The sequence below is a fragment of the Oxyura jamaicensis genome, chromosome 5 (genome assembly GCF_011077185.1).
Source record: "Oxyura jamaicensis isolate SHBP4307 breed ruddy duck chromosome 5, BPBGC_Ojam_1.0, whole genome shotgun sequence".
NCBI classification, from domain to species: Eukaryota; Metazoa; Chordata; class Aves; order Anseriformes; family Anatidae; genus Oxyura; species Oxyura jamaicensis.
The window spans coordinates 34,242,124-34,380,206 of NC_048897.1; the positions used below are offsets into that span (position 1 = coordinate 34,242,124).

Here is a 138,083-nt window from a genome sequence, read left to right on the forward strand (position 1 = left end):
ATTGTACTGCCCACATAATTTTCCAGTCTCCTGTCTGTTCACCCTCCATGCTATATTTATTCAATTACATTTACAGCCCATTAAATTAAGCTCAAGGTACAATAGCTGACCTTTAAGAGCTTATAAGGCCATGGCTATACCAAGTTAATCAATCTGAGTCTGCGTAAACTCCCTATTGTGCTCCTTGTCAGGATTTTTTGGGTGAACTTTCACCACACTGAAAATATCAGCTACTAGCATATATACCCTTCCCTCAGCTAGAGTCACTTGTCAGTCTTAACTGCTATCATTACCTCTAAACCTGAAGGCTCTTTTGGATGAATGTTCGAAACACTCATCATGCTAGGGTTACAAGTTCCAAGTCACCAAGTCCCAAATCCCTTAGTGTCATGCCCAGACGTCACAAATACCTCCAGGGATGGGAACTTCACCACTTCCCTGGACAGCCTGTTCCAGTGCTTGGCCGCTGTCTCTCTGAAGAAACTCTTCCTAATATCCAATCTAAACCTTCCTTGGTGCATCTTGAGGCTATTTCTGTGTGTCCTATCACTTGTCACCTGAGGAAAGGGACCATTGCCCTTTTCTCATAGAAAGGGCTGTAGTCTCCTTTCAGGTAGTTGTAGAGACTGATTAGAAATTAGAGCATTAGACATGCTAACCTTAGAAGGAATGCAGAGGTCCTATTACAGAGAAGCAGGCTGTTCCTATATAAGTATTCCTATATATTCCTAAGTATATCATGCTTGTAGGCTCTGACAGGACAGAAAAGTGATAAAACTGAAATCTAGATCTGTGTCTTGAGGGTTGTTTCAAATCTAAGCATGAGTTAGGAACTGGATTTAAATCCAGAATATGTTGTCCCTATACAGATAGTGCTACTTGTGAAGCTAAGAGTACTGAGATGGATCTGCTGTTGCTTTGACTGACCACCATAATGATCACCAAAGGAACTGATTATTTTGTAGCTCTTTCTCAGGATTGACATACAAATTACTTTGTCTCTATGCACCAGAAATGTGGAATGTTTCTGCAGTGAATCTGTGACACTGTTTTGAGTGCAATGGAATCATTTTATGATTGCCCAAATCATTTTATTTATGCTGATGAAACTCAGATAGAATCAGATCTCAGGACCCATGCTGTTCTGTTTTGGCCATTTAAGGGCATGAACCTAGAAGCAGAGAAGAAGGAGAGAAAATGAAAATATTGGAAAAAAATCCTTTCTTGGATAAAATTGGTACCTAATAGAATGGTTCATTTTCTAAGAAGATAAATCAAATATTGATGTATTTGTCTTTTCAGCTTTTCTGTGGTTCCTCAGGTGTCCCTGAACTCCTCTCCTCATTCTTTATTATAGTGGTAACTAACTGAGGGAGCATCGAGGTTTTCAGCAGTTTGATTTGCTAATATTTTTCTAAATTAATTCTTTTTGTCTTTCAGGAACTCTGGACATTTCTGGCATTGGGTATCATCTTTCTTTACCGTGTGACTAGGGGAAAAAGGAGCAGAAGCTAAATATGTCAAAGGGCATCACTGAAAGATTACAAAATTAGTGAAGAATGAACATACGGAACCGCCTTCGTCAGGTATATAAAGTGCATGTGTAGTCTAAACATTCCTTCTTGAAACCCCGCTTACTATGAACCACTGTTGGTTTGCTCTAAGCCCAAGAGCCTCCAAGTGCCTGGAAAATTATCATTAGAACTTTCAAGTTGCTAAAATAAGTCCCTGCTGAGCATGAAAGCTGTGGTTTTTCAAACACTTATTGGCTAAATGAGAAGTTTTCACAAGGTTCATAAAGACCACCTCTCTGATTGCAAAAGAATCCCCCTGGCTTCCCTGCCAAACTGCAGGGCCTGATTCAAAGCAGGAAGGTAATAACACATTTCAGAGAAAAGAATGCCCCAATAATATTTTAATACAACCAAATATTTTCCTGTGGATATATTCTCAGAAACAGCTGAATAGTTTCAGTCAACTTCTTTTCCTTTGTTAAACAGTAGTAACAGTGATCAGCCTGGCAGATACCTGGCACAGAAACTTAAATACAGACTGTGTAAGTGCTGTGGCATTGTAGCCTCTAAGATTGCCAAATAATTTTCATTATAATGACAGGCAGCACTGTCAACTTGGTCTGTAATTAATCCAGTTTATACAGTGCAGCCTGCTATTTCAGGAAAGAAATGTAGATGTTCATTTGTTCACAGAAGGGCCATACATCATTTTCCTTATTCCATGAGAACAGCTGGAGTTTTGCCTGGGTAAGGATTGCATTATTAAGTTGACAGCATAGAATAGAAATAGTAGGTGGCCTTTTTCAAGGGAAGCTCCAGAAGCTGTGGAATCACAGTCCAATAATTTAAGTGTTCTGTCATTGTGAAACTCTGCATTAAATTTTCTTCAAATTAAAAATTTCATTAAAAGACAAAGGAGTCGTGTCTTGGGTCAGCTTTTAGGAAGGGTGTTGCCCTGAATCTATGCATAATGCTGGAGATAAGGAGTACTCACAGATTTCTTTGGCCAGGAAGGATCATTCAGTCTGGCCTTTTGTATTCCATGGGCCAGTTAGACTCCTGCAGCTTTTCTTGCACTTTGACTGAAGCATATCTTCTCAAAAAATTGTTCATCAAGAAATTGGCAATCTGCTATTTTTTTTTTTTTTTTAATTTTTATCCACACTGTTTAAAATGCTCCCTATTTTGTTAATTTTAGTTTTAGTTTTGATCAGAGTGAAAGAGTCTTATAGTAATAAATATTGTCTTCCTAAAAGGAATCTCTCTGAAACAATAAAATTATTCATATTATTCTGGTGATTAAATTGGTTAATATGTTTAATTGGTTAATTGGTTAATATGTTTAGTTCATTAAAAATATTATTGAAATCCCTTTTTTCCTGGTGTGTACTCATTTTTGTAATTCTTCTCTGTGTCCTTACCTCCTAAGGGAAGCCTATTGTAAGCTTCTGTTTAAATTATTGTGAGACAAGGGACAAGCATTGTTGCATTAAAACGGAAATAATGATGACAACAGAGAAGGACACTATACCAAAATGTTTAAGCCTGAGTGTGTCAGTGGGGAAAATAAATAAATCACTGTAATCTGTACATTTTAAGGAATAGCTGTGGGTGGAGTGTACATTTCTTCTGTATAGTAGCAAGCTACCGGCCAAAGCATTTTGAGTGTCTTGCACTTGAATGTATCAAATGTGATTTAGCGATACTATTGGGCAAGCTTTGCAGCATTGTGTTGACAAAGATAAAATAGTGTCCTCTTTCTGCAGAGGAGAAGAGAGGCAAAGACAAAGTGACATTAGGAAGTTGGCATCAGTCAGAGGAAAAACTGAACCCAGAAGCCTCCAAACAGAGTTTCTTGGGTTCCCTAGTTGATGCCCACTAAGAATTAACCTGTCATACATTTGACAAATGCCACCTGGCATTTTTTTCTTGGAAAATTGTTACTTTGTGTTAAATATAGAATTATCATATCAGTTGTGAGATCTTCTCATATAAGTGAGAAAAGGTGCAAAATTGCCACAATTCTATTCATAGTAATTTCAAGTTAAAACCTTATTACTTTTCTTAGTATGAGTCTGTTCTTGGATGTAGGTGTAATTGATCATTAATGCAAGACACACTGCTGTTAGACAGAAAGGCAGTTCATCTCATGTTAGCTTCTTTATTTCAAAGGCATAAAATACTTCAAGTAAGATGAAAATGAGGTGTTTAAAAATCCCACACTGTGAATCACTGATCATTGCCATACTTTCTCCATTTCCAAGGGTGAAGGATATTATTTATTTTTAAGAACATTCAAAGATTTCAGCTGTGATGAAATAGCCACCTTGTGCTTTGAAAAGAAACCTGGGACAGCTGATGTTCCATCATGTCTTAAAGGCACTGAGATGGCAAGTCAGAAGACCAGTAATTAGTGTTTATGCATGCAGCAGGGAGCCAGATAAGAGAGGAATAGCAGCCGATGAGAAAATGGTGACTTAAGAAACTATCCAGATTAACTGAGTTGTTGATACTATGATTATAGCATATAGGTCGAGTGATCTGATCAGACACAGCAGGGATATTCACATGTCACAGAACTGATACCATTGAATACTAGCCTTCTGCAGTTATAAAGTAAGTGCTCAACAGGTTTTAGTGCAGTGAAGTGTATTGTAACGATAGTTTCTGGCTATAAGATTCCCCAAAGCGTTCTATAAACGGACAAATCTGTGCAAGGCATGTAATCAAATTTGTTGTTTGCATTTTGGAGATGAAGAAATAGAAGTACAGGGTAAAATTATCACAAATCACAAAAGAAATTCTGGGACAGAATCTAAATTCTTTACCATCACTGCTTGTAAAATGTACTAGAGAAATGGAATTTTTTCCTTTCCCCAAGGAGCAGCAATAGAACCGTTTCTAAACCAAACAAACAGAAATTTCAGTTGATTTCCAGCTGATTAACCAGCAGATAGAATTGAGATCTTGCTTGATGTTGTTACCAGGAATTACCAGAGACTTCTATCTTTCATTCTAATCTGCATGAATTCAAATTATTCAAATTAACTTTAAGGTATTTTTCAGAAGAAAACTTCAAACTTTCGGGCAGAAGTTTTAAGGACTTCAGAAAGCCCTGTGGAAACACATTCTATATTTATACATTTGAAAGCCAACAAGTCCTGTAGTTTTGAGTTCCCCATTGCTTTGTGGACAGGCTTGGTATTGTGACAGAATGAGGGCCACTGTTTCAATGGGATCCTTGTTCTGGAGAGATTTTTGGTAGATTTTTCTTTCCGGAAATCTCTATGTATATGACAAGGACTCCCTATCTTAATTTCCCTATATAGTGGTCTCTAATATTCAAAGACACTATGAGACTATTTGCTGGACTTGATTATCACAGTGCTTTAATAGGTAATTAAGTTACTTATAGCATGGATCCAAACAAAAGAACAAATGGTACAAGTGATCAGTAGTTTTCATACTGCAAATCTTCCCATTAAAAAAAAAAAAAAAAAAAAAAGTAATTGAATCAAGTTTTTCAGACAAAAGCATCATTTTCTGTGAGATACTGAGTTTTTTTTTTTTATGTCAAGAAATATAAAAATTAAGTTTTATGCACCAAATAGAATTTTAATTAAAAAGTACTTGTCATCTTGTTTCAGTGGAAACAGCTGCTCCATTTCTTTTGTTTAAACAATTAAAAACCTCACAAACCAACAACAAAAGTGCTCAAATAAATCTATCTTCTACATACAAATGTCTATATGAAGTTAAAAGTTTCATTTAGTTTTATCAAGCACATGCAAATTCTTTGACACTCCCTTTCTCGCAAATTTCCATGGTGTTTTTTTTTTTCTTAAAAACAATCAAGCACTTTTTTTTTTTTTTTCTTTTTTTCCTGAACTGAACAGTCTATGTGGTATGAAACCCCTTCTGCATCTCATGCTACCTTTTTGAAAGCACTGGTGATCTTAGAGATGGGAAAGTCAGGTTTTGGGGTTATACATTCAGCCCATTTTGAAACTTGTTGCGCAGCTTTGGACAAATCACTTTCATTTCTTATTCTTCAACTCCCCAAACACAGGAGGGAAATAAATGCTTCCTTCCCTCAAGCAAATTCTGAGAGGCTCAGGTGGAAACTGCTAGAGAAGGGCAAAGCACTGTGTAATATTATTAGCCTCATTAATCCAGGTCAGCCCATTTGTTTCTCACAAAGACTGCAACTGAACTGAATTTTCTCTATTCTGCTATTTGTATTTCCTCAGTGTTCTCCATCCTGTCTCAAAATGGAGCAATTTTAGCTGTTGCTAAAGGGTTTAAAACTCTTGATTTGTAGCAATAACTCCCACCAAGATGCATTATGGGCACTGAAGTGATTGTCTTGAACAGGCAGAAAAAGGAATACTAACTGGAAATTGCATTCCAGTGTCTGCCCCTCAGCCTAGCACCTGCTTTACACACTCACAGCTCCATCCTGGAGAGCTTTATGCATTAGTAAGGGCCATTCAAGCGTTTAATGGAGCTCTTTACATTGAAACAGCTTTGTTTGCTCCCATCTATCTTTTAGGCTTCTTTGCTGAAGACAAGTCCTTTGAAAGGATTCAGTTTTGTTATGACTCCATTCAGTGAGCCCTTCCTTACAGCCCTGGGTAGCTTTGCTGCCCTTCACCTGCCTGTGGATGGAAAAGATACCCAATAAAACAAAATTGTAGCTTTTTAAAAAAAATATTTTAAAAAAGTTTTTAATCTCCCAGCAAGACATTAAGAAAGTCCATGTAGTTGGTGCATATACTACAATGTTGTTGAAAAGGTTTATTTTATAAACTCTGGAGGGGCTCAAAGGATTTTAGAAGTCTGTGCATTTTTTTTCTGCATATCGTTCCTAGGGGTTTGGATCTTATTTATACCTGCATGCACATTCTGATGTTAAATATAACCAATTATTTTGTTTTTTAATAGACTTTTAAAACTCTCAAAAATGCAGCCCCTGAGCATGGAGAATAAGATTGTCTAAAAAATCCAAGAAAATGCATTAGTTTAGAATTAAAGCAGAATCACAAAGCAAAGAAAACATTGGTAAGAACAATGGCAATGGTACATTCAAATGAAGCATAAGCCATTTAATTGAAAAAGGTAAAATGGAAATGCTATTTATTGAAAATCCACATGCAAATTCACCTCTTTTCAATCTTCTGGAAAAAAAAAAAAGAAATTTGTATAGACAGAATGATTAAATTATGAACTTAATCCTGTTGTGGGGGAAAAAGGAAATAAGTCCTTAATAAGACATCAGGAGCCAGTTCATTACGTAAATAAGCAACTTAACATATCCAGACCTAGAGATTGCAGTCCATCTGGGTGTAGAAGTCCCCATGGTAAAGTCCCATGGACTAAAAACATATTTTTTGTTCAAGGCTATGAATGTTTTTCTACTGAGTTTTAGCTTTGAATTTATTTCAGCCTAGATAATTAGTGATTCACGATTATTTTTCACTAGGTAGCTTCTGAACAGTACCAGTCTTCAAGTCCTGGCTACACATATTGTCTCTTCCTGTTGTGATACACAGGACTCTTTTGGTCTTCCAAACCATTGATAATAGTTTTTGAAGACTCCGTCCTGATCCTTTGAAATTGGTTTAATGCTGTTCTCTGTTAGGGCTTACATTAAGTTTGAGGAAACATCCTGTTAAATATGTAAAAGTAAACTGCTTGCATATTTCTTCCATTTTAGATTAGACTCTTATTTCTTTACAAGATTACAGGCAGTCAAACTGTGTATTCAGTAGTTCCATATGTGTAGGGATAAGGGTGGGGGATTGTCCTGGTTTCAGTTAGGACAGTTATTTTTCCTCCTAGTAGCTGGTAGGGTGCTATGTTTTGGATTAGGATGAGAAGAGTGCTGATAACATGCTGATGTTTTAATTGCTGGAGAGCAATGCTTACACTATGCCAAGGACTTTTCAGCTCCTCGCTCTGTCCTGCCAGTGGGCAGGCTGGGGGTGCAGCAAAAGCTGGGAGGGGACAAACCCAGAACAGCTGACCCAAACTGGCCAAAGGGGTATTCCATACCATCTGACGTCATGCTAAACAATATATAGGGGTGGCTAACCGGGCTGGGGGGGCCGGCTGCTCGGGGTTGGGCTGGGCATCGGTCAGCGGGTGGTGAGCAATTGCATTGTGCATCACTTGTTTGTACATATTATTATTATTATCATTATTATTTTCTATCTTAATAAACTGCCTTTATCTCAACCCACAGGCTTCACTTTCCCGTTTCTCTCCCCCATCCCAGAGAGGGAGGGGGGAGGGTGAGCGAATGGCTGTGTGGTGTTTAGCTGCCAGCCGGGTTAAACCACAACAGGGATATAGCTACAGTCTGAATCTTCCAGTCAAGGAAGTTCAGAATTTGACTAGCATTTTCCAGTTCCATGTTTTTTTTTTTTTTTTTTTTTTTTTTTTTTTTTGTGTGTGTGTGTGTGTGTGTTTTTGTTTTTGTTTGTTTGTTTTTGTTTTTGCATCCCCTCCTTTTGTCCAAAGTCTTCTCAAAAAGAGAGCAAGACATCCACTCCAAAACACGATGAAAACATTTATTGATGTGTAATTACTGTGTAATAAATGCAGTTTGGCTTTGTCGTTGTTGAATGGTACTAGTACATGTCATTCAGACATGGTATTTAATTTTTAACATCTGTATTTCCTTGCACTTCTTATTGAATTAGGAGTACTTTTTATTAATTTAAAAACATGTGCCAAAGCAGATATATGGGGCAATAATAGTCTATTAACTTTTGCATCAATATTACAGCTTTCCAACTGGACTGAAATTAAATTAATATTTAAAACACCAAGCAAATGATACATTATGGTGATAGGCCATTTTTCCCCCCCTTAATACGGCATTTACAAAGTCTGTGATGTTACTCAGGGGATGAATTTGGTGGAAAAAGCCAGATCTTTCTCTGGTATAAATCAGCCTGCCACCTCTAGTGGCAAATAAAAGCAAGTTTTACTATACCATCTCTTATGGAAATAACCGAGGAAATAGTGTGGAGGTGGAAAAAATACTTGTTTTTATGGAATTTAAAGTCTTTAAAAGCATGTCATGAACCCATTTTGTGTTTGAAATAGCTGAACAATTTACTGTCAGCAGCTACTTGTCTCAGATACTTGTGGCAGCCAACTCCTTCTGGTTAAAGACTTATCAAAAAGCCTATGGTAACTTGTATAGTTTCTCTCAATTTGAACAGTTTTTCACATTTGGATCTAACTGCAATCCGTAAAACCCATAGATAACATGGAAACATTACTCTGTTAATGTAGGGCCAGTGTTACCTTTAAGGATACAAATGGAGGCTTCCAATTACTGCATAGATTCATTTTTCCATTCTGCTTCCTGTAGTCACTCTTCTCTACTAACTGCTTAAGACTTCAGGGGGGCCACAATTTTTGCTAGCAGTGTTTATGGCCACCTGCAGTAAACATGGGCTTGAAATTGCACTCTGGGAGACCAGATCTGCCTGGAAATAGGAAAGCCTTGTTTAATTCTATAGCTTTGACTGTCTTAAATTCATAACAAGAATTGGGCTATGCTTCTGATTGACTGTGATTCATGTTCTGCCAGATGGGTAGAAGCCATCATTTGCCAAGAGAAGCACAGCATGTTTGAAATACAGAAAATCACTCCAAACCTGTAAGTCAGAGTGCATTTGACTGAAAAATAGATCTGTATCAGAGACTTATGCAGCTGTTTCCCTTTGGGTTGTCTGTTCAGATCAATGTGATATTGGGATGGATCAAATGGATCATTTCCGTTTGAGTATTGTCAAGGAAATTGTTTAGATTGACTCTAAGAGATTATTGTGTTTATTGGCTTGAAATGGTATCTCTGAGTAGGAATCTGTGCATGTGCACAGGCCAGGAAAGAGATTCCCCTATGTTACATTTGGCTGGTGTTGCTTGTTCTACAGTACATAGAAGCTGTTGATTTCTCGGGTTGTGAAACCAAGGAACTAAATTATTCACAAGATTGAAAGATTGAAAATTATACCTTTGGCATTGTCTTTTCAGTTGCCCAGACTTCACCTGGAGAATGAAACTGGAACTCACTGTTGTCCAATATATTTTTACAGAACTGTGAAAAATAGTTTAGATAATGTACCTGGCTCATATTTGTGCCTCTCTTCAAGCCTTTCCTACACTGTAAATTCTTCTGCACTGCTTGTTCAGCAGCTGCCTTTCTTCATAATGGAGTTCTGGCAAAGAAATTATATCAAGTTAGCATACAGTAAAAAACACGTATCAAAAAAAAAAACAACAAACAAAACCAGTCACTTTGCATTTCTGTGTATGAGTCAAAATCAGATAATAAAGAAGTCTGTTCTTCAAACCAATGAGGCCATTCAGTAACTTTGAAGACAGTTCTTGGATATATCTATACACAATTTCTCCCTTGTGGAGTTTTGCATGAAAGCATTTGTCATTTCAGTTCACATAATTATACATCAATGAAATATGAAAATGCCAACAGTTTTTCCCTATTTTCTTGGCACTGCAGCTGATTCACAGGGTACTGCTTTCCTTCAATGTCATTATTAGGAAAAAAGAAGTGCGAGAAATGAAGTAGAACTTCAGCATTCAGATTTTGGATGTCGAATTTTCAAAGTTTCTCAGAAAGGCTATTTAAGTTAGGAGGATTTAAGGCAACACTGAATTCTAAACACATAACTCTACATTTTCCCCCTTTTGGTCCATCCCTGATTCTACTGGGGTTCAGTCAACATAATGTATTTTAGAGATTTCCAGAAAAGCCATGTGGATGATCATTCCTGGCACATGAAAATGACAGTAGAGACTCTGCTATCCTGAAGAGCCAGGAGACTGCAAATTGACTGGGACGTTGCATTTTTTCATAATCTCTCACACTGGAACAACTACCACCATAAACACCATCTCTTCTCTTTGTACTTCTGTCACGGAAGCACATAGGCAGCACGAACAACACTAAAATTTACATTGTGTGTACGTGAAATGCTTAGATGGGATGCAGCATCCAAGGGAGAGGTTCCTGCCCTCTCATGTCTTTATCACATTTTTATTCATGATGATTTATTTTCTGAATGCCTGACTAGACTTCTGTTCTCTGTACAGCAGGGCTTGGGTAGTGGTTGGAGCACAATCTTTACCTCTGTAAGTCCTGGTCTCCACCTGAAAGGACTCCATGGCTTTCCAAACTGTTTGGAGCAGATTTAGGTTTCATTTGAACTTGTTTACTGGCTGATCCTGTGGGGAACCTGAGTGGCATAAAGTGTCTTTTTGTCAGGAAGACGTAAAATAAGTGCTATGGTTAAAAGAGGGATTGTTCAGAGGTACTTCCAAGTGTCTGGGAGAGGTGGCAGCTACTTTGAATGGATTTGGGCCTCAACTATTTTTATTTATTTATTTATTTATTTATTTTTAACAATGCTATTGAACATTGTTGCCATGTGGCTAGGATGGTGCTCAATGAAGAAAGCAGTGATTTTCTCCAGGACCAAGCAGCTGCCAGTTTTTCTAGTTTAATACACATTCATCTTTGCTATATTCAGAGGAACAGGTAATGAAAATCACCATATTAGTTACGAGCTGTCTGCAGCGAAGAATTTCAATTACTGTCTTAGAGTGTCAGCTTACTGCAGAGAAGGGATACAGCATGACACATCAGAATAGCAGACTTGTGACAGATCCATTTTAATTGCCTTTCTTATCTTTACTTAACCTCTAACGTTGTAATAAAAAGGAGAAGGGAAGAGAGGATCTAACCTTGTTTTCTTAAAGACAATAGTGGAGGGTAAAGCAGAGGATGGAAAGGCAGCCAGCAGTTATTAACCTATGAAACAACACTGTCAGGGAGTTCCTCCACTGAGACTGGCTGGTGTGTGTTCCCTGTCCTGATCAAAACAGTTTCCATATAATCATCTGATTGGATATTCTTGCTGCTAGCCAATGCATTATTCATCAGATGAAGAGGACCAGCTGGTGATCTTTTGTTGTAAACAGGGTTTTGAACAAGGTGGTAATAGAAGCTATGCCAGTGATTCCCCATACTCATATAAGAGTGTGTTTAGGTTGCTGCCTCTAAAGCAGTAAGGTTTGTTTTTTGTCCTTGGTCTGTCCTTAAACTTTCCATCTTCTCTGATCCAGAATTATCTTTACTCAGGTAGGGGAAATGTTTTGTTTGTTCAGTGATGTCAGTGAGGTTATTACCAGGCTTGCTAGCCACCCAGCTTGATTCTGTACAACTGTGTTTCACTACACAAAGATCTGTCCTGTCAAATATCTTTTGGGCAATGACACAAGTTCTGAACTCTTCAGTACTCAGGATCAATGCCATACTGAATATACAGTGATAGACTTTATTGGTGAATGCTAGAAAACAGGATGAGTCCAGGTGGAAGTGTTTGAAAAATCAGTAAATCATTGTTTGGAAATAATTTTCCCTTTGAAATACAAATGTCTTTAAAAGTGAGAAGACTTCTGTAACATGCCAGAATTATAATTACTATGTCAAAAGGATGCCCTAATCACCTCTAATCCATCCCATGTCTACAAAATATAATTTGAATTTTAGGTGCTGATTCTTGCCATCTGTGCTGTGGGCAGAGCAAGATCAGCCTACTGTTGTATTTCAAAATGACTGAAAGGTGCAAAGTAAACAGTATAAAAGATGAAAAAGCAGCCTGGAACTTTGAATGGGCTCTTGGGATCTGACTCATGATTTCTGCTTGACAGTAGCCTTTTATGTTAGTCTAAATATGTGACATAAATATTCATGAACAATCCTGATAAAACATGCAACACAATTTTTCAGCTGTGTTTGTAGATTCTTCACCTGATTCCTTAAAGATGCTACTGGTATGCTGTTCACTTAGGTTATTTTATTCATTATAATGGTGTGGATGTAATATTTCAGGATATAATCAAGATTTTTTTATTATTATGCACCTGTACTTGCCTCCTAAATATAATTCTTTAAAGCCTTAGAGAATTTCTAGAGGTTTTTAAAAAGCACTTGATTTTTAAGCACATGAAAAATTACTAATTTATTAACAAAGGCTGGATTTGATAAGACTACTTTATGTTTCATGGGAACATCCTGAGACTTTTTGGTAATTACTTCAAATTTCTCATTTTTCCAGTGAGACAGGAGATTTAACAGACATTCAGTCCTAAAAGGGAGTTCTTTTCTCTGATGAAAAGACCAAGGTTTTCTTTTCCAAGTAATGTGTGCAGCTTATTGTGCTGTGCTTCCTTGATTTCCCACTTGGTCTCACTTGCAAAGTTCTTCCTGTGCCTACATTGCCAAAATGGTACTGTACCTTAAAACACTTTATTATGGACCAGGAGGCTGTCTGTGCCGGATAAATTCCAATTCAGGATTCTGTCTTTTTGATCTCTATTGTGAGCTCATCTTTCCTTGTGCTGAATCCCCAAAATAACAAGATCAGTTCTTGAGCTTCCCATGAGTTGCAAAATCTCCTGTATGCTCGTGATCTTTTTGTAGCCTCTGTGTTTCATTTTGCCTGGAATCCATGTTTCTGTATTAGAATTTCATAAATGGTCTCCTGTGCTTGAGATAACTGAAGCTGCTAAGACACATCAAATGATTCAAGGATCACTCATTGTCAGGCACAAGATATGTTTATTATTATATATATTTTTTTGTATTGCTTGCCAGTATACCACACACAACTGCACAACTATTTGGGTATTTCGCAGTTTTCTGCAGTTCTGGAGAATTTAAGCTCTTACAGAGCTTGGAACTGCTCTTGCTTCCTTCATACAGTTCACTCTAACCCCTGGCAACATGCAGTCTTCAGTATTGTGTCTGAACAGAGAATTTGGTATCTTCAAAGTTATGTATCTCAGTGCTTTGACTTCAGTTTTGCTACACAAACTTTAACTTGAGACTCCCACTACCTATGTACTTTGTAAAATGCAATTTCACTGTCCTTTTAATGAGTTGTAAGACAGTACTATCAAGATCACTAAAGCTATGTAGGGAAGTGTTGACTAACCAAGCCTGAGACTTACCTAGTTGCTGAAATTGTTCCTTGTTTTCATATCCAAACTTGAACTTTCTTTGAACTTTGCAGTAATTAGGATATATTTCCACTTCCGAGAAGTAAGGCTCAACACAGTTTCCAGGTTTAGTTACAGTTAAAGAAAATCCAAAACACCTATTTCCAGTTGGCTGTCCCCTGGTTAAATTTCAAGTCAACCCACATAGTGTAGATTTGACAAAAATAAAAGCAAGGAGGGGATGTGGGAGGAGAGAAAAAGGCTTCATCTTTTATCTTCCTTGAAAATGTCACATTAAATTACCAAGTAATAAGGTTCTGCTCTGTATCCTTCACTGATGTGCAGAAAACTACCATGTACTTGTCTGCATGATTAAAGTTGGAACAAGGGTGTAGGCTACAGGTCACACAAGAACCAGGTACTTTACTGTTCAACGTATTGTAACTCCTGGACTATTTTTGATCCACAAGGCAGAAATGGAATTCAGTCCAAATGAATGATAAATTATGTGTAAAAATGCAATTCTGTGTTAGTATTTAGTATGACATTTGTGGCTATCCACTACAGAAAAAAAATCCCTGTATTTATGTCCAAAGATTTAAAGTGTGAAATTACTTGAATAATGATGGCATCCTAAGAGATCTCCTCTTAGAGCGTACTCAAAATCAGTTTACCTGGCTTTTGAGATGAATCATTACTGAGTTTTGATGGTACGCACAAGGAATTATTATATGGTTCATTTAGTGATGGCAATTAAAAGACAAAGTTTGGGGAGAGTGGGAGTAAAAGAGTATTGTGTATTAGAAATACAGCTGTATTTTATTTGAGTATTACTTTCCTGGGGGGGAGAGGTGGAACAACTCTGTGCTGAGACTTGAACTTTAAATCAACACAATTACCAAGCTGCCTTGGCAGGTACAGTCTGTACATCTTTTAAAAAGACTTAAATGGGCATAATGGTGTCCTGAAAATCAACTCAGACAGTTTATTCCATAGACTCTGAAGTAGAACATATGAAGCAGATTATGGCAGATTTAAATGAACAGCTTGATTTACAGGATAGTGGGAATAACAGAAGAACAAAGATCAAGTCACAGAAGTAAGCTGAAACAGACAATGTGAGTGTGCAGCTTTTATGGAACCTGAAGAAAGATGAGTTTGGATCCATTTTAACACATTTGGCATAGAGCATTCTGCCAACTTCCCCTCAGTCGCCTGTGATCCTCAGAAGGTGACAAAGCAACAGGAGCACCTAGATCATAACTGTGGGATTGCAACCATGTTATTCAGATGAAGATGAGGCTTTAGCAAGTCTTGATGGGAGTGGCATCCTATTAGAGAAAACAAAGAAGTAAACAAACAAAACTCCCCTGAAACTGGCAAGCTGGAACTGTCCTCACCAGCCACTGGGAGAGGCTTTGGCTCTGAGGCAACTTCCCTTGCTCCTCTGATTCAGCTTCAGCACCACACAAGGCATCAGGCAGCAGTCCAGACCGTCGTGAAGTCCATGACTAGGAGACAGGTCCAGGGTCAGGCTGGAAATGCAAATGGGGATCAAGCCTAGTGAAGGGAATGGGAGGTGAATACAGTCCTTGGCTGTGAGAACAATGAAGGTGGCTGCAGTCCTGGTCTGACAGAGCAGCCATGACCTTGTAATATAGCGATGTGCCATGTTTACACCATTAATTTAGCTTTAACTGCTTTGCATTTAACATTAATCTCCAGATTGCCTGTTTGCTTTGTGCTGTTTTGGCTCCCACCGTGATTCTGTCATTGGAGAAATGAAGTGATTAATGACATTTAAATTAATTAAATCAATTAATTAAATTAATCAATTAAATTAATTAAGATGATCGGTGAAATTAATTCCAGTAACTCAGATCCCACTGCCTGCTTTACCTTTGTGTCCTTGGTGCTGGGGCACATTGTGGTGACTGCCTGGCAGGCACCAAGAGGAAGTCTCCTAAGGCACAGATCCACTGTATTAATCACCAGAGGGCTGCAGAAGCCTCAAGAATCTCTGACGTTCCTTCTTAGAGGAAAACTCCTCTAAGATATGCCATAGAGTGGCTGCTCAAAACCCAAGCAATTGGCTGACACCAACTAATAACATTACAAAACGGGCATAATTTTATAGATTCATTCAACTTGTAAGGTGGATTGAAAGCATTTTGGAATTGCACTATAGGAATTTTCTTAGAAAATGGTTTCTTAATACTTCTGTTGACCCACAAGTGAGGAACCTTCATAACAAAATTGCTTCTTCATATAAAAGGCCCCAAATTTGTACAGAAAATATTAAAAGGCAAAGGTCATTGGACTTTTTCCTGCGGAAACTTTGTTGAATTTTTGCCAATTCTAAGACATTTAACAGTTTGCATAGTCCTAATTACTGTTACTTGTGTGTATACCCTAACAGTTTGCTCATTAAGCATTTTGTGCCCATAATAAGTTACAATCTCAACAGTTAAAATTACGAACAGGAGAAAAAGAGTTGCTGAAGGCAAGAAATGGAGCTAAAAGTCAATAATGTTCTGTCTACACTGCTAGGTAAGGGAAGTTCTAAGAGGCTGCAAGTGCAGATTGCAAATGGGCAAATGAAGACTATATATGGATCTAGGCTATATTTTCTGAAGCACACAAGGAGTAATGTCGTCAAATATACTGCTAGTACATGAACACCCTAGGACATACAGCATCTCTCCAATTCATCTCCAAGACAATGATTTGCAGAGGGAATGGTCTGAGGCTGAACTTCATTATGCCTTTAGAGACTTCTGTTTTATAATGTAACTGTAACTGATGATCACATGCAGAATTTATGAATCAAGAAGTAATCTCAGATCTTTTAAGTCCTAGTCCAGAATCCTGATCTTTTCTTTTATAGAAAGTTTTTATTGTTTTTAGGTTATTTTAGTCAGTGTTCAAGTTTGTGTCTTACAAGCCTGTTAAATTTCAAAGTACAAGGTAAATACATTCCAAACAAGTTCTTAAAGCACATAGCTCAAAACTACAGAATTCAGGAGTTACTTGTTTCTAAGGCATATACAGTATTCATACAGCATCACAGACAAGCCTGGAAAACATCAAGGGACTAAGCAGAATACAGGAGTTGCCAAAACCAAGAAAACAAATAAAGCAGAAGACAGGGTGGTGTATTCTGGAGAGGGCTGATTACTGAATCTGTAAGGAGAAACAGCATAACTTTGAGAAATAACACAGTTTGAGAAGAAGTTAAGGGCATTGAAAGGAGCTGGATGATGTCTCCCTGGAGACCTCTGGAGCAATTAGAGAAAGGAGAGGATTGGGAAATTTATTTACAGATAAAAGACAGTAAGAAGGCCTAAAGCTTTGACTGTAGGATTAATTACTTGGATATTGATTTAGGTAACAAGTATGCAAAAGCTAAGGAGGATGTGTTTGAAAAAATACTTCTAAGGGTTGTTGCCTTAAAGAAATACATCAAAAACTATGTAATCTGAGGCAATTGGGGGTTGCTAAAGTCATGAAATAGATGACAAGATAATACCCAGTATTTTCCCACAGTCTTGATTTCTTATAGGTCTCAACAAAACTTCCTGCACTGAAAACCAGATCTGCCATTTTTGCTTGCATCCAGAGTCCTGTATTCTTGTACTCTTAAGTAGCAGCTTGAAATAAATATAAATACTGGAACTCAGTGAATAAAACAGAATTTAATCCTCAGTTTTTACTTATACACTAGCCAAATTCCTTTTCATTTATGCAAGAGTAAGGACAGAACAAAGCCCTCAAGTTTTGGCAGTGTCATTTGTTAAACACAGACTTAACCTCCATGTTTGTACTGCAGTGATGCTTATATTTCTGTTAAGTACAAAGAGAGGAAGAAAGCGGTGGATGCTTGTTTTTATTCAGTCCCTGCAATTAAGCAAAAACTAAACACAAAAGATCGAAGACATCTGGAAAGAGGTGAGGTAACGACTGGACATGTTCTGTGGTGTCTGAAGCAGCAGTGCAGGGGATTATTGGTAATTGCAAACTAAGAGCTGCAAAAGAGTGGTCTTTTAATAGCCAAACCAATCAACTCTGGGGCAAGAAAGAAGGAAAATACATGAAGGGGTAACCAGGATGAAGATTATGGAGGTGAAGAGTGAATTTTCATGCTATCTAAACTGAGGATGGACCCAGCCATCTTATTTGAAGCAGAGGCAACACTTGGTAAGTAATATTGCCAGTACAGCGTTCTCATCACACACACAAATAAACAAAACAACAACAAAAAAAGTTGCTCAAAACAGCTTTTCTGTACAACCTGTACTTCCAGGTGAGAATTTACACTTTTTTTTTTCTTAAGAGCTTGCATAGTTCCAGCATTCTCATTGGTCTACTCTTAGTATTACTGAACTCTATCTTGTGGCTACCTGTATAGCCAACAAAATCTGCTCTGCAGGTGTTTTATATGGGTATTGCCCCTCTTTCTATCAGTTAAAGGCTTTTTCTGTTGGGGTGGAGTTTTACCAATTTACCATTTACCAATAATGGCAATTCATTCTTGTCTTCACTTCCTTGCTTTCAGAGGGAAGCCAGCTCTGACACCATTACTATTTAGGTTTTTCTTGTGTTTTACCATCTTTACAAATAATTGCCTCTTGTGGAGTATAATTTAGTCTGAAGGTGATAAAAAAGCCCTTTATCGTTTTAGAATCTTAAAGGATGAACTGTAAGGGAACAGATCATTGGCGATAATATACTTTGAATCACAAGAACTAGTCATTAATAGAAATAGTTTTCAAGGAAGTATTGAGTTGTACAAGACAATGACTACAAGTACTAAATATTGCTTAAGAATCTATCGATCTCTGTTGCTTTCTAGAGTTGTCATGCAACACCATATTACCCCTTCTCTGCGCCAGCCCAACTGTTAGTGCAGTTACACACTGTGTGTTCTGGATTCAGCTCCTCTTCACCTGAAAAGGAAAGGGTTATCTTCAAGCTGAATTGTTTCAAAGAGTCACTTTGTAATGTGATTTCCCAAATAGCTATATGAAAAAAAAACGAAGTGAAGGGGGAAATAGGAGACCTTTTAGCTATCTTCACCATCAGAGTTACAGCTTAAGCTTATCTTGACACGGAGGAGATTCTACTGTGTGATCTATATGCCCTACTAAAGCTTTTGCAGTTTCAAATGGTGCATTGCCTTGAAATACCAAATGAGCTATAACCCCAAATGGATTTCAGTGAAAATTGCATTTGCTGTTAAATGCTCATACAGCTATATAGCATTCTGCTTCATCTATGAAACCCAAGACAAAATATTGAAAAGTGAGCTGGATGAGTCTTGAAGATCTTCCTCTAAGAAGTCACCTGCTTTCATGTAGAGGGTGTTCTGCAGTGCAGAAGGCATTACAGCAAATGGTAGGCATGGGTTCATTGTGTGTGGGAGGAATTGAAGGGCTGAGGTGTTCTCTATACATTAATATCTGCTAATGTTGCTGTGCATGCTATTATGTGATGTGGTAATACACACTGGCTGATCCCACTTTTCTTACATACCTCAAAGACTACATCATGTGGATCTTTCAGCAGACTTTGTGGTATCATTGCATGATAGGGCTGCCCTGTCTCATTTCGAATCTTCCTCTTATGCTCTAATTATCCTTGGATCCAAAGGGCTTGTAGGAATGAGGTTTCTGCCACATACAATGTGCAAGAGAATGGTAAACATAAACAGTAACATGATCTGAAAATAAGTGTATAACAGGGCTGGAAACTGTTCCCATACCCCAAACTTCGGTTAACATTTTTCAATAGAGAAAAAGATCAAAAAAGATGGCGAGAGTAGAAAATATATAAGGCCATATCCAAAGTTGGCACAGATCAAATTTGTTCAACTGCAGAACTTGGAGTAGTGTCAATTTACCCCAGGTTCTGGCAGAGACAAATTTGTAAATGTCAGTACAGAGGTTGGTCAGACACAGTGGATTGGGGGTGCTTCCTACCAACACCACCACAATTGTGTGTTGAATTAACAAGCAGGACACGTCTGGGCAACTAAACAAACATAATCTGTGACCTGCTCCCTTTAACTGGTACTTCAGTGTGATGAGCTCATTAAGGGTAAATCTGCTAACACTCATTTCATGCTGGCAGAAGACTGGTTTGTGGTGCATGCTGTCATCTCAACAGGAGATCAAGAGATACCCAGCTCTGACATGACCCCTTATTACTAAATAGCAAATTTGTGTAGTTACTTGTGTTTCATGAAAATGCTTGATGCACATGAAAGGAAACCTTTTGAACCCTAAGCTCATTATTTTTTTTTAATTCATCAAATTTTCAGGCAGACTGCTGTACAGTCCAGCACTCAGCATTCTCTTGTCAACTGTCTAATGAATATGGATGTTATTTGTGCTGCTCTTTTGGGGCAAAGGCCCAAATCCTGATGCCTGTGTCTCCCCCTTGGCATTAACTAGATTTGCAGCAATTAGGGCCCAATCTTGTGAAGCGTTGAGAGCCCTTAACTCCGCTGATTATAGCAGACTTGGCATCCTGACCAAAAAGGCCATTATGCCAATGGAAGTAAGCAGAAGATCTTGGCATGGAACCAGTTATATGCAGTCATTTTTCCAGCTTTTTGTGTACAGTTTCTGTTCCTAAATAAAAGAGTTAGTACATTTCCATTCATTCAACAGCAGTTCCATTTATTTATATATAAATATATATATATATTTCTGCTTGGGACTGATTTACTTTCCTGAAGAGCGTAGATTTTTTTTTGGACTGAAGTCTTAGCACAGAGAATTGATCAACCTCTCTAGGTGAATACATACTGGACAGCCCAAATGCTTAATATGTGGAGTTACGTGTTCCTTAGTTTCCTACTTAAATGTATTCAGTCTCAGCAGTAGTTCACTACCAAGCAGTAATTAAATGGTAGCAAAAATTAGTTTTTTTTTTTTTTTTTTTTTTTTTTTTACAGCAATTTAGTGATAGACACATATTATTAGCGTAGACAATGGGAAAGATAGTCTTAAAACCTTTTGTAGACAGGGAATTTCAACATCTTTATAAGATGAGTTATAAATCAGAGAATCTGAGGTGCTCTGGATAATGAAGACAAACAGCAATCAATTAACATTGTTTCATGTAGCAGTGCTGTGCACAGTGTAGGACAGGCTGTTATGCATGTTTGTAATCAGCAGGCTTCCAGAGAAAACCTTATCAAAGCTCAGGTACAAAAAATGTGGTAGGTGCCCTTTGGTTATTCACCTTGTCCCTCATGAGATCCATCTAGTCTTCTTAAATATGGAGTGGATTTACTCTTTCCTGGCCTGTTGAGTCACTTAACCAAAAGGTTCTAGTCAAAGACAAAGTCCACTTGAGAAAATGAAAGATACTTAGAATTGAAAAAAAAGAAAACAACAAAGAAACAGTCAGCTGATTACTAGCGACAGTTATGGTGAGAAGGGACAAAGAAGTGAGTCAGTAGAAGAGCCTTACTACTTAGTAAAAGTAAAGAAAAATAAAGCACTGGAAAAATAATTGTGAAATCATTATAATTGCAAACATGACTTGATCCTGCTTTGATTTGGATATCTTTTCCGGGTTTTCCTTCCAGACCTATTTTCTACCATTACCATCATTTCACCCACTGAAACAGCCAGAAGATTCCAGCAAGCCCAAAACTGCTGGGTGCCTTATTTGTAGTCCGAGTCTCTGCATCTACACTTCCCTGGCCCCAAGGCCCAACAGACACTCATATCAATCAACCATGCATGTAATTTGTTACTGAATTTGTTGCTGGGTGTGCTGTCAGGGCTGTCTCTGGAGCAAGCCAGAACAAACTCGGAGGGCATGCCACTCGAGGGTGCACTTGGCTGTTGTACACATAAGCTCCAGGACTCTGCCCAGATGAGCAGCTCCCATCTAGTCCATCTGCTCTCATAGAGGTATTGCATGGCTCATAGCCAGCAGGCCAGATGGTACTGAGTACTTCCCTAGAAGAGTCCCAGCATCAGCTGCAACAAGGAAAGGAGGAGTTTCTAAGCTCTCTGAGCACAGACCAAGTTTAAGTTGCCTCTAACACAGTGTAGATGCAAAATGTCAGGTTTGGGGAGTTCTCTGGGGCAGGGCAGGTCTAACGCATGTCAGTTCTACCATGTATTGATACAAGGTCGATTTGCGTACGTTCAACTTTCTTTTACATTAAAGAACCTACACAGGGAAGAGATTCCTTGCAGTGACTGATCTGAATTTTGTTAACCGAGATGGTCTGACTTTCAGTGACCTTTTCAGACATCTTCCAGCAAAAACCGGCAGTTCTTTCAGTTGCTGTTTTTGAAGTAAATGTTCATTCAGGTCAAAAAGCTTTGTTTGTTTGTTTTAAAATGAGAAGAAAAAAAATATCCTTTCTGCATCTTTCAGGTTCAGCCTGTAGTTCTATTTGACACCTGATGTTGAACCTTATTGTCAGTCTCTGTGCTTTGCAAATTCCAAGTGCAATAACCACATCCTTAACACGCCATTTGGGCCAGCCGAGACACAGACAGAGTCAGCACTCTTTCCATGTATGTCATCCAGTATGATTTCAGAAGCCTAGTTCCATGTTTAAAGATCTGAAAACAATTGTTTAAGCCTTTTGTTTTGACAAAAGGGAGGGAATAATTATACCTGAGACTGCAAGTGTCATATATAACTAAATGATGCATGTCAGAGGCTACTAGAATTTATAAATAGAGCTGCTTTTATTTAAAATAGACTAAAGCAATGATAACAAAAAAGACAATCTAAAGATTTCCACCTGGTCATTAACATGTAAATCAGTATCTTAATTAGAATTCCATTCAATAAAATGTTTTTTAGTCCTTATTCCTATGTGTTTTCAGTATTATTGAAAATCATCAATTAAATTTCTTTTCATGCTTTTAGTTGTTGGAAAGACTGAGCTGGCTTTTATTTTATTTTATTTTATTTTATTTTATTTTATTTTATTTTATTTTATTTTATTTTATTTTATTAATTCTCTGAATAACAAAAATGGATGGAGAACTGAGAGATAAGATCAAATGTTACCAGTGCTTAGCCTATTAAAACTAACAAGGAATATCGATGACTGTGTGTGTGTGGTATTGAAAACATGATCCAGGGGAGCAGTGTTTTACAGATAGACAATGTAAGGACCAAACAAAAAAGAGCTTTTCTTTTCTTTCTTTTTCAAAGCAGACCTGTCAGGTCTCACATTGTTCACAAGCAGCTTCAGCCTCATGCAGAGTCCTAAATCAGGGTCAGAAAGAAGTAGCTCCTGGGCACACTTTGTGCCCTGTTAAACTGTTAGCTCTCATCAGCCCAGCTTCTCCTCGTGTGTTCTTTCTTCCTTATGTCACCCATTGTGGACCATAGAGCCTGGGTGAAGCAGACATTGATTTTGCAGGATTCAGTCTTGCTACAGATGGGTGGAGACACAAAATCCAGTTTCCAAAGCATTATATCCCTCTGACAGGTCTTGTTTCTTTTGAGATTGGGCTTGTGATACCACAGGAGTCAGGGTTACTCTGATCAGTTTGCTTTCTGCTGACTACTAATGGATACAGTCAAGGGCGAAGTGTGCTGTGGAAGCACAATGAACAATACACTAACTAAAACAGAAATTGTAGTCATCCATTGAGAACTGAATTCCACAGATGCAAACCTCCACTACTTGAACTAAAAAAAAGCAAAAAAAAAAAAAAAAAAAAAAAAAAAGCCACACTGGGTTTTTCAGCATGTTATCAGCCCCAGTCAGTTATCCATGTGAGACAGTTGCAAACACTGCTGAACTTGCAGTAATTCCCCTCCTTCGCCATCCTTTGTAGTCTGGCCACCATAGATCTGCCAGATTCTTGCCTTGAAGTGACAGAATGACAGCCTCTAATCATCCTTCTGAAGCCTCTTTCCTTATGCTGAATTGTATCTTGTGCATGGTAGCAGTGAGGTTCCTGAACCTATGTTTGTCTAAGAACATAACAGGCAAGTTTTGTGTCAATAATGTCTCTTATTAAATCAATTATGTGGTTGGGAAAAGCAGACAAGCTTGTTGAGCTCCTAATGTCTTCCATAGGTCATTAGAACTGTATCTTCTTCAGCTAGGAAGCACTCCCTCCTTTTCCTGGCAAGTACTCTTAACAAGCTACCTAACTTCTCCTTCATTGTAGAGTTTTTTCTGTATTATTAGCTGAAGGTATCATTGTCTGCTGCTGACAGCTTCTTTTCAACTGACATTCAGAAGACTTTCTGCCATCTGTTCCAGACCTTTCTGCTTTGGACAGAATTTGCATTTGAATTTTTGCATTCAGAATGAGCTCAGATGAAGAAAGCACAGTTTATCATTTTCCTTCCCTTGAAATAAAAATTGCAAGTGATCAAATTCACTTCGAAAAAAGACAGTTGTTTTTTTTATTATTTATTATTATTATTATTATTATTTTATTCCAAGGGAAGCATTAGACCTCCAGGCTTCTTCTACCTCTGCTCAAAATAGAATTACTGAATGATCTGGAATACATCTACTTTAAAAAAAAAAAAAAAAAAAAAAAAAACACATTTAAAAGTTTTTAATGGTTCTTTTGAAAATCTTCCTGTTTTTCCCTTCTTCTTCCAAAAATGTTAGCAGAGAGCAATCACATCTCATGTCTATTTATACTGTTTATCTCTGCATTTTCATCAGAATTGAGCTGATCCAGAAGTGAAGCTTGAATTAACACACTCAGTTCTTTTTCTTTAGGATTGTTTTAATATATATTAATTTTGCAAGTTAAGTATCTGTTTAAAATTGACTTGTTCTTGATGAGTTATGCTAAATTTATTTTGGAAGACTGAAGTTTTTCATTTGTTTGCAGGAATGCAGTTTAGTTAACAAGGACATTTTTTTTTCTCATTATCAATGCTGTACTGAAATGCAAACACCTTGAAAACTCACAAATGAAAATCTTCAAGTGTCACAGCAGAAGACTGAGAGCTGCTTTTTTTTTATAACATTTGTTGACTTCAGCCTTAGGTGACTGTGAGGTTTGTGATCAAATCAGAAATGATATTATTAAGCACACTCAGAAATGCCACAGGTGGTGTTATCTGCCCATCAGTCTTACTGAGGCTTTTGTGCTGCTCAAGATAGAATAAGACCAGTTCATCATATTACATGTATGACATTGGTTTTTCAAACCAGTGGAGGTGATCACTGTGAGGAAATGTCATCTGGCAGCGTGTTATTCATAAAGCTGACTTATGCTGAAAACTCAGCAGGACTCCACAATCATTCCTTCTTTTCTGCGCTCCCTTAGTTGGCTGATAATATTTCTCAAGAAGCTCAAGCTGTTATTTCTATTCTGCTTGTTGCAGCCTGAAAAGCGTTTAGAGAGCAAGCTTAGGAGGATTAGAAAGGAGAAGATGGGGAGCTGGGCACAGATGGCATTGATAATAAAGCAAAGCAGCTGTCAATATTATCTCAGAATGAGCTATTAATGATTAGCACTCTAGTTTGATATGTTGATAAGACCAAGCTTGCAGTTTGGAGTATGCTAACTTGCATGCCAAGAGCAATGTGGCTAAAAGGAGATAAAAGGGTCTAGCCTTTAAGAGTTTCTGATTGCTAACACTTCCTGCTTTATTTTTTTTTATTATTTTTTATTTTTTTCTCAATAAAAGCTGTAGTAATTTGCTATAATGGCTTATATAATGAGTTTATGGGTATTTGAAAAATGTAGGAAGAGAAAGCATGCAGTAGAACTAGGTCATGAAGTTGAAACAAGTAACACCTGAAACATTTTGAACTTTGCCCGTTAGTCATGCTGAGGTCAGCATGCATCTGCAAGTATGCTGTTTATACAGACCAGAAAAGAATAATCTGTCATACAGTGATGGACTTGATCAATAGCTTTCCATTCTCTTGAAGTATTAAGTGTGGGCTTTTTCCAGAATCAAGATATTGAACTAGGTAAACGGCTGGTGAGACACAGCTTAGTTCCCCTGCATGACTTTATTTATTGATAGAAAGAATGTTTTATTATTATTATTATTATTATTATTATTATTATTATTATTTTTATTTTATTTTTTATTTTTATTTATTCACCTCTATTTCACCTAACAGTGCTATCTGTCTCCTACTCTAGATCTCTAACTACAAACAGTTACTGCAATTGGTCTTATTAGCCTGAGTTTGAGCCTGCATGAGTTATATGATGTGCAATGGATATATTATGATACTGTGTTGTACAGAGCTGGAGTCTGAACATTTCAAAGGAGTGCACTGAAACAAATGTTTCTATTCCATGCTTGTGATGAGCATATGCCATACTGCACTTCATTTTTTAAAAAAGAAAGAGTAACACTGAGGTGACTATATCATATGTCCATCTTAAAAACTGTGAAAGAAATGAAAGATGTAATCTTTGAAATGAAAGATGAAAATGTATCATCTTCCAGAAAGAAGGAGAAAAAAAAATCCTAATCAGAGAGCTTTAGTGGAGGTGCTTCATGTCTGTCTGTCTGTATGTCTTCTCCACAAAGTATATTTTTGCATTTATTTTTTCTCAAAGGTATTGAAGGCAAACCCAACTTTCTTGGGGTAAGATTTTTTACTTAGATTTGTTTCTTTAAGATTATTTAAGTACACTTAACTTTACAATGTTCAGTTTACTTCTGACAATGATGTATATAAAATAAAACATTACATTAGAATTTCCTAAAATGCTATATAAGTGCTGTGGAAAAATCCAAATCAATAAATTAATTTGCCTTTAAACAAGCAACCTAGTAAAAGTTACAGGAAGTGGAAGTTTTATCTGACAAGATCTGTTTGCCTTCCCTGAAATCCATTTTTCATTTCTGTTGAGAGATTTTTACATTATAGCATTCTAGTGTTTTGCTGAGGATGTCTGAGGCTGCCTGGTCAAGATTTCTTATTGTGATTATTGAGATTTTAGTTGCAATTCTTTATCCTTTGATATTTCTTCAGCTTTCAGAGTTGATTACTAATTGGCATTTACAGTTTTGAAAGCGCTTACACTGATTCTGGTAAGACTGCTGTCAGGTCCTCGAGTGCATCTCCCTTCTAGGAGTTCAGCTGGCTGAGTCCAAGATCAGCTTCTTTGCTGATAAGATCTGTTGTCAATAAAACTGTAAGTGAGACCCTTCCCCTCCTTTCCCTTGGGAGCTGCTTTTAGTGGAGACTTTACTGCTGTCCCCACCCATGCTACACCACAACTGTGGAGCAGCTATGTCTGTGCCTGGTATCTCTGTGATTCTGACCCAGACCTGCTGTTTTTGCTTCCTGGTTGGCCTTGGATCCGCCTCCCTGCTCCTGACTGTCTGGGTGAGCACTGCACTGTCTGACCCTGACCAGTCTCTGGACTCGATCCTGACCCAGACTTTCTTTGCATCCTGCTTCTTGGTCGGTAAATTCACTGCTTCCACCAGAACCATGGTCACATTCAGCTCATGACTCGCCTTCCCAGGCAGAGCAGCCAGCCCTCACTGCTCCTGAAAACCATCGAGTACAAGCTATCAAAGTCAGTCAGTTTGTAATTGTTTTGTCTGAGCAAATGATGCCTTTGTTGTTTGAGCTGATGGTGACTTTGCTGTAGATGATAAACACGATGCTCTGACATTTCTAATATGAGGGTTGAACTATCACGTCACTATGGACCCTATCAGCTGCATTTGGAAATGGACCCAGGTAGAGGGTTTAAAACCATGATTTAAAACCATGGCTACAAGTACCAGTAAGTATGATTTTTTTGTTCCCAGTCTTGTCTTTTGAGGGTCTTTTTTAGGTTTCTGTGGTAGATCTGGGCTGAAAGGTAAGATGAAATGAATGGTTTGGAAAGAGCATTATCCACATGGTAAATGGGTATTTCTGACTTACTGATTACGCTGAGAAAAGTTTACTCTGCTATATAAGCAGTTGTTATCATCACAGAGTTTCTGTGATGGCATGTAATGCACTGAATAAAGCACGTTACACTGTGGAAGAGCTTTGAGATGGGAGTGAGGTGGGTATGCGAAATGCACTGGAAGGTGTTGCAATTGTTGTTTAGGCATGGTCTGATTCAATTTGGTATGAGTGCGTGTGCAGAAATCTGTTTCTGTGCAGTTTGAAAAAGAAGAGCTTTATTTGAAGAAGAATTTGAAAGACAGATTCAATTTAAGGTCTTCTTCCAGAACAATTTATAGCTTGAGGATTCACTTTCTGTACATGTCCCTGGCTAGGGCAGTATGTGGTAAGGTCTTTGGCTTATAATATGATTAGGTACACTAAGGAGAACTTTACTCAAAGAAGTAATCTGTTAGAGATTACCCACTGTGTTGGTGGGTAGGGGTTATCGTTAGGTTGTTTATGTGTGTTGTATACTTCTCCCAACAAGTGTGCTGCTGCCTGCAATGTTTAGGATGAGCTAGTTGTTCTGTGGAGGCATCGGTTTGTATATTTTGTATGGCACCATTTTTGTGTTAACCATTAGCTCTGGAATACTGATGATGATGATTAACCTGTATTTTAGCTTTTTGCATCCTAGCAACAGCTGGGGGGATGGTTTTGTCCTGTGGTTATCTGATAGTGCAAAGTGCTAAGTGTACAGTCCCTTTTAAGTCTTCCATGTTTCTCCTCTTGAATAATCAGGGACTGGAAAAAACTTGGCTTGCTTCATTTCATCAAGTCAGATTCAATATTCAACTAAATTTTCTCAGCTGGATCTATACCAGGATTTAAGAATCTGGGCCCAAATGACAAAAAGTTAAAAGCTGAATTAAACATATGGAAAGTTGACGGAGTTGATGGACCTGATCCATTTGTGCAGTCTACTTACTGGTTTCCCATTTTCCACTGCATACTGCTTTTCTTGTCACATTCTTTTCCATTGCTGCCAAATGTCCCAGTGCATTTGGTCTTTCTGAAAAAATGTGCCTGTATCTTACAGACTGGTTTCAAGACAATGGTTCTTTCTGTATGTCCTGTATGGTGTGTTTCTGTTATTATTTCACAAGTCTTCACCTTCTACACTTGCAAATACAGGAGTTTAAAAGAAATTTCCACAATGTCCAAAATTGTCAGATGTCTAGGAAGCTAAAAAGAGTCACCAAAGCTTACTTAGTTGTCTGCTTTAAACCAAACTACTTGGAACCCCATGACTGAATGCAATAGCTGCCAAAAGTTGCTGACTATCCTTGGTGTATCTGAAGTCAATTAGATTTTCTATTGATGATGTAGTTTTCCAAGTAGGAACTACTATATTCTATATAAACGAGTGGTTTGAGTTAATGTCTCCAGGAAAGAAGTTGTCACTTAAACCTTAAACCTTTCTTAGGTCTCTGTCTATATTGCCAGGTGAATGTTGTCATACATGCCACTGACATCCAGAACTGCAGCCAGGAACAGAAAGGAGAACATGATTGGGCACTGCTTTTTCTCTTGTTCATAGTCTGAGCAGACTGAGGGACTAAGAAAAAGGAGCTTCCCTCTCAGTCAAGAAGTGGGAGCAGAGATGCTGTTCCTGCTGACAGATCCCATTAGAAGCTGCTCTGGAAGACAGCTGAGATTTTTACAGATGGTTCTACTGAAGTGATTTACTTCCAATACAGACCTCTCAGGTGTCCTATTTCTTCTTTACCCTCTTTTATGTTCACATTGGTCATTTCATGAACATGCCATCTTTTTCTGCGTAGAGAGAATAACTGTCACCTTCCTTTGACTGTTTATTCCTGAGAATATCAGCCCAGAGCTGGTCTGGTTAGAACAGACAGACAGTCCTATGCACCAAGATCGGATACCAAATTTACAACAAGTCTATTAGTTCTGTTCATCACTGTGTGTTAGCCCTGCCATGAAATCTGTATTGTTCCTTTACGCAGTGACATTTTTTTAGAAAGAAAAAAATACCATACAACACTGAAATATGTATCTGTGCAGATGACATAGAAAGGTACCACCAAAAAGTGCTGATTTAAACAATTCAGGAATGTTCTTTCACTGGGATGAGAGCAGATCTGATAGTTTGGGAAAGACATATTTCAAGTTTGAAAACTGCTCATTATACATAGATGCAATGGAGTTCAAGATACTTTTCATGAAACACTGTCATCAGAAAAATATTTGCGAGTCAAAACATTCATCTTCACTTAGAATCTTAAGTGGCTGGGTATAAGTTAGATTAGAAGAAGTGTTACTGAGTATAGGATGAATTTTTGTGGGATAGTGCAAAAAGGAAATGATATTAAAGCCTCATCTCTACTATTGGTTTCAGACCAATAAACTTATTCAGTACTAAGTGACTTTATTCACTATAGTGACTTCCTAAAACATCTGTTTATTTTATGCTGAAGCTCAACCAAATTATTATGCTGGAGTAGTTCTACACTGTGAAAAAAGATACAAAAAGGAGAGATGGACATCTTCAGTATTGTGGCTTAGAAATGAGGAAATTAATGAGGCTTAAACAGGAGAACTTGAAGGAGGTTTGTTCCAAATAAGTAATTAATTGGAATGTGAATAAATGTCTGAAATTGTGCCTTTCTTAGCTCAGCAGATGTTGGACTGCATCAGGCTTTTCTTTCTGGAGAGAATTTTGAGGATCCTGATGTCATCAGAACATAGAACTTGAAGTTTACTCGAACATCTCTTACCAAAATTTGTGAGTGGGAAACACAGTTTCCTTTTATAGGAGACTGAACAGTGACCATGACATGATTCTTGTTATCATGGATGGAATAGCTGGCCCCTTGAGCTTCCTCACAGCCTTGTTTTTCTATTATTCTCTCTTAAGTCCTACTGAATGTATGAATTTCCTTCCTAATCCCATATTCATATAACTAGTTGCTTTTTAACATTAGTAAGTTTATATGTCTTAATATTGACACTGATTGAACTCTTACTTATGTACTACCTGTTGGTGTTACACTGCATTAAATTCTGAGACTCATATAAAATAATTTTTCAGATAAATAGGAAAGGGACACTTAAAACTGGGAGAAGCTAGATGTGGAACATTATTCAGGCCAATTGCTTATTCAGGGTGTTTCAAGGCCATCTCTACAGATTACAATCAGCTGAAAATTTTCATAACTGGTCTCCTGGATTTTTAGATTTCCTACATCTGTTCTGGTCTAGCTGTAAGCATTTAATATACATGTACACCTTCCTTCTGACCGCTAAGATTATTTCTTAAGGTCATTCTGTTTCTGCCCATCAATGTGACTCTCCTGCACTTGGTATCTTCTTTTCACTTGTTCTGCCTCAGACAACAATTTCTCCTTGACTACATGTTTTTCTGCCATATATATGAGTAAAATATCACAAGACATTTCTGCCAATATTTGCTCATATTACAAATGCACTCACTTTTCACATGCTCAGACACCTCTTGCATAGTTTTCTGTGAATGTCGTAGAGATTCAGCTGACTGGCCTGAAGGTATTATAAGCATAAGCTTTAAAAGAAAATGAAAGTTAAATTTGGTAATACAAGTCTTTAATCCAGAAGTATGTAAACATTTATCCAGTCTGGGAATAAAGATCTCATGTAGCTTATCAGAACAATTAGCTAGTCAACAGTTCAGTAAGCCCCAGCTTAAAGAATTTGCACATGTGAATAATCCTGAGCACAAAAATCTATCAAGCTCCATCTTTGACACTTTTCTGATTTAGAACTATAACAAATACCAAAGTGCTTACAGAAAACTACTCAGCCCAGTTTAAAGAGCTTAAAGTTCTGCAGTTATTGGTCACACAATTTTTGTTTGTTTGTTTTAGCTGATTCAGGAGAACACTGCCATCACAGCCACTGCTGTTCCATTCGCAAGAGATGTCTGATAGTACTCATTTCCATTTATTTTTTAAACTTACCTTTGGAAAGGCCCAATTCTTCTAAAGGCAGACAGTACAAGGGGCAGCATAAAGTAACCTGTTTCACTTTTAGTGTAATGAAAGGAGGAAAAAGGCCCAAATCAAGTAAAGGTCTCACTGAGGCAGGCATGCACAGAATGGGGAAAAGAAATACCCCGGTATCTTAGTCTAGACAGAAGAGTCAGTGACAGAAAGGTTGGAGAACAGATGTTTCTTAAGCTTGGGTCACTAGCAGAACTTATTTTGTGTTTTGCTGGTTTTATAAATGAAGTTTGCTATTTCTGATTTGGCAAGAGATGGACTTGGTCTTATATGCTTAAGACGATCTGCTTAAAACAGAAGTGGCAGAAGCCTCAGCACCTGTCTTTATTTTAAATGGTTGTAGTTAAAAATCTTGGTTTCCTATAAATGCATAGCTTGCTGCTGGCTGTTGCTGTTTTCTGTTGGCATGGGTTCATTGAAGCATGAGTATAGACAGAGGGTGACTTGCCTCCCTAGCCATGTTAATACTGCTCAGAACATTGTGCTACACATCCTGTATGGAGAAGAGATGCAGTAGATGCCCAGGTAATCCCTTTGCTGCTGTCAGCCCTACACTCAAAAAGTAACAGACTCCAAATACAGGAAGAACAATGATTCATCAAGTAGATGAACTAAGGGAGAAGTTTCATATTGCTCCCCAGTGGTCCAATAACAGAATGAGGAGTTAACAAGAAGTATTTACCTATCTTGTATGAATGCCTAATTTCCACTTATTTTTCCCCTCAGGAACTGACAGGTGTGGTAACAGAAGAAACCACAGTAAATGAGATAGGCTGTTGGTCTTTCTTGGTACCATAGCCCCCATCATTTGAGTTAATTCATTAGAAGGAAAAGGCTGCCGTGAAACGGTTCTGAAACCAGGTCTTCCAATCTACTGTCAGAAACCAATTGCCTAAGCCTTTGTGACAGTAGTAAATACTCATTTTAATTTCCTTGATTCTGATTCATATAGAGTTTTATATTTTATTTAATTATTTATAGGCTCACAGCATGAATCAATATGACATATTGCTAGATTCTTATAAATAATGTACAGGAGGATTACACAGAGTGATAAAATTATAGTGATTTATTTTCTGCAGCTTGATAAAGAACATGCAACTAACAGGAGCTCAGAGAAAATATAAGGCATGCTATACCTGCTGTACCCTTTTGTGTATTTATCTTCACAACCCTCCTGTAAACTAGTTCAGTATTTTTATGTGTATTTTAGAGAGAAGTAAGGGAAGAAAAGAGATGAAGTGAGCGTTGAAGTCAATAGACATGATGGGAACATTGGCTTCCTAGATTAAGGCTTTAACTTTCTTCTGTAACTAGGCAAATTCATATTTCATCAGGTTCAGGACAGGTATGTTACTGAAACTAACATTGGTGAAAAGTTTTATTATTGTTTAATTGAATTATTGTCTAATGGAACTGAATCCTATTATATTTAATTAAAATAACCTGAGGTATACTTGATATTGAGATAAAATGTCCACTCTAATATCATAGCTGATTTTAAAATCACCTGTGCTTGGGGGTTTATTAGATTAAAATAATCCTCTCTTACTTCACCTACTCTTCTTTCAAGTCCACAAAAACTTGCTTTCTCCAGGGACGTGTGTCCCATAGCTAGAAGGTAGACCACATTTTCTCTTCGTATTATTTTTCAAGTGCTTACTTTATTAGGTAGGTTTTCTGTGAGATCACTGTTAATTATCTCTGGAGGTAATGATTTGGCAAAGGTTAATGACTTGCCTCATATAGGAAAAACTGCAACTGAGTTCTACATCTAAATGAAAGTGTTGATTTCAAGGGGGTATGAACCTTTTTGGCTCAACTAAACTTTAAATGGAATAATGTAAAGACTGAGACACCTGCACTCATTTGGAATATTTTGAATACACACGCTTAATATGTTTTCTAGTGTATACACACAGCAGAATAGGTCAACATAAATTTATTTTTGACTAGAAGATGTAAATATTTAACTTGCATAAGAACTGTGACAACTTCTATATGTTACAGTCCGTTATTCTGCTGCACCAACTTTCACAGAAATCAGATCTGAACAGTATGCAGCAAACATTACTAAATTCAGCTTCACCTCACAATCAGAGGAAACTAGGGTACACAATAGTGACTTATACCACTTGTGTTACAGGTGGGGGCACTTGTCCTATAAAAATGTTACAAACAGAAGTAGATCACAGTTTGTCAGGCAATCTGCTAAAGATATTGTAGAAGTGGAGCATACAATAATATGCTGAGCTCCTTTCCATTTGGGCAGACATTCATCAAAACCCCTATTTATTATTTATGGTTCTTTAAATTTCTGGAAAGTGTGGGTCTAAGGAGGAAGCAATACCAATTTCTCTTGAATGTGCACAATTTTTTTTGGTCGTGCAATTCAATTATACTGCAAAATCAGAAGCAGAAATTCTTTTGATTAATTCTGAACCCAAACACAAGTGAGAATCTCCTTTTTGCTATATTACACAATACTGTATTTAGCACTGGACAGCACAGAGACACCGTCATGTGTTTGCTATGCAACAGCAAGATAGTTACAAATGCATCTTACCTTGATATAAAATTTTTAAATGGAGGAATTTAAAGTAAAGACAGTTTTTAAAAAATACAATACAAAAGAAAAAAGCTATTTATTTTGCAAGAGGTAATTGTCTCACAAAATTTCACTTGTTACACTTAGGCATAATCACTTCTCATTCCTTCTTGTGATGTTTTGGTTTCCAGTATTACAGGGGAAGTCAACACAAGACTTTTCCCAAAGCTTTATTAAAAATAACAAAAAAGCAGCACATCACATCTGGTTGTAACAAAACTTCATTTTTTTTCAACAAAATTTAATTTATATCTGAGCTACTTAAGAGTCTATTTATTTTGTCAAGCAAAGTATTTAAAGCAACTCATCAGCATGGTACCTCAACAGCAAATACAGTTCCAGCTTCCAGCAGAGTGATCAAAACCCACATTTTTAACATGATGTAGTGAGAAGTGCACAGTTTTCCCTCATGTTCTACTGTAATACCCCAATTCTTCTTTGCCTTTTTTTTTTTTTTCCTATATCCCCTCTTCCTTTGGCATCCTAAAATGGAAAAAAAAAAAAAAAAAGCAGGCAAAAAAGGCAAAAGGGTATAATATGTTCCTTTCAACTTCTGCTTCACACACAATTCTGGGTGACAATTTTACATGTATTACCCAACACCAAATACAGCCAGAGGTCAAATCGGTATTTAAGCAGACATTTTAAATGGAAATGAATTGCAAGTCATTTATATGTGCTCGCTGCATGCAGATTCCACTCTCTCAGTAACAGTGTGGAGATGGAGCCTGAAAACAAAACCTGTAAATATTGATTACTTTGTATACTTGAATGAAAATCTGATGCAAAGGTATTTCATTATCTCTTGCTCACCCCTCTCACAGTGATAAAAATATGAGTATTTCCTTGGATGTATATTCAGTCTTAGTTTCTGAAGTGATGGCATTTAAGCCTTTTTTTCCCCCTGAAAATGCTAATTCTATTGTCCAACATATAGCATATTTGTACATTATTCCTGCTATCTCATTTAGTTTTCCTTTGCTTAGTTTCACTTTTTAATTCTATTCTGCAATTGAGGCCTTATCCGAATACATTGAGTGCTCATTATTGGTTTTCATATGCTGTCTTCCTTCAACTTCAGTTGCCATATGGCAGATAGCTCTGTGACCAGTACCTGTTACACTTTGCATCCTGGCCATATGGACCTTTCTACTGTTAGCAGGTTAGAATTCAGTTCCTTCTGCTCAGTGTGCTGGCTGGCTGACACCCCCTGACCTAAAAGATGTTTTCTTGAAAATGGGGTCCTGAAATAGAACCATTCCCTGAAAACATCCCTTGCATTTCTGAACGTGATGTTCTGTGACTGTTATTGCCCCTTTTGTGCCTGTCTTCCAAAAATATTCTAGGAGGCAAGCTTGCCAGTGGAGATGTTACATGCATCCTCCCGGGAACAAATATACACCATGTGTTTGCTGTAGCCTATCAAATCTGAACAGCACAGCTGGAATTTCAAATAGCAAATCCTTACAGCTAAGTACTTGTGGATGAGCCACTAAATTTATCTGGGAAATAAGTTTGAATAGCAAATTAATTCAACAGAATCATGATCTGCTTGTCAAGTCAGAAATGGGGAAAAAGAATACTTGTCAGCGTATTCTTTGGAGCATTTTTGCCTGTGACTGGTACATAATTAAATAGTTCCAAGAATTCTAACACTGATATTAGTCCATTCATCAAATCTTTGTCTTTAAATCAGTCTCTCCATCTGTTTAGTTTTCATCTTTTCCTAGGTTCCCTTTGTTCTTTCAGGTCTTTTTTGTTACTAAGCACTACAAAACTAAATCTGGTACTCTCAATGTGGTTTAACTGAAACAACTGAGAAAGAAGCTATTAACTCTTTGCTTTATAATAACGAAACTTCTGCATATGCACCTTTTCCTTTCCTGCATTCCTGTTTTTCATTTCAGCTGCCACAACTGCAGATTCTATCCAATGACAGCAAATAGAGACAGAACCTACTATAGGAAAATGCATTTCCAAATCATTAGGGGCTCATTTTCAGCTATTCAGTGAAATTTATTGCAGCTTGCCACCTTCAGAATGTAGTTTAGGAACTGTTATGAAGATTCTCTCATTACTCAATGGTATAATGAGAAGCTCTCTCAGCCAGTCAGAGACCAGAAAAAGAGGTTTGAACAAACAAGCTAGAATTTTTCATTGCTCTTGAATGAATCTGATATTCTAAACTTCCCTGGTCTACAAAGGATATTTTCTAAAGGCACAGTTGGAGAGAATATGTACAATTAAATGCAAGCCCATCACCATAACTGGTTTTATTTGATCAAAAAGCTGTGTGTTTTCTAAATTCCTATTAGATAGTAAGCAGAATTTGAGTTAAAGTGACAGGGAATTGGTTTCCTGAAGCAGGAGAAACTGAAGAAAAGATGTCATTGTGAAGCCACAAATGACTACTGGGTTATGCAGTATGAACCAGGTAGTCATAGATTTGTTGCATATAAGAGAAAAAAAATGGAGCAGACAGTAAAAGTGGAGTTATTGACTGTTAACCAAGAACAGTAGTAGAAAACCTATTCCTCTATCAAATGTGAGGTACAGAGTAGGGAATTAAATTGGAAGGAGAACAATGTAAAAGAAATGAGAGCTACTGTGCAGATCTAGAACAGGATTTTGCTGTACTCTGTTCAGTTTGTAGCATTTTTCACAGGTGGGGATACTTAGAATTGTATGGAGTTTAGATTCAGGTCATTATTTTACTGATTGTAACTGTCAGTGCTTTTTTGATATAATTCTCTTACTTATATTTATCAGAAATCATAGTTAAAGATCTTTAAACACAAGCAAACAATAAACAAAACAAAACAAAGAAGTTCACAAAATTTTCATTTTCTTTCTTTCATCTTAGCTCTTCTTGTATTTTGTTAATGAGCTAACTATAGACTGCTGACTGGCCAAATGGGAGTCCCTAATAAAATACCCAAGCATAGATTTTTATGTACTGTCTGAAAAAGCACTAATTGCATGGCAAGAGAAAATAAAATTCACTTTCAAGTGACCATTCATTTTATGGACCATTGTTCCAGGGTTCCTAAGACAAGACCACCTTGAGAGGTGGGCCTGAGCAAACCTCATGAAGTTCAACAAGGACAGGTGCAAGGTGCTGCATCTGGGCTGGGGCAATTCCAAGCACAGATACAGGCTGGGTGGAGAATAGATTGAGAGCAGGGCTGAGGAGGAGGACCTGGGGTTGTTGGTTGACAAGAATCTCAACATGAGCTGGCAACGTGTTTGCAGCCCAGAAAGACCACCATATCCTGGGCTGCATCAAAAGCAGCATGGCCAGCAGGGTGAGGGAGGTGATTCTCCCCCTCTGTTCTGCTCTTGTGAGACTCCACCTGTAGTGCTGCATTCAGCTCTGGGGCCCAGCACAGGAAGAACACAGAAGTATTGGAACGAGTCCAGAGGAGGGATACAAGGATGATCAAGGGCTGGAGCACCTCTCTGATGAAGACCGGCTGAGGGAGTTGGAGTTGTTCGGCATGGAGAAGAGAAGGCTCTAGGGAGACCTTAGGGCGGCCTTCCAGTACCTAAAGGGGGCCTACAGGAAAGCTGAGGAGGGACCTTTATCAGTGAGTGTAGTGATAGGACTAAGGAGTAATGGCTTTAAACAAAAACAGGGCAGATTTAGATTAGATAAAAGGAAGAAATTCTTTACTCTGAGGGTGGTGAGGCATTGGAACAGGTTGCCCAGAGAAGTTGTGGCTGCCCCATCCTTGGAGGTGTTCAAGGCTGGATGGGGCTTTGGGCAACCTGGTCTGGAAGGAGGTGTCCCTGCCTATGGCAGGGGGGTTGGAACTGGGTGATCTTTACAGTCCCTTCCAACCCAAACCATTTTATGAGTCTATGACTCTATGACCTTGTAAAGAAGCCTGTATGTTCATAAGAAGCAAAAGAAAATCTAAAGATTTTCATGTAGATTTTGTTGAAAAAAAAAATTGTCAGTATGAAATAAAATCAATTTTATAGTGAGTTAAACAGTCTGACAGATCTAGGGAAAGATTTCTTTTTTCTTAGGAGATGTATCTCATAGTATTTTTGAACTTATCATTTGTAATACTAAGAACTCCTAACTATGACCACCAAAAATACTGTATCAAAATACCTCAGTCAGACTTGTTAATTACTGGTGAAAAATTTCCTTGAGATCTGTCAGAGAAAGCATGCTGTGGAATATTTGACAGTTTAAGTGACTGCAGAACATTCCTAAATTTTATAAAACACACCCTTTCAGTATGGTTTTCCTACCAAAACCCATGAGATAGAGTGATTAAATCTGCATCAATTATGTAGTATCATTAATCAGTATGGCATAGAGAACCCTGGTGCAGTGCTGATTAATTTGCAGTTTAGGTGCATGCATTTATTGCTTCCAGCTCACCTGAGAAGTACATTAATCAGCTGTGCTGTACAGACAGAAGTTGTTACACAAAGATGTCATAGATACTTCTAGTTCTTCTGCTATTTACTAAATATCATGCTGTCATCCTTAGAAAATCTCTTTGCTATCCACTGTTTTGTAGATAGAAAAATGTATTTTTGAGTATCGATGTCCAGAACAGGCTTGAGGCATGAAAGTGAAATTTAAGATCAAGCTTGCAATCCTGAAAATCCTATTCTACTGCCATTTAAATTCAGGAGGCTTTAAATTCCCCAAATATTCTGCTTATCAGTTCTTCATTGTCTTATTCATGCATAAGAGTGCTATGGTCATGCGTGTAATGAACAGATTACATAATGAGACTTTAGGAAGTAGGCGTCACTTTAGTCCTTGAACTTTGGTGGTAATTCTCAGATGCGCTTAACATAAACAAAGAGTACAGGAATCCTCAAAGTTACAAACTGTTTTCATGGCAAATGGGCTAAGAACTGGTTTTTGAATGGCTGCTCTGTTTGGTTTGAATTTCACCACACTTATTACACAGGGCCCTGAATGTAACATTTAGAGAGAAGTTCTGGTTTCCACATGGGAACCAGGCCTCTAAAAACAAATAACTGGAATGACTTGAATGCCACTATCCCCTTTTTGGATCATTCAGAATGATCAAGCACAGGTATTCAGAAAAGCAAGTATCTGAACTACTAGCCAATATCTTCTAGAACAAATCAACGCACACGGTAAAGGGTAAATATGGGTGTTTCATCCTCACATTTCATCAGACTTCCCTTTGATTTTTGAGTCCCAAGTTATTTGGCCACTTTGTTTTTCTAGTGCTGCTCTCAATTGTTATTTTGAAGCCCAGTTTAGATTTTTAAGTGATTCATCTAGAATATTCCCAATGTATGGTAGTAATGGGCTACATAAACAGAAGCATGGGCAGCAAGTCGAGTGAGGTGATTCTCCACCTCTACTCCAGTCTCATGAGACCCCACTAGCCTTCTGCATCCAGCTCTGGGATCTCCAGCACAAGAAAGCCATAGACTGTTAGAGTGGATCCAGAGGAAGGTCACAAAAATCATCAGAGGGGTGGAGCACTTCTCCTGAAAAAGAAAGCTGGAGTTGTTTAGCCTGTGGAGAAGGCTCTGGGGATCTTAATTGCAGCTTTTCAATATATAAGGAGGATTTGTAAGAAAGGTGGAGAAAGACTAACTGGAGACATCAGACTCTTGAGTCTCACCAGGAGACAGAATCAGATGCATCCCTGTAGTTTACTCCACATGGAAGAGAAGAACAAAGAGACAGTAATCACATAGCTCTCTAAGGCTACAAAAATATAGCAAGAGGCTAAAAAAGGTAATTAGCTTGTGAGCCCCACAGGTTACAGACTAGATAGAACAACCCCATAGCAACTCCCAGTATCTGACATTGACCTCAAAGTGGCAGTGAGCTAGAGGAAGGAAAGAGATTCATGTAATTACCATAGAATTATAGAATGGCTCAGGTTGGAAGGGACCTCAAAAATCATCTAGTTCCAAACCCCCTGCCATAGGAAGGGACACCGCTCACTAGATCAGGTTGCTCAGGGCCTCTTATAACCTGGTCTTAAACACCTCCAGGGATGGAGCACCCCCAGCCTCTCTCTGCATTCCAGTGGGAAGGCATGTGGGATGTTTCATATCTATCAAGATAAGTTCTGAAAATCTTTTCTTGAGATGGTTTGAAGTCTTTAGCTGTCTGTCCCTCTGTCTGCCCTATCTCTTTAAGTACAGAGATGATCTTAAAATGTCAATTCTTTTGAGATTGAGTAGGAGGAAATTATTAGTTCTGGTTCTTTTGTTTCTAAAAATAGAAATGAAAAACCCTGAGTACACCATTCAGTGTTTTCAGATGGAAAGGTTTCTATTTTACTTTTTAAATGCTTATTCCATTTGTAAATTTAAATTATTATTATTATAAAGTACTAAAGAAAGATCATTTGAAGTTACCAAATCGAAATATTTTGGAACAGAAAATATTTTGTAATCTCAGCATTTTTTTTCTGGGTTGCAGTCCCTCTCTCTACTCAGTTCTAATTATATGTGAGAGGAAATTACTCTCATCAACGGGGAAAATATATTTAGTTGAATTTACACATAAGCCCTGTTTCTGCCTGTAGCCTGCTTAAGTCCTTCATCCAAAAAGGCCCCATACTGTAAGACATCAAGGACAATCTGCTGGGGCTTCTCTTGCACACAGTACTCAGTGCTCTGAGTAACGCTCTTCCCTGAAAGGAGGCAACATAAGCATGTGACAATGAAAATATTCATCAGTGAAAGTGATGCATGTGATACATTGGTTGTACCTATTCTAGTCAGCTTTATTTTCTTATTGCTATAATGCAATTCATTTTGAGAAGTGCCTTCAGCAACATAAACAGCACCTACTGCACACATGCACACAGGTTTTTTTTTTTTTTTTTTCACTCTTTCTCCATTAAGAGTTACCAATTCAGACCTTCCCATCGGTTGCAAATTAAACCTGATAAATGACCTGTTATGACCTGTATCTTCTTCCTCCTCTTCACCCATTCTCCCCAGGACTGCCATCCCAGAACCGTGTCTCATGGACTGTAGAGTTTTATGAAAGACAAGAGAGAGCAGGAAAAAGAAAGGGGGAGATTCTGAAGACTTGCTTACTCTCTTCCCCTCCCTCCCATACCTTGCTTGTATTTGGATTTGAATAACAAACATGGAGCTTTAATCTGACAGCTATTTGATCTCCTGTGGTCTAGTAAGATAAAGAAAATACATGTGTGTTGGAAAGAGTCAGCAACCTGACCTCACCTTTGGTCTTGGAATCCCAGCTTTCTTTGTAACAAATTACCATTTTTAATAGGGAATTACTTTTGCAAATGTCCTTCAGAAATTAGTCCATGTCAGGAATCATTAACTGGTTTGTATCCCCAGACACATCTTCCCAAGATCTCTAGCTGGCCAGAGGAAAGGTCTTAATGCCTTTTCTTTCTATCTGAGTGATAAAGTAGAGCCTAAGGGAAGGGGACTTAGAGCTAGAGCTGAGAGCAGACAAAAGCCTAATTCCTGTTGCTACAGCAAGTGTAATTATGTATGCGTACTTAAAATAGTGACTGAACGGTTCATGTAGCTTAATGAAGCATTGATTTGGTATCTAAGTCACAAGCTCTGATCTTTACAACACAGTCATTGGCTGTTACAGCACAGTGGCTGTCAGAAATTAATTGATGGTCAGTCTACTTCCTAACTGACAGCCATGAAATCACAGAGTCATTCTCATTAATACCTCAACCTTAGCAGGGGAGCTTTGAATTAGCAGAGCTGTGACTAAATGTGGAAATGGCTTGCATCACTAGGAAAGTGTAGAATATCAGTGGTAAAGTGCATTAGAGTTAACGCAAATGCTCCTCTGCCCCTCACCTATTGATTCACTCTGAACTTCCTGAGAAATGACCAGGCTTGACAAACTGGAATTTTGCTCATTTCTATCACCTTTCTCTGCAGGAGACAAAACTCCTGCTTCCAAAATTAGATTCTAAGAGCTTATTAGAAATGCAGCAAAACTGATAATTAGACTGAGTAGCTCCACTGCTGTCATTCATTTCCTACTAATCAGAGTACCGGGTATGCTGAGGGATATTTATGCTATACAACTCCAGATTTCCTGTGACTATTCTATAGTATTTGGCAAAGTAAAGTGCCTTGCTGCTCTCTCCTCTTAGGAGTTGTCCCAGGATGCCCTTGTAATGAAAAAGAGTAAGTTTTGTGGCTGTGTATTATTTCTGTGAATACTTGAGTACATAACATTATGTGTACTGGAACTGCTCAGTCTATTCAGCTAATCAGCGCAAGCACATATAGCTTATTAAATCACTTGTTCAGGTTTGCAGTGTATCTGTTTCTTGTTTGAACTCAACCTGTCTGGATCTGAAAGCTTTGTAACACTAGAGGCTTTCAAACCTATGGCATTTTTAGCTCGGATATCCTAACACTGATGAAGGGTGATCTTTCCAACACCTCTGTCATAGGGAACTTTGTCGATTGTTCTTAATGGAATGATTAATCCATACAGAAGGACAGAGTTAAAATATTTGAGCATGCAACTAGAAAGACTGCTTCTCAGTCTTTCCAGTCAGGCTGCTTTCCAGATGCTGGCACAGCAGAAGCATCATATTTTCCCCTTAGAATCATGACGGATAATTTGATGCATCTTGGATGAGAGGGAATGTTCTCCAATTTGACAGAGAAATTACATCCTTTGGAGGAGAGAGACTGAGGGAAGCAGGTTTAGCATATTGAGAGTTGGGGGCATTTGGGCACACATCAGATAAGCCTTTTTTTTTTTTTTTTTTTTTTTTATGCTCACCTTTAAAATCCCAGTTGTGAAACACCGTACATTTGTGTCAATAAGGCCTTTAATTCTCACTGACAAGCAGAATAGAAAGCTGCAGCAGTAATACTTGAACCACAAACCATCCTTCTTAGACCTCACAAATGCATATAACTCTCAGAGGAATGCCATTTCCTTTGAGACTTTTTCAAAACTCCAGCCTCCACTCCAACAAAGTATTTCACACAGTAGGTCTTTCTGTCTTAGCAAAGCCCTCTTAAAATCAATAAGGCTTTGGAACATTGCTTTGTTATCTTGCTGCAAAGGAGGAATCCATTGATTTTGGTGTAGCATCTAATTGGGAAACAATGTACTATGTAGTCTTAAAATGAAGAACTGCTACCTGACAGTACACATGCAAACTTTTGTGATGGCAGAACTCCAGTCACCACAGAATTTAAAGTCTTTTCCGAGCTATATAGGAATCAAACACTGTACTTGCACAGAATTGCTTACAGTTTTGATCAATTTTGCTTATGTAAAGAAATTTAGATAAACTAGTTCACACCATTATAGGAAGACTAGGATGTGTGAGCAAGCATGTCCTATAGCGGTGAAACAGATTTTCTGTCTGAAGAGTTGATAACAGTGTACTTGAGGAGTCAGAATCGTTAAGCTATACTTTGCTTATATTTCTTCAATTTACCCCAATAGCTAACCAGTTCTAATAAACTGCTTGTGCAGTTTTGTATTTTTTCCTTTTTTAGCTGTATAGAATTGACAAAGATATTTCAATACATAGTGAAAAAGCTGCAGAACATGTATTTCCTGTTATATATTCACCTATCTTTCATCCCATGTGCATTTATAAGCCTTCATAACTATACATAACTATACTTGCTACACGGTCTAAATCAATAATGTTCCTGCCCCCCCCACTTAACTCTAATATGTCCTGAATGGCCATTGTCTGTAACTATGTTAATGACATGTCATTGTTTATTATTATTATTATTTATTTATTTATCCTAAACAGATTAGATATGGCTAAGATGAGGCCCTTTAAGAGAAAGAGAAGGTCAGGTGTAATTGAAAAATACTAATGATTAATGATTACCAGGTGTGCCAGTTCAACTTCTTTTGAAAGCTAAAATGGGGCTGTTTTTTTTTTTTTTTTTTTTTTTTTTAAATGTTAAGAAAATATAGAAGGAGTTTTAAGGAGTGTTTTCAGCAGAGGTTAAACTCTGTGAGAGGAAAGGGAGGTCTGGGAAAAGGAATGAAAAGTGATTGCTAATGGGCTATCTAGAGACCTCAGGTTTGACTGTAAATAAACAGCATACACTTGGGATGCGTATAGTCAGAGAAGAAATAATCTAAAACTCTAGGGGCTCATTCAGTCCAGTGTTAACTTGGTTCAGCAGGGTTGTAATGCTCTTGGAGAATAATTAATATGGTTGTGATTCAGGCAGTAGGCTGTATGGCTTTTGAAAGGTATATGCAAACTTTATAAAATAAATTCAAAGAGTACATTTCTAAAATGCAGCATAGCAGAACATCGCTACAGGCTTGTGCAGAGCAAGAGAACATTTGTGAAGTTTGTTTTTATTGCTGATTTATGTGTTGCTACATAAATAACATCCAAAACTAGAGTTATTGTGGATTCTGGCAGAAGCCTGGTTTGGGTGCCTAGATTCTTTACAGGTGTCTCTAAGAAAATTAGGCATCTTGGGACACATGTAGGTAACAGATCACAGTCCAGAGCAAGTAGGTAGGAAACACTAAGTACAAGGGTGTCCCCAAAATTTGAGGGCTGAGTATCTTAGTTTCTGCTTCAGAATTCTTTTTTGAAAAGAGGTGCCTATTATGTTCTTCTTGAAGAGTAAGTGTAATTTTTATTTCATGTGCCTGCCTGTTTTTCTCAATTAGCATAGTGGTAGTATGAGATTTGAATTTTAGGCCTCAGTTAACCTGAGGTGGTTTAAATAGGGAATTATTGATCAGTAGACCTTGGGAAGGAACGGCTTACTAGTTTACTGAAGTTGTTGTACTATGCCAAAAACTGAAGAGAGAGAGAGGGAGCATGCACTGGAGGGAGCCTAAATCACTGGTAGCAAAGGAGAGAAGAGTTTGTGGATCTAGTTCCTGTTTCTTGTGGTGTGCTAGTACGTGCTATGTGATCACTGGACTTCAAAACACAGGAAGTGCTGGCTGGAGGCCCTACCACATGTGAATGTCTTGATAATTACAGCATCGTGTTATTGAAAGGACAGTGAAACTTGGGCTCTTGCAGTATTGTTGTATTATACTGCAAACAGCTGGTTAGAGCACTCACATGCATTGAAAAAGAGATGTTTGTTAGACTTAACTTATTAGACCGATATGTTGCAAGAAATGCTTGAGTAGAAGCTGCTTGAAATGTAAGCATTGCTGTGGAAGGAGTATGTGGGTACAGACTACATCAAGAGGCAGCAGTGTGGGGAGCAGGTTCTTCTGGCTATTGGTGTGACATTATGGAAGAAAGAAGACCCAATTCACTGAACCAGGGGTGGGTGGAATAACAGTTTTCTCTAGCCTCACAGTTAGAGACCTGATCAAATTTTGTGAAATACAGCCACTGAGTTAAATGTGGGAACAGTACTTTATTTCATAGGGCCTCTTAGTTCTGTGGGCATGCAGTGCCCCGATCTGTTCGGTACCTGAACATTAATCTGACAAATAATAAACAGTGACTCTAGGCATGTAAGCTTGGAGGCTGCCTTTAGCTTCTCCTTGCCTGACTCTTAATTTGCTTGTTTTAAAGCCATTTTAGGAGTTATCAAAGCTTGTAGATTTAACCATTATTCTGGACTGTGATGGGTGTTTAGTTTTGGTGAGGAAACAGAAATGTTTTAAGACTTGTTTAGGCCTATGACTTTATATTCCCTTTCAAACTGTGTTTTATGCCACCTCTGATAATATATACTGCTAATGTTCTTTGATGTTGTGCTCTCCAGTGCAAGGATCAGCCTTTTGTCAGCCCTTAGAACAGAACAAAGCTTTAAGTCAAAGAAACCAAAAGCTTTAAGTCAAAGAAAGTCATGTTATTAGACATTGCAAGAAGTCCCGGTAAAGTATAAAGTAAGATTCCCTTGCTCTCCTGATACAAATGATTCAGAGCCAGCTTTACCTATACCACTACTTTCACTAACAACCAGAAAGCAAATTTGAAAGGAAACTTTGTAAAGCAAATGTGAAAACAACTGACTGCTGAGAAGCTCTGTTACGCTCAGCAATAGTCATAATCTCTGTTGAATCCAGAAAAGAATCAAGGCTTAATGGGACTTGAAAATAGCCATGTTGTCCCTGGGTAACTGCATCCTTCAGTGTCTTTGTTGCCTCCCAGCTTTGGCTGTGTTGCTGTTTAGATGTCGAGCTCTGCCTGTGGATCTGCCTCTGAGTATGTTTAGCAGAACGAAGACATAATCGAGGCTGCGATTTTTCTCTGTTCCAATTAATAAAAGGTGCACTCACTCAGTATCCATGTTATGTGATACAACAAGCTTGAATGTCTTCCCTTTCCTGCATGGGGGAAGCCGTTTCTCCTCTGCTTTCCTTCACCTCACAGCATGTTGCCTTCATTCATATGTGTGGAATGTGTGTAAGAGAGGATATTGTCCTCTCTGGAGGCTGCTCCTCTATTTGTTCAAGAGGGGGAGGCATAAACTGAGCCATTAGTGGGAGAAATAAAGCCTGAGCACACAGCAGCAACCATTTTTTAATGAATCTATTTGTACTGGGCCAGCGGGTAGCCCTGACGTGGAGTCAAGCCTGAGAGTGGAGCTGGCAGCTAGCCAGCGTTCTGCTGAGAAGGAGCTAAATTATGCATCTTATTCAGTACATTTATTAAGAGATCTTCTAACATTTTCAGGCAAATGTCCCAAAACAAATGCTACTATCTTTTAAGAGCCTTACACTCCTGAGCTACGTTCAATGCATTGCAATTGCCTCATAATAGCTTTCTGGTGTTTGCTGAGCTTCATCTCTCGATGATGTGTTATAAGTTGTTATGGTGGGGAGATATTAATGTGGGAAGGAATTCTCCCTGGGCTAAAGGTGTGGAGAAAGATAAATGCCTGTGAGGCTGAGATGTGTGGCACTGCCTCCATAGCAGGCCTAGTTTCAGGCATCCCATGTGCAACCTGGTGTTTTAGGTAGGAGGATGCCCAGCTTTGCCCTGACTTGCAGCATGCCCTGGCACTGCAGCCATGGTAGCCCTGTAGAAAGACTGCTGCCACTTGGGTCAAGCAATGTGGTGACTTCTGCTTACAAATTTGACTCATGCTGACAGATCTCAGGCAAACACGGTGGAGCAATTCACACTCCCTAACCCCCTTTTTCTTTTACCTTTGCAGTTTTGAGGAGGCCAAAGATACCTGCTGAAGAACAGTTTAATCCTCTGCAAGCTTGCTAGCACTGTTTTGTGAGCATGGAGTTTCTGCCTAGGAAACAACTTCTTTTTTTTGTAATCCCCAACATGGTCTGCTACAGTGTTTTAACAGGACACCAGGCAGCTGTAGTATAGAAGTCCTCTGATTGGAATTGGCACTATCCTGAACCTTTTTACAGATAAAAACCATCAGATCTGAGTTGAGGATTTCAGTTTGTATCTAGAGCTTAGCTCACTTGCTAAATGCTCAGTAAACCCCATGTACCAAGTGGTACATCTTTCTGACCAACTCTTCCTCTCTCATTATGCCTTACAGCCTTATTTTGCTTCTCAGCAACCGTCTTCCTCCCTCTGCAGGTGGGCAGTTTCCACAGTTGCTGCAGGCTGACCTTTTGTTGCAGGAACTGCTGTATGCATGTTTGACTGAGCAATATGTAGGCAGAGATCTGGATCCTGACAGGGCCTGGATATAAGCACTGGCTTTAACATCCAGCCCTTTTAAAAACTTTTCTAACCACCTTGGTGTCTATTGTTTACTTTATCCAAATGATCTCTCTAGACTGGAATATTGAGGCAATATTCCCTAGAGATGAAAAGATAGCATTTTAAAAATTGGTTTGAAACTCAGGAATGATCCCAACGTGGTGGAAACCACTCCAGGAAAGCTATCTTTCTTCCTTTCTCTGCCCGCTCTTTTTTTTAATTCCCCCCCCCCCCATGTAATTGTTAAAATGGGGGATAAAAAGTATGCCATCATCCTTTGGAGTAGGAATACTTTGTAGTCGGCAGCATGTAACCACTCATCAAATCATTGGTCTTCTTACATAAAGCTCTGTATAGGATAGTACAAGTAGCTTAGAGAAAAATTGACCTTTTTCAGAAGCGTGCATGAGAGATACAGGCTTCATGTCTCAGACTGCTACTCACTTTCTTCCTGATGCTTAATATTCAAATTTGCTTATTTCTTTATATTAGGTGGTAACAGTTTAAAGCATAATGACACATAAAGCAAGGGAGAAAATTAACTGTTACCAATTTACATTAAACATTAGCCCTTATTGTAGGAAGGCATGATTAGACTGCCAATTACAACAGCTCCACGATAGTTAAGGTTTAGAACCATATATTATTTAAAGGTCAGTTCCTTTAAAAGATCATTTTTTTTCAGTTGCCAGAATTAACCACTTTACCCCAGAAATTCCAATGCTGAATGTCAGCTTAGTGCAGATATTGTTTTTGAATACATTGTCCTAAATGACTCAATATTTTTGACAATGAGAATAGGGAAAATATACTTGGCTAGTTACTTTAAACACCACGCTGCTTTGGAGGAAGAAATTAATATTTGGCTGCAGTGAAGTCTTTACACATTTTATCCAGGCTTTGGCTAGAAATTTGCCACTAACTTCTGTGTCCACAGTAAGAATACCCATATGAGAGACAATCAGGATGATTTAAACTTTAAAATGCTGCAAGCGATGTGTGGTCTACATGCAAACACTTGGGTAAGCCTGGCAATCACTAAGCAACAGGGGAGTGAGGCAATTTAAGTTGCCTGTGCAATTCATTCCCCTTGATTAGATGCATTTCAATTCCAGAGACATGATCTTAAACATTGTGATTTTTTTTTTTTTTTTGTAGTAATGTTGCATTTACAACACAATGTTGTACAACAGTGTTTTTGTTTTTCTTTGTAAAACCTCAAAGATATTGGGCAGTGGATGGCAAATGAGACTGGGGACAGCAGGGAAAAAAAAAAAGCACGGTGTCTTGATTATGGTAGCTGAATTCTACCCAAGAAAGTGGCTTTATCATTTAGAATATTCAATACTGAAGCTAGAACTACAAAACACATTAGATTCCTGGGTGTCACTTTACTGTCCAGTCTCATCTTTTAGTTAGTAACTTCAGCAGCCACAGGAATTTTCTAGTCATGGGATTTTAGAACATACTGTATCTCAGTCTGTATTCCTTGTTCATTCTCTTTAAATGATTAAGGTGTTTGTTCATTCACAAGTGCGCTTAGGTGGTTAATTAGGCAGTTCTTTATCCTGGGAGCCCAGTTAAATGATTCACTCTGAACTGTGCTGGGCACTTGTCTCATTGTGTAGCGATTATAAAATGACTCTTTTCAGAGTCCATTCTTTTCTTTTTTTAAATCCTTGCCTAAACAAGGTTCACTAGAGGTTGAAGACAAATTCAAATATGTAAAAAAAAATGAAAAAAAAAATGAACAAAAAAATTGTGTGAAGATCCTTTAATAGAATGTTACTGAGTCTATGGGCTTAGCAAAGACTGGTCAAATTTCACTGGGAATATTGCATTCTCTTTCCAGGCCTCCATCTTTGAGTAATTTTTTTATTCATAAAAGGAAGCAGTGAAGATGCTTAATGGTCACAGGCTGCAGCTGTCGCTAGGACATATGAGGAAGCTCCAGTGAAACCAGCAGCATTATAGGAGTTAGTGTTCTCCACCAACACCTGTGATGTTGCTTGTAGATTGACTTGTCTCTCTTCAGGGAGCCTTGGAGGCAAAGCAGCACGCTTTCCCCTGTATTCCTAGTGATTTCTTGGCACCTCCTTGTCTTCTCAAGCACACCGCTAGCTGTGGGCAACACTAGGGCTGTGAAGACAATGTTACAGGACAAATGTGTCCTTTTACATGTATTTCTTTCTTTCCTAATAGGCATCAAAGTCATTCAGGGTTGTTTAATTTATCAGGAAACCAAACAAATGACAAATGAGTGCACTGTAGAAACCATACCAATATGTCAGTGATGACTCCTAGGTGAGTTGCTGTGTGTGTGTATGTGTAGCTCTTTGTGACAGTATTGATACAATTTAGCCAAAAACCTGAATGATAATTGAACTTACTTTCCACAGGAATAATTTTGGGTTACTAACACAATATTTGAATTCTACAGATTGCCTTTTTTTTTTTTTTTTTTTTTCCCTCAAGTCTTGTCTTTTATATGATTACACACTATGTAGACTGCAGTAAAGATCCAGGCAAAATGGTGGAACGCAGGCAGTAAAATACTGATTTTAAGCCGTCATTCTTGGACCATCAACTTTTTTTTTTTTTTTTTTTTTTACTTGATAAAATTAATTAAAAGCATTAAAAAACACTTCACCCAGTATAAACACAAGACATCAGTACGGAGCCAGAACTGGTATGTGCCTAAGCATCTAAATAGCAGTTAAGTTTCTAATTCCTAATCTGAGCCAGAATTTCTTGGCTTGGAGTTTCTTTGAACAACTCCTTTCAACTGCAAAATACTTAAGCCTTGTAATAACTATTTTACAGTGGGAAAACCAAAAGAGAGTGGCTTTTCTTTAAAGAATGACTTCCCTGTGACCACCTGAAGGAGACGTGTTATCACGTGGGGACCACATATCCTGGCTGGCAATCTCCTCCTAAAGTCATGATGTTATGCCACCCACGTTGCCAAAAACATAATTAGAGACAGAAAAAATGATAGCATTCACTTGTGACAGCTCTTATTACTCAGTCTCCTAGGGTAATGCCATTTCTAGTACTAACTCTTAAACCATGACCTTATCTAACTGTCCAGAAGAAAGATGCTACTGTTTTAAAAGGTTGTTAAAGACCTTCATCTGAATTGAAAAGAAGAGTGAAATATCTGGCTTTATAAAGGAAAATAAGAACTGAGAGTAAGCAAGGTAATTCCTCCCTGTTATAAACTTGATTCTTGCAGGCCAAGAATTGTGTTGTTCATTAAAATTATATTCATTTTGCCATCATATTAGTTGCACATTAAGATTTTAAATCCTGTGCTGATATCTAGGGAAAAGTTGTGGTGAATATGCTAATCTGAATGCATAAATAAAGCAATCAGGAAAGAACGTCGACTGGAAAGGTTGGATGGAGACTATGCTACTGGGAGTTGAATATGCATCCAGATGAACTAGCGTCAGAGATATTCTTACTCTCAAAATGTATATAGACATGTATGATTTATGATACCTCCCAGCTGCTCCCAGGAAGCCATAGGTTATATCTAATCTGAGATGGGTGAGTGTATTGTGCTGCTTTCCTTCATGTAAATCTCATTCTGTGGTGTACCAAGAAGTCTTGAATTGTCTTAATCTGACCAAGGAGTAACAAATCAGAGATTTATTCTAAAATAGAAGGGTCTTAATTTAGTACAATTTAGTTTAAAATCCATCTCTGTTTTGCTGATTGAATGCACACAGGTGTATTCAATTTCATTTTACCATTTGTGTCTTTGTGCTTATGGAGGATTTTCTGAGGTGTGTTAGATATTTTTTGTTTGTTTGTAATCTTTGGATGTGGCAGCTTCTGCTTTGCAGTGATGTCAACACAGGTATGATCAGCTGAATTTTTTTCCTCTTACCTGCATTACTTGAGTCAAAGGAACATTTCATATGCTAAAGGCAGAATCCCTCTGACGGCATGATCATCCACCTCCTTTGAGTACTGCAGAGTGGTTATGCCATGCATTAAATAAATGACTAGATCTTTCTAATGCCAATGCAAGTTTATGGGTGAGGGTTATTTGTATTTATAGCATCCATAAAGCAATTTATAGTCCTGCTGCTGCTTGCTATTTTGTGCTTCTGAGCAGAAAAGTGGACTACAATGACTTAAAATGCAACTCATGGGTGCTTCAGAGGTTCAGAGGCTTTATGGGTCAAAGAAAATGAATGTGAATAACAGAAATAACTATACTTTTTTGTTACCATGTACCTCAGACTTGGCCTTTGGACTGCTGATTTCCTTGGGGACTGCAGGTGTTAAGTATGACTTGCAGCGTGCATGTTTGGTAGGTCTGTAAATCAGGAAATGGAGATGCTGTGGTGACAGGCTGTGTCCCCTACAAGAATGTGGTGCCAAAAGCAGAACGAAGCAGAACTGAAGTCCTTGGATCTGTCTGAAGATACTACTCAAATAATTTTCTTATGGTCTTTGTAAATCTGGAAGTATTAGATGAATGTTACTCAAACTGATGTTGGAACTTAGTGATTTGTTAAACATGGAAATGTTGGTTTCTTTCATCTTGTTAAAGATTGCTGCCGTTTTACGTTAGGTGTCCCTGAATGATTTGAAACAAACTGACCTCCCATTCCAGATATGTAAACTGAACTGAAGACTCTTACCACGAAAGTAAGTGCACAGCCTCTGGATTACAACCTCTTTTAGCTGTTGGTATCTTCAGCCTCGCAGGTATAGCTGAAATATAAAAGAGTGAATCTCCCTGGACCCTGAAGCTAACCTAACATTTAATAGTAGTGTGTTTCTCTAAAAGGTGAGAAGAGTGATATGGACTCCCTAAAACATCTAAATACACAGAGCTTCCCAGTTTTGGGGAAAATGAATCTTCGTACCTATTCAAGATGTATTTCTCTTCAGATTTGAATCAAATGCCCAGGCAGCAGAGTGATTTAGTTCTTGCTTGCTCTAGACAGCTCTAGGATAGTACTTGAATGCCTGTACTTCTCATCCATTGGTTATATCTATGGAGCTGGATTAATAAATTCGAGGCTGATTAAGGTTAATTGTTTACGTACCTTGTCAAGTAAGCTGCATGGTTTTTAGGTTTTCTCTGTTTTAATGCTAGGTATCAAAAATATCACTGGTTTTGCTGTTAACCCATTAATGCTTCTCAAATGAAAAATACATCACCTTTGCAGAATGCCATACATTATTTATTTGTTTCCTGAGAAGGCTAGGATGTACTCTGTGAAATAATCAGATATCCTGAACGATCCAACAGAACACAAGGGCAATTTGGGAGGGAGTGTGGTAAACACAAACCAAAGAGTAAGAATCAAACTTACTTTAAAGGTATGATTGGGGTGTCTAATCTCAGGGACTTTCTCATGTTGATTGCTCTGTGGCTATTATAGCACTCCCTTTGGTAAGTGGTTCAAAGCAGTTACTGCTGAGATCCCTTGTATTACGGCAGTTTTTTGGGGTGGGGTATTTACTTTAGATTCAATATTAAATCTGAAGTGGTTGCACACCTTTATTGTATGGATTGATTTAAATTTATTTAATAGAAATTATCACATAAGCCTCTGTTTTAACTCTTATTGAATACTTTAAGCACCAGGCTATTCTTTTACTGCCTCAGGCTAATCATGTAAATATGTCCATAGCCATGGCATCAACAGTTATTTGAGTTTGTATTTGGAAGAAACCTTTCCTGATTTTAGGGTCTGCAGGGTTGGTAGCTGCTTCCCATGTCCTGCAAACATTGCATAGTGCTAATGGATGGGCTTAGATATAAAGCTGCAATAGTGGCAGGATGCTTTGTGTAAACTGATGACCATCCTGAACCTCTATTTGTGATAAAAAGAATTACCAGAATTGCTTTTGGGGCTCCTTAATATTATCCTTCCAGTAAGTTTAGGAGAAAATTGATAGAGATATGTTATTCCGTCATTTCAGGGTGACCAGAAATGGACATTGAACACCTATATATGGAGAGGAAACTTTCAAGGCTCTCTTGACAGGAGCTGATGATCTGCTTTTTACACCTTAACAAAATGCCTTGAAAACCAGTATTTAAGAGTGGCTGTTACCCTATGGGGTCTTACTTATCCATGCCACTGTTGATTATGAGCCATTTCAGAGTGGGAAACTACTGACGGCAAAGTCATAGCTGGGACTCTGACTCCTCCACACAACTCTTTTCTTTTGCTTTGTCTCTGTAACCCAGTTGAAATACTGTAAGCTTCTCCTTTCCACAGGTCCTCAAACTGTAGGGCTGTTAAGAGGATCTACATTCCCATTTGGTGCCTGGTCAAGGGTTCTTAGGCCTTCCCATTAATGTTATACATTGCTGTGCAATGCTGTATGAACCACAGAGGGAGTTGTTTTACAGATTTTTTTTTTGTCTGGCTTTGCCCGTCAATGTTGTTATCATTAGAAGGTCGTGGTTTCTGCAACACAGACTTGGAAACCTCTGAGGACAAAGATGCTATATGTTGAAAATGGGCAGGATCATTCTTGGTATTTGACCCTGCCTCAATCGCAGGAGATGAGACCTTAAACTCTGTACAAGGGTCATGACACCTTCTGACAGTGGTGGTGTGCGTAGGTCTTCATATACAAATCAGACACGATTTGTGTATGTTGGTATCTACATGGCTCACAGCAAACCTCTTACAATAAGCTGAATGCCTGTGTTCCCCAAACCCTCCAAATATTTGAGGCTTCCTATAAAAATTGAATCATCACAGAAATAATTGGAAGGTATCAGTGTAATTACATAAAAGAATTGTCATTGCTTTGTGTCCAATTTCTGATATAGATATGTCCTTATGATATTCTACAACAGTGTAGCTCTGGAACAACTCTGATCATTCTTACAACTAATTTCACCTCCACATTCATATATAGGTTATGTAGAAATTATTTTTATATAAAGCTTAAAAGTCCAACAGATCAATATTCCTTCTTGAATTCTTAAAATCCTTTTGAGACTTGTGGTAGAAGCATGACAAATTACAGTTTGTAAGAGAAATTTCATTTCTGTTGAAGTCAATAGCAGAGTTTCTGCTGGCTTCAGTGGATATTCATTCTGCTAGTCATTCTGCCAGGACTAGGGCTGTAGTTTTCAGTTATGTTTTGATTTCTTTTGTTATTTCTTCTTTCTCCTTTTCATAAGCAGATGAAAAACTCAGGTAAAACTTTTAAGATGCAGCTACTAGAATAAGAATGAATATGGGAAGATGATGATATATATTATGATATATATTTAATATATATACAGATATATATTAAAAAAAAAAAAAAAGGCCAACCCTACTTTGTTAATAAGTTGGTGGCTTGAAGAATATTTGTGGAAGCTGTGAAAAATGACTGAAGGAAGCCAGTGAATGGTGTGTTACAAACCACAAAATTATTTTATTGATTTAATGACAGTCTTTCAAGCTTTGGTTACAAAATGATACTGTGCCTCTGTAAGCATATGAAGAGTAGCACCTGATTTCAAAAAGTTGAATAATTTTCTAATATTGGCATCAATGATGTCTCCAGAGGACAGATCAATCAAAAGGGTTGGGAGATGTAAGAATAAGATGATAGTATCATTAAAACTTAAAACAAACAAACAAACAAACAAAAACAAAACTTTACAACCATCTATTTTGCTCCAGATAGCAGTAGTAATCCAGTTGCTGAGCTATATTACTGAGTCACACTTCGATTTATTTTCCAAACTGTAGGAAATTTTGAGAAGATGTCTACTGCATCAGTGATTCAGGAACTGAAAAAATTGCTACAATGAATGAAATCCAGGGAAGTGTCTGTAGTCAAAAAACAAACCACATCAAAAAAAATACCAAACTTTAAGATTAGTAGGTTTGCCTCTTGGCATACCATCTTCTGTCTGTAGTTAGCTTGGGATGTTTCATTATGGAACACACTCTTACATATTGTCTGAGGAAGTATAGCAAACTTTGAAACACAGTGGGCTATTTTGCCATAACTTTTCTCTTTCTTTTTTGTGAGTAGGCAGCAAAACAGACACTGTGTATGCTGCCTGTGCCTAGTACAGCTAATTTTTCAATTTACATAAATAAATAACCTGCCAAAACTAATTATTCTCTTCAAATTCTAAATGCATTATTTCTCCTTTTCCTCCCCCACATCTGTCTAGGTTTAATTATTTTTGCATCAGTTGTCATTTTAGGAGCTGGTTTGGTCTAAAGAGGAATGATCGTGTATGTCTTGCTGTTTTAATTTAACTAATTAAGATCGCTGCTTTTGTGTAGGTATGTGGAAGCAGACGTGGAGACAATGCCAATATATTGGTACTCCTGATTTGATGGATAAAGAAACTGATCCATCATTAGCTAGTAATAAAACTCCAGCAGAAAAATTAAGGCCAGAGTTTACAAAACAGGTGGACTGGTTTTCAGAAATGGTCATGAGAATTAGCCTCCTAACTGCCATTTCAGTCTGTGGGACTTGTCCTCTATAATCTCTGATGCATGATCACCAAGGAGTTGATTCAGGAAGGAGTTGCCTGGCATTGTTGGTTAACAATGCAAAATTTAAGTCATCAGGAATATCAGTGACCTTCTGCCTAACCTTGAGTATGTCTAACTCCTTTGTGTTTTAATAGAATTAGTCATATCATGAAGTTTCCCAGTCACAGCAAGACCATACAGTTTTCTTTATACCTGTTCTTTCTTTGGGTTCTTCAGATAGGAGTCCTTCTCTTGTCTCATTGCACTGCTTATGTGGAGCCTATCTAAGCTCAAGTACAGGACTCCGCACAGAGCACTTGAGGAGAATGTTTATCCAGCAGCTTTGTGGCAAAGGTACTTGTCCAGCACAGAGGAATTTATCTCTGCCTAGCACAGAGGAATTTATCTTTGCCTCTCTTCCACCTGATGAGACTTGAACTTATCTTCCCCATCCCCAAGACAAACATTTAATGCACTAGCTGTAAGGGATCTCACGTGTTAGAAATAATGTATTCTTATTCTCTTTCATTTCAAGCTATTTCTTTGTGAATGAAGTAAGAAAATGAGTAGCGAAGTGAAGCTGAGTTCACCATAAGTATGATATTCCTAGTAGATGCAGGTCCATAGTTGCTGCAATTGCAAGGGAAGGATAAATTTTGCAGCTGTATTGTGTGTAGAACAAGAAGACATCAGTTTCATTTAACATGCTTTTCCTGTGGAGAGGAAGGGATCAGGCTTGTGTGACCTAGTCCAAATACTGGTGACAGAATTTTTTTACAAGTGTGTTCTAAAATTAGGTGATTATGATTCTTCTGCTCTGGGCCATTGTCGCGGGAGATATTCAGGCTCTTCTTTCAAACTTCCATCTTTCTGTTTTACTTGCACATTCTTAACTTTACTTGCACATTCTTATCCAGCTCACTTTGTCCTCATCCTAATTTTTTCCTATTTCAAGTACATTCCCAGGCTGAGACAAACACTTCCTGCTTTAGGCTGGTCTTTTTCTTTTGACAATTCACTGAGACATATTTGATTTTCTACTGGTATATGGATTTCTATTTTGTGTTGTCATTTTCCACACAAAATTCAATATATTCCTCTTCTTTAATTTCAGAAAAGGCTGTTCCACTCTTACTCTGCTTCTCTGAGATAAATGCTTTTGGCCATTGTGACTGCAGAAGAATTAGAAAGGAGAAATCCTATTCCACCGCACTGGGCAAAATGCCCATTGAAATTCTGGATGAAAAGACTTTGTCTTGACATTTTGACACTAAATAATATTCTACCCATTCACGAGTAGGAGAACACAAATTTTATTATGTGCTGTATATGCGCAAGACAGCTTTGGTTTTACTACCAAGGAATCTAGTCTTTCATGTATCCAGTGGGAACAGTAACTGTAACATCTGGAACTCCCATTTCCCAATGCTTTTTGAAAAGATCCTCAACATACATCTTTATTCTAATTCTGTTAATCTTTGAAGTGTGTTAGTTAATCCATTTATATTTAAAGGCACCTTGGTAAATAAATTTGCTAAGGCACCTTGTAACTTACACCATTTATTTAAACACAGATATGTTATTTTTTCATACAAACTAGCATGCATAACTCATCATTCACATATATATTGTAAACAAGTGCATTAATAATCCTATTGCATACTCTGCTAATTCCCACATGAACAGAAGTGATTTGCTATAGCCTAAGTTAGTCATGAAGTTACAAATCATAAACATCTGAAATCTCTTTCCTTAGGCTACTTACAGTTGCTTAGATTATTATTTTCAGGTTTTAATAGTCTATTTTTTCTTTGCCAATACAAATAGTCTTTTTATTTTTGCCAGACTACTTCATTTGATCAGCTGAATCAGAAGTTCTACTTTTCTGAAGGGTTGCCTATACTTCTATTACAGTTTGCTGTCAGTATTAAGCTTGGGATTATGATAAACTGGAGACACTGACCACAATTACATTACACTAGGTACTCTACCCAGGATGAAATTGCATTTAGATTTTTTTTACTGCCACTTTTAAGACTTCAGTTATCAACTTACTGTTACAACATTTCAGCTGAAAGCACAATGAGGAGAAAAACATTATCTGTTCCAATGGATTATCTAAAAATACACATATTGAGTTGAGATTTTGACAAATCTTGCAGTTAGGTCTTTCGTAATGGACTGCTTCACAATGGAAAGAAGGGTTTTGAGTAAACTATACTTGTTTTCCTGGTAACCCTAACAAGCATGGGGTGTATGCAATAAGCATTGAGAGTGGCCTCCACTATGAACTAAAGTAGATATGTGACTGTGCAGGGAATTCTGCCCAACTAATAGCTTGTTCCAGCAGAGGAACAAGCAGTTTTGCAGCAAGTCCTTAAAGTGCTTCTCTAGACTGGATGATAATTTTGAGGTATGTCCTTTTTTGTTGTCAATAGTGGCTCACTGTTGCATTAACAACACTGCGTTCTAGCCAGAAGGCTACGTAACGTCCCTACAATTTGGACTAAATGGATCATAGATACCTTAAATTTTGATCCTGGAGGTAGCCCCAGTGCCCCACTGGAAGAATGTGCAAATGCATGATTACTGTAAAGCTGGAGTCTGCAAACAAGGAAGGACACAAATACCATGTTAAGTTGATCTTTCCCTCTCTATAAAAATTCTGTCATATTAATGCATGATCCTTGATTCCAAAGGGCCAGTCAAACTTCCCAAGGCCAGGCATATGCAACACTGAGAATCATAACAGGCCTCAGATATTCTCACTACATTTCACAATAGGTGTCTGATGTGCCTGAAACCTGACAGCTGACAGGGTCTCATTGCTAGAACCAGGACAGACCATTAATAACTGTGGGTTTATTACTATACCCCTCAGGCTTGTATTATATGTTCCATCTTCTTTATTGTTCCAGTCAACAACAAATAGAAAATAAACAAGAACTGACTGAGTAAAACCAAGGGAAAAACATATTCTTGTACAGTTATCCATTATTTTATCCATATATATCACAATGTCTCAATTGTGCTGTCCTTGGCTGAAAGGGCACTTGCTGCCTTCACTCTATTTTTTCAGATTTCGGGTGCGGTGACAACACTTACTCTAATTTTGATCAGCTCACCAGGCAATAACATAACGCTGTTACTTCTCACTCAGTGATGAGGGCCATAGGCCAAGGATTTTATTTTTTTATTATTTTTTTTCCTGAATAAGTGTTTGTTATGTGACAGATTAGGAAGGGGAAATATGATAGCTATCTTGAGGTATGCCTGTGTTAAATTGACCTTAGTTCTACACAACTGAATGCATTTCCTCTGCCAAATGCCAATTTATCAACCTGTTTCAGTGTTTGAAATTTCACAGTCAAGAAACAAAAAAAAATTGAGTAATGAAATTTTCTACTTTCTACTTGAAACTTTCTACTCTAAAATAGAACATTTATTTCAATTTCAGTTAAAAATTGAAAAGTGCTACTAATTGTACTGATAAGTCGGCAGAGTCTTTGAGGCAGTTAATCAAATCATGTACCCATGGACAAACTGGCAATGCTTAATAAGATGTGAAGATCTATGGAGGAGATCCACAGACAAACTGGATGTCACAATGATCAATTCTGAATTTTTTGTGGGATTTAGTTGCACAGTGCCATTCTGAAAGGCTCCATAGTGTCACTGGCTCTGAAGACATGTCAGTTGTTTAAGATGACTTTTCACTATACAGCACCTAGATTCAACTCTCTTTTGTGAGAGAAGAGAGACAATCCACTTACAAAATAGGCTTTATGTGGACAAAGTCCTGTAATTAGTTTGAGGGATGCTTATACAGAACTAAGTAAGAGTATTCTTTTTTTTTTTTTCCTTTTTTTTTTCTTTTCTTTTTTTCTTTTTTTCTTTTGCTTTGAGGAAACACCTACTATTTTTCAACTTTGTTTTGACTACTCTCACTTCATACTGAAGTCATAGTAGCTCAAGTAGTGAGAAGGAGCCGTGACAAGATAAGAAAACTGAAATCCAAGTTCTGACATATCTTTTTCAGGATGTATTTTCAAATAGCATGTTGTCTCTATTTTTCAATTGCTGACTCACACCAAGTCCTGAATCACCTTTGTGCATCCTGCTGCTTCCCATTGTGTTATATTCAGGCATTCCCTCTCCTGTCTTCTTTCAGTGTGTACTGGCATTTGTAACAATAATCAGCTCATGCAGTGAAATGCAGAATGATTCTGGTCGTCCCAAAGGAGCAGTCAGCTCTTCAAATTTGAGTTTAAGGATTTTCAGACAAATATGTCATTTTGCCTCAGAGACACTTGAGAAATCTTTCAAGGCTATTCTTGAAAAGTGTGAAAACAAAAGCAAACCTGAATTACAACAGGAAGAGAGACTTGCCCAAGAAAAATATATTATTCTCTTCCTTCTACTGTGTTAGTTTTCTCTAAATTGCAACTCTACTAGCCAGGTTCAGGCTTATTCAGGTTCAAAAACGCTAACATATGGAAAGAGGAGGAAGAATTCATCAAACTACTCTTTTAATGCAAAAATGTAGACTCCAGCTGTCCTAGGACCAAACATTTTATTTAATGTTAAGTAATGAGACCTACAGAGCCAGACCCTCACCAGCATTTCTCATTTGATGGTACCTTTGCCAGAGGTTCAAGAACATGGAGTTTGCCTTATCACTTTTACATTGGCTTATCTTTAACGAGAATTAATTTACATTGTGTGAAATAGACTGATGGCTTAACAGACCCTAAATAAGCAGATTTAACGTTGTCATACACTAATCTATGTTGCTGCACTTAAGTTTGTTGACATGTCTTAATGTTAGAATCCTGGTAGTAAGGAGCATTTTTCCCACCATCCTTAGTAGCACATTGGGTTAGATGAGCTCTTCTATATGCAATCTGCCTTTCAAATGCTAAACAAAACTGGTCAGTGATATGTTCAGGTGATACGTTCTATTAGAAGTAAGGTAACAAAATTCCTTTTCACTCATGTCTTCAGCCATGTTTTGCAAAATGCCATCAGGGTAAAAAAGACAAAGTAGTCTGTAAAATGATCTGAGTGAGACAGATTTTAAGGACTGCAGTGTGGTCTTATTAAATTTAATGTGGACAGTTTCTTTCCAATTTTCGGTGTTGATAAAACAGTCAAGTTTATCAGATTTTTTTTTATTATTATTATTTTTTTCCCCTCTAAGATTCATCACTTTCTGAGCTTTCTTGCTTTTGGCCATATTCATATGTGGCATATATCATGCTCAATGAGCCCACTATTTTGGAAATGGAATTTTAGGTTGTTTATATAAATCTGGTTATGCGACCAAATGTTGCTACGTGAAAGGTAGCATAACTTCCAGTGACCAATGTGAAAGAGGAGGCTTTTGTCAGAACCAGAATGAGTAGTCTGATGTTAGCATCACAAAAACATTAAAAATGTCATTTACCAGAAAGACCAGAGGAGAACTTGGTGCCAATCAAAAAGGCCAATCTCTGCTTCATTCTTTATAGGATACGCTTTATAAGCAAAATACTGATTGCAGTGAATTGTTGCAGAGCCATCCCTAGCCTGTTATTTCTTTGTAGTAAGAGGGGCTACTAATCAGGCATATTTCATTGGCTCTGTATCAGTCAAGGAAGGCTTAAAAAACGGTTTGGATTTGTTTGGATGTACTGCCAAATCAGGATCTGCAAACAGGTGCTAACAGCTTCTGAAGCCTTCAGCTACTTAAATCTGTAACTGAAGATGTATTAAATATGTGGTTGGGGGCATGGGGAGTGGAGGAGTGTCTTCAAAGAGAGTGATATAATCTGCTGTTGGGTCAAGGCTGGCATGACTGAGGTGTTCCAGGGAGAGGAGCCTTTGGGTTACTGATGCTTAAATACATGACGAGGGAGGAGGTTGTCTGTTTCAGAAAAAGAGAAGAGTGAATGCATCATTTTATCACCAAAAGAGGTACGTGAGAAGTTTCTCAAACTCTGTTCAATGCTTCATAGGGCAATTTCTTTTTTTTTCTGTCATGGAAGATTAAAAAGGAATGACTGGTAATTCCTAATGAAGGCTCTGTTCAGTGCAAGGTGACTATTCCCTTAGCCCTGATTTATATGACAGTATTTTTTAACTTTCTTGTTTAGCATAATAAGCAAAGTTAATTTAATAAGCCTTAAACACTGCTAAGAGTTGTCAAGGGAGACTGATAATAAATAATACCAAATAGCTGTTAGAAGTATATAAAAATGAAAGTGGAAATTCACTAGAAAATTTTGAAGAATTCTTATTCCATTTGTAAATGAAAAGTCAAAGTCAGACCTTAAAGATGATTCATACTTCCAGTTCATAATGAACAGATAAATGCAAGGAAACTTCTTGTGCAAAGTCATCGCTTCCTGAGGTATTTCTGGTCATGTGTAGAAAATTCTTGATGTGGAGAGTCGTATTGTTGACTAAACCTTCAGTAGTTTTCTCCAGCTTAAATACATATTTTTCTTGAGTTCTTCCTTTCATTAGCCTTCAGTTCTGTGGTGGTTTGAGGAATATACATAGATCCTGGAAAGAAAAGGGCAATCAAATTTTCCAGGGTTTTGAAGCACAAAAACAGGAACCCCAGGTTACATGAAGAAAAGATCTGTCAATTTAACTAGCACACATGGCAAAAAGTTGGGAATGGGTTCTGGAAGAATTGTCCAACCTATTTAGCATTACAGGCTGAAATACCATATGAGCCACCCATATGCTTGTTGCTGAAATTTCCTTTTTTCCATCATAAGAATGGCCTTGAACACGGGAAGGAGGAAGTAAAACTTACTTTTCTAAGGATTTTGAATGCTGTCTTCAGCCCTGCTGCTTTTGATCACAACCTGTACACGTACAAATAGAACATGCAGTGGATGAAAATATATACTTCTAATATGAACTGCTTGCACTGAATAGATAACACAATTGAATCAGTGACAGTGGGGGAAAAAAAAGAACAAGGGAAGTGTGGCTAGGTGAAGAATACATCAGCAGTACTGCAGCTTTTGTACAGACTTCCTGTCTTGCTTATCAATGGCATGTATCTTATACTCGTTGTAAATCAACACTAAAAATATACTTTGTCTCTCCTAACTTGTTCTGAAATGCTGTAATCATTCATTAGAGCTCACAGGTGGGAGCTGTTTCTTAAGAAGCAAATCTTGCATGCTGAGTAGTTCAAGTCCTCTGGACTTTCTTGCTAGTATTCCTCCCTTTAAAGTAGACTCTGTGTTACTGAAGTCAGGGTTAGATGAAGCTTGAAGGATGGATTACAAGGTGGGGAATGAAAGAGAGGAGGCAGTATAGTAAAACATCTTTCCTATTATGGACCTCAGGTGACCGTGCTTTCTGTTTTCAATGCCCTGTTTTTTTTCACATGCCACTTACAGATGCTGTATTTCTTCCTTAAAAACTGGTGATGCTGGGTTTGACCCCAATCCTCTGCCTGGGATATTAAACTGCCTAGGTTCTTTATTTTTATACAGAGTGGTTTGATTACTGAAATTCAGTCATTGTCAAAATTTCTCCATGTGATGTGAGCCTCTGTTAGCCCCTTGTCTCCTAATGTATGCTACAATTGTTATTAGTATTGTAATGTCTTTGGTTTCTGTCTCAAATGCAATGGAATTGCTTGCCAGATGCTTTCTAGGGCTGCAGAATGTCTTGGCATGCTCTCTTGGTGCTGCTGTCTTTATTAAATTGAAAGTCCTTTCTGCTTGTTCAGAAATGATCAGAGAGTCCTCATTCATATCATTGTTCCAACCTGCTGCTTGCAGGCACCTGACTTTTGGTTATGACAAATCTCTCTTCCCTTTCTTCATTTATAAGGTAATCTCTCCACAGTGCCTTCATTTCATTGCATTTTATTCCTCTTCTTTTCTGAACTCTCATCCTGGAGAGGACCCTGCAAGGTGTGCTGAATGGATATACTTCAAAACATTCAGTGCTCCTTGGAAAAATATGAGCAGCTCTGTCTTTGGTATTTGGTTTTTCATCATTACTTTCTGTTTCGCTTTCACTTCCTCTTAAAGTCTTAACCAAGCTCCATATGCCAAAGTTATTTGTACTTCTGTAAATGCTTTTTTTTTTTTTTTGTATGTGTATGTCATAATTCCTTAAATCCTATTGTCAATGTGGCATCATTTGGAGTATATTTGGAGTATTTACTAGGACTGAATATCTCCTCTATTCTTTTTCCTTTCACAATTTTAGAAGCACTTATCACTGCTTCATTTAGTTATCTATACCTGTGGTCTGCCTCTGTTTCTTAGAAAAATTTTTGTGCTAAGAGCCTAGGCTATACCATAAAACTCTTTTATTTCTTATTAGCCCAAATCATTAATAATACTGATAATGACTAAGTGCACTAAGCTCAATGAAGTTATTGCTAGTTATGAGCTTCTCTTTTGCAATATCTGCCTCTGCCTAAATGTTGCTGAAACAAGTCATCAGGATAAGGTTATAGTTGCCAAGTGGTATGCACTTTCTTCTAAAATATCAGATTCAGCAAAACCTACACCTATGAAAATCAGGAAACAAAAGTTAAGTTACTTTCCACACCACCTCTTGACAACCAGGAGATACAGTTAAAGTATTCATGTTGAATCTTAATTTCATTCCTGGAGATGGCAATAGTTACTGGGATATACCTGGATGATGTCTCACTTGTATTAGGGTACCTCTGTTAAGTGGCAACATCATGAATGATGCAGGTTTTAATGGGAAGAGGCTGTCAGAGCCATGGCTGTGGTACGTGGTGTTGCATAGGTCCTGCTATGCCTCGTTCATGGACACACATTTACATTGCCATAGCTGTGTTCCAGGTAGTCAGTGCAAACCACCTAGGAAGCATTGGCACTGCGGTCTGATAGACCTCTAAATAGGAAAATGGCACCATGCTCTGCCATTGCAGATGCCTAGGAATGTGGGGGCTGGAGTTTGGAGAGACATTGCGGGTTCTGATAGGTCATTCTCAAAGACTTTATGTAACTTGATCTATTTTCAGATAAATAAATCATCCCCTTTTCCATTGACTGGAAAAACTATCAGGGCTGCAGTTACAAAAAAAAAAAAAAAAAAAAAAAAAGTATTTGCCCTTTAGAAGAAATAAAAAGGAAAGGAAAGCAACTGAATATGCTTGGCAAAACTCCCAGTGATTGCAGGTTACTCTCAGATAAGTGGTGAACACCCTACATGCATACAGCAGACATTCAAGCACAGCAGCAGGTCCACATTCCCTTAAACCTCCTTAAAGGTCTTGCCTAATCCTGTGTGGTGGTTTTACCGTGCTAGGCAGTTGAACACCACAACCGCTCTCTCACTCCCCCTCCTCAGATGAGGAGGGGAAGAAGTAAAGGAAAGAACAACTCACGGGTTGAGATAAGGATGATTTAATTAAAGAGGGGAAATATATATATATATATATATATATAATTAAGGAAATATTATTATTAATTAAACAATTCAACTAAAGGGAAAAAAGGGAAAGGGGAAAAGGGAGGGGGAAAGGGAATAACTAAACAAAACAAGTAAAGACTATGTGGAAGTGCAGAGGAAAGAAATTACTCTCTACTTCCCACAAATGAGCGATGCTTGACCACGTCCTTGAAGCAGGGCCTCAACGCACGTAGCCAGTGTTAGGGAGGAGGACAGACGTTTTCGCAACGAGAGCCCACCCCTCCCCTCTTCTTCCTTTTTCCACCTTTTATTGCTGAGTGTGACATCATATGGTATGGAATATCCCTTTGGTTGGTTTAGGTCAGCTGCCCTGCTGATGTTTCTTTCTCACTTTTTGCCCACCCCCTAGGAGGGTCAGAGAGAGTCCTGATGCTGTGCCAGCACTTCTCAGCAGCAGACACAACACTGGTGTGATACCACTGCTGTTCTAGCTACAAGTGCAGAGCGCAGCACTGTATGGGCTGCTGCAGGGAAAGTTAACATCCCAGCCAGACCCAGTACATCCTGCTGCTTATGGGGGTCAGAACAAGCCATAACTGAGGGTTAAACTGTGCTCTTACCAGTGCTCTCACCACTGCTATCTGTAAGGACAGGGCATTCAATGTGTGAGGGGTTGTTTTATCATGGCACACCACATTTGTGGCTTATTTTGATGTTGAGACTGATCTTAGCATTCAAAGAAGATGGAGAGTGGGTGGGTGGGTGGGTAGTTTCTGACAGGTAGTAGCTACATGGCATTTGGAGAATTGCTTTTAGAATGCTGATAGCCTGTGCCATCAGTCTGCATGCTGATATACAGCTCTTCATTGCATTTTTGAGCACAGTGCTATTATTCTAACAGAAACCCCAATCATCCTCTCTCCTCCTCCCCATCCTGGATTAAATGAACAGCAAATCAGCACTGCTTTTCTATCCAACCAGTTTGGAACAGGGAGCTGGTGGAGGTATGGCAGAGGGGGTTGGGTGGAGTGAAGCAGCAGCATCCTAGGCTTTTTCCTTGCATGTGTTTTCTATAAGGCATGGAGGGTAGGGGGCAGGGAATAATATGAGATGTCCCGCTCTCGACAGTGGTTCTGTGTGATTACCCAGGAAAGAAGAGAACAAAAATCCAGTGGAGATGTGGTTTCAGCACAGTGTTCCCAACAGATGGGCACATTTTGTCACCTTGAAGTGCGTTGCTTGACTTTCTGCAAAATGACCACTTTTTTTTTTCTTTTCTTTTCTTTTTTTTTTTTTCAAATGTGAGTGGGTATGGATCAGCAGTCATCTCACCTAGCAATGAATAGGTTTGCAGTGTTCTGATTCTGCCATTATATAGCCCTGACCCCTAAGAAAACCTTCAAGCAAGTTTCATGAGTAAGGATGTTTCCTCCATGCACCACTTTGGATGATATTTCCTCCAAATTGTACCACTTGGAATTTTCTGCTGAGAGAAAGGACTAGGTGTCTGAAAGAATTTAAAGAAATTTAAAAACCAAGGGAGAAGTAAAGTAAAATAAACATGAAGACTCAGAAAGGGGTATGCCAGCAAAATGTAGACTGGGTAAAGCTAGACAAAGATGTAAAATGTATTGCTTTTGGAGGAAGGAGTGGCTGACACTGAATAAAGCTGGAATAAAGTAGGTAGGGGGCTGGCAGTTTGTGTTGGATAGAAACACCATGCCTTGTCTTTTGTAAAATGTGAATTGTTCCAGGTTGTGACAGGATCTTTTAAGTGTTAAGAGCACTTCAGTGGTATATGGGTGTTAGTCACTGGAGGATCATGCAGCAGTTTGGCCCATGGGTGGTTTCACAACCCTACCTCCCTGTAAAATGCTAAAGTATGTGTGTGTGGTGAGTTTATGTGGCAAGGTTTTGATAGTGGGGGGCTGCAGGGGTGGCCTCTGTGAGGAGTCCAGAAGCTGTCTCATGTTAGATAAGGGACAGTTTCAGTTCGCTCTGAAGTGACCTGCTGCTGCCCAGAGCCAAGACAATAAGCTGTGTTTGCGCCTCTGGGAGAGCAGATTTAAGAAAGATGGAGAAACAAACAAACAAAATGCTGCACAACAGCAGCTGGGAGAGTGAGCAGTGAGAAACAGTTCTGCAGGCACCAAGGTCAGTGCAGCAGGAGGGCAGGAGGTGCTCCAGGCACGCAGCAGCAGTTCCCCTGCGGCCTGTGGAGAGGCCCCTGGTGGGGCAGGCTGTCCCCCTGCACCCCTGTTCTCCTGTGCCGCTCAGGGGGAGGAGGTGGAAAAGGGTGGATGATGGGAAGGTGTTTTTAGTTTGTCTTCTTTGTTTCTCATGTCTCTAGCTTGTTAGTAATAGGGAATAAATTTATCTAATCTCCTATGTCGAGTGTGTTTTGCCTGTGATGGTAATTGTTGAGTGATCTCCCTGTCCTTATCTCAACCCTTGAGCCCTTTCCACTGTATTTTCGCCCCCTTTGCCTGGGGAGGGCGGAGTGAGAGAGCGGTTGTGGTGGAGCTCAGCTGCCCAGCTGGGTAAAACCACCATGGTGTGGAGCTGAGCTGTTCATTTAGTTCCTTCTGAATGGCATTTAGCTTGTAAGCACCAAAACCACTCAAACTGAGATCAATGACAAACAAATGGAGACAGTTGGCAGGAGGGTGGTAGAGCTGAATCAAAACTATGCCTTAGCTGAAATCAAAGCACTAATGTAGGGGCATTTTAAGAAAGAATGCAAATTCTGGAGCAGTTTGAAAACAGATTTTTAATAGAGAAAGGCTTCACAACTTAACTTATAACAGGTGCTCTGGTATGACCTTTCTAGACACTAAGTTCTTAAGTACTTTTTACTAGCTAGTGCTGAAAAAAATGGGTCTTCGTCTTCTTCCATATTCTGCAAGTATTCATTATAACTTTTATTTATGCACCTCAAATGTTAAACCCCAGCCTGAGACCTCTCTAATACGGGCAAGGGGAAGCACAAAACTTGATGTCTGCTCTGCAGTGTGAGGGCACAATAGTAATCTCAGTCCTGCTGGTTCGTGGAATATGCACCTGAACAGATACAGGCTTACCCTGATTTATCCCCAAATGAGAAATGAAAATTCATCTGACAACACGTACTTTGAATTTCTTTCTGTTTTTACCAGGCTTCTTCTCCAGAAGTTACTTTCATTCCAACTTGAACTACCTTTATGAAGACTTAAATTTAATATCTGAAGCTTCTGAAGTGGTTTGCCATTTATGTCCACCTTGTAATCACTCATTCTGCTTCCTTCCTACTAAGAGATGGTGAAGTGTCTAGACCCATCACGACTCAAATAAAGCTTTCCTTCTCATGCTTCTGGCCCACTCCCTAGCTTCAGTGAAGTGATGCACAATGCCCCTTTTTCTCTGGAAACCCATAGGCTTTCTGCAGCTGGTTTGCAAAGCTGACCAGCTTTGTCTGTGAGATTTTCACATGACAGCTAGGGTCACCATTTACAGCTAGGGGATGACGAAGAAGCATAATGCAGACATTTCCATTAGGTAATATCACTCATATGCATGTTTTCTGCAGATGTTCACCTCTGTGGTTTGACTCCATCTATGTGTTGCATACATTGGCAGGCACAAAGGATCTATGGATCTCAGTCTCTGCACATTTCTGTTCATTTTATTTGAAGATTTCAGGGTAGGCGTTTTAGACATGGAAGAATGTAGGAAGCTTCTTTCTCTAAAGGCAGACAAGCAGAGTGGAAAAAAAGGATAAAGGTGTCTTGAGAATGACCTCATCAGTGTATGTTCAGGTTTGGAAATTGTTTAACTTTTACAAAGTGATTTAAATGCTTAATACTGATTCTGTCATAATGAAAGGTGATATATTGAAAAATGGAAAATATTCTCTCTTACGTATTCTCCACACAGGATATTGTACAATCCTCTCACTGGCTAGACTACATTTCTACAACAAATTCAGAACAATAGCAAAGCTGTTTTCCCATTCCCACCCCAGAAATCTCTCAAGCAAGGAATGTCTAGAACTGTTAGACCTTTAAAAGCTGTGTTCTCATGCGGTATGATCTGTCAATTGTAGGTTTATTTTGGGAACATACAGTAGGACTGTATTTACAGTAGAATCAGAAAGGAAGTTTTCCAGCAACTTCACTGAGAGCCCTTAATTTTTGCTCATTGATAGTACATATAATTATGTGAAACCTTCAGGAATTAGAACTTTTCTCTGGAAAGCATGCACAATTTCAGTTATTGTCAACAGAAAATAGAGTATTTTACTGTAAAGCCTTTCCTCTTTGCCTTTTTTTTTTTTTTTCTGGAATCAACTGGTTTTTAGTTTTGTTTGTTTGTTTTCATGTTCAACCACAACATGAAAAAAGAATTCCAGTGGTGATTTTCCTAATTGTGTAGAGTGGTTTCTTGTCACTGCATTTAGAAAACCCTGGGGAATTCCATGTTGTGATTCCTCCTAGCCAAAGACACACGTATAAAAATGAGGGGTGATTAAGTTGATATTTCCCCATTGATTATAAAGGTCATCAAACCAACTGCTTCAGAAATAGGTTTTTAAATTAGATGAGGTCAATTCTCAAGGTAAGGATTAATCCTCCAAGGGAGGCTGTTGTTGATCAAGAGAACAGCATGCATTATACAGGGAGTGGACTTGATTTGTCTTTGATTTGGCTGTTTTTCTAGCTGCAGAATTGACCTCTTGTACAAATTCTGGAGATTCATTTTATCTTGTTTACTCCTGTTTGCCTAAAATTCCTTTCCTATTTCTTTAGGCTATTCAGTTTCTTCAGGACTGGGATTATTTCTGGGATCTTTCATCAATTTGCGGAGTTGAGTCTTATTGTTTGTTGGGCCCTCTAATTATCTACATCACCCACAGAGCAACCTGGGCAGAGTGTTCCTTGTGAACCCATTTTCTTAAGCAAGCATCTCCAGTCTTGTAACATTACTGACCAAGACTATTTGTTGTAGGTTCTAAAGCTATTCACCACCTCAACTGGTGCATGCTGCCCTCCATCTTGTTCTCTTTCTATGGGTGCTCTGGGATTCCTGTCTTTGCCTCCTCTGAACTCAAAGGATAAAACTGACACTTTCAGTCTAACAACCTTTAAAGAACAAGCAGTGCAACTGTTTGCAAATTCCTGCTTAAATGGCAGTGTTTATTGTAAGGGGCAAGCTCCCAAGCCAGATAAATAAGTATGCAGTTAGTGTAGGGCATTCTGTTTCAGCAAATAATTTATGCAAACATTAATAAAACCCAGCTAACATCTTCACTATGTAAAATACAAACTCTAGCTTATAACTTGCTTTCCAACTCCATAATAATGCACATTTTTCTTTTGACAAATCCAACACCCCTGGTTCTTTCCCCTTAGGTTGCATTTTCTTTATTAATGCTTCCAGATGTCAGCTGAGCCAAGTTTTCAGATAGGTACAATGACCCAGTGGTATACTATAGTAAATTCCCCAAGCTTGCACTCTGTGTCTTCAGTACAGTGGACTCAGTGAACCTTGGGGGCCTTTATTTTTATGACAGCAATAAATTCACCTAGTGAGATGAAGACTTATTTTACAGCCTTTTCTTTTGATGATAGTAGCACTGGGTAGTGCAGAGGCAGTGAAACTAGACATGCCAACACAGTACGAAGTATGAAAAAGAGGGGAAAATACTGATTGCTGTGGAAAGAACAAGATATTCAGCTGTCCAAATTCAGCACAGAGGAAAGGTGGATTTTATCGTATAACCGCTGTTTGGACTCTGAATTTGCCAAAGGACACTCTTCAAGTCCCACAAGCTAAAAAATTATCTTGTAGGAGCTCCACTATAACATTAGAGTTCATTTGAACACTCTCTGTCAAGGATCAAGGCCCATGAATAAAGAAAATGACAAATAAGCAAAGCTGTTTCCCAGCCTGCTTAGCAAAACTGGTATGCAGAGAATAGACCTGAGGTCAGATTTGCTGTCAGAAATGTTTCACTGGTTATCCATTATGGAATTTCTTTGAGTTAGGTCAGATCAAATATAACCCCCTTTATTTGCTTAGCTCTGTATAAGAATTTCATTTTGAGCTCTCCTTCTAGCAGTGGAATTGGGCTTTAACCCACAAAATTATCAAATTAAAAATATTATTTCTCTTTTAATTTAGTATTTTGTTTTCTGATAGACAAATATGAATGCAGTAAGGAGCATTTCTATGCTGAGTTATTAGCCAAATGTGTTTTCTGAGAGGTAGGTTGTCTGCCATGCAAATAGCAAATACACGTGTGTGAGTATCACCTTTCTCTAGTTACGGGACAGTCAGTTTGCTACTAAATGAACAGAACTGGACACAGCAGATAGAATGATTTATTGCTGTTTTTAAAGCTTATGGACCAGCTAAGTCTTTCTGTTTTCAGAAATAAAAGAACCAAAGTTATGGGGGTTCATTCAGACATTCTGTTACAGGCAGGTTCCCCTCCCACAACTATTTTCTTCAACAGAAACAGAGATTAAAAAATTCTTCTTGCCAATTATCTAATTTATACCTAGCAGATTGCGAGGGAATGTGATAATCCTCACAAGACCACTCTGAGGTAGGTAAATAAATGGGAGTGTTAAAAAGAGGGCCCTTTCTTTCCTCATCAGCAAAGCACTGTCTCTGACCATCTGGGTCTCCAGTGGAGGCAGGAGCTCTCATTGATCCAGAAAATAGGCAGAGCCAGGAATTTTTACTGAGCTTGGTAGAGGGCAGTGGGTGGGAGCTGCACATCATCCCCATACAGTGAGGTGGGATACAGCCTCGCAGCAGTCCTTAGCTCCTGCTCACTTTCTGTAGGTGATGAGGAGCTGCTTGTTTCTTGCTGCTCCTCATCAATGGAAGTTATGGCCTTGCTTCCCTCCAGGAAAAGGTATAGACTGCATCCAGCTCTGCAGCACCTGTAGCTGGGGAAATGGCATCTGCTCATGGTTCCATGCCTCTGTGCTGCCTTCCTTTGAGAACACCATTGTTCACAATGAAGAAGGGCTGGTCTTAGGTAGAAGGAAGAAAGCAGTAAAAATACCATGCCATTTGGCATTTCATGAACAGAGAAAGTGAATTCTAGTTAATAGCAATAATGTTAGCAATATATCATTTGCTATTAGAAATGGCATGAAATGCTTCTTTGGCAGTCGCAGTTAAAGATAGTAAGGACTGAACAGGGGAATAACATTTTCTAACACTTTTAGGAAATTCTTCCTTTGGGAACTGGACACTAGGAGATGATTGCAGAAAAATTACAGAAATGTACCGTATTTTGGCCCATTTTGTGCAAGGTCTGTGGATGCCAAATACCAGAAGGACATTCCAGATTCCAGGATCTTTTGTATCACTAAATGCATTTAAAATATTTTTTTGAAACATAGAAGAGGTTTGGGAAAGGCACGTAGCTTATGGTGTCCAAATCCTATGTCTACCTAGCTCTAACTCTCAGCTTAGGAAAAAACCTTAATTCTTTTGTCCTTCACTTTCAGTGTACAGTCAGCCTTGATTTATATAATGAATGCATGATACAATATGAATGTGTTACCAGTGTTTATAACTAAATTATTCCTAAAATGGCAAGCTCTGCTCTTATGGAAGTGCATACACCTGCTATAAGTGTGTGTAAGTAAGGCATCTGTACAGACATTAATTCAGAATACATGTGTAACTGAGATAAGAGGACATTATATTGGCATGTAACAAGAAAACTTTTTTTAAAATATAAATTCCCTGGTTTAGACTGTAGAAGAAGAATCTTTACCACAATAAGGTTCAAGAGACAGCAAATTCATTGCAGAAAGAGCTTGAAAAGCTAGGTCTATTTAGCCTACTCCTCAGAAAAGACTTGATTACAAGATATCAGTGCTTTCCAAAGTCAAAACTACCAACTAATAAAGGCCTGTTTAATCTAGCAGGGAAAGGGAGAAAAAAATAACTGAATGTTTCATCCAGACAAATTCAAATTAAGAATTGGTGCCTCATTTCTAAGAGTGAGATTATTAAGGGATCACAGGGAGTCTTTACTTCAGACAGGGCACTGAAAAGTATATTTTTAGAATATATATTTTGTTAAAAAGAAAAAAAACACACTGAACTCAATAAACAGGTGGTGATAAAATTTGTGGGCATGTATTACACACAAGGTCAGACAAGGTGGTCTGATAGCACTTTCTGGCCTTAAACATCTGAGCGAAAGCAGACCAACGGAGATAGCTTGTTCTCAGTCTTCTCAAATGCTGAATAAATTGTTAACATTTATCACCCTGTCTGTGACTTTGGCAGTATGCTTGTGAAGTGCAACACAGAAATACGGGGACCTGAACAGTCAAACAGCAATTGCATTATATAGATGGCAGAGAAGTGTTTATTGTCCAGCACTAGGCTGCTGTTGTACCCTCGAAAAAATACGCCTGCTCTGGCAAACGCTGAATCACATCTGCTTTATGCAAAAAGAACAAGAAGAAAGAAAATATATACACATAACAGCACTTCCTATCTGACAAGAAATATGTTTGTGTCTTACTCAAAGATACAGGGCTGCTTGCATATTCATGAGGTAGATACATTCAGGCCCCTATAGACATGGAATTTATTGATTAATGTGCAGTTTGTGCATCACTCGATGAAAGCTGACATTCCCTAGAAATTAAATGTGGTAAACCATTATCAGAAGAGTCTGCACTTTCATATACGTTATTGAGCGAATGTGAGAACTTGGCAGGTGGACAAGTCAGGTAGCGAAAGGAATTGTTCAAAGTTGTCCAAGGGTACGTAAGGGAGAGGAATGGCATGGCATTATGGTACTGGGAAATAAAAGGTAGGTCGGGTTGAAGTTGTAGCAAGTTGTAGTCTTGCAGAGGGTACATATGGGATGGGAGAACAGCAGTGATGCCACTGGCAGATCAGCTATGCCTGAACTTGACTTTGTAATGTTTGACTTAGTAATAACTTGAGTAATGTTCACACATTACAGGATGAACTCTATGAAAAAGTGTAACAGTACACAGTATGCAATTCTTATGCTAGGGAACTTGTGGGTTTGTAGTCAAGAGTCACAAAGAGCTAATGTGAGAAAGCAAAGGCTGTGGAGATCAGCTGAAGTGTAGCACTAGTTTGTGTTAGGACTGAATTTCTAGGCGTGAGTCAAGCAGACAGTTAAATATAAACTGATGTGTATGTGTAATACCTGGAAATATGTGAGTAAGCATATGCTTAGCGCATAGAGATAGGTTTATGTGTTTAAAATAAAACCTTAGCCTGCAGAGTAAAAGATCAAAATCTTTTTAAAGGAAGTGAGACTTCCTTATGTCTCCTTTATGAAGACTTATGTCCCCTTATATCAAACTTGTGCTCTTACAGTGATAAAAATAATGTTGGTTATGTTACTCGTACATTGGTTATAGGGCTTGACTATTTTCTGTGGGAATACATTGACCTTTGTCAAAGTAGACAACTCATGAGGGAAACCAACAGTTTTAGTGGAGGCTGGTCACTTCCACAGCAGTATACTTTGTTTGTGATTCATGTTGTTCTTTAATAATGCTCACCTATCTGTGTGAGTGCTGGAGTTTCAAGAACTGAGGTGAAAATTACCCTGTTTGTTTTTCCTTCTTGTCTCTGTGCCATTTTGCTAAAGTCTTTTGTGATGTAAGGGGCTCTATAAGCTGTTAGAAAATAAGCAAATGTGTGCCCTTCACTTTTTTTTTTTTTTCCTAAATATTTTGCTCTGGAGACTATCACTCTGTTAGTCTAGTTTTAATCTGAAGTAACAATTTTTATTTACACTGGAACAGTTCTGGCCCCGAAGAGGTAACTATCTCAAATACACTGATACAGAGAGGTATCTCTTTTCACAGCCTGATTCAAAGCCTGTTGGAAATGGAATGTCTTCAGCAGATAGCCAGTATGTCTATTAAAATTCACAGCTTACTTCAGAGGAAGAGGTTCATTTTCTATTCAGTTTTTCCAGTGCTTTTTCAATAAGGTCCTTTTTGTTTGGGAGCAGCACAAGAAGGTTGGAGGGAAGCTGGCAGAAAACTGGAAACTGTTCATCCAACAATTTCAGATGTATTTGTAGAAGCATGTAAAAAATACCACAAAGGGAAATGTACCCCACTGTTAGAAGTGCTGTGAGCAGAATGTGCCAGAGATCACCGTCCAAGACAAGCATGACACTTTAGAGCAGAGGCGGCAGGTGACCATTCAGCATGATTGAACAAATCAGTTTAGTATAGGCAAGATATACAAAACTAAAAAATTAACAGCTCTACTAATTGGAGGCTTACTCAGCATGCAGCAACACAGTAGAAGACTTTAATTCCCTGCATTTACTGAGGGCCCATAATCCAATACTGGTCTTGAGTTGTTGAGAACACATTAATGTCAGAGCAGTGCAAAATGTAAAGCTCCCTGAGTTAAAATTCCCAGCCATGTGCATAGGGTAAAATAATTATAATCCCCTGTAAGCAAAACAGAAGTTAGAGATCTCTCTCTCTCTTTCTTCCCCCTCCTCGTTTCTTTTTTCTTACTAAACAGGGAGCACATAGTAGATAACAAGAAGTGTTTAAATCATGCATATTGTTTTCTCTGTTGTCTCAGGCTTAAAGTTAATGGATGCACATGGCATGAGAGTCAACAAGTTCAGCTGGTTGGTCTTTTTTTCCCATGACATTTTGGCTGGGCTGTGTTAGAAAGCATTGTATTCATGTGTATAGTGTGGCTTCCAGACTGCAACCCCTCAAGCAAGAGGGGTTGTCACTCTGCTGTGCTTTCTGGGCACTGAGGTGGCTCTCATGTACGATTGTGCAGCCATTCTGTGAACTGGATTGGAAAACTGATCAATTTAAGAAAGAACAGTCATAACAGCAATAATAGTACAGCAATAAAAGCAATAATAGTAGTTTCCAGCCTAGTTGAACATAATCAGCTGGATCAGGTTCTCACTCTGATTTGCAACCTGATTACATAAATGTTTTTGCATTATATGGAAAATGATTCAGGGATGGGTGCAAAAGCTGAGGGTACTAAAGCCAGTTTAAGAAATACTGCTATTTGGATGGCAAATTATGTTCCAGAAAAAGAGACCTACTGTTACTAGTAATTCTTTGTGGAAGTATAGTTCTGTCTACTGGAAAACATTTATGCTTTACTATTCAAAATGTTTGGAAAGCTTTTCACTGATTGCTGAGGCAAGTTCACAATGATACTGTATGAAATGTTCAAAACAGATAGGTGGCAGTGAAGTTGTGATGGAGCACTGCTCACAGCAGAAGTGTTGGCTGACATTTCAGATTCAAAAGCAGAGGGTCAGCTCTGTTCCCCTTACAGCTATATCCTGTCACCTCAGTCCTTGCTTTTGGCAATCTTGGTGTCCTTTCAGACTGAGGGGACCTGCTGTAAGAGAACCAGATAGGTCTTAATCACAGCCCGTTTAAGACAATAACAGCTATCAGTGCTGAGGGTGCCACTTGAGTTGCTCCTAAGACTTCCTGAGCTTTGCTGGTGCCCTGCAAAATGACACTCTGCTGGAGCAAAGGTAAAGGTATTAGAAATAATGTATGGATGTGACAGTAGTGGATGATCAGTCAGTTGTGATTGATGCAAAGCTGCATGGGATGTGGTCGTCTTCAGACAGAGTATGCCAGGATCACTAATCCAGTACTTCTCCCCTTCCACCTGGCTGGGTAGGAGTACATACCCATCGCTCTGGAATTTTGTTCTTCCTTACAGGTTAACTGCACAGCTTGACACAGGAGTCAGTTGCTTAAAACACAGCTGATACCACAGGGACTTGAGCCTCAGCTACCATTTAGCAAAAGACTGTTATTATGCCAGCATTAGCAATTTTGTTATGAATCTGCCCAGGGATCAAAACAATACATGCAGGAGAAAATGTTTTCTGGAGCATTGCATCTAACCCTTGTAGGGCCGTGAAAAGGCAGTCAACATGATGATAAAATCCTGTGTTGGGGGTCCCTCCTCTTTCTACACATTCACTAATGGTTTGCAGTGCTGTCTAATGAAGCTACCATGGGATCAAGGCAATTATCTGAGCTTCTTGCCTCACTGCAGTAGACAGAGGTATAAGAAATTCAGAATTGGAGCTAGGACTAAAGACCACTCTTCACAGAATCATAGAATGGTTTGTGTTGGAAGGGACCTTAAAGATAATCTAATTCCAATCCCCTTGCTATGGGCAGGGACACCTCCTACTAGATCAGGTTGCTCAAAGCCCCATCCAACCTTGCCTTAAACGTTCTTGGCTTTTTGTCCTTCAAGGTGAAAATGATGTTTTAGATTATGCAGATTACATAACATAACCGTTTGATTCAGAAAAACTGAATTAATAGCATGCTTAAACTCATGTCTTAATTTTACAGGAATTAATCTGATGTTGTTAATTGCAAGCAATCAGACCTCTTAAATTAATAAGACAGGTTTAAAATTGTTGAAATCAAATCTTATTGGGCAGTGAAATGAAGAGGCTTTTATGTGCATTTTTCTTGCTTTTTAGCTGCATGAGGGGTATTTAATTTTATTCTCTATTAAGAATAGAAACTTATTATTTTAGTTCCTTTTTTTTTTTTTTTTTTTTTTCCTTTTAAACTTGAAAAATCTCATGTAATTACGTGCTTTCCAGATGCTTCAGCTTAAACAGAATGCTACTGGAGGCTGTGTTAAAACTGCAAGCTCTGGTAATATTGCAAAATGTGTTTTCTTGTGAAATGTTATGGTTGGGTCAGGTTCTTCAAATAACCCTCTAAATAGTGGGATAAGATGAGGACCAGGAAGAATAGTAGTGGCTCAGCCTTGTACATTACTATGCAAGAAAATGAAAAAAACAGATTTGTACTCATGAAGCTGTTATATCCACATCCTGGATTGTTGAGAAAATTTTCACAGCTTGAAAATATCTGACCTTTGTGTGGCTATTTTGCACAGTTAGCTGCAAAAGCAGCAAGTTCTGTGTCCATGGAAGAGGGGATCAGGTTATATCGTACAAGAACTGCAGTATGTGTCCTACATGAATTTTCTCATTTTATTTGTGTGAATAATTAATGCTTTCAATTTCATACATACATAGTACAAAATTAGAATTTCTTATTCCAATATAATAATTTCCAGCAAAATAAATACTCTGCAGAGATTTGCATTGCATTAATCTCCTTGGGTTGTTATAAATATTTAGAAACTGTGTGTAAGTAGAGCTGTATATGGTTAAAGATTTCACCAAAATCTCTCAGTGGAATTGTTTTCTAGTAATTCTTTGAGTCATTTGTTATGCTGTGTATGCTAGCTAGCTCTGAGGCTGTATTCCCTTAGCTTTGTTACTCTTAGACAATCCTGCTGGTAGCTTAACTGTAAGGAATAGCAAAACCTATTTCTTAAAACAGCAGTCTTCATTAGATGGTATTAATAATAATACAACTCCTATTTGGCTGTGCTGGCAACTTTTATTTGAACATCTGAAAGCACTTAAGGAATATTAGCTGATTCAGTCTGTCTACTTTCATGGCAAAATATCTTTTCTATTAATGTTGATCATCATCTTGACTTTTGAGCTTTTTTTCTGCAGTTGAAGCATGGGAATCAAGTGGCTTACCCTAAGGAACAGGAACACAGAATGTAATGCAGGAATCCTGGTTTGTTGCAGGAACACAAGGTCTTTAGTAGCTTCATCTGACGGGAGATGCCATTGCAGGAGTTTGGGTGATTACAAGAAGTCAGATTGATATCCCATGTAAGGGAAAAGCCTTTCATTATACAGATTTTTCAGAAACAAACAAACAAAAAAGTCAAAAAAAAAAAAAAGCTAAATACTACTTTTCCTTTTCTGCAGGAGCTACTGTAGCACTTCTGGCAGCTCTGAAATTTGATTGTATTTTCAGAATTAGTTGCATTAAAATGGAAGTTGTGGTCATAGGTCTTTCAATGGTAATACTACTGTCACTGTGTGTTAGTGTTTTATTCAGGCTAGTTCTGAATATCAGAAAGCAAGTAGTCATATAAGTAAACCAAAATTTATAGAATAATTGGATGACATTTAAAGCAGTGACCTTCAAAAGGTGTTTAATGATTTCCTGGGATTAGTTTTGTTTGTGCCTGGAGTTCAAATTGCAGTTCAGGATTCCCAAGTTCTTTCATGGCTCAGGCATGTCAACTTGTGACTGTCCATTTACATGGCAGTACATTTGTGCATATGCACACATACATACATATAATCTGCAGGGGCTGAATTGCTGCTACTGTTTGTTAAATGGCTGCAGATACTCCTTTTAACATAGCGAGCATTTAACTTAATCAAGGTTTTGAAGAAAACTAAAAGAAAAGAATTAAAATCTTAGCAAAATACTAGATGAAAACAGTAGTTTTAGCTTAACAAAAATATTTTGAAAGTATTTGTCATATTATTTTACTAATAATTATAGACAATTTGGGAGAGGTTTTATTCTAATAAGATATCATTGAAAAAAACTGAATTTGTTCCTGCTGAAACCAATAGCCAAAATACCCATTAACTTGTTGGAACCAATGTCATATCAATATTAGATGAAATACGCAAAGTGATGAAAGGCAGTTCCAAGTGGCTTTTCACTTTTTTCAAACGTACACTGACATGATTAATTCAGAATAAACACATACATTTGAATTCTCATGTACTCCAAAATAAAAGAATGAACTCAGTGAGATGCTCTATGCCTCCATATTTGCAAGATCAGGCCATTTTGCTTAGTAGCAATGACTGAAATTTCAGCATTGGCGTTTCTTCTAGGATTCTGTTGTCTTTTTCTTAAATAGCTGCCATATCTTCCCGCTTTGACCTTGTCTACATAAGAAGTGGCACTGTGTGTATTATGTTTTTTTCATACAAATTCATAGAGTCCTTAAAGTTTATTTTGGAGTTCTAGAATATATCTACCAGTATCTGGTGAATATTTAATGACTGCAGACAATTCATCTGCGCAAAACATTTTTTTAAATCTCTATATACTGCATACCAGAATTATTACTTGTTTAAATCTCTGATTCGTCAGTGGATAGAACTGCAGCCTACCATTGTGGTAATCCTTATTTTATGACCTAATTTTATGTACTTTAATATTCTTTGTTCTTCTAAGTTTGTTTACTGTACTGAGTAAAATTATATGATCCGTAGAACAGATTAGGGAACAAAAAGCTTAATAATGGAAGTTTCGCTTATCTGGTATCTGAAATAAATTATGATATGGCTGAGATGATATGAGGAAACCTATGCACTTCTTGTAAATTCTGGTAGATTTTGTGTAGTTGTTTATAAAAATGTACCATGGAATGCTTCTGTGAGGATGTGAAATCATTCTCCAGTGGGGAATCCAGGACATCTCTGCCACTTCAGAACCAAAAAATCATGTTAACTGCAGTGACTGAACAATAAACGTACTGCGGAGGTTTCAGGTACGCTGTGAGGCAGAGAGGTAATTACCAGGACTGGTGTAAGGGTACATGTCATCATGGACAGATACACATGAATCTTGGGCAAGAAGTCAGACCAGGTTATTCAGGGTTTTTTCGAATCTGGTCTAGCAAACACCTGTACAAACTTTTCTGGGCAATCTATGGCACTGTTTGACTGCCCTGAATACAACTACTTTAGGGTGCAGACCAGTGAATTCCACTGCAAAGCAAAGAATTCCATGAAAGATTTTCTCTAATTATTACTTATTTATTTTATTCCATAGGATATTTGAATGGTACATACTCTAGGAGTGTGATGGTTTTACTCGGGTGGGCGACCGAGCTCCACCACAACCGCTCTCTCACTCCCCCTCCTTAAAGAGGAACAGGGAGAAAATACAATGAAAGGGGCTTAAGGGTTGAGATAAGGACAAGGAGATCGCGCAGTAATTATTGTGATGGGCAAAACAGACTCAGCATAGGGAGATAGTAAGATTTATTGCCTATTACTAACGAGCTAGAGAAGTGAGAAACAAAGGAAAGAAACCAAAAGCACCTTCCCCCCCATCCACCCTCTTCCACCTCCTCCCCCCGAGCAGCGCAGGGGAACGGGGGAATGGGGATTATGGTCAGTCTATAGCAATTCTTCTCTGCTGCTCCTTCTCGGTCACTCTCGTCCCCTGTGCTGTGGGGTCCCTCCCACGGGATGCAGTCCTTGCCGAACTGATCCAGCGTGGGCTTCCCACAGGCAGCAGCTCTTCAAGAACTGCTCCAGATATGGGTCCGTACCACGGGGTCCATCCCTCGGGAGCACACTGCTCCAACCTGGGACCCCCACGGGCAGCAGCTCCTGCCAGGTCACCTGCTCCTGCGTGGTCTCCTCTCCACGACCTACAGGTCTGGCCTGGAATCTGCTCCGGCAGGGGTCTTCCACAGGCCGCAGTCTCCGTTGGTGCAGGTCCACCTGCTCCACCGTGGTCTCCTCCATGGGCTGCAGCGTGGAACCCTGCTCCACCGTGGTACTCCATGGGCTGCAGGGGGACATCCTGCTTCACCATGGTCCTCACGACAGGCCGCAGGGGACTTCTGCTCCGGCGCCTGGAGCACCTCTCCCCCCTCCTTCTTCGCTGACCTTGGCACCTGCAAGGCTGTTCCTCACTCCTCTCACTCTCCCAGCTGCTGTGTGGCGCAGCGTTTTTTTTCCCTATCTTAAATATGCTCTCACAGAGGCGCAAACAACATCACTTATTGGCTCAGCTCTGGTCAGCAGTGGGGCCCTTACCAAACATGGGGCAGCTTCTAGATTCTTCTCACAGAAGCCACCCCTATGGTCCCCTGCTACCAAAACCTTGCCACATAAACCCACTACAAGGACTCCTATGTCCTTACCCTGACATGCAAGTCTGTGAATTCAAACCATCCTTCTTCCTAGAAAAGGTGCCCTTAAATAATATAAAAGCCCTGGGGTTTAGCACCTTTCTAGGTTATCTAGACCATTTTCCTGTGAAAATACTTCGAGATCTGGCCATAGGCAGCCCCTCAATTCAGACTCAAGTACGAAGGGTTTTTAGGGGCATGCTGGATCCAGGAGAGCAGACCGAGGCGCCCGTGCCTAAAAGGAAGCCTTCAAGAACTGAGACAGAGGTTTGAAAGGAAGAGTGTGAATTAGCCTTGTGTATATCAATTTCCCTATGGAAATTCTTCCTAATAAGATACTAAAACACATGGAAAATATATATACTTTTAATTGGTTTCTGGCACTGTAAAGCATTAGTAAACACTAAATGCAATTGTAGCACCTCAGCATATACTGTCTTTCACATGAAGAGCTTGAAGTTCTTCACAGACACTGATTAAGCCTTACAACACACCTGGGATGGAAACACTTCAGGCAAGTTTATAATATTGTTCCATTTTTACATTTACATTAAGCACAGGCAGAAAAAAAAAATTAGATGACTAGTCCCCAGTGACACAGCAAGTCAGATTTAGATCAAGGAACACAACCCCAAGGCCCTACTTGAATGTCACTCTGCTGGAACAGTGGAAAATATGTATTGCAGTCATACAGTTCATAGCCAAGTAAATAAACTGTGTAAATATTTATTTGCACAGGAAGTTTGGGATAGCGAAACATTACTGTGATTTAGTGAAGTTCATATTGTACAGGTTGAGGAATAAATGCAGAGTAATGTGTCACAGAACTCATTTCACATTAGCAGTGCAGAAGGATGTGAGTAGTCCTCTCTGCTGTCTGCTTCTGCAGATTCGTTGCAGATCCAGCAGCAGGACTAATCTTGCTTTCAGAATGACTTCAGCTGGAGGGAACTGGTACCTCTGAAGTCCAAGGAATGGCAGTAATAAAAGTTGCTTGAGGATCTGGCTCTCTATGCTCTTTTTACGTTTCCAGTATTTGATTTTCTGAACTTGGATCTCCTCAGGTGAAACTCCCAAAGGAATAGTGGTTGTGATTATGCTCTTTCGCACCCCACTCCCCGAACCACTGTAAGTGCCTTGTTAAATTCTGATGTTTTTCAGCCTAGTCATGTTGGGAAGTTGGACAGACACAAGTATGAATACAGAAAAGAAGAAATAAGAAAACTCAATAATGAAAAGTTAAATGACTGGCTTGATTCAAACTGTGCCTAGCATTGTAGACTCTGCTTGGGCTACCAAATGTGTTAATTTGAAATACACTGTAAACCTTTGAAATTTCTGGCCTTTCTAGATGGGAAGGTGCATAATGGATTTGAATCGTTTCCTCTGTACTGTAATTCTGGCTTTTTTTTTCTTTTTTTTTTTAAAAGCCTTTATTTTTATTGCTTTCTAAAATTAATTGACTACTACCTTTGAATTAGTGGAATCAGTCTGTTCTCCCAGCATGAGCTGCTGAGTTTTCCAAATGATGAAATAAACATGTTGGTGCAAGTTCACACACAATAATCCAGACAGTGTCATATCTTGAATGATCATCTTAGAATCTTAGGCAGCAGGTTTTCTCAGACCACATCCTATGGACTTCACCATGAAGTCAATATGTGCCGTGCCATTGCCACTCAATACTCAGCAGAACCATGCTTGGGAAAGTTTTCTGAGCTATGGGACATTCAAGATCAGTCCATTCTTTTTCTGCTTTAAAGAACAGAACTGACACTAGCTTTGGTTTCCTCCTAAGTAGCCTGATCATCAAATTTTAAGTGTTCTCAAAGGGGACTTGCTTATCTTTCCCCATTGAATTTGTTCAGCTTCAGCTCAATGGATGCTTTTTTATAAAAATATATATGTACATATATTAAAATGTGTATACAGATACAACTCACAGCTTTAGAGAACTGTCAGAACTATAGACTATGTGGACTGTTTCCAAATTCTATATAGCAGCAGTAAAATCTTTATGCCCGTTCTTCTGTTTCTCCTTAGTTCTTGACTGTCTTCTAAAGAGACGTTAAATACTATCAACTCTTTAAACCTCCCTTCTTTAATGTATTGGCTTTATCAGTGTGAATTTGAATTGTTATGCTTCTTCTCTACATAGATTCATCCTGAATGCCTAAATTAGAGCTAAAAGGTGTCTCTTGGTGGCACGGAGATTTAGCTGAGCAAAATTTGTTTAACAGGACTTTGATTCCTTGCTTAAAGATACTGAGACTGATTACATGGTGCTTCCTGAGAGCCTCTTCATGGATCTTGATTGGAGAGCCATGTGAGAAAGGTTACCAAAACAACAGACATACATTTCAAGAGAAAGTTGGTGACAACTGTTATGCATAGGTAATTTTCAACTATGCCATGAACAAACAAATTATAATTGATGAGAACTGGAAGTTTACATCTGAATATATTACAAATCATATGGTGGAAATATGAAGTTTTTTTTTTTGCTTGACTTGTCCCCTCACCTTACCCCCTCAAGTTAAGAATGCCTTGGAATTTTTCAGGAAAACTCAGTGAAATGGAATTGGGAGCATAGCATTGTGGGAATATGCACATGCATCATCAAGACTATAGCTAGTTTTGCTCTTAAATGAATAAGGTTATATATATATATGTATCAATTCCTTTAAATGGATTTGATCGCTTCCTGTCATTCATTATACCATAGCTTTATTTTTACCTGCAAGTTGTCTGATGTTAACAGACAGGGTAATGAAAGTAGCACAGTCCCTAGATACGTAGCATTTATATCATCATTAATAGAGCTTGTACTGAACTTCTGGAAACTTCTGGCTTGTCTTTCCGTATCAGTTGTTGTTTTCAAATATGGTAGTATTTATGTCTTAGAGTGCATTTCATGAGTAGTTCTTTGGAGTATTTATAGGAAGGATGTTAGCATTACTGTGTTTGTAGAGACATGGACCAAGTGTCACTGAAATGACTTGACATCTAGGAGGCCAGTGGTGTAGCCCACAGTAGAAACAAGATCTTGATCTTAGTTATGTGCTTGACCTTCCAGGGTAAGTGTGATTATTTGTGTGGGAATGGAAATAACTTATGCTGGTAAAGGGCACCTGCATAGTGTCCACACTGGGACCTGTTTTGACCTGACTTTCCCGGGACATGTTGATGACACCATCAACAGAGAGGAGGCTGGCAAAGGTCATTCTCATACAGAGTGTGGCAGCTTGCTACCGCTGCAAGTTCATCAGCAGAGAGAGTTACCCTTACTCAGATGTTTGATCCAGACACTACTCTTATTAGAAATACTTAGACTGATACAAATGCACTGTGCTGATGTAAACACTGGAACCTTCCAAGAAGTACTAGTCTCTGGTGGTATAAATTCAAACACAGGGTTCAGTTTCTATTTAAATGCATGGCAGAACAGGAGACTTCCACACTAAGTGCTTTTAATTCCTGTTAAATTAACACAACATTTTTGTAAGTAATTGAGTTATCTCAGAAAACACTTTCTGCTTCATTGAGACCTCCATTCCAAAGTCTTTGGAGAAAATGGCTTCCTTTCTGGTTGAAAAAAATAATCATTTTGAAAGGGCTTTGAGTAATTTCTTCCTCTTTGTGAAATGCTGGTTGGACTTGGACATCTTTTTACAGTGCTGTGCTACTTGAAGCAAAACCCATGTTGCCCCTCACTTTTCAGTGGAGTTTTTCACTGAATGCCATCAACCCACCAAAGCACTAATTTCTCAAGTACTTATTTTGTTACATTTTTAATTAAGAGTTTATGTCCTCACCTCCTCCCATCAATGCAGGCAGCTCCAAGAAAAACAATCTTGAGCTACATCCTGCATGCGTACTGTGCATACTTGTTATCAGACCTCAGCAGGGCATTTGTAGGGTTGTGTAATGACAGGTCGGGGGTTTGGGGTGAGAATACAAAACCACTGTTTTTCACAAATGATTTATTAGGCATTCGTTACTGCCAAACTCATTGAAAGCCCATAAATTTGCATACATTTTTACTGATGTGACCCAATTACAGAATGAATTGAATTCATTAAAATGTAAAACGTTGGCTCTCCTTCCAGTAAAGTGCTTATTGTTAGCGGCCTTTTATACCTTAGAGAAGGAGAGGCTTGCTTCAAGGAGATCTGCAGGCTAAAGCATTTTATGTTTAGACCCAGATCTTGCTTCTCAGCTCTGTCAGTGTTTTTTCCTCTTTGTAGTCAGCCTAGTTGTATTGCTTTCAAGTACTAAGAGTAATCCCTGTAGCTTTCACAGGCATTGTCAGCTGCTTTGATGCATGATCCACTGTAACATGCACGCATGTGCTCATTCCAGTGTGAGAAGTTCCACAGTATGCACCTTATTCTTTATCATCAAGGTGGTGCTGAGTGATGCACTACCTTTCAGCTCCTCCACATTGTTCCCAAATCTACAGGGTACAGTCCTTGCAGAAACCCCACTGTACCAGTTTAGTACATAGTAACTGCAATGTTACAGAAGGAAGACTTGTGTACCAAAAACTTTGCTGTTTTTTACTGAATCAGTTAATCTTACTGAAGACATTACCATTCAGTATGAACATTACCCAACTTACATAGTATGGCAGCCTTCTTCCAGCTGGCTGTGCGCACTTTGTTAGACCTAATATGTAAGGTTTCGTATGCCAATAGCATTTGCCTAAGTCATCTGTTGCTCTGTAGTCTTCTGTCAGATATGCAGACTGAATCTCATTAACTTTAAATGAAGTAATATGAGGCATTCATCAAGAGATGTCTCTCCTTAAGTCTGTGCAGTGAGCTGTGAGAGGGAATACTATGATTTGTACGATGTTTTCCCAAGGTAATGTTGCTTTTAAGTGCTGTAGATTTAGAATAATGTCAATAGACATTCATACAGTGATGAAAGATGTATTATAAAACTCAGAGGTAAATGGATAGGGATAGAATACATACTTAATATATTTAGTATTATTTGTTTATTTCCCAGAGGTATTAAAATGCAACTTAAAATGAGCTTTTCCTTCTTTGTTGCCCTCATACCAACAGCATTACCATACCAACTGATCTCCAGAGACAGAAAAATTATCAGTGCATTGGAATGCCCACTGATAGCTCCCCTCTCTGCTGACATAAATATCAAATGGGACATCACCTAAATGAACATTGGCATTTCAAAACTTTTATAGCATCTACATGAAGCAACCTGGATGTGAATGTAAGGGGCACATACCTGTCCTCTGAACTTCTTACCTAGTGGTTTGTTTGAAATCCTTTCATATTAATGAGAGGAGCCCAAAAGGGAAATGTTTGTAATCAGAGTACAGAAATCAGCAAGACAAGTTTTTTTCTAAAAGCTCCATATCTGTTCATGCCTAGGCCTTACCAGGCATCTGTTTTTAAGGATTCGAGCATTCATTGCTGCTCATTAGTTGGCCTCTTTACTAAAAGTGCCAACAAGGGAGCCAATTAGTGTTGCCTGTGGCTGTGATCTGTTTTTATGGAGGCACCTGTTCAGCCCTCAGGAAGGTGAAGACCTATCTCCTTGTTTCACATAGGGCATTGGACTACTAGCATATGATGATGGTGATGATGATTAGCCTCCATTGTTCTGCTCTGCATTTAAGGTGAGAATGGAAAGCATAATATTCATTACAATTTCTACACAGCTTTCAGAATTTCTTGGTGGTACAAAAGTCCCCCTTGGGGCTATGAACACTTTCCTTTATTAACCCTAGAATAAAAAAGCACAAGTAAAGACCACGTTACCACCATCCATGTTATCGGTAAGCCTCAGTCCTACATTGAAGGGTTGAAGATGAGAAGGCTTTGATTAGAGAATTTTCATTTTCTGATGCGTTTATTTCTTTACCTTCCAGACCTTTGAAACTAGACTGAGTTAGCATTTACAGCCATGGTATTTCTGAGCTAGTGGACACCTGTCTAAAGAAAATAAGTTGTGACCAAGATGTTGCTTTTGTGAGAGCCACTAAAATTTTTCATGATTTTACTGCATTTTCAATTATTTTTTTTACAAATGACCTAAGATAGATTCTAATATGACCAATAAATGTGAGAGGCAGTCATTCCTACTAAATTTCTTTTTATATTAGTTTGCCTTCATATTTCATACTTCACTGTTAGACAGAATTTATGCCTCCCCAGAGAGCTGACTGCACTTCTACTATCTTACTCTTGTGGCAAAAGCAATGTCATCACTTTTTGTGCCTATGACCATTCTTGGGTGCACAATCTTCTTAAGATATTGCTTTTTGGTTACCAATGATATCTGCCTTTGGATAGTGTTCTATTTTATGAAAGTTAATAAGAAGAGTTGAAAACTTAAGTATGAGGAAGCACAGATTTACATTTGAACTTTCTCATTTAATATTTCACACATCTACAAAGAGGGGAGCAGTTCCTTTTTGTAGGGGAAAATATGTTAACCACGTTTGAACTGCAATTCTTGTAAATGAACCTAAGAAATAAAAGAGAAAATAGTTAAGTAAACCATGTGAACTGAATCAGATTTGGATAAGATTTCATCCAACTTTTCCATCCTTTATAGATTATACTGTGTCTGATACACTGTATAAACTAATTTTAGGGTTCTTAAATCTTATTACCATTAAATCTTACTACTGTTAATTGAATGCTGAAACAATATGGGTATCTCGCAGGTGGAAGATGAGAAAAACTGAACAACACTCAGCAGCAACACAAAATATAAGCTGAACAATTTGAAAACTGTAAGGAAAACGAAAAAAAGTCAAGGGGTTTTGTGTAGGCTGTAAGTTACTGGGATGCTTAGAGTAACACTTTCTTCACACAGATAAGGATATGATCCACAGTATAGTATCTCTCATATGTTTTAAGATCTTGATTTCACAGCTCTTGACATAGAATGCTTCCAGCAATTCAGTGTCTCTTAAATCCAGTAGCTCTGCCAGGCAAGATAAAGGACACTACAGATCTCTGTATTTGCAGTGTAAATTTAATATTGCCAAAGTTTCAGAAGAAAAATGTCCACTTTATAAGTGGTATTCTTACAAAGTATTTATTTTACACTGCAGCAACTTTTAGTGTTGTCCATTATTAGAGATAGGTTTAATACATTCATTCAGCTTACCTGGTTTATTTAGACTAGTTATATTTCTTTATTTTGTTCTTTAGAAAACCCAAAAGGAGGACCACAGTGTTTTTGGCTTCATCTATCACACATACTTTATGCCAAAGCCAAATCCTGACTGGAAATAGAAAACAGCTCAGTGAAATTCTCCTCTCTGCCATGCCTCCTGGGGAGAAATCTCTGCACAGCCACTGCAGCATGGAGCTGCTGGGGGTGTAGTGTGTTTGCAGCCTTTGGTGCACAGAGCTTGCCTCAGGGGTGGGTTCATATTGCCTGTTGGCTGGCTTTGCACTGTCTCACAAGCCAAACTTCTCAGCAAATAAAGTCATCCAGAGCCTTACTGAGCAGTCAGGAGGGTTTAAGAGGGTTTTTGGTTGTGTTGCTCTCTTCCCTTTCTTGTCATGTCGAACCTCCCCCCCCCCCCCCGCCTTTTCTTTTGGCTGTGTAGACGAATTTGATTTTGATCTGGAGAGAAATATCAATGTCCCAGCTTCATTTTAAAGCCCAGGGGTTGCAATTCAGCTCTGTTACCTGATTGTTGCAGAGTTACAGCTAAATCACAAAGTGTCCTGCCTGATATAGCTAGGACAAACTATTGTTCAGCAGTTCAGTTGCTGACTAGCAGAAAATGATGGCTGGATCAAGGCTTATATTGCACAGTTTTCCTGGCTGAAGGTAGCATCAAAGATTCATGACTGAGCTTTCCTCTTTTTGGAACATGGAAGAGTGATTGTCTACTAACATGTCCTGACATTCCTCACAATCAGTTGCAGTCAATTGAAACAGTATATCAGGGGTTAACTCCACGCTTTCCTTTGCTTCTATCTTATATGTATGTATATATATATATTTAATGATATACTAAGTTAAATAAGGCATAAGAGCTTACCTGCCAAAGTATGTAGAAAGAGAGAAGCAGAAAGGAAGAAAAAGCCCCCAAGCAAAAATCTCACTTATTAGAGTATTTATTTTTTCATTAAATCTTGGCAGCTACTTTAAGAACTAAAATATTACTGGTTTTCAAATTTTACAACTGACTAGCTTGTGAATTTAAAAGCGTTTGGGGAGGGGTGAATAGTTCATTAGCTTGTTCCCTCAATGACATTTTCAAATGCTTTCATTATGGTGACCTCTATTTTAAACTTACACGAATCACTTAAGTGTCAAACAAGCTAAGTGGTGCATTTCATTAATGAAAAATTAATGGAGAAGACCTTGGGCTGCTTTGCCGTACTTGTTTACAATACATATAATTCATTAGAAGAACATCAGTCAAGCAAGGACCCAGTGTGGCTGCAGTAGTGTTGTAAATGGGACTTTATTCTCTCTTTTCCAGTTAATGAAAGTGTGAGGCAGGGAAAAATAGACATAAAAGAGATTTAATGAGTCTTTGGAAAAGTGTTAAAATAGGGTACACAAGTCATAAATTTCAATTACTAACTCTACTCCAACGATGCTTATTAGTTTAAGAACGAGACATCAATTTGTAGAAGGATGAAAGCATTTATGAAAAACAGGAACCAACTGACTTCTAGAAAATTGGGACTATGGTCCACTAGTTAGAATAAGGGACTGGACAGAAAGTCTTAATGCTCCTATGTTGTCTGTGCCATTGAGATGACACATGACCTTAAAGCAAGTCACTGCTCCATAGAAATGGTGCCGCTTCACAAAAACTCACTTTCTTCAGAGGTTCCTCAGGGTCAGCCTTCTGAGAGAATCTCTCTCTGTCCCTCTACATAATGAATGGCTTGGGTGACTGAAAAAATCAAAGTCACACTTTCATGAAATGTGAAGGGCATAGTTATTATCTTAAATGCAAGTCAGTACAGTTTAAATATGTTCTCCTGCTCAAATCAAGCTATCCATAAGCTTTGGCTCAGAAATGAAACAAGTTTTTCCTATAAAACTTTTTCATCATATAATAGCTGAGGAGTCTTTCAAAGGCTGTTCCTCACAAGCACAATAAAACCAAAACACCATCCTGTATTAAACATAGATATTAATAATCCAGGAAGATTTACATTTATTTTTATGATACAGTTCTGATCATACTGTAAGTGTGTTTATCAGACAGGTGATCAATATTGCACTTGACAGTGAATCCTGACTTATAAGCAACATGTTATAGAACAAGAAAGGCATGTGTATTTGTAAACATGAAGCATTCTGGGGCTCAGAAGAATTTCTAGGAAGTACCTGCTTTGAAGGAGCAGGGAGCAGAAGAAATTATACAGCTTGGGACAAGCTAATGATAATGAGAAATTTACATTGCAATGTCTTGATGTCAAATCCATGTATCACTGTGCTGAACACACATCTTTGTTGTTTGAGTGTAGAAACCTGATATCATTCAGACTTGCCACAAAATACAAGAGAAATTGTGTAAGAAGCTGTGGCTTAATGTTCCTGTCTATAAAATGAGAATAGTGGCATTTGTAAAATCATTGTACCACCTTGTTTATCCTTGGTAACGCTTGCATCCAGTCACTGAACTCTGTCCCAGTTCTCATTGCATGGTTACAAACATGTCTTTTTAAGAGAATGCTCTCAAGTGCTCTGAGCACCCGATTGCTTTCCAAGTGGTCCTCTAGGCCTGCTGGGGCTCACTGGCTGCTGCTTTTCCAAGGAGTGCAGCCTGATCTGTCTGCATGAGGAAGTAAATGAGGGACGGCTGTTATGGCTTTTCTGGCTTTCCATCGGCAGTGGATTAATAATGTAAAGTACTCTACAAGACAAGTTATTTGTTTTTGCTGTGAGATTAAATGGAATCACTTGGAAAACTATGTGGGTTTATTACTATAATAACTTTCATATAGTGATAACAAATATGAGCTCTGTAATATCGTTCAAATCAGTCCTTAATGGTCACAAGAGCTGTTTAATGTCCTTAAATCAGTTCTGGAATACTAGCTCTGAGGATTATTTTGTTTAATAATGCTAATAAAATCAACAAGAAAATATCCAGATGCTGGTTATATTAATTGTACAGGGAGGAGAATAGGCAGTAATTATACAGTACATCAAGGTAGAACTAAACTGATAGTTGCAAGGCTTTTCCCAGCACAAACCAGCTGATTTAAAAGGCTTTTGAAATAAGTGTTTTCTTCCATCATGATTCAAAAATTTGTTCAGAATGAGACAATATTTGGATGCATGCATGTTGCAAGACAGCAGTTCCTCTGTATTATGAATAAATTCATTTAGGTGTAGCTTTATCTGTGAAAGATTACAGTATCTCCTGTTCTGAAAACTGGGATCAAAATGGTGTAAAATTCCAATAATTATGATATCAACATTCTTTTACAGCAAACCTAGGATTTCCTGATTGCTCATAGGCTTAGCTTAGGACACCTGTTTCTTTAGTTGACATCAAAGTTGATGATAAAATAGCTTGTATTTTTTCTTCTAAAATTCCTTAGCAAGAAAATTGAATGTAACTGAACTTCTTTTACATGGAGAATGTGTATGTTTTTTATTCAAATCTTGACTCCTAGACTGTATTTCCCATGGCTGTTTTCTCCTGTGAGGCTGTTTTTCCTCTTCAAAATTTGAAATTGTAGTCCTTGTGAAAAATCTTCAGCCTTAGAAATCTGTGGAATGAAAAACATTAAGAATTCCTGAGGCATTACAGCAGCATTTTCAATGTATTTGGGGCATTTTTAGTTGTACATTTTTATTTTTTTTTGAAACCTTGTGATTACTTGGAGTTTTTTGTTTGTTTAATTATATCCACAAAGTGAACTTTGTTATAAAGCTTGAAATCTTATGATAGACAGATCACCTGTTAGAGGATAACTGGCCTAGTTGATTTGTGTTCAGTTCTTTCCCTTTTGGATTTTCTGCTGCCAGAAAAACACATTAAGGCACGAGTTGTTCCATCTCTTGTTCTTGGCAGGTTCCAGCAGAATGGCTTACTAGCACTTATTGCTTATCTTGCCCATGTTGGAAGTCAGTCATGAGTGTTTGAAGGTAAAATAAGAACCAAGGCAGATCTAAACTAATTAGTTCTGATCCTGACTTGGAAACATGCCCTTGTGACATCCAAGCCTGTAGTATTAGAGATGATGGTGTACATATGGAAATATTCACTTAAGAAGATCTTCTGTTTTCAGTGTCTTGAATGTGTGAAAAGTATTTTCATCAAAGGATTTTAGTATGCGGATGTGAAGAGAGCACTGTTTTCTATCAGGTTCTTTACCATGAACTGTATCTTCCTTCAGCACTTTCATTTTATTCATGAAGCCTTTGGCTTAAAAGACTGTTTCACTCAATAATAAAGCTCAGGATTATTTCTTTAAACTTGTATATTTCTCTACACTTCTAGATTACTCTAAAGTTTTCACTGCTAATTATTCTCACTTCTCCTTCAGTTTTCATATTTGAGTGCCATGTTGAGAACACGAACAGTTCAGAGGTTTTCTCCAAATGCCATACGGTTTGAAATTTTAGAGCCAGAGTCTAGTAGCTTGCATCTGCAATATAGCAATGGAAACAGCTTCCTCAAACTGCCTTACTAGTGTATTCAAAGAAACTCACAAAATATACACTCTTTGTAAACATGTTATTCCTTTCAGTCAAAGGTAGCACTTCCAGAAATGAGAGAATTGTTATTTGACCCATTCATTCAGTTAACGTGTTACTCTTTCAATAAAGTAATAACGAGTGATAGTCAGTGCAGAATTTTCTTCACTTGGATGGGTCTACCAGATAGCTGTCAGACCTTTTGATAGGAAAGGCTGTTACTTATGTGGACTGGGGTTAAAAAAAAAAAAAAAAAAAAAAAAAAGCTTTAGAGCTTAAAGGCCATTCAGTTACCATGAACAATTTTGTCAATATCATACGACAGGAAGGCCAGACAACAACACCTAGAAGCTAATATAATCATGACTGAAGAAAATTGGAGACAAGTGCATCTTCTTCTGATATATACCTGTTACTTGATACCACCAAGTACTGACAAGAAAGAATAATGTCTGAGTTTTTTAAAACTGTATTTTACTTAGATTATTTGCCTGGCTTCTGGCTGACTGGCTAGTTCACTCAGTAGCTTATGTCTTGTCCTTTTTCTAGGCTCTCTGATTTTTGGCAGACTCTCACAGTCAGTTTAGAATCATCTCATTAATCTCTTAAATCAACACATCAAGAAGAAAAAATAATTTAAGACATTATTGTCATTTACATTGATCAAAGACTAATAGGCACCTCTTGTATCAAAGACATAGTAATCTGTTAAATCAAATTAACTTCTAAAATTTATGTGCTTTGACTAAGATAATTAAGGAATGTTTCATGAAAACTGGGGGTTCCCAGTTCTATATCTAGACTTCTGTCCTGGACTAAAAGACAACTGATGTCTGGTAAACGTGCTGGAGGTGAACATGTGTGAATAATAGACTGGAAGGTACATTGTGGGTGGAGGACATCTAATGCAATCCTCTGCCATTTCAAGTGTTTATCAACTGGTTCTTAGAAGTAGGTTTTATTTATTTATTTATTTATTTATTCTTGCCTCTGGTACTTCTGTCTCTAATATTGTTCTAGAACCTCACTGTTTTTTTCTGATGATAATATACTTATGCCAGCCCACACATTTATTCAGGTAAGAGAGAGAACTCATGGGTCAAAAGCAATTTGTGAAAAGGATAAAGGTCAGATTTAATGTTTTACACAAATAATTGCCCCACTTCATTCTAGTGATTCAGCTGTGCTGGCAAAGTTTCTTTGTAAAGTGCTTTTAGCAAAGGAAGTGGCTCTGTAGCTATTTTTGTTCAGTGTATTTCACAGATACTCTTCAACATAAAAACAAGAAAAGCACAAGAGGAAATTTTTATAGCTCTAAGATAAGTAGACGATCATCATTCTTTTTTTTTTTTTTTAACTTCCTCTGGTCTCCTGAGATAAAAACAAGTCTCACCCTAATTTAGACATGTTTTGATCAGTCAGTTTTGAGAGGATTAACCTTCACTTGCAGAAGATTTCTCCTTGTGATCTCTCTTTCCTCCTTATGATCTATTAGGAAATATATAAAATAGCCTCAAATTTGATATGACATTTTTCTTTTGAAATGATGAGTTATTAATTCCTGTCTGGTGGAGATGAATGCCAGGCATTATTTACTATGTATAAACAGTAAAATGGTTTGTGTACCTCATTGTCGCCTTGTAGCGTTTTATTACTGTATTTATAAAAATAAATGTTAGAAATTAAAGTGAAGAAATAATCAAAAGTTCATACTCTTTATAATCAATTATTTCTTCAGTTCTATGTCTTAGATGATGTGGCTCAGTTGAGAGGTAGTGCAAATGAGCTAAAATCCAACAGATACTAAAGCAATTTTATGACTTTCATTTTGCATTCAAATGTGAGCGACATGAGTGACAATTTCCTGTAAAGAACAGCTCTGCCTTGGGACCTCCACATTGTGTGTGTAAGTAAGTAAATGACAAGTCTCTAATGACAAGTCAACAGGATACTATTGTTTGAATATGTTGCATACACTGGCTCCATTTCTTCCATAAAGGGAGGTATTTCAACTTCCCTTTGTCCAGCTCTGGAATATAATCTTCTGGATATAGTACATTACATATGTGTAGTTTATATCTGAATGTGAATGATTAAGAAATGATTCTTCTGTTGGCAAGGTTCTTCTCCAGCTGAATCATGTTTTACTGCTCTGCAGGATTTCCATAATGCTTCTCCATTAGTCAGTAAGATCAGTTTTTATATTAGTTGCAGAAGTATCCAAAATTGGCAGTAGGATACAGACTAGAGCAGCTCAGACATTTTTATGAATTTTACTGTAATAAAATTTGAGATGCTACAGGCTGTGAGAATATCTTCAACATTTGTCTATAATATAAAATGCTTTAATACTATATTATGCATATATATAGGTGTATTTATATATATTAGATGCCTCACTTTGTTCTTGGAAGCTGTAATGCACTGATAACCTACCTCTCTGCCCTATGGATTGTTTGTTCTTGGAACAAATGGCTATAAGAGAGAAGATTATTGACAACAGTGCAAAGATGATGTGTATTTTAAAGTAACAGACCAATGGCAGTTCCACATGTGAAGCTTTCCTATCTAATGGTTTTGCTTGTGTTCTCACCTCCACTCCAGTGATGATCACTGTAATGCTTGTCCATCAGGAACGCTATTGATGGAGGTCTCCAATGGGCCTTCAGGTGGAAGAGACTTTCAGAATTAGTGAACTAGAAGTAAAAGTAAAATAGCAAACTTTTTCACATCTACACCAAGTTTATCCTACAAATTTAGCCCATTGAAAACCCACATTCCCCCCCCCCCCCCCCAGCACAGTATTTTCACTTACCATTTCAACTTCATAAGGGCTAGAAAGTTCCATGATAGCCATTCAGTCTGACTTCTGGAATAGTAAAAGAGAACTCTTCTCTGCTTTCCTTTGTTTCTCTGATGTATGTTTTAGATGACTTTATATAAGTGCTTTGTAGTCAAATGGATTTATCTTTTTGTTTCTGAGAGAGTTTTTCCCCCAGATAGGAAATCTCAAGTTTTTCCCTGGGTGAATAGTGTTATCAATATTACTTAGTACAAGATGGCATAAGATTGCACAGCCACAGCAAGAAGAAATTGCTGTAGCAGACAATTTACAGTATAAGGGCTTGAGCATGACACCAAATCACAAAGACATGACTAATACAGAGGAGGTGTGATCAGATCTAGTCTCTTTTCCAATTGGAACAATGAGAATTTTAAGGTGACCCTCACTTGCACTAATTTAAATAACTGAGTGCACACTCCAGTATATAATTTAAGGAAGACAATTTTCTGTTACTGGCAGAAAGCATGAAAAAAATCACCTGAAAATAAGCAACTTGGGAACAGAGTTTCAAAGAATGCAATTTCATGTAAAAGAGGAGTAAATGTGAAAAAAAGTTAACAGGAGAGGTGACTGGAACTGGAATCAGTCATGTATTCAAGACAGAACAAGATGGGATTCACAGTGGACACATCATAGGAAAGAAAAAAATAGGAATGTAAAATTGAGTGAAAATAAGGAAAAGGGCTCCAGTCCTGTATCATCGTTTTTTTTCTATCATGTAATGATGGTATTATTATTCTATTATAACAACAGTTTACATTAAAAGAGATTTTGCCAATATTAACTATCAAGTCTTCGTAATAGAAGATTAGAAATGAGAATTAAGATAAATTGATTTTTGTAAATTTCCACTAAATCTTAATGAATGCTGAGAAAAAGGAATGGGGGGAAAATGACACTGGGGGCTTTACAGAACAGAACTTGGGGACAGAGACTGTGAAGTAACTATTATAATATTTATTGAGTACTTGTGCTGTTCAGCCTGCCTCATAACAGTTACCCTTTCACATTTCCCCTAGAGGCTGAAGCCAGGGCATGTCTTTAATCAAGAAGTAAGGCATATTTTCCTAGTGGCTGAAGCAGAAGACTAGGAATTGCTTGGTGGTTCTTTCAGATTAGGTACTGTCTTTCATATACCATCTCATCTCTGTGCCTTATTTTCCCTGTCTGGAATCTGGTGTTGATGATACTTACCTACTTCACAGGGTTGTAGTGAATTCACTAACTTGCCCAGTTTCAAGCAGTTGTGTTGCAACAACATGTTTAATCCAGATGAAGAAAAAATGTACACAAAAAGAGTTTTTTTGGGGAAAAGAGGTTTTATTGATGATTTCTGTGACTATTGTGATGGTGCAACTGTCAGAAACTGGCCATTATAGACATTTTCTTATTTGCCCGTACGCTCACTGATTTCTTCCAACAGCTGATTTAAGCAAAGTAAACAAGTGGTAGTGGATTACATTTGTCACTTTACTAGTGCAGCCCTTTGAGTTTCAACTGCCAGCTAGAATTTGTGATTCTTGATTTTTTTCTTCCCCTTACTTTCTGTCACTGGTATAAAATTTCTGACTATGGTTTTTAATGTAAGCATACCTTGACTGAATGTGAAATTCCTTTGGTTTTCAAAAGATGGACAAGGAACAGAAAACAGTGTAAGAAATACATGGTTTTATAGGCAAGCTGGGATTAACATGGTTGTTCCTACTCAGTTGTATGCAAGTTCTGCAAGACTGAAAATGATTGGTAATATACAAGGAAAACGAGACCAAAAAATTTATTATAATAATTAGTAATGATTAAAAATACTTAGTTACCCATACTGGGAGGAATTATACATGATGTGGTTTAACACCCTTTCACTTTTGCATAGCTTTAGGTCTTCTTTTTTCCTCCAGCTAATACGATATAATCAAGTCAGTGAAATTCGTGCTTTATTGGTTACAGTACTGAAGCTGGTTAAAGAAGTACCAACTTTTCTTCATTTTGGTAAAGCAAAACGAAGAAGACTGCAGTACAGAATACTATGGAAGAATATGCCAGCTAACAAGTCTAATGAAAGGCTTTGAAAAAATATGAAATATCACAAAATTCTATATTTCCTCTAGAAACACAAACTGTGCTTAAATTGAGCTCACCTTCTGTCAGATTAATCTTTGACTTAGATTCCTCCAGAAACTGTTCTCCTCATGGTATTCCAGACAGAAGAAATTCCAGCTGACTCTTCTCCTAGACCTGCCCATGTCAAGACTTACAATATATTTTAAAAAAAAAAAAAAAAAAAAAAAAAGTGGGGAAAGCTTAGAAGCTCTCTAGTGAAGACTAACTTATTTCTTTATCCACTCTTGTCCTCAATGGACACTGGAAAATTTTATGATAAATTAGTGGGACTAAATATAGGTGAAGAATTGGTGGGTAAAAGGGCAGAACCTTTGGCATTGGCTCTACTTGAAATAAAACTATTTTTTAACTCTTTATGTGAATATTTTTAGGGAGCCTTGTATTGGCCAACACCTGAGGTGCTGCTTAAGCAACTGCCCAAGGGCCTAAAAGGAGAAGAAAAAAATATTTTTTTCAGTCTGATGAGGCTTCATATATTTTTTTTTTTCCTCTCCCGCATCAAAGGCCTAAGTTATGTTTTTCAATTATTTGATTAAGTTGATTTAAGCATGGATAATAAAGGTGTCTCTAGATATAATATTCTCATTCTGATATGGCTGTAACTGCTCAGGAGAGACTAGAATATGTTAACTATTGCTTTGCTTTGTGTCTTTCTGTATTGCCCATTATTGAGGCATGATTTCTTCTTCATTGACTAGGTCTAGGAGACTAATGATATAGGAAAAAAAAACTATAAGGAGCTTGGGGAGAAGACTGCATGTGGGAAGAAAAATAAAAAGAAAAATCCTTAAAGATTCAGTGTAATCCTGTGAGTTTGGTAAATTGCTGTGAATGTAAAAAAGGTGATTTCTGTATTTGCTGCAGGGAAGCATGCAAGCCTGCATGTTAAAATTGCTACATATTTCTCCTTCAGACTCAAGCTTTTGGACTGCTGTAAGAATTTTTTTTTTTTTTTTTTTTTTTTTATCTCTACCTGATCATTTTAATTTTTTTTATCTGTGTATTTGAATTACTTGATTTATGATATTTACAACCCAATTTTATGATTGGGATTCAAAGCTGTACAAATACCATTAGAATCCTCTCATATAATCTTTGTTTTGCTAAGATATGGAGAGAAAGGTTAGAACGGAGCAGCAAAGCAAGAGGCTATAATAATTGGTTCAAGAGTGAGCAAGTGAGAGAACATGACATAGTGAGATACTTCTAACATGCTAGTTCAGTAATAGTGGATTCCATTATTTTAGAGCTAACGTGTTGTTTTAGTAAGAGAACTCTTCACAACAGGTGTTCTGGTCATGTACCACTGGCTTCTCCAGCACTTCCCCAGGCTCTGCTCTTGCACCTTATGTTGTTCCTTTCTACTTCATGCAAGATGTCAGAGTGTGGAAAGTAGACACATAAAATGAGTATATGAAGAGTTACAGACAGGTCAACTACAAAAAGAATAATCTGAATATACAAGTATGTCTGTTTTTCTCATTTATATTGGCCTGAAAAAACAATAATTACCTTACATTTATGCCAACAGAAATTTGAAGTAACATTAGGATCATGCCTTTTGCAAGATGAAATCAGTAAGTATTTTCCTTTTGGTCATCCAGCTCTCATTCATACAGCCAAGACTGGACCATTTACAAACGGTAGACCTATTAGCATATATAGCTTTAGTAAATTTTACACAGACTAACAGGTCTTCTTAGCAATCATTCCAAAGAAGAAACAGACATTCTAGGCTGTAATAATGTGCTTGGGTATAAAAGTGGGTGTAGAGATGGTACTTTTCCAAATGTTACCTATTGGCCATAACTTAGAGTTGACCACCTCAACTAAAACTAATGCAGGCTGACTTCTGGGGTCTTCCTCCAGTATTTTTGGAGGAGCTGCCAAGTTCATGGCTGTGTCCCAAATTACATAAAATATGAGGCAATCTAGGCATTGATTCCAAAGACTTTTGGAAAAAGAATATTTCCAAAGTAAAAGCAGCATCCTTCAAAACTGCAAAAGCCTTTTAAGAGGAGTATTGGCTCAATACAAGCAATGATTTGCTCTGTAATGTTTATTTTCCTCTGTGCTTTGAAGAAGGTTTATAATGACAGCAACCTTAGCACAGAACATAAGCTTAATGATGGCTCAGTTTACTTCAAGCCATCATCTTTTCAGTTGGTCATTAATGCCCTGCTGGTGCCAAAGGCTTTTGACTGTGGTGTGTTTAATTCATGGAGGTTACACAGGCTGATTCCCATGAAGACTGCAAATGTAAATTGAGGACTGAATTAACTTTACATTTTTTGGCCAGAAATCTTCAGCCTTCATGATATGGATATCCATGGAGAAAAATGATTCAGACTCTACAGACTGTTATGAGCATATCTTATGGCAGAAGAATAGAAAGGAATGGAAGGGAAGAAGAAAATCCTTGTCTCTTTTTAGCACCCTGGTCCATCTTTTATTTGCCTGCTCTAAGGCTGGGAAGCTGATTTTTTTTTTACCTTCTTTGTAACTGTGGCTCTCTGTGTCTCTCAGTGTGGCAGTTTTCATAAAAATTTTGGTTATTTGTGTTTGACTCTGTCCTCTGTAGCTCCCCGCCAAGGCCACAGACCTGTATGGAAGGGGATGGTGCAAGTGCCATGCTGTCCTTCATGACAGGTGACATTCTTGGCTGCTGGCAGCTGAATCAGAGATGAACTCAGTAAGGAGTGAACTCCGGCCCTCCAGTATAAAGTAACAGAAAGAGGGGGGGTTGACTTTTGGTCAGGAGACTGCTTTGTAAAAAGTAACATAACCCTCTAGTATCAAGGTCAAGAGCTAATCTTAACCACAGCAGTAACAAGACAGCAGGAGCATATTCCAAAGCTATTTAGCAGTGCACGGCAACACCAGAAAAAAAACCATCAAGGTTTAATGAAAAATATTGCAGAATTAACACCTCAGTGCTGTTTCTTGAGCAAGCACAATCAGATTTCTTGCTAAACCCTCTCTCCACTGATTTCTATACTGCTTGCTCTTCTTTTTAAGGTTACAAAAGGTATTTAGTGTGTGTGATTAATAAAACATTTCATGCTCTTTATTTTTAAACTGTTAACGTGTAAGTAAAAAAGATAAAGTATGTGACTTTCAAAGCTGAAAGTCTTCCACCTAAAGCTTGCTTTATCACTCTCTCTATATCAGTTACCATATCTCTCTGAGGAAAATGAAAATTAAAAATCCTGCATTTATCCCCCTCCCACTCCCTCCAAATCTGGTTCTTACACGAGAATATCAAGACTAAGTAAATCAAAAATGTCTCATGTTCAATTGACTATCTGACAATGCCAGTCTGGGCCCTTCAGCAGAACTATGATAACACTGCTTATTCTTTCATGTTTCATTCTGCAGTTGAATGTGATCTCATCTGAAGCATTTGGATGCTGTGCTAATGATGAAGTATGAATTGAGAGGTAGAGCGATTCTGTATACCTGGGATATAATTCCACAGCCACATTTGTAGCCATAGAATTGCAGATGGTGTGAAAATAGTGCTGATTAAAATAATCAGTCTAGCACTTAATAGCACTTTACATTTTCAAATACAACACATTAATGGATTGATCTTTGCCACACCCCATGGGGTATTTTCCTTTGCATTTCTTATATACGTAAACTGAGAAACTGCACACAGAGGAGACAGACTCTAATTTAATTTGTTGTTATAACAGCTCTTGATCGCACTGAGTATTGCTCTATGAAAGGAATAAAAGCTTTCTGGTGATTTTAATTTCTTACTGAAATCAGCCAGCTCTGGGAGCCCTTATTTTTTCATATGCAGGTTGGATAAAGTAGAAAAGGTAATGAAGAAGTTGGTATTGTCATGAAATAACTCTTTTTTTAGCCCCTCTTTCTTTCTTAGATTGTTTTCTGATCAGCATAGCAGCAGAGTATGTGCAACATGGGACAGTTAAATAAGGCATAAGGAGTTTTAGCTGCTGTAGCTAGTGAATTCGACACAGACTTTACAGGTTACCCTCCTCTTCCTCCTTACTTCACATTTTGTTAGGACAGTTGGGAGAGAACAGAACAGCTGTCATGACTGAGACAGCAAGGTCATTTACAAGGAACAAAATAAAGGGATATTGTGTTGTTTAATACCAGAAGAACTTTTGTACTGTGGCTAGTGTCTTAGGGATAAAAAATCAAACAAAACAAACAGGCATTATACTGTAGATGGAGGTGTCTTTCGGACTGTAAAGTGTGTTTTTATTACATCATTTATCTCAAATAAGTAATTGAGGTTCAGCAACTCCTGACAGGAAATGACATGCAGACCAGCCTTTTTTTAGGCTGAAGTAGAAGCATCTATCATGTAAATTAACTCTGAACCGTGCCAGCAGGCTACATATATTGAAGGGATAATGGGTGGATGATGTATTTCTTTATCCCAGGCCTTATTTATCTACTTTTTTTTTTTTTTTTTCTAATAACCAGCTGTAGTGATAGTTGCCAAATATCTATGCAATTTAAGAACATGGTTATCTAAAGGGCTAGAGGACATCTGAAACCATAATCAGGTACTGAAAGATTAGCTGGGGGACAGTCTCAGTCTCATCTGTTTTTTGCCCATATCCACTCAGCTTTGTTTTCCCTTTCTCTGTAAGAAGGCCAGAATCAAACTCAGGATGCCTAGGATTAACCCAAAATATTAGTCTTCTCTGAGTTCTTACTCATTTGCTAAATGTTAGCTTTATTTCCTAATTAAATCATCAGGAGCAGATGGTCTACAGGACATATCCATATGGTATAGTCCAATGTTATAGAATCATAGACTATCCTGAGTTGGAAGGGACCCACAAGGATCATCAAGTCCAACTCCTGGCTCCACATTGGACCACCAAAAAATCAGAGAGCATTTTCTGAACTCCAGGAGTCTTGGTGCTTTGACCACTTCCCAGGGGAGCCTGTTTCAGTACCCAACCACCCTCTCAGTGAAGAGCCTTTTCCCAATATGCAACCTGAATCTCCCATGATACAGCTTTGTGCCATTCCCTTGAGTCCTATTGCTGGTCAACAGACAGAAGAGATCAGTGTCTCCCCCCCTGCTTGCCCTCTTGAGGAAGCAGTAGGCCGCCCATGAGGTTTGCCCCTCAGTCTTATCTTCTCTGAGGTGAACAAAGTAAGTGACTCTAGCCACTCCTCATACTTCTTCCCCTCTACACACTTTCACCATCTTTGTTTTCCTCCTTTGCATGCTCTCTAATAGTTTTATGTCATTTTATATCATGGCACCACAAACACAGTACTAAACATAATACTTGAGGTGAGGCTGCACCAGTTCAAAGTGGAGTGTCATGTCATGAAGAGATACCTAAAAAATTGTGTAGCTATTACTAGAAGCAGTCTACCTGCACTTGAAGGAAGCTGCTGTAACAAAACTCAGTGAAAGAACTTATAGAAGGGGAAGTGGGTACTTATTTTCAGGAACTCTAAGTTGATTTTGTCCACTGACACTCTCAGACCCACACACTCTAGAATGGGTTTGCCCAAGTGATCTGGCCAGGGTCACTTGTGCCACATGGAGGATGTGCCAGCTGTTGTGTGCTCATCACATTCCAGAGTTCTTGTTTGATGATGCTGAATTAGTCTGGGGACTGATCTTTTATACCTGTTAGGAGCCAACAGTTATTATGGTGTCCTTTGATTCAGAATCTTGCATCAGTGTCCATGAATCTTAGGCAAGACTACTGATTATTTCCTTTTTTTTTTTTTTTTTTTTTTTTTTTTCTTGCTTGTAATATATGTTTGGAATATATACGCAACTATGTAGCTATAGCCTGTTTTCCTTGTGAGCTAACAAGAAAAGGAATGGCCTGTGATGGGCTGTGACCTTGACACCATCCTCCTGCTGTCAGTGTAGGATCTCCCCCTGATGACTTGTCTGTGCTATGATTTTACCAGAGTGCAGACTTCCTGGTCTTGACATGAACAACACACTTCTCATTTTTATTGCTGGGAACAGTGTCCTTTGTTGTCAATGCAGACCATTCTTTTAACACTTGTTTTACTGTTTCTTCAGTTGCTTACACACACACTCAATTCAATTCATGCTTAATTTGTATGGATATTTCCATTACAAGTCTCTATATTTCTATTAGAAGTCTCTATACATTCATCAGGGCAGCTTAGATTTAGAGCAAGTAAACCTGAGCAGAATAGCAAGTAACATGGCCATGGACATGCATATCTGTTTATTGTCTGAGTGGGAAACTATGGTTTAAATCCTAACTCACCTTGAAACAATTCAGTGTTCCAACTGTGAACCATGAACCTGTTTCAAATCTATTGCTCTTACAAGGTCGACAAAGCAGCAGCAAGAGACTAGGCCAAGGTAACCAGTTCACTACACAGTTAAGTGGACTAGCTTGGATGAGTACCTTCATTATCAGATTGTTAAAGTTTGTTTTCTGCTGGTTTCCCCTTCTGTGCATATATTCTCCAGACAATGCAGTTTCCATTCTTGTAAGTGCTCATCATCACATCCACAAGTTCTTAATTGGCAAATCAAGCAAAAAGGGCATGTTTCCTTGTTAGCTCAGTCAACCTGACTGCTCACTGTCACTGAAATGATATGAAACATTACTTTCTGAACTGGGTTAATACAGCACTGTGTCAGACATCAGACACCGGTTTCTTTATAGCAGTACACATCTAGTAGTTTGTAGGTTCTATCAAGGATTAGCAAACACAGTATTTTGTGAGTGTATAATTTACAAATATAGCTTCAACTACAGAACCAGCATTTGACACATAGTGGTTGGTAGTAGCTTTATTACCAGTGTGTTAGCAGAGAGTTAAAACCCTTTACTTCTAAAGCTCACAGTTTATGCAGGCATGCACAAGGTACAGGATTGCATCTCAGTGAATTATGCCTCATTAAGTGTGTCTTCAATTTCTGTCCTCTTATAAAATGTTCTATAGGACACATTAGAAAAGTCTGTTCCAAATCCATATCTCACCTGTGCATTAATTCAGAAACAATAGCAATCACTCCTCCTAAGCCAAGCAAGAAGTGTTGCTATCCACATAAGAAGGGAGTAAAACTTACTGCCTTGAAACATGAGGAGAGTGAGAGAAGACAGCTGGAATTATTAACAATTTCATTGACCCATTCATAAATTACTTGAAGGAATGTCCAGAGAGACCTTGATTTTAAGAGGTGACCGCAATGACCACAGGGAGCAATTATGAATCCTTAAAAGTGAGTAAATCTGTATTAAATGAGTTAATAGCATCATGAGCTTGAGATCACAAGGCTGCCATTATATCCAACAGAACTAAAGCAAATCAAAGTCAGATCTGGTGTTAAATTTAGAAGGGGTTCCTTGCAGGGCTGTATCAATCTGTCCTGTGTTACAGCTATCTATTCTGAGTTTATATACAGTGCCTGTGAGTAATACCTTTTATATGGTGAGTGTTACTATAACTGTTTGCAATGGGATTGCATAGGTATGAATGTAATTGTACATAGTAAATCAGACAGAAGAATTCAAACTAACTGGTACAATCTTATTCATCAAGAGAGGTACAGTATTTCTTATGGAGGTCCTTTGTTAGGATGTAGAACCATGTAATATTGAACCTGAGGTGTTAGGTATGATGAGTTGGGAGTTCAAAATTGGACTCTAGCAACAAATTCACTGTAAAATACTTTACACTGCTTTTGGTTAGTTTGTTTTATGTTGACTTTGGGACCGGAAAATGTGCATTTTGTAATTATGGTAAATAATTGAAATTATTTTGGTAGTTAAAACTAGCATCTTTAAATTATCACTGAAAGCATTAATTTTATGTAAATTTGTAAGTCCTGATTTATTATCATTATTGATCCTTGCTACTTCATAGATTGCCTAGCAATTTCAGAGAAAGAATTCCAAATTATATTGCAATCTATAGCCCAGCATCTGTGAAGTGAAAGAGGATCTGACTGGTATATGGAAGTACATGCATGCTCATAGAGGTTAATTTACTGTTGAAGAGCAGCCTCTTGTTATATATATATTAAAAAAAAAAAAAAAGAAAAGAAAAAAAAAGAAAAAAAAAAGAAAAAAGTATATATTCAGAAGCTTTTAAAATGTACCCAACTTTATTATTTACTGATACTGGAGAAGTAAGAGAAAATTATTATTCAATTATAAGGCATAGAACTTGAGAGATACAGATGTCTTGCAGTTTTGAAATCTGAATCATCTTGTTGCAAATCCAACAACCGCTGCTCTTGGGTGTGTGGATGGGTGGAGTAGAGTGAGGAGGAAGAGAGGGAGCCCATCCTTTCAACATGGGGTGTTCTGTCACCCCATCTCACATAACTATTCTTTGAGATGCTAGGACTTCTATGAGAGGTTCAGACTGTACAACTGCCTCTGCACAGTCTACCTGTTCTTCTAGAAGGTGATGTAGAAATAGGTGAGACAGACCATTAGAGCTCCAGAAAACTGACCAGCTAAGTTCCTGCCTTTGTGTTTCTCACACAGTAATTCAAAGTTGAAAACTATGTTCTAGATTTCTCACCAAGTCTCATCAAGACATGATGCTTTTGTTGTGCCTTCCAGGATGTGTTCACCACAGAGATAAAAGCTGAGATTGACTCTTCCACAAGGTTTCAGTAGGAAAGAAGACCAGGAGCCAGTGAACCAGAATGAGGGGGAAGTCAGAGAACATGTCATTCAATTCATCTTGTAGCACAAAGGCAGGTGTTTGTGACTCAGAGATCCTTGATGAGTCCATTCTCCACATACGTGTTGAATTTTAGCATAATATATATTGTAAATAAATTGAGTAGACAGTGATTGAAAACCTTTGGGCTTGTCAGTAAGAAAATGCAACTGATTGGCTCCCCAGTTAAAACCTTCTGGCTGCTGCAGTTCCTCATTGCTCATTAAGACTCTGGATGCTGCATTTTGTTTCAACCTATGGTCTTGAGCAGTCACTGGTGCATATCTCACTTTGAGGGGAACAGATCTGCTTAAGCAAACACAACCTTGTTTTTTACAAGGTTGGGTGATAAGAGGAGCTGTGCTGACATCTACCTGCACTTCTCAACAGCATTTGACTTAGTACCACATGACATTCCAATTAAAATATTAGAACTATGCAAAATTAATGTAGCACATAATAAATAGATTAAAATTGGCTCATGAGCTTCAAAAAAAAGGAATTGTAAATGAGGAATCATCGTCCATAGAGGGTATTTCTAGCTAAGTTCCATGGGGATCTTTTCTAGCGTAATACAAATCAGTGGTATTATTAATGGTTCAAAAATGAGGAAATCGGTGCCTGTAAAATTTGCAGAGGATACATTACTACTAAGAGTAAATAGTGATAAAGTTGGATCAGTATGACAGATCAATCTAGTTCATTTGGGAAGTGGGGCTTGTTTAACCAGCATAAATGTTAATGTAGCCAGATGCAAGGTCATGTGTTTGGGAACAAAGACGACAGTGCACACACAGAGAGCAGGGTACTTGCTTCCAGGGAAACGGTGACCCTGAAAGGAGTTAGAAGTCAGCTAATTGGCTGAACATCTCAGTGTAATGCTGTGACTGAAAACTAATGTGATCCTCAAATGAATAAGCAGAAAATTATTGAATAGGAGCAGGAAGACAGAGACTATGGCTCTACATAGTGATGTGCTCTCGCAGAGTCTTGACTGAGACCATTATGTGCATCCCTGAGCTGGAAGTTGAGCCTATCCTGTGGGAGGTGAAAACACTGCACAGCACAGCCTTCTGAATATGACATGCTGAAGTGAAGACACCAAAGGATGTTCTCTGCCACCCATAGATCTGTTTGAGTTGCAAGCTTTCTTGACACAGTATAAACTGTTTAAATGGTAGCATCCAAGTTGTTTCATGTTTTTGCTCTTATGTATCAGTCCCAGCTAGAGAGGAGCAAATAGAACTGTCCAGCACTGAATAGAATGCTGCTGAATTATGAAAGTGCTGAAATGTGACTTGATTCATATTCCAGAAACCTCAAGACCATGGCCTATTTCAAGGAGTGGGGAAGATCAAAAAGTGGATGGGGAATAAAACCATGCATTGGCTAAATAATTCATCATATTACCTTGCTAATCAGCTACCTGAGGGGATAACAAATGTATTGAGAGCCTTTTTCCTGCTCACTACTGACTTTACTGGTCAACACTTTCATTTAGATGCTAACATTTTTATTGAGTTTACAAATTAGATATTGAAGAAAACACTACAGATAGTGGCAGAACTCAAATGTGTTTCTGTATTTCCTGAAGTCTGTACCCTACTCAGTGTTTTGGAACCATATCTGCAAAATTGAGAAAAGGACACTTTCTAAAGATATGGGATTCTTCCCTCCCTCCCTTCTTTCTTCCCTCCTTCCCTCCTTCCTTCCTTCTCCCTCTCCTTTTCTTTCTTTTCTTCTCACACTAACTTCATCTCCTAAATTAAATAAGTGTCACTTTTAATTATTTTTAAATATTTAAGTACCCTTAATTTGATGTTGTATGTTTAGATTTAGGGCAATGCTGTTGAAGCCTAACCCCATGTGGAGAGCTTGGCACTGAGATGCTTGTGTTACTATGTATTGCAGAGACCTGGAGAATTTCTTTCTCTCTTACTGAATAGAAGATTTTGAATAACCATAGCAACAGTAAAACCTGCTGTGAAACTTACAGCATGAAGTGTTTCAGATATCTAGCTCTGGAGATCAAGGAGTTAGTGAAGGGTATCGCTTCTGTGTTGTTGTTCCCCCCTGTCCCATCACTCCCAGGTTAATACTGGAGAGATGAACATAAAAACAAGTGAACAGTTTCAGATGAATAGTTTGTACTGCAATTTTCTTCTGTTTTCTTTTTATCAGATTGCTCTTGCATTGGTTGTGGATTTTTTCTATGACTTATTTAAAAGAAATCAGTATGAAATATTTAATTTTTAATATTGGGTATTCAGAGCAAACTGCACAAATGCTTGAAGAAGTGTGTGTTTTGCAGGGAGCAAAATGGGACATACAGCTTATGTGGAATGATTTGCCTGGCTTAATTTGATCCTCTTTAGGGAGTTTCAGTGGGAATGTGATTGACCTGGTGAGGGGAAAAAAAATCACATGTATGCTAAGGTTACCAAAGATCAGCTAGGCTAGATATTCTTTTAGCCTACAGCAAACACAGAATGTTTCCGAGTAGCTGAAATGTTCTTGTCTATGGGGTAAGTTGAGCTCTGTTTCATTTGCCTTGAGCTGAGAGCTTGTATCTGAACAGCCACTGGGACTCAGGTGCTTTGTGGCAGCTTAAGTCTGAACTGACTCTGTGCCTAGGTCTTTAGGTTCAACTCTCAGGACTTTTAAAATTGGAGGTGGACTGGATACTAGAGTTGGAAAGTACCTTAGACGTTTTATTATGGTTATTTTTTCTCCCCAGCCAGCCTGCTTCATTCACCCTCACAGGTGAGGGAAGAGAGCAAGTTTTGCATTGTTCCACATTTGTGAATCCAAATTATGTCTGTTGTTAGCTTTACAGCTTTAGCAGAGTTTCTCAGGTGTAACATTTACATAATTAAATTCAGAAATAGTTTAGTTGGTTGTGTCCTAATAGAAATTCCTTCATTTTAAAATGTCTAATTTTGTATTCTGTACAGACTGAAGTCTTGGGGCAGGTACTACCTGCCTACCCTCCAAACAGGCAGAAACATACATAGACACATTCGGTGGCAACATCCTACTTGCTGAGGTTTAGTGCTGCCAACCATTTATATGCAGCCTCTGCAGGCTCCACATGCCTTTGCTTGATTCAATCTATAGTTTGTATAAACTCAGGTCTGCTAACAATGCCATGGCAGAAGTGCCAGAGTGGGTGCTGAGAAATGAAAACGCTTACTCATGATTATTAATATATTAGAAATCTTCCCTCACTGTAGCAAGTACAGCTTGCATTCAGTTGTTGTAACATCTTCCTTTCTGTCTGTATTCTGTGTAAAGGAAGCAAAGCATGTTACACCCCTGATGACAGACAGGTAGTCACTCCAATGGGCTGTTGGTCAACTGCTTCTGTAACCAGCAGCAGGAACTTTTTTAAAGCATCCCAGTAGCCAGTACAGATGGTTTTGAATGTGGGAAAGACTTGTATGCTATGAAATATGAAATGTTGGTGTACATATGCAAAGTGGAAGGACATGATTGACAGGCAAGAAGTAATGGGCATAAACTGAAACACAGAAATATCTTTCTGAACATCAGGAAACATTTCTTTACCATGAGGGTGACAAGTAAAGTTGTCCAGAGAGGCTGTGGACCCTCCCTCCTTGGAGATCTCCAAAAGCCATCTGGACGTGGTCCTGAGTAACCTGTTGTAGGTGGCCCTGCTTGAGCAGAACAGATGTTCAGGGTATCTCCAGAGGTCCTTTCCAACCTCAGCCAGTCTGTGATTCTCTGCTGATAAACCCATCATGGCCCCTAGTAGGTGACTCATTTAGAAGAAAATCTAAGAGTCTGGCATGTGTTTCTTGTGCTTGGAAGTCGCCATCACTGTTTGGAGGCAGGGACCAAAAAACAGTATTTGCAGTTGTATTTCAGCTTGCAAATATCTTTGCCTCTCTACATCTGTGCCCCAGGTATAGTAATATTTCCTTAACAGTGATGCTCTGAACTTCATCAGAGATCTGTGTGACGTGTTTGGAGATCTACAGATTATAGGCACTATGGGAATGATTGGTCTATATTATGTTTTGCCATGAGGTTTTCATGTTGGTGTAACTAGTGTGTGGGCATTCACTTAGAGACAGGAAGGTATTTCTTTTTTTTTTTTTTTTGCTTTTGGCATCATTTCCCAAAAAAAAAAAAAAAAAAAAAAAAGTGCACATGTGACAGAGCTGAAAAGCCTTTGCTATTCACAAAGCTATTAAAAGTAAATCCTTTTGCTGTGCTGAGAATTTTAATTGGAGTTGGATCTGCACAGTTCTTCCACAGATTTTAAAATGCTTATCTGTGTTTGTCTGTTTATGTGTTTATGCCCTTAGACTTCATCACCTAGTACTCACATGGCTCCAGGAAAAGAGGCTCGAAGCTCAGCACACCCCTTTCCTTGGCAGGATCACTGTGGCTGGGAAGGTCGGTGAGGATTTCATCTGCCACCAGAGAGCACTGTAACTATACGCTCCAGCCAGCCGGCCCAATTTCCAGGTCAGGTTCTACCTGATGCTGCCTGTTTCTTTCATCAGCTTTCCCTTAGAGCAAAAAGGTTCTTAAAGGAAACCCTGCATAGGACAGCCCTGTGCTTTTCCATGCTGCTTTTCCTCCACCCTTTTACTCTGTGAGTCCACACAGACAGGGCTGAGTCAGCACCCGCCCAAGTGCTAGGCAAGAAGGGACTCCACCTTGTCAAAGGGCAGCTGACCACTTCCACAGCCCACAGCCCCTTGTTTTAAGCTGGGTGTACAGCCTGAATGCATCTGTCTGCAGGCTGAAAAAAAAAAAAAAAAAAAAAAAAAAAGACACTGCTGTTATTCTGTTGTCTGCTACCCCTTGCTATCCCTTGCTGTTGCTCAAACACAAGAAGAAAGGGCAATGTAGCAGCTACCCTAAAGCAGGGAGTTCACTTTGCTCCCTCTCCTCTTCTACAAAATGTTTGTCTGTTTATTATTCAAAACAACGTTGTTTAAACTTAAAAAAAAAGTTCTCTATTTGTCATTAACTTGAAATCTTATTACTTCTGTTTCAGACCTGAAGGACTTGAGTGTTTTTTTTTTTCTACTTTTATTTGCACACAAACATAGCTTCACTTACATCCTTCAGGCAGCATGGCTGCAGCAAAGCTACCAATGCTTTGAGTCCTGGCATATCTAAGGAGCACAGCACTGCTCGCCTTCTGTGATCATTCCTGTGGTTAATATGCAGTTTCCTGACTGAAACCATTGCACCATGCAGGCTTAATAATTACTTTGAGATGGGACATCTCCCTTTTTAGGGATGGCAGAGAACTTTGTAGATGGTACATGTTCCTGGCCGAGAAATAACGTATCTGCAGATGTGTAGACAGCCTTTAGGTATTTCCTTCTTGAAAGGCTATAACACCAACATATATTAATCCTTAGTTTTGTGCATAATAGTTGTGGGCTATTCATCACTGGATTAAAGGAGATCCTATAAACACTGCACCAGAATGTTGTTGTTTTCTGTGCAAGTTTTTGACTATTTCTCTTTGTTACAGGCAGTGTCAGAGGGCTTCTTCCATCTTCTCAGTAGCAGGGTAGCAAGGGATTGGAGTATATGGATTCCTTGGTTCTCATCCCTGGGTTTAAAGTGTATGTGGGAATAAGGCAGAGGGGTAAGCTGGCTCATTATATCCTCCTTTTTCTGCAGTAACTCTAGTGCTGTGTCTGAGCAATGCTGGCTCAGCTTCTCAAAGCAGTGACCTTCTGCCCTGTGGAGATGAGCTGTTGTCAGAGCTATTGTTTTAGAGTCAGTACACATTCAGGCAGCAGCTCTAATAGCTTGGGTACAGTAACACCACAGTAGGGGATGCAGCTCAAATGGATGGAAACAGGCATTACATAGCATCTTTCAGGTTGCAGAAGGTAGAAGTGGTCATTTATGTGACATTTTGACACCCCAATGTCTGAGCATATGCTGCTCATTCAGTAATACATGGGTTAAAATAGACAGCCTATGCTGGGATAAAAGTCACATCCTGGGTCAAATGGAAGAGAATTTTCCCTTAAATTTAAGTCCAGAGAGTTGAGACAGCATCCCTGTTTCCTACAGCCATCTCTTTCATGTAACTCTAGGCCCAAATCCTGTTTAATTTATAGGCTCTGACAAGATCTTTGAGCAAGAATGATAGCATGGTTGCAGAGCACAGGCTATCGTTTAGTATCTAAAGTGCCAATTTTCTGACAAAGTGTGTAATCTAATACAGTGTTGTATCATGTCTGTGTTTGATAGGGAACCTCTGTGAGTCACCTCAGATTAGGAAGGGGAGAGTTTAAGATGTTATATGGGTAATGACAAGGAGAAAAGCAAATAATTCAGGCACAAATCTCCATTCTCTCCCCCAACAGAGATTAAACAAGACAGGAAAGCACAATCTGCCTGAAATCTGACATGTATTTTTACCCTGTCTGATATCAATTTATAGTTCCCTCTGTTCCGCAGGGCTGAGAGTACTTCACAAACAGGTGCTCGGACACATAGCCCCCAAAAGTGTTTTGGGGGCAATTCTTTTAAAACTTCTGCAGAGTGCCTTGCTGCCAGGGTTGAACATAGCTTCATCCAAATCTCAAGCTGCAGAAAGGGTTTTAGTATTACACCATGAAGATACCACGAGGGAGATTTCTTCTACTGGCTAAGCTAGGGTCTTGCTAGCTGTGATGACAAAAAGGCATATTGCAAAAAGATATGAAAAATGCTTTCTGATTCACTGCAGGCTGAGTCCCAAACCTGATGAAAGAGCTACTGCAGGACCTGATAACTCTTGAAGAAGTTCTGTTGGATGATGAGGGAGAGGGGGGGAGGCTGAGATATACTCAATTTACTTGTATGTGTAACTTGAATGTTTAAAATGGGAGTCTTGGTTTTCTTTATAGTCAAAGTACTGCACAAAGCACCTGCTGATGAGACACAAAGCCCATGGTCAGATCAAGTGGAGCTGACATGGATCTGTATCTAGACTTGAAGAAGAAGGATGAAGGACCCCACATTTCCAGCAGCAGAGCTAAAAGGCAAGAGCCAGTTTTATTTTCTCTCTTTTGGAAGCACAGTCATATTGGAAATTCCTCCTAGATAAGCAGCAGGCAGGCCACAAGATACTGTTTTGGTTGCTTCTATATTAAATCCTTTTTTTTTTTTTTTTTTTTTCCTCCTGAATTATGAGAAGGAGTTACAAAATCTTCACTGTGAATTGAGACATTTTATTCCAAAAGCATGATAATTTCCATACACAATTACCTTCACTTTCAAGCTACCTCCATGAAGAATAACCACTGAGTTGTAGAGTCTCAAGACTGACAGAAGATACACAGTTTCTCATTCTAACAAGCTGGTACATCCTCCAATTACTGTCTCTAATTCATATGACACATTGTTCTGTTATACAAAGCATCCCTGTGCAACAGGGTACAGAACATAGATTCAGATTTCTGATGCCTGAAGAGGAGAGAACAATTGGGATTCTGATTCTGCTGCTTGTTGAAAACTTGCAAGAGGCAAAATATTGACTGAAAGGATTTTTCAAACCCTCCACTAACTCAGAATCATTGTGATGGAGAAGAAACTTCATGAGAAATTTCATGAGGTAATGAGATAACACAAGAAAAAAATTAGTTACTTGTTTTCCTTTTTTTTTTTTTTGTTCCTTTTGACTTACTTAGGCTTTGAAATCAAAACACATTTAAGACATGATTCCTATGCATTAAAATAAATTCCTTCTTCTCCCTTGCCTCCACTCTGTTTTTAAGGGGACGGTAGGACACTTTATCTTGTCACTATCCCACCTATAGCCTATATCTGTATTTAGATGATAGCTGGTAGACTTGTGTGATGATCAGCACTAGATGAAAGCCAATTGCATTTTTTTCAGTCTTCCAGCAGTAAATATTAAATCCTTGATGATTTCAAATTTAAAAGATGACAGAAATGCTGACTGATTGATGGTAAATACCAGAAAGAAGAGGACAGTCATGAGAAGCAGTCTGGATTATCTGGTCAGTACCATTCCCAAGAGAGAAAAACTTCAAATAAACTAAGTCAGTGCTCTATCTCTAGGAAACAATGCATGCAGAGGTTACAGAATCAGGACGTATTCCCAGGAAGGTAGTGACACAGGCAAAGACACATGGCTTAAGAGTTGAAAAGCAATGTGACATGAGACTCCCAGAACACTCTTGGGAGGAGAGGGGGAGGGCTCAGACCCTGGAAATGTGAGAAGGGGTAGCAAGTAGGATTAGGGAAGGATTTACTCTGTACACAGTGTAGTGAGAGCCAATACCAGAGTATTGAGTCTAGCCAGAGCGTCTATGTTTTAAAGAGAACATTGAAAAATAACTGAAGTGCTGGAGAAAAACCTTATATCAAGAGACTTAAGAGCTCATTCTCTTTAGTTTTTCCTAAAGGATTGACTTGATTGCAGCTTGCAAGTACCTTCATGAGAAGAAAGTGCCTGGTGGTAAAGGGTTCTTTAATCTAGTGGAAAAAAAAGCATAATGAGAGTCAGAAAGCATTAACTGAAGCCAGAAGAGAAAGGGGAAAAAAAGGCAAAAATTTGAGCAGTAAGAAAAAATAACTCCCATAAAAAATAACCAAGGACAGCGGTGGATTTTATTTTATTTTTTATTTTATTTTTCAAAAGCAAGACTATATTCCATTCTGGAACAAATCTTTAATGAAAATATGCTTTAGTTAAGAGAAGCTGTTGGAATTTATTTCAGACCAAAATAAAACGATAAGTAGTAAAGGGTATTTGCTTTACCAGAAACTAAACATCTTGGGAGAAATAGAACAGCCAGGTTTCTGTTTTGATGGGAGCTGTTTTGGTTAAAACACAAAAGAGTTGTCATATATACTGTTTAGCTCAAAGTCCACTTTTTCTTTCCTCTTAACTATTTACTGAAAGGAATGAAACCCTAAAGGGTTGAATAATCTAAAGATGTTTCCATCTCCCATATTTAAAGTGTTCTGGTTGTCTCAAACAAGATGCAACATGATTCTTTTGCATTCTCTGATTTCTAATGCTACCCAGCTGCATCCTTCATACTTAAGCAAACTCATTTTACTAACTGACTGGTCCTGCTTTGTTTCTGATTTGTGGCTGGGGGCAAATCACTAGTATCCAGTGACTGATAATTCTAAACAATATGCTCCATTTTCAGTAATGAACATGGATGCTCCAAAAACTTTGATTGCACTTCCTCTTTTTCTCTGTTCTGAATTCAGATGGTTGTGTTGCACTGGATCCTAGAAAACATTTACTTGCAAGATCTGTAATATTTTTCTGTTCTTAGTGGATCATTGGTAATGTTAGTGAACGTGGTAATCATTCTAGTTTCAGCTTGTATCACAATGTGAACATTTAAAACTAAAAATAAACCATGTAAGGAAGATACTCAACAAATGCTGTCATTAATCACATTCTAAACAAAACTGAGTTGTCTGCAGGGATATTTTTATCTTTATTGAAAGATATTCCACTGCTTTTATTGCAATTTCTATGTTTCTTGTTCTGATTACTGAGATAAAAAGATGAAAGTAGTGCATTTGTCTTTGACCAAAAATATTGATGTACTTTTTAGGGATAATGCTCAATTTATTATGTAACTGGATTTTAACATGACTGTATTTGCAGGTCATGCTGTTTCCATAGCAGGAGTTTGCCTGCTTTCTCTGATCTAAGATAGAGCTGGAAGTTCAACCAAACAACCCACCCTGAAGCTGTGCTTGTAATGTTCTACTGCTTCTGACAAACCAGACCAGCTGGCTAATTAATTAAGGATGAGCTAGTTGGTGATGTGCACCTGGAAGTCATTAGTTACCTGAAGGTTACCTATTCATTAGTTTTGCTGTGGAATTTGGAGGTTATTTGTTGCTTTACATTTGTTTCCCTAGATCTCTGTTGGTAAAGTTCAAAGAAAGTGACCTCTGAGGATCTCAAACATCATTTTTCTCTTCTGGCCAGGTGCAAATAGTTGTATTTGCTGGTAATAGGAGTGCAAGTTAGAAGTTGACAGGGAGTGAAAGTGGAGAAAGCATCTTGGGTCACTGTGTGTGATTAAATATCTTCTTCAAAATAACTTATTTTGTGGAAATCAAAACAATAATAATACAATCAAATTATCTATGAAGGTTATGTTCTTTTAGGTAATTCCAAAGTTGGAATGGAAAGGTTTATGGCATGATACTTTATACACTTTTTGGTCTTTCTCTCAGAGAGCTACTCCCAGGCTGTCAGCTTCTGAGCTTTTTTAGTGTACCTGTTATGCCTTATGGTTATCCACACAGTAAGGTCTGATATGTTACCTCATCACAGTTTAGGGCTGAGAAATTATGACACCAATACACAGCTGATCTGATACAAATCTTCCATTCATCAGAAAATGCTTATTCTTTTCGATATGAGTTCTCATAGAAAGTTATCTGATTCATTGAAATTTCACAGGTCTAAAATGATATTTATAATTACAAATAAGTTTGAGAAGAAGTCACTTCAGAATAATATGGCAGAAATGAGCATGGGTATACAAGAAGAATGATCAGACTATATGTAGCGCAAATGTAAAAAATTTTTGTTAGAGTAGGTTGTTTTTTTCTGTAGTGATAATGTTGTTGCTGGATTCAAATAATGGGAATCTGTTTTAGGATCAACGATTTCTGAGCTGCATTGCACAGTATAAGAAATTAAGCAGACAATTTTAAAGGTATTTATCATAGATCAATGATCTATGATAAGTCATAGAGGTCAACAGAAATCCTTTCCCTCTGTTCCGTTCTAGTCCAGCACAATTCTGTGCATTAATATGTTGAATTGAATTAGCTAATCTGTGTTGGAATTTAAGCTCATGATTTAGTGCAGCTGAACAAGGTCCTACAAATTATCTGAGCCATGGTAACTCTTGCTTTTAGTCTGTGTCAAATCAGAGATCATTTAGCTTTGCCCACCATGAAACTATTGGTAATACAATGCAAATGTGCTGCTACAGTGAACAATCTATTTTAGAGGCAGATTATAGGATCCTCTCCTCTCCAACAGCATTTTTGTCCCCCCGCCCCCCCCCCCTTTTTTTTCTTTTACAGAACCGACTTCAAAGGTCTTGTGTTAGTCTCTGCTACCATCTGTTCTTCTGTTACAACACCACAAAACATCAAAAAGATATATTATTTTTAAAGTCATTGCCAATTTCACTGAAAGAAGAGAAGTGCATGAAAAAGAGCAGAACAGAATAATTGAGAAAGGTGCAGGAGGGAGTGTTGCAAAATGATGGAGAAGCTTTTATGTTTGCTGACAAATTTTAAATGAAGGCTCAGATATGCCTTTCTGAGTAGGTGGCAGTGTTTCTCCCCCCCCCATCTGACTCTAGGTTTCACTTTGCTGGAGTCACAAAACACATTCCTTGGGTGCAGAGTGAGAAGACTCAGAAAGATGGAGAGTAATAGCACACATGTAAGACCAGATACTTTAGGGTGACAACAGTTTAATATTCCCCAACAGGCAGATCATTATCTTTTGTATTCTTAATAACAGGAAGGGAAGAGAGATTCTGATCATGAAATGCAAAGACTCTTCTGCCAGTTACAACTGAAATATCTGGTTTTGTTGTTGCTTTTCACTTTTATCCTCCTAGAAGACAGAAGAAATGAGACAGACATGACACCCATGACAAGTACTGGATAGAGACACAACAAGTTGGCTGCATCCATTTTTTGTAAAAGTCTGTTCCAATTGGCCCCCTGCAAGTAGCAAATAATGAGAGGCTGCACACAGGAGAATTTAAAATCAGTGCATACAAACAGGAAAACTCCATGTGAAGCTCCCTGGGGAGATGTTAACTTCGGATGCTATAGATCTATCTGTGTGTCATATCAAATTATGTACATGCCATATGATGATGAAGATAAAGGTTTATGGTCTTACAAGAAAATAAGTCTTTAAGAAGGATTTGAATGGTGTTTGATGAAGGCACAGAGCTTTGGGAATGAATAATTAATTATTTGGATATTAAAGCCAAGCTGTGTTGATAACAGTGGGTTAAAGAAGTAAGGGGCTGCTGACAGCAGCATCATTTAGAAAATGAGGATTAAATGTGCAATAGCTTTGCTAAACTTTGAAGGCAGAGATGACAGAGTGGAGATGGTCAGACACAATTCCTCCATTTCTGTTGGTTTAGAGATTCTAAAAAAAAAAAGAAAAAAAGAATGCCCAAAGCCTTCATATAAGGATTTTGCAACCTCTACTTCTTGTTTTGACTGCTATTTGCAGAAGAAAGAAAAGAAAAAAAGCAAGTTCACTTACTTTTGTGTATGAAGGTGAAGGCCTGTGAAAATTCAATGTGAAGTTTAGGAAGAACTCTTAATGGTAAGATTTACTGGGACTGTGAAATTTCCCCAAATGATTCACCAGCAGCCCCATCACTTGGCCCATTTAAAACTGATCTTCCTAATACAGTAGGGAGTCTTGTATAGGGACCAATCCTGCTAGAGCATAGAAGCTGTGATGCACCGGCAGCCCTAACGCATATTCCCTATTTTTAGTGTCTCCTAACCTGCTAAAGCCCTGTGCGTAGCCCAGTTGGTTTGTGAAGAAGGTTTGAGTAATTTATTTTTCTGGCCTAACTAGTCTGGCCACTTTTAGTGATCTGCCATTTCATTTCCTAAAAGCAGCTTCATTCTGACAGTTGTAATCCATGGATTTCTTTAGTATCCTCTTGCTCCACAGTTAATGCATCAAGAGGATATATAGACTTCCGGCACAGCTGGAAAAGAATAGTCCATTACAATTTCTGTCTCTTTGACGTTGTGAGAAATTATGTAAAGAGCCCTAGGATTCTTATTCCTGTTGCCAGCAGCCTACAAGAGAGCTTAGACAGGGAGTAGGAAAGTTATGATTTGTAGTGCCATGCTATGCCAAAAGAGGTAGGAAGCAACATTCACTCACACTTATACTTGGTCCAAAAGTTGAAAAGGGAGAACTGGGTCATTATTTGCAAACCATTTTTGTTACAAGCCTCAAGTAGCTGCTTGTGCTTCAGGTTAGGTTTGGAAGAAATAAATGAATTCCCAGAGAGCTGGACCTTGTAAGAAGAGAGATTTCCTCTCCTGTTATGTCCTGACTAGGATCTGGCTAGTAATGTTCCTGCTTATTTCACTCAGTGCAAAAATGTAAATGTCAGCAAGGCTTTCATAACAAGGAATGTACTCACTCCACAGCAATGCAGTATGCCAAAATGGTTTGCATATCACAGTGATAAGCATGTTAGAAAATGAGATTGAGAGGCTGTTAAATGCAGTGCCAGTCAAGGCAGCTGGGTCACAAGTGTTGTGATGGTTTTGCTCGGGTGGGTGACCGAGCTCCACCACAACTGCTCTCTCACTCCCCCTCCTCAAAGAGGAACAGGGAGAAAATACGATGAAAGGGGCTCAAGGGTTGAGATAAGGACAAGGAGATCGCGCAGTAATTATTGTGATGGGCAAAACAGACTCAGCATAGGGAGATAGTAAGGTTTATTGCCTATTACTAACGAGCTAGAGAAGTGAGAAACAAAGGAAAGAAACCAAAAGCACCTTCCCCCCCATCCACCCTCTTCCATCTCCTCCCCCCAGCTTACCATTCTGGGAGGAGGGATGGACCACTAATAAGAAGCCTTGATTTAGCATTGCTTCAGACTACATGACCCAGAGGACACCCAGATGCTTCACATAAGGTGAATCAAATCTGTAAATGAAACTATTGAACTCAAGATGACTGTCATGATGTTTTATGCCTTATAATTGGACTCTATTTTCCATAACATAAATACAGGAGAATGACTATTAAGAGATCACTAGCTAAAGTACATGGAGTCTGTCAAGCAAGTTGTGTTCTTTAAAGGTGCTGAGGGTCTACTGTGCTGGCATTTTTCCTTCAGTTTGCATTATCACTTTGAAGATGAATTTTAGTACTTTTTATTGGTAGGGCATTGAGTCTTGGCTGCAAGAAAGAGGGTCAGCATAGCCAGAAGCTGTGAAAATCAATTTTGACTTAACATCAACCCTGTTGCTTTAGCTTTGGGACTCTGCTGTTCCAGACACACATTTGTGGCAGATTGACTGGGGGGTTGTGAAGCAATTACAAGAGCACTTGGACGCTTGGCCAAAGCTGCCAAACTCTCATTACTTTCCGTCAAAGTCAGAAACCCCAGGTGGGTTGCCACAGGCTTGCAGGCTTGTGGCTTGTCTCACATACTTCTCCATGTCCAGTATCTGCATTCCAATATGTTTGTACAAGACAAAAGCTCATTAAATACCATGTTGATTTTATTTCTTTTATTGCTGGAATTACCAACAGTATGTACTGACAGTAACAACATTTCCAAGCCTGTACAGAGGCTAACATTTAATGTTTCTGTGAGTTTCTGTTGAATATATACAGTGATTATCCAGAGACATCTTGAAGAATTGTTTTTGGAGAATTACATGAAAGCAAGCTGGCAGGTACCATAATGAATTGGCAAGTGTTTATATGCCTACCCTACATCACATGTGCCCTCCACGGCTAACAGCTGCTTGTGATCCTCCGTGTACATACAGACAACTGCAGCACAGCGATATTTGCTTGAAGGCTGCTGCTACAAGAAATTTCCAGTGGACAAGATGTACAAGAATGATAAAGGGAAGCTTTGAGTAGGCTTGAGCTTTCCAGGGAGCCCACTGTCATTTATCTTATGAGAAGAGAACATGCAGATATTTGGAAAATTACTTTCTGAAAGACATTTTTAGCAATATTTACCCCATGCGTTAGGCATATGTGACTAAGTAGTTTCCCTACTGACATACAAAACAGTGCCTGCCTCTCTCTGCCACCATGCCCCGTGTGCACCTCTGTCTCCCACAGATACTTCACTATGAGTGTTGCCGTGAGGAGAGCTCTAATGTTTTTATGAGCTGAGGGATAATGAGAATGGACTAAGGCATTAATGTATCTGAGGCAGATGATCATCTCCTGCTGCTACATAACAGCCAAAGCATTTATTGTCAGAACAGCAGACACTGATCCTCTGACAGTGCTGTATTATGATGTTATCCCAAATGACTGAGATAATTCCATCTGATGAATGTGGGTACATTAGAGTGACAGTTGCCCTGTGTCTTACCTCTTTTTTTCTTCCTTGAGAAAGTAGTGTTAATTCTCAAAAATACTGTATTTGCTTACATAACAGTATTGGTTCACTGCAAACAGATTTTGACCTTAAATTCTGAATGTATTGTGCATCTCTATTCTCAGTCTTGATAGCAGCCCAAGAGTAAGTCTGTGATTTGCACACTGTGGCTGTACATGCAAATAACAAAGAGATACAGGATATAAAACCTGGATTAGGAAGATTTTACCATCCACTTTAAAAGTTCCTAGTGCTAAAGCTTGGTTTACTTACATGTGTCTGCCAATGTGTGGCATGTACCTCTGAGTGCCTTACTCATACCCTGAACAATGCAACCTTCCCTCTTTAAGACACTTTTTTTGGCACCTTACTTGAGAGCAAAAATACTCTACAAGCAAGATATACAGAAATATTTATGGATAACACACATAAGAGATAGATAGGGTTTACAGAGGTACTAGGATAAATGTCAGCATGCTCTCCACCCTGAGAAAGCACCTTTCCTGTCCAAGCAGACATCAGTCTTCAGAAGGGTCGGGTCCTGTGGCTCCCTGAAGCCAGTCCTCTGTGTTGATGAGGTGCTATTTCCCTCTTATTTTCCCTAAGGATTTTATAACTTTCCATTTTGGTGGTTTTCTTCTTGAATCTCTGAACTACCTGCAGTCCATGTCTCAACAATCCCACTTCTGTCTGTAATTTTAGCTTTCTTATTCTGCAGGGCTCTGTTTTACAGGCTTTCTCATGGCTGTTTTTCAGAGGTTGCTGAGAAGTCCAAGCCACGGTGACACAGACCATGTCAGATCAGAACTGGGCCTTGAATCCTTGGAGCACAGAACTGAGCCATAGAGGAAGCAAGGCTACATAGGGAGTAGGCTATAGCAGGGGTGGTCCACAAATGCCAGGATCCACATATTATGGCAGTTCTTCATTTTATCAAATCACAGTTTGTGCACAGTCTGCCAAACCTGACAGAAGTGGGCAGCTGGGAGATTCCGTGAGATACTGCATATACCAACTGATGCTGTGCATAATTCCGTACATTGGTTTAATCTGCAGATCATGATCAGTTGTTCCCCTCTGATGCACTGGGAAGGGACGACACTTCCAAAGGAACCTCTAGCATGGAAAAAGACAGAATATGCACCTGCAGCTGTCAAGGTGACATCTGCCAACCCTGGTTAGTAGAGTTTACAATAACATTTAACACACATATTTGGTAAAAGAGGTACTTCCCATTCATGGATATCTGGTAAGAGGATGTCCCTAACATGGATTCTCTAAAATTGCCAGGGATGTAAATGAGACCTAATCTCTTTGCCCACCTTGGCACTCCAATTCATTCTCACAGGTGAACATGGAAGGGAAACTCAATAATGTAAGGGATGCTCTGGAGGATTATTCTGTGGAAATCACCTGATTATCAGCAGAGTATAGCCCTTGTATATAGAGAAATGATTCTTTTGAAAACGTTTAATCTTGATGTTGATTTCATATAAGACTCTACCACCAGACTGACAAAATCTGGTCTACCATCTCCCTACCTCCCTTCTTTCTCTTAATAGCCCAAAGGCCTCCATTTTCTGACCACCATCTCCAGTGTTCCTGATGCACAAATATAACTCTTCATAGTGGCTCACTTGTGAGTGCAGGGGGAAGGACATTGGCTTGAAAATATTGGCCCAAGTCAGGTCCCTGGAAAGCCATGAGAACAGATTAGGGCAGTGGTGAAGTTGGCAGCTCTCCTGGTGATGAGTACACCAGGTTGGTTTGGTTCTGTATCACACAATACATCTAACTGCCAGCAGAGATCCAGGTCTTATTGGTCAGGGTTCTTGTGAGTGCTTGCAAACAGGGTGTGGGGAGAGATTTGATGTTCTAGTACATAGAAAGGGGCAGATGATTGTGCCTATGCTAGATTTGTTACTCTTTCATTAGACTAAGTTCCAGGGTGGCAGTGGTGTTTCTTCCTATTACTAGAGAAATGTGAAGATACATACTGCAATCAGTTTGTGAGCCATTCACATCCTGTGGTGATTTGGGTCTGAAGCATCTCATTAGGGTACCTGCCATTCATGGCTACTGTATGAATGTGTTTAAGAACCACAGTATTCCTGCAAAAGCAGAGAGAAGTGTTGTATATATGCACATTTTATAACTGATTTAATAGCGAACACCCGGAAAGATGGGCTGCTGAGATAAAGGTGAAAGCCTTGCACTTCCCAGTCACTTGTAGCAAGAAGACTGTATGTTACCTGCTATTGTTTGACCATCTCACTTGAAAAAAGGGATCCTCTAGGAGGCTTTTGCTACTGCGTCATTACTGTTGGCAGGTGACACTCAGTTTATATGCAAGCCAAAGTGTGACGTTACTCAGTGTAGGGGACCACCTACCAATTTCACAGCCAAGCCAAAAATCTAATGGAAAGCAGGCTTTGTAGTAAAATCTCTGACACCTTGTACAGACAAGTGTTGCTGGAACACCTGGAGAGCAACTTTCTCTCACATAATTTTGCTTGTCTTGTTCAACTGGAAGCAAGAAGGGATGAAGATCACATCTGAGCTTCGTACTTGTAAGTGAAGGTGGAATTTAAAGTCACCTGTCTTGATGGAACTCACTAGCACTTTGGCTGTTATTCAAGGAGCCTTGTTAGTTACTTGATGGTGCATGGGCCAAAAGAGAGTCAAGCTCCCTTTCTCAGAGCTGTGTTGCTTCTTCAATGTTTTTTTTTGCCATCTTCATCAGTCTGGAGGCAAAAAGGCATGGTGTGGTTAAAAGGCATGCATTTAAACAGATGTGCTGAACAAAATGACCCCCATTTTTATGTTTTAGAACTATGTTCTTGGTGTTTAAAATGGAAAAGGCAGTGGCCTTAGCTCAGCAATGAAAGACTGAATACATAGGCTTGAAGATACCTGTGCCTTAGATTCATACCCTGAACATTTAACAGGGTTAACTCAGGCCCTCTTCCCTTCCAGCTTGGACTTGTTGAGCTTAGGGTAATGTGGGACTTTGAAGTATGAGGTGGTTTGCAGATACATGTTGTAAATGACATCTGAGGTCAGTGTGTGTAATAGTCTTCCTTGGTATGTTTGGCCCAGGGTATGCTTTCCTGCTTCCCACTGCTGTGTTTATCTTACACTTTATGGCCTGATTTGTCTGTCCCAGATTTCCACCTTCCATTACAGGACTTTTTCTCTCCCTTTATGGTATTTCAAACTTTTTTTTTTTTTTCAGTACAGCAAACAGTTTGTTCCCCCCTCTGTCCTTCAAATAAAGTTTTCTTTGGCAATCCTTGTCAGGATAAATTCAATAACTGTTTAACTCAGAAGGATCCCCGAGGAGGAAGCCCAGAGTCAAATGCTACAATTATTCACATTTTGGTGAGAGGAATCAGACTTCTCAGGAATCATTTCAAACAAAGCAGTAACAGTTTATTCCTGCTGGGTGGAAGCAGGAAGTGTGCTGGAGGGAACCGGACGGCCTCCTGAGCACCATCAGGAAGCATAAAATGGATGGGCAAGGAGAGGAAGAGAGAGAGGCATTAAAGAAGAAAAATGTCTCATTTCCTCCCTCAAACTAATTGGAAAAATGTGTTAGTGGTTGTGGAAATGGTAATTTCTCAAGGTGGTAATAGCTGCAGCCTGTCCTGGAGTGGGATTGGCCACGATTTAGACAGACCTCCACCCAGGATGGCTGCATTTAGTGCAAATGATGGCAGCTTTGCTTATAATATAAATGTAAACATACATACATATAAACACACCTACATATACATATGTAAGGTTTCTTTCTATTCAGGATCTACATATCATTTCTAGTACTTGCATATGCATATATTTGAAGAGTAAGAATAACAAAATGTAGAAGAACATCAGCTTGTTTGTTTGTTTTGAAACTCTCCTTTAATTCGCTGCCCGTTCTCTGTTCTCATACCCACTTGAGGATTAAATCTTACTCCATGAGAGCATAGGGAGGCATGGAGGTAGAACAAAATCAACATGACCATATTAGTCACAGTATTTTAGGATAATAGAAAATGGAACTGCTTATAAATATTGATGCAATTTCTGGGCAAAAAATGGAAATCAAGGGATTTCCTTCGACATATCAAGGTATGCTCACATCACGCGCCCTCTGTAATCTTACTGCAATGTTGTTAAACCACCTTGCATTTACTTCATAAAGAGCACCAGCCTAAATTCAGGTGTCACTCACCTGGGCCACTCTAATTCCACTATTTAGGTGAAATCTCTTAATAGACTCTATGACATTGAAAAATGTGCATCATAACTCCTCTATGTCATGGCCTCTAGCTCTGAAATATCACCTTCCTCAGGCCAGGGGAGTCCCAGGGCAAGAGTCAGCTTGTGATGATGGTGACTTAAACGGGTTTCCGTAACACTGGGAGAGCTTTCTGCTCATAAGCATTTTCCTTTATGCTTCCTCAGTGTCACAGGTCTCTTGCACAGGACAGGAGGATAAGAGGGATGCAGGACTTGAATGTTCTTGGCCACTGCACTACATGGGAAAAACAACTCTCAAATTCTTATATAGAATTTCTTATAAAAGCTTGAATAAAAAGTGTTCAATTCCACACCTCTCCAATTATATTTTCTGAGCAGCTGAGGATAAAAGCAAAATGTACAACCCAAATGCAATGCGCAGATTCTCTTTTGAATAAAGGTATTGGCACCTGCAGCCATTTCAGCAATCAGATTTGAAATATTCAGCCACTCCAGAAGTACTGATTCATATTCTGTCATCATTTTCTTGGCTTTTCATCCTCCTGAGACAGATAAATGAATCTCTGTGCAGTTTTCTGTGTATGCATGTCTTTTAGGTGTAACCTTTTAAACAGGGATATGGATGAACTAAATGGAACTAGATGATTTTTAAGGTCCCTTCCAACCCAAGCTATTCTGTGATTCTCTGATTCTATGATTGAGTGAAACCATTAAATTAAAACTGAGTTGTGGGTCATGTCATACACCCAGGAATGTTAATATGAGAAGAGAATCTAAAAGTACAGATCTTGTAGAGGTTTGACAGAGGCAGCAATATACTGAAAAATCACCTACCTAGATTCTTAGCATAGCTTTGGTTTTATTAAGTACAGAAAAGACATGTTAAGGAGAGATCAAACAGTAACTGTCTGTTGCAAAGTTCCCAACTGCACTCAGAAGTCAGCAACATTTTAACACCTCTGAGCACAGCCCCTTCGAAGCTGAACATACGTGCAAGTAAGAGAACGCTTTGCAGCAATGCATCACTTTCCACTTCCTTCATTCTCTTGTAAATGTAAGTACATGGACCTCAGTTTGGAGCATATTCAAAAGGATAACAAGTCCTTCAAATATCCATAGAGAAGCTATATAGTGTAGCACTGTATAATGAGAATATCGAAGAAAAGCCAGAAAGGAGTGTGAATAGCTCTGCAGCTTGGGAATTAGCAAACTGAAACAAGGAGATTTCATTTCCAGGCCCCAGTGGTTATTTCATCCAGTCTAGAGCGGATTCAGAGATGGAGGTTGAGCTCTTCTAGAATCCAGGGTTTTATTAACTTTGAAGGGCATGGGAGCTATCTTCAAGCCTTTAACTGAAATCAGCAGAGCATTGCTTCAACTTTGCATCTGAGTACCATAGGTCAATAATTTGTCAGCCACTGGAACTATTTGTCTGGGCTGTGCACATTTCAAGGGTTATCTTGAGCAAGATCTAAACAAGATGAATCATCTTTGTGGTACCAACTTCTTTTTATCTGATACCTCTTTTCTACTCTTTCTCTAAATGTATTGTGTCCTTCCTGTTCTTCCTGTTCTCAGTGTTGGATATCATTTATGCAGCTTTATATTTTGTATTTGCTCACATACGATGTCAATGTTTCCTATGCTTTTGTTCCCTGGAACTCATGGGCCAGGTCTTCTCTTCTACAGATAGCAGCAATGAGATCTCTCTGCTGTCACCCCAGGTCAGCCAGGCAGTATCCAGACAGTTTGGGGATATCTGGGAGAGTTTGACCTTTGTATATTTTTGGGCAAGCTGTACAGTTACTCTCTGCAAGCTGCACAATTACTCTTTGCTCTCTGAAGCAGCTGTGTGGATGGTAAATGCGATGAGTAGGATGAACAGACAGGTGGAGAGATGTCTTTGAGAGTATCAGAGAGAGGATGAGAGACATTTACTTTTACAAGTTTTTCTTTCTTTCTGTGAATCACCCACCTGGGCTCCCTCATAGAGACCTCACTTCTGCTTTTCACATGTGCTGATCTTTTTTTCTAATGCAGTGATTTTGTTAGTGTGAAAATACTCTTTCTCTATGGAAGAATATATCCAGTATAACAAAATAATAATAATAAAAGAGGAGGTCAGAAAGGAGGAGGGATACCAGTGCTAATTGTTTTTTGTTTTGTTTTGTTTGCTTGTGCTTTATTTTTCCTTTTTTTTTTTTTTTTTTTCTGTTGTTGTTTTGTTTTGTTTTGGTTTGGTTTCCCTTAGCAGATGCTTGAAAGCTGCTTGTTAATTCTACTGGAGTTTTGCAACAAGCCCAGGTTTCCTGGTCAGACTGCTTTGTGTATGCTGTTTAACACACACGGTATGGCTCTGCCTACTAGTCATGGTGTACATGCACAGAATGACACTCTGCTTCTGCTTAAGGGCAAAGTTTGGGGAGTGGGAAGTGTGGGGAACTGGAATTATTCAAGCGCATATGACATTTTGCATTTTATTTGGTGTTATTTTAATTTTCTCTCACCTATTACATTGCAGAACAACGGAAAATATCAAAACCTCCCCTGAGGTGCCCGTCTTTCTGATAGAGATGAAACATAGCATATACATTTAAGCAATAAAAATAAAAGTATGTATCTTTTAATTTTAATCTCAGGTAGTACTTGTTCTGAGAAAAGAAGTGAGGATAATGATTAGGGGAAAGAGCACGGTTGATTTACTTATGCTATCACTGACTTAAGTTAGCGTGGATGAAATATGGCAATTTGTTTCTCAAATCACTCATATCATAACTTTCTGTTTTTCTTTCTTTACCAAATTAAAATCCAGCACATGTACAAAATGCTTCTGTCTTGCACAAAACTGAATTCAAATGCAGCTGGCGAGATATCAGTGCATTACTTATCTGTCTGTGAAAAGTAGCAGAGGCTCTGAAATGCTCTCTGTGTTTAAGAGGGCAAAGTGCTAAAAGAAAAATCAGTCAAATTCTCAGATTCATTATGACCCATAAGCTGCCTGCCAGAAATGAAACACCCGGTAGAAGTCAGCAGTGTGTGTGTGTGTGATAGGAGTCAGAAGTGCATTTCTGTGTATACAAGTGGGGGAAGGAAAGAAGAAGATGAAATTTCAGTCATGACTTCCCCTCTATTACCAGGCAGAGAGGTTACATGTTGCCAGGTGAGAGGTAGAAAGAACAATCCTATATGCAGGGTAGAATCTGATTTCTTTAATCTTGAATGGTGTTTTTCTTATTGTATTTCAATGTTTCAGGCAACTTAACCTGAAGATTTTAATACTTATCCTCCTTTTTTTCTTCAGAAATGCAGAAGCCATCTCCTTTTGTGCCAACTGCCTCAGCAAGCCTCCTGCACAATGCACAGCTAAGTTGTCCTCTCAGAAGTGGCTACTCACTAAAGAGAGGGAGAGCCAAGCCTTGGCTGCAGCCCTTCAGCACATCTTCTCTGTACAGCTGCAGTGGCCAGGCACCCTTATGAGTCCTTGCCAATGCATACACCTTTAGGTAGCTTTAGTAGGCACAGCCCTGCACACAGCATGGAACTGAAATGGGAAGGCCTACTCAGCACTAAAATCAGAATCCATTGCTCCCAGTCAGTCACATGTAGGTAACAATAAAGCATTTCATGGAGATGTGTATAGAACGTTTTCTCTAGGCAACATGTATTTTCCACCCCTTACTCTTTCCCAGAGTCTCCTCAAGCATTCAGAAGGATGCAGGAGCCCATCTCTACTGCTGATACTGCAGCGCTGCAGTCTGCAGCTGAGATACATCCTCGAGTCCCTGTATAATTATCTCTGTCTTGAGCCCTGGCCATTGTGACACATCTTCATTTCACTAAGGGGACAGGCTGGAATTGGGACTGGCAGAATTCATTTATCACATTTTAATAGAGAGGCAGCTCAGGAATGGAGGGACTAATGAGATATTTCTAAATAAATTAGCCAGCTACTATTACAGGGTTGTCTACTGCAAGGCAGCTGCAGCAATGACGAATGACTTATGGCATGGCCCTGTGTTCCCTTCTTGCCTCTTCCCTTCTTCCCCTGGGAGCTGCCCTGGGTGGACCATCTCCCTCTGACTGTTCTCCCACTGCTGGGCTGGAGACCCCTTCCTGTGGGATGCTGCCGTCAGGCCTGGGATTCCCAGCAGTTTTTCTGTTTCTGCATTCACTCAGGAGCTGCTTCCAATTGCCGAAAGGTCTCTACTTAAAATTTAATTTAGAAAGGCACTTGAAGAAGTAAGTTTTTTTTTTTCCCCTCTATTCAGTGAACCATATTAAGAACATACTTATCTCAAGCAAGTGATTAAGGCCTGCTGCCTGTGAAGATACAAGTGGGTGCTCTTGTTCTGTAGTGAATCAGGTTCTGTGGCGAATTAGGTTCTTGATTCCCAACAGAGGTGATACCTTGCATCTCCTCATTTACGCACTTTCAGATAGTTTTACCCAGAAAAGATTTTTATCTTTTTAATTTCATATCTTTGTCTCTAAGTATTTTGTGAACTTTGTTTTAAAACCAAATATGGAATGAAAAAAAGTTCTTGCAACCATTGAAAATTGTAAATTCATCTCAAACCTCTTACAGGTTTCAGATGTGGCACTCAAGTCTGTTGTAGAAATTCCTGTTTTAGGAATTTCTAAAATAAACAGTCAAAACAACCCTCAGTTGTGCTGCATCTTGCTTATCTAAATAAATGCTAGGTTTTCTCTTCAGTTTCAACATACATTTCCTACGTGCTTACCATATATCATGGACTGTATTACAGCATCACAGCTTGTACTCTCTTCCTACCCCATATGGCATCATATAGAGCTCTTCAGTGGTTAAAGTAAACAGATTTTTTTGTCTATAGACAGAGTAAACAACAAATGACAAAATGGTCTAATCATTTTAAAGTCATTAGTTTTAACTCTATATCAATCATTCAATATTGCTGGGCTAATAATCCCTAATTATGAGCTGCTCCTGGTGTTAGCACTCTTTTCCATTTAAATGCAGATGTTCCCTGACCTTCTGCTTCCTGTGGAAAGGGAGATAACTCCTTATAAAAGTCAAAAGAAGGAGAAAGTCTGTCCTTGTGCACAGAGCACCATGTGGCAGGCCATTTTCACCCTACCATGCCGTGTCATGTTCCCCCGAAAAGAGCAAATACTTTGACAAGGCTGGACAGTGCTGAGGGCAAGCTGGGCAGAGCACAATTCCTAGCTTTAATTAGCAATTGTAGGCACATCACTGTTAATGCAATGTTGATTGTGATGGTATTTCAGTAATTTGCTGGATATCTTTCTGACAGTTTATACAAGCCAGTGGCTGAATGGTCAGCATGAGTGCATTGTAGTGGAACAGAGGAAAGGCCAAACATCTTTTGCCTCAGGCCTTGAAATAGCTGGAACTGAACTTATATTTTGAATCTAATTGAAATGCATTGAAGAACAGTATTTGTTATGTATAGATCTTGGTATAGCATGGCTTGATAACATAACAGAATTTAATCTACCTCTACCTACAACTTTTCTCAGACCTAATGTGGAATCTAATCACTTGCAGCAGACAAGTGAAAAGCAAAGAAGGATTTCCATGTTGCCAGAGATTCTGCTGTACTTCATCCTCTCTTCTCTACAGGTGGGCTCATAATCCAGCCTGGGTGTGAATGATATGGCGGGTGCTGATGACTCTGTGTCACCTCCATAGGAGCAAGCTGAGGTCAGGAATCTCTAAAGCTGCCTTTGAACAGTGCTGCTATGGGAGGGGATTGCCAGCCCTGGTCAGAGCTGTACCTCTGTGCTCCAGACAGCACTGCATGGGATCTCTAGCTCTGTCTTCTCCACTGGCTCTTGTGGTGAATTCTTACCACCTATTTCACACGTTTGGCATTATCGTGTTTGGATCTGTGTGAAGTATCATTGCTTTGTAAGAGTTATCTCATTCCTACATTATCATGGCTAGCTATGCATTGATTGTATTTTCTAATTTTCTCTCATTCTCAAAGGGAATAAAATATATATTGTTTTTATCTGTTCCATGAGAGAGAAACTGACTGTCTCAGGTTAATTTTAGTAATGTTTTTTTTTCCTTTCTTTTAAATGTGCACAAAAATATATTAATTATGAACTTTTTCCCTCTGGAGATGCTGAAGGAAATGGGGTATTCTCATATCAAACTGTGTTAGTTCTTTTCCTTTTCCAAATGGAATCCTATTGAAATCAACATTTTTATCAAGAAAAAAGAATCACAGAGCATTTAGCAGCATTTTCTGCTAAATGTTTTGATTAGAATTTTGTGACAAGGTAAAAGTAAGAATTGGAAAGATAGTCCAGTTGTGACAGCCATTTCACAGTATAGAATGGCTTGTCACCAGGGTGCTGAGAAATGGTCATGCTTTACTATGATATATACCTGTATAGTGGGAATTGTACTATGATAGTATGACACATTTCATACATTCTACCAAAGATTATCTGGGGGTGAGACCTGGGGTTACTCTGTGTCACATTTACCAATGGTGTGATGATGGTGGGGTTTCTGTTTTCACAGCCATTGACTTTGTCTACAGAAAGACTGTATATGTATGTGGTTTTGTATATATATGTGTGTTGCATTTATATTATTGTGCTGTGTAATCTTAACCTCTGAAGCTTCATTTCCTTACAGGTATAGTCCCTTCAAAAAGAAGTATTTAGATGGTTTGTAGAAAATCAGTTTAGAAAGCAGCCAGTTGGGTCAAAGGAGTGGATTATAGGTGAATGGAAATGTGATCACAGCGAGATCTATAGTAAACTTCATTTTGTTTTATTTGCATGCACGTTTAACTTATTGCTATACCAGTAGCATTAGAAATAATTTTAAACAGGTAACTCATTAAAGACAATTGTTTGACTTTTCACATATTGTTTTGATAAGCAAATGAGAACACTTTGGGTAGAGGAGACTATTTCTTATCTTTCTGTGCAGCAATTTGTAAGCTATAAAATCAATGTACACATATACTTACAGTAGCCTCTGTTTAGGTGTAATCTGCAGTGTAGGACTGGCTAGGTAAATGAAAGAAATTTCTTCATTCTGTTATCTGACTCTGAAAAAAGCAATTAGAAACACCTGACTGTTTATACTTCTTTCAGAAAGTGATTCCATTGGCAATTTTACTTTATTGCTTTGCAATGTTTTTCTTTGTCAGCTTAGTTCCTATTATACCATTCTTTTGAATAAAAAAGAAATAACACACTTTTGGAAAATGATCATGTTCCTCAATTAGTATTATTACCTTAATGTAAGAAGGAAAAAGAAGGTTTCCAACTTCACTATTTATCTTTATTCAAAGATCAATGAAATCTATTAAAAATAATGAGTTACTGTAAAAAAATGGTGTTTATGTACATAAACACTAAAAAACTCACATGCTTGTCAAGAAGTTTAGACATTTAGGTCCTGTCCTGTCCTGTCCTGTCCTGTCCTGTCCTCTCCTCTCCTCCCTGTGATTTATTTTTTTAAGACTTTTCATACCTACTGTCTCCAAACAGAATGAAAGTATCCTAAGATTTTTTTTCTTTATAGATAAATAAAAAAACAACCAATTAAAATAATTTGCAGATAGATATTAACTAATATTTCAAAACTCAAAGAAGGGTTTGGGTCAGTTTCTGAATAGTTTCTGAATTACGGGCATACATATGAGATGGTGTGTATATCTCTTAAAGATCAGGTTTTGTGAACCTAAACCCAGTTAATGTCTCAGGCAATTTGACGTTGCACTAGAACAAAGAGGACATTTAAAATGCTGTTGAAAGTGACATAAAATCTATGTTAAACAGAAAAAAAAGAAACTTGCTTAATGATGCAAAAACAAAGACCAAAATAATCTCTAATTTAAGAAAATTCAATACATACCACTCAATAAATGGATTCAAGAAAATTCAAATTTGCATGAATGTACCTTGGAAGCCAATTAGATTTAAAAAGACATCTTCCACTAGTTTAGCTATCAAACTTTATTTGTTTGCAGTGGCACATAAATGGTAAAGAAGCACACAGTAGTTCATGGAAACATTTCCAATGTCCTCAGTAGACAGTTCGAACTCTTGGAGGCAGAAGAACTGGTTGAGAAAAATCTAGCTTCTCTGGATTAATTTTTAAATGGTTTAATTTCAATGAGTTTTGCTAAGACATAAAATGTTTAAAAATTCTCACTAGACAAATTAAATGCTTGTAAGTAATATTTATTCTTGGAATGCAGCAATTGTTCCTGAAATTACTTTGATGAATGTTGAATTGTACCTATTTTTACTGCCTTGTTCAAAGCTTTTTCAGCCCTGTTCAATATTTATTCTTCTTCTAGTGGTCTTTTAATGTCCTGAGATTTTTTATGTCACACCATGTCAAAAGATAGAACAACGTAATTATTACATAGGATGTAAGTTTGTATACTGACATGTTCAGCAGAAAACTCACTCATACTTTCACACTAGCTGGTCACAAATGGTAATTATTTCTCTCCTCATTATCCCTTTCTCTATTGGAAAAACAAGAGAAGCACTGCAGGGAGATTTTCAAAGGTGAAAAAATGCCATGTTGTTCAATGACACTTGCTATTTCCATCTAAAATAATTTGCTGATTTTTTTTTTTAATTGTTTTCATTAAAAAAAAAAAATAGTTTGTCTGGCTTCTTTACCTGGAGCCTCAAGCACCTTCCATTCTGAGGCAGAGTCACTTCCAAACTGGCTCAAGGCCTAGGGTTTCTTGGCTCCCTGTCACAGAGCTGAAATCTGACTTCCTGACTGTGGTATCCATCTCTGGATATGGCTCCCTGAGTTTGTGCACACTTGGGTCCCAGTCTGTTCCCTAGGTCCAGTGGGGCTGAAACTGGGAAATGGCAGTGAACTGAGAGCGCCCAAGTATGAATCTGGGTCCCCCTGGAAAACTGCATCACTGAGTGTTTTGATTATTTGAAACCATTGGTTGTGGACTTCACTTCAATTTCTCTCATTCTGGAAGCTATAACATTTATTCTGAAGTTAGATAAGGTATTTTTACAAGTCCACAGCTTTCCAAAAATGGAACTTGTGATTTTCAGTTACCTCTAGTTCTTACAACATCCTGTTCCTCTTGATACCTATGCTGAACTTAGGATGCTTTGAACAGGTAGCAACTCTAATCTGTCATTCCTAGCATCAAAGACAGATTTCAATATCTGATATCAGTCAGTATTCAGTAAAACTGCCAGCTGGTTGCAAGCCAGGTTCTTGATTTTGATGGGGTGACAATAAAATCTCTTAATGAGAAGGTTATGCCCCTGATATTTTTGCCAGACTCTTCAGTCAGTTTTTGCCAGTTTCCTCAGCAGTTCTGTTCTACTAAATTGTGATGATTCATTGTTGTTTAATTTTTCAGTTTGATAGTATATTTTCTTTTCTAAAATCTCAGCTGCTAACAGCATCTTTCACTGTTATGAAAGGAAAAGGTCTGACATAAACATCTCCCTGATGCCTTCTCTGGCAAGGACTAAAAAAAGAATTATCCTGCAACGTCTTCATTTTCTGTAAATTATCCCTCTATTTCTGGGAGTTCATGATTCTCTGGTTCTTGATAGACTGAATAATACAAACTGAACAATACTGTTGTTTGACTTTGCCTTCTTGTATAATTGCTTTTTAATTTGCCTTTGCTCTTCATTTCAGTTTTCCATGCACAAGCCTACCTCTTGGTAAACACATCAGTACATATGCAGTGCAGGCTGCCTCTCAAAGTGCAGGAAAAATAAGCAGAAAAATTTATAAACTAAAAAAAATATATAGTAAAATTTGATTCTCTCTGATTCCTTTATTTGTGACTGAAAACATCTTTTAATAATGAGGGGAATGAGCTGTACAGCAATCTTAAATTCTTACTGATATATATATTTATCTAAAGGGTTTGGTGATTCTCTTGAAAAAGAATTTTATTTTTTTTTATTTATTTATTTTTTTCCCCCCTCCTTCTAGTGCTGGCATATAGTCAGTAAAGCTGTCAGGCTAGATGTAATGTGAATAATGAGAATAAGCCTACGAATATATATGATTGTGAGAACAAAGCTCAGCAAACTAGGAGAGCCAGTGTTTGCCCTCCACCTTTGCCAGTATAAATAAGAAGAGCTCAGAGTAGGAAGACACAAATACTTGGTATCAAAATCATTAATAATGCAGTTGCCATACAATATATTACTTGTAAATTCCATTTAAAGGGCATGTCACACCATTTAGTACAATCCATTAATCAATACCTTACAGAGAAAGAAACCATCTATCTTGGTCTGTTCCTCAAATCTAAACTTTTAAACAAGGAGAGATTTGTTCAAGTTCAGTATTAACTATTCCAAAACAAGGGGGCTTGATCATCCAGAAGGGGGCAAGGGTGGTTATTTACTTTCAGCTTGGGTTGATTTCAGTATGAAATGAATTATCTGATTTATCTCTTCCCCACTTACCACCATGAATATGTTATGGATCTCTGTTAAATTACAATCATCTTCTCCCCCACAAAAATGAAATTAAAATATAAATCAAATGTTCTTGCTAATGGTGAACAGTGTTAAATAATTATCTTGGAAATATACTGTAACAGTTATCAGAGTAGAACAGTGTAATGGTCCATTTAGCCTCCATCAGACACTAGTGATAGTTTTATTAGAGACTGGAGTAAATTTCTCACAATGCACCTTCTTGGGCTATAACAGTAAGAGGAAGATATTTTTCCTGACCAAACAGGATACATAAAAGTACTTCAGTAGTCACTGCGCTGAAGAGAATCTGCCATAATCTTTACATTTTTGGACTTTAAAATAACTTTGCATGCTGGCATGTGAACTTGTTTGTCCTTCTGTGTTTTTCATGCCCATAATCTTGAGACACTGTTCATTCTCTTTCATCTTGTATACTATGATCATGTAAGCACATTCATGAGATCACTGC

At 38.3% G+C, this 138,083-nt stretch overlaps 1 long non-coding RNA gene across 1 annotated transcript; it reads left to right on the forward strand.

Annotated features, from left to right (window-relative positions):
* The first annotated feature begins 26,847 nt into the window (after positions 1-26,847).
* LOC118168510 lies at positions 26,848-114,769 on the forward strand. Its single transcript, XR_004751611.1, has 7 exons — positions 26,848-27,246; positions 107,642-107,782; positions 109,656-109,835; positions 110,482-110,507; positions 112,148-112,238; positions 112,777-113,382; positions 114,641-114,769. It is a non-coding gene; the product is annotated as an uncharacterized LOC118168510 (long non-coding RNA).
* Positions 114,770-138,083: the final 23,314 nt, after the last annotated feature.